Genomic DNA, 144,179 nt, shown 5'->3' on the forward strand with positions numbered 1-144,179 from the left:
AAATTCCCATTTCTCTTATGTCCCCGTGTACTAAGGTTATAATGGAAGATACAACAGTGCCGGATGTATCATATGATACCACCAGTGCCTGTTGGACCTCAATAATTTATTAAAGGGTCAAATAATGGAGTTGATTTCCAGCATAGTGCATACAAAATATCATAGAAATTGTGAACAGTGCCTAAAAATTAAATTAAGGCCACATCTGGTAAGACTGTACATCAAAATTAAAGTCCGCCATACAACAGGTCAACTTTTTGTGGAGATCTGATCACAATGTTTGGTGGGCTGTATGGTACCACAGATCATCTGAGAATGGTTTGGGGTATGTTTGTTGACATCTGGAAAAGACAAGCTTCAATGATAATGTTTAAACATATTTATATGAGTATTTGAAATTAATTACACATAAGAATAAAGCAATGAAGAGTGCTGAATGGTCACCAACTTTTCACATAACGTTGCATAAATCAATAGTACAAGTGACCATAAGAAACTTTGTAATAAATCTTATCAGTGAAAAAGGTCTACTTCTTTTGTTATCAGCTGTTTACCTCCCCCATCCCCCTTGCTAATTGCTTTTCTCTTTGCAATATGCTTGGACTCCGTCCAGCTTAAAGGGGATGTCTCATCTCTCCATTACTAAGGAGAGATGAGACACAGTCCTGTTTACCAACCGGCCGGGAAACAGCAGAGCGCTCTAACACTGGCTGTTTTAGTAGCTTCCATTGCGGTACATGAGAGCTACGGAAACAACATACCACAGCAAGCTGTGCCATTTGTGAATTAGGGAAACTTGGTTGTGGAAGGTTGCTTGCAGTGCTACGCCGTTTCAGTAGCTCTCATGCACGGCAATAGAAGCAACTGAAACAGTGAGCGCCAACTGGTGGTCGGGACTGTGTCTCATCTTGCCTTAGTAACGGTGAGATGAGACAACCCCTTTAAAGAAGGATCATATTAAACATGGCACTATAAATCTATAGAGGGGGAGGGGGAGGAATGAGCAGGAGCTGAGTGAGACAGGACTCTAGGAGACACACCAAAGAGACTGCTAGAGCTAAATGGTAAGTTTATATCTCAGCACAAGTGCTTTATTTGCAACCATACAGGTCAGTGCTTCTCTGTAATGTCCTTGATCCAGGGGCTGCTTCTGAGTGAGTAAGAAGGTTAGGAAGCAGATTCCCCTCTACTTTCTGTGTGCAGTGGATGAACGCTATTCTCCCCCACCAGAACTAAGAGAACTGCAAATTAATGACAAAGTCTGCAGAGAGGAAACTGCTAAAAAAAAAAAAAAGGCAGATACAAGTGATTTAAAAGGGTTTTCCAAGATTTAAATACTGATTACCTATTCTCCGACACTCGGGACCCCCACCATCAGCTGTTTGAGAAGGCAGCAGTGCTCCTGCGAGTGCTGAGGCCTTCTCCCTGCTCACCAAGCACAGCACCATACATTATATAGCGGCTGGGCTTGGTTTTGCAGTTCAGCCCCATTCCCTTCTATGGGGATGAGCTGCGCCTAGGCCACGTGATCGGTGAACATGACGTCACATGGCCTAGGGAAAGCTGGTAAAGGTCACGGCTCTATTGCAAGTGCCCCTGCCTTCTCAAACAGCTGGGTGTCTTATTAAAAAGAGACATGTTGAGGGCGTGTCCTGACTATGGCGGAGTGAACACATGTCTCTGAGAGCTCCTGCCTTGAGAGTGAATTTGCAAGCGTTCCTAGCTCACAGGTGCCTGGCTTTTAAGCTCCGATGATTCGGACGAGAAGGGGTTCGACAGCCGGTCCCCCTAGCACTCCCGCAGACGTGAAGCACAAGGGCATCCAGCAGTTTTTCGCTTCGGAGGGGCAGAAGGTAACGGGCCGCGACCACGGCGTGGATGCTCTCCCACAGGCAGCACGCCAACTTAACATCGCAGCGCCCCCATACGAGCCCTTAATAAGCCCGAGGCCCGCTGAGAAAGATACACGTCTCACCATGAGCCAGTCTCAGTCGCCTGCCACAGGTCGGAAGAGGGACTCACCGCTGCCTCACTCGGCCCTGGCTGTGAACGGCGGAGACACGAGGCAGGCGCCATCTTGCCAGGCCGCACGAGATCCCATGCCGCTGTCTCAAACATCAGTGCCTCCGCACCCACAAGCCCTATCCCAGTCATCTCCTCCAGCAGAACCAGATGATCCATCTTGGGACTGGAGAGCTCATGTTCGGCAGCTGCCGACCAGACAGGAAATGGAACAATTCATAGCACGCCTAGAATCTTCATATAAGCAGGAGCTTCATACCCTGTCTACCAACTTACAGTTAGTGGAGGAGAGGGTTGATGATGATGTTTCCTCTTATCAGGCTGAATTATCCTCCCGACTGGATGAAGTGGAAGATAAAGGCCTTCAGAGAGACCAACACATTAGCCAGCTATACCGGCTACATGATGATGCTGAGAACCGCAGTAGGCGGAATAATATCAGGCTGCGGGGCCTACCTGAATCTATACCTACAGCAGATCTCATCCATACTCTGCAGGACTTTTTCAAGATGATACTGAACAGACCGGTCTCTGATGACCTGGAAATCGACAGGGCACTCGGCCCACCGAATCCTGATCCTGCTAGACCCAGAAATGTGATTTGTCGCCTACATTATTACTCCATAAAGGAGGAAATCATGCGGAAGTCGCGCAACACAGCTTCGATCGAATTCCAGGGAGCCCACATCTCGCTATTAGAAGATCTAGCCCGCTCCACCCTACAACAACGAAGAGCTCTTCACCCCCTGTTAGAATGCCTCCGGGAAACAGACATTCCCTACATGTGGGGATATCCGTTCCAGTTGGTGGTCAGAAGAGGTGGCAAGCGTCATGAATTGCGAGACCCCTCAGAGTTGGAAGATTTTCTAGCTGCGCTGGGACTACCTGATATCGAGCTACCTGAATGGAGTATCACCCCCCCACCCCCCCCAATCCCGACGCGGTTCTCAGTCTGGAGGTCTACATCATCGGGACGCAAAAAGGGGTTGGATAATCGGAGACTGCCATCTTGATCTCCCCATTATGTTGTATCGCACATTGTGTTCAGTTTGTTTATCTAAAATGCTCTCATGTTCGGGCCTCTTGTCAGTTGCGGCCTAGGCCTTTTGGCCTATATTTGACAGGGTTCCCTGATTGACAAGACGGCTTGGTTCCCTTACCTTTAGATGTGGAGCAAACATTTTGTTAGGCGTTCTCTACCTCATTGCCCAGTTTCTAGATATAGGGCTTTGTTATTACATGCTGGGAAGGTCTATTCACCTGTCACTCTTTCCGTCCACTATCCTCTTTTTTAGGGCACTCATTTTGATAACTAATGACCATTAATACTCTCGGACAGGTCTCCATACCTGCTATTGGAAGACAGTCCCCGACTAACGTTTCACGTTACCCTCCTCAGTTCCGAGGTTTACTTGATACACTTTGTGTGTCAGCCTTAGTTTGTGGTCTACGTCTACTCCCCACCTTTTCCTGCTTGTGTCCTTCCTCCTCTCCTCCTTTTCATTTTTCCTCTGTGGTCTTTGTGGTCCTCTTGTCACTGGTTATCCTCTGTGTTATTTGTTGGTCCTGTCTTTCCCCCTTATTGTTTTTCCCCTACCTCAGCACCTGTCCCTGAGCCTTTCCTGAGTCACACATCACTGATTCGCTCCGAAGTCAGAAATGAATCAACGGGCTGAAATTAAACTTGTCTCCTTAAACGTTAGAGGATTTAATATCCCTGACAAAAGAGCGAAGATGCTTGCGGGGATGCAAAAGGATAAGGCGCAAATATTGCTTCTCCAAGAAACACATTTTAAGACGCATCATATCCAAAACTTTAGGTCTAGAACCTATACCACCTGGTTTCACAGTACAAATTCAGAAGCTAAAGCTAAGGGTGTTTCAATCGCTTTGCATAATAGTCTACCCTGCTCTGTTATAGATTCCAGATCTTGCAACAAGGGACGTTACGTCTTTGTCAAGTTGGCCATCCATGGGAGAGTGTACACTGTAGGTAATATATACCTTCCAAACTTTGGACAAGGTAAGACGTTTGCAGCTATTATGTCGAAACTCGAATCTTTCATGGATGGTATTGTACTGCTGGGGGGCGACTTTAACTTACCTCTTAACCCGTCACTAGATACCTCCCTAGGAAGATCTCTTGTTCCTAACTCAACACTATCCAAAGTTCGCTCTGTCTTGCAGAATAATAGGCTTGTAGATGTTTGGAGGATTTTGAATCCGGCGAGTCGGGATTACACATACTACTCCCTGGCCCATAACACATATAGCAGGATCGACTTGTTTACTATCTCCCATCATGCACTGTCATACCACCCTAGGGCAGCTATTGGTTCGGCTGTATGGTCGGATCATGCTCCTGTTTCACTTATTCTAGCGCTACTCGACTTAGTTGCCAAAGAGTGGACGTGGCGGCTCAATGACAATCTACTGAAGGATATGGTATGTAGGCAAGCAATTGAGAAGACCATTACGGATTTTCTTGACACTCATGCTAATGACTCCACGGCCCCTCCTCTGCAGTGGGAGGCACTTAAATGCGTGTTACGGAGTGTGTTTATTCAACATGGATCGAGATTGAAAAAGGAAAGGGAGGCACGTATTAGGAGCTTGTCTGAGAAACTACTCCATTTAGAGTCCTTACACAAAGGCTCTCTTACCCCTGCTCTGTTAACAGAGTTGACTTTGGTTAGGAATAAGCTAAAAGAAGAAGAGATCAGCAAGAAATTTACTTATGCTAGAGAACGTTTCCAGAGCTTCTTATTTGAGAAAGCCAATAAATGCGGGTCGGCCCTAGCCAAACTCCTTTATCCTAGATTGACACAATCCTATATCCCAGAGATTAAAGAGTCAGGGGGTAAAACTTTATATCATCCTCTTCATATTGCTGAAACATTCAGATTGCATTATGAATCACTTTACAACATAAGAGGCCAATTCGCGGACATGCCATCTCCTGAATTAGCCAACCGTATTTCATCCTATCTAGATGAGACGGCCCGGCCCATAATTTCGTCAGATCAACAGACCGACATGGATCGACCTTTCTCTGAATCTGAAGTAGGATTGGTGATCAAGTCTCTTAAAGGGCATAAGAGCCCAGGACCGGATGGGTTTACTGGCTTTTTCTATAAGAAATTCCTTGATCTGCTTATTCCCTTACTGACAAAGGTTTTTAATAGCATCTCTCCTGCCTGTTCTTTTCCCAAGCAATCCTTAGAAGCCCACATTGTTGTTATACCTAAGCCCAATAAGAACACCACGGTTTGTGGCAACTATAGGCCGATTTCACTAATAAACTGTGACATAAAAATCTATTCAAAAATTCTGGCGAACCGGCTTTGGATGATCCTGCCGAAGAGTATTAGCCTAGATCAGGTTGGGTTTGTCCCGGGCAGAGAAGCCAGAGACCATACCATCCGCACTATCACATTGATCCACCAAGCTCAGGAGCAGCAAAGTCCCCTGTGCCTGATGTCTGTTGATGCAGAGAAGGCATTCGACAGGGTTCACTGGCGATTTATGTTGGCTTCCTTGTAGCATATTGGAATAGGGAACAGATTTTTAGAATATGTATCAGCTTTATACACCCGCCCGACAGCTAGGGTTAGAATTAATGGTATCCTTGCTCCTTCTTTTGAGATCCATAATGGGACACGTCAGGGGTGCCCGCTATCCCCTCTCTTATATGTGCTTCAAATGGAACACCTAGCACAGGCCATTCACCTCAATCCAGATGTCAGGGGTATCAGCATCAAGAACAAACCACATAAATTGGCGTTGTATACTGATGACTTGCTCCTATATGTGTCGGCCCCCCACATCTCAATTCCATCCCTGTGCATGTGCCTCGGTCATACTTCCGAGAATTACAAAAAGGGCTGAACAAGTTTATATGGCAGGCCAGCAAACACAGACTGCAGAAACAGGTCCTGACTAAGCAGAAATCTTTAGGAGGTTTTGGACTCCCCGATATGTCCATCTATCATAGCGCAACTGTGCTCACCAGACTGAGGGACTGGTTACATAAAGACACTCAGAAATTGTGGGTTGGCCTGGAACAATCACTATCTCCTCTGTCTCTTCAGGTGTTGCCCTGGATTGCTTTGGCTGAAAGACCATCCACTAATATATATATATATATATATATATATATATATATATATGCCCTGGCAATCTGGGATTACTGGATATCCTCGTCTCAGGTATCCGCAAGACCCGGTCCTATGACTCCGTTACATAGCAACCTGGCATTTTCACCGGGCCTAACCCCCTCCTCATTCCTCATTAAAGTTGCTTGAGACGGTTTACTGAGGGTTAGAGACATGATCACTTCTGGTCAATTATCCTCTATAGGGACACTTCGACAGAATGCAGTCTTCACAGCAGTTTCGTGGTTGGGTTACGCTCAGGTAAAGTCATTTATTGGACTCACGTTTTCAGGCAGAGTGATAGGCCAGCTGACAGACTTTGACAAACTTTACCTAGCTCCCGCAGAGGGTCGAGGTACAATATCAGCCATGTATCAGATTCTGTTAAATCTCCAAAACGGAGAGAGAGCCCCATTTATTGATAAATGGGAGAAGGATCTACAAATTACCTTTTCGGCAGATGAAGTGAGGAAGTTGTGTGCGCTCTCCCATGGAATGTCAATGGCAACTCAAGTTAAAGGGAAGAACTATAAAATTGTCTCCAGGTGGTACTATTGCCCTACTACTCTACATAAGATGTTTCCTTCTGTTTCAGATCAATGTTGGCGTTGTGAACGGGAGAGAGGTTCCATGCTTCATATTTGGTGGGACTGCCCGTTGATAAAGCCTTTCTGGGAGCAGGTTTTAAAGATATACACTGTTTACTCTAGTAAACCTATACCTAATACACCTCAAATCACTCTGGTCTCACTCCTTCCGGGTTCCATTTCACAAGTCAAGTTCCATTTCACAAGTTTCTAAAGGCATTCCGTTATGCATTCCATCATAGAATTGCGTTATGGTCCGTGGTAACGGAATCCATAATGCAATTCTGCTTTTACCACCAAACGAAGCGCAAACAAATTTAACAACATGAAATTCGCTCATCTCTAATTAAAAGAAATAAAATGGCCGCCGTCCTATTAGTACACACAAAACCTGTCCTAATCACAGAGGAGGACAAGTTACTTCACAACCCTTTACTAAAGAGCTGCCCCAGCCTCCACTCCGCTTGTCGGGGACTATGATCCTGAATACAGATGATAAGATCTTCAGCTGAATCTTTGTAGGAATGGAGTTCATGAGGAGACATGATCCCCTAGGAGGGCTTATTAAAATCATCCCTCTTTCTTCAAAATAAAGATAAAGATAAAATAAAAATATAAATGATCTTTGGCACCGATGCTTTCTGAAAAAGCGATCACTATTAAAATATGTATGCCATAGGGCGAACGGTATAACAGAAAAAAAAAAATCAAAATGGGCAATTAGATTTTTTTTTCATTGCTTCAGTGAAAAAAATAAAATAAAAAAGTCATCAAAAACCCACTCACCCACACACTCCAAAGTGGTATAAATAACAAAACTACAAATCACAACGCAAAAAATGAGCCCTCAATCATCAACGTAGACAAAAATGGGGATCAGAATATGGAGATACAAGGAAAAGAATGTATATTTTTTATTATCTTTTTCAGTATTAAAAGAAAAAAATTGCAAATGTGGCATCGCTGTAATTATACTGTGGCAGATTTATTTTTTTACATTCCACCTCATCTGGATTTTTTTTACAGCTTCACACCACATCAAATTCAAAAGTAGATGGTGCCAATAGAAAATACTATTTATCCCACAAAAAAATAACAAAAAATAAAAAAGCCCTCATACAGCTATAATCGAAAACTATGTTATGGCTTCGGGATGGCCAAAAGTTAAAAAAAAAAAAAAAACATAATATGGAAAATGGCCTGGTCCTGAAGGGGTTAAAGTTGTCCTGCCATATACATTCATGATCCATCATCAAGATAGGTCATCAATATCTGATTAGCAGGGGTCCGACACGCGGCACCCCGCCGATCAGCTGTATGAAGAGGAACCGCCACTTCCTGGTCATTACACTATGTGTTGTCTCCTCTGGAGCAGAGACGTAGTAAAATTACAAGCACTGGCTCCATTTACCTGAATGGAGTGAGTACTTTTATTATACTGCACTTGCGAGATGACAAGCAGTGTAATGAAGAGCAATACCTCCTCTTCATCCAGCTGATTGGGGGGGATGTCGGGTTTCAGGCCCCCACCGTTCAGATACTAAATGACATATCCTGAGAATATGTCCTCAATATATCTGGCAGGACAATCCCTTTAAATATATATTTAAAAAAATTATAAAAAAAATATATATATATATATATATATATATATATATATATATAGATATAGAGAGAGAGATATAGATATAGAGAGAGAGATATATATAGAGAGATAGAGAGAGAGAGAGAGAGAGAGAGAGACAGAGAGATAGAGAGATAGAGAGAGAGAGAGATGAAAGTTCAGGGCAGCACTCCTGGTGGTAAGTATTTTGGGTGCCAGCGATGAAAACACCTTACCAAGGTGTATGATATAAAATAAAGAAATTACACCGCGGCACATCCGTTTGGTGAAGAAAAAGTGGAATCCTTTATTCACCTGTGCGACGTTTCGGTCCACTTACTGGGACCATTCTCAAGCAATACAGCATTGTAAAGACTGTGGGTATTTATGAAGTCATAACAAATCAGCATACATAAGTGACAATTAACAAAACATACAAAAACAGTATCTTAATACTTCTCATAAAAATATATTTGACAGTGCTCATCCTCGGACGATGGTGCGGTCATTACCATATAGCCAGTTTATCAGAGCTAAACGTATAGTCAGTGATACTTCAGTATTAAATAAAACTTTGGAAACTATGACACAAAGTTTCAGACAAAGACAATACCCAGCTTCCATACTACAGCAACAACTAAAACGTATTAATCAAAAAGAAAGGAGGGAATTATCTCAAGGCACAAAACGGGATCAATTCCAGAGAATACCTTTTGTTTCCACTTACTGTGAAGCAAGCTCACATGTCAGCAAAATTCTCAATAAACACTGGTCAATTCTCAAAACTGAACACAAAAATATTCCCGAATTTTGCAGTAGACCGTTAATATCTTATAAAAGAGCCCGTAATTTAAAAGATAAGTTGGTCAAAAATGATATTGGCTCACAAAAAAGTGTACGCCAGTCATTTCTGGCCCCGAAAAATAGTGGGAGTTATCCGTGCCTTCACTGCGTAAATTGCAAATACATGGTAAAGGGACGTGAATTTATCCATCCAAACACAGGGATCTCTTACCCTCTCAAATTTTATTTGACTTGTGACTCGAGTTTTGTGATTTATGTTTTATGGTGCCCCTGTAAATTACTATATGTGGGCGAAACCACATGTGACTTTAAGTCCCGCTTTAATCAACATCGTTTTTCTATACGGAAAAAACGTAAAGATTTGCCTGTTTCACACCACTTCGCGAAGATGGACCATGTTGAAGGAGATCTAAAGTTCATGATCCTTGATCATGTTCCGTTACCGCAGACTGGTGGTGATCGCATAAAAATGCTTAAAAAACGCTAGTCCGAATGGATTTTCAGGCTACAAACTATTAGACCGATGGGCTTGAATGTAGAATATAGGCCATGGCTTTTCATATGATTTCCCGCAGTTCTGTCCCTGCCGGTATAGGTGTTGAAGAATTTGTTTTTTTGTTTTTAATGAATATATTTGGATAATATATTTTTTATTGTTTCACTTACAGGACCTTCATTTGGAAGGGCTTTGCTCAACGGAAGGCGGGATGCTCTTTTGGACACATGCGGCTCATCCCTTGATTACTGCGTATTCAATCACACATACTAATTACTGTTATATGCGCATTTGTATAGTTACTATGGAGAATTTCCACCCGACAAGGGTTAAATTGTGACGAGCATAGTGGGAGGGGGATGGCCGCCGCTGTCCCCTCCCCCTTTTTGCCCGCACACGCCGGAGGACAGTGCATCGTAAGAGAGAACGTCATCCGACTTTATACCCTGGGTGTTCTTTCCTTAAATTACTTTTTTAGGCCTCATGCACACGACCGTATTTTTTTGCGGTCCGCAAAACGGGGTTCCGTTTTTCCGTGATCCGTGACCGTTTTTTCATCCGTGGGTCTTCATTGATTTTTGGAGGATCCACGGACATGAAAAAAAAGTCGTTTTGGTGTCCGCCTGGCCGTGCGGAGCCAAACGGATTCGTCCTGAATTACAATGCAAGTCAATGGGGACGGATCCGTTTGACGTTGACACAATATGGTGCAATTTTAAACGGATCCGTCCCCCATTGACTTTCAATGTAAAGTCAGGAGTTAATATACCATCGGATCGGAGTTTTCTCCAATCCGATGGTATATTTTAACTTGAAGCATCCCCATCACCATGGGAACGCCTCTATGTTAGAATATACCGTCGGATTTGAGTTACATCGTGAAACTCAAATCCGACAGTATATTCTAACACAGAGGCGTTCCCGCTTCAGGTTAGAATATACTAAAAGAACTGTGTACATGACTGCCCCCTGCTGCCTGGCAGGTGCTGCCAGGCAGCAGGGGGCAGCCCCCCCCCTGTAGTTAACACATTGGTGGCCAGTGTGGCCGGCCCCCCTCCCTCCCCTGTAGTTAACGCGTTGGTGGCCAGTGGGCCCCCCCCCTGTAGTTAACTCGTTGGTGGCCAGTGGCCCCCCCTTCCCTCCCCTATAGTTAACTCATTGGTGGCCAGTGGGCCTTCTCCCCTCCCTCCTAATTAAAATCTCCCCCCTATCATTGGTGGCAGCGGAGTGTACCGATCGGAGTCCCAGTTTAATCGCGTCCTGGTTGCCATGGTTACCGATCGGAGCCCCAGCGATTAAACTGGGACTCCGATCGGTACACTCCGCTGCCACCAATGATAGGGGGGAGATTTTAATTAGGAGGGGGAGGGAGGGGAGAAGGCCCACTGGCCACCAACGAGTTAACTACAGGGGAGGGAGGGGGGGCCACTGGCCACCAACGAGTTAACTAAAGGGGGGGGCCACTGGCCACCAACGAGTTAACTACAGGGGAGGGAGGGGGGCCGGCCGCACTGGCCACCAATGAGTTAACTAAAGGGGAGGGGGGGCCCACTGGCCACCAATGAGTTAACTACAGGGGAGGGGGGGGCCCACTGGCCACTAATGAGTTAACTACAGGGGAGGGAGCGGGGGGGCCGGCCACACTGGCCACCAATGCGTTAACTACGGGGGGGGGGCTGCCCCCTGCTGCCTGGCAGCACCTGCCAGGCAGCAGGGGGCAGTCATGTACACAGTTCTTTTAGTATATTCTAACCTGAAGCGTCCCCATCACCATGGGAACGCCTCTGTGTTAGAATATACTGTCGGTTCTGAGTTTTCACGAAGTGAAAACTCAGCTATGAAAAAGCTTTTATGCAGACGGATCTTCGGATCCGTCTGTATAAAAACTAACCTACGGCCACGGATCACGGACACGGATGCCAATCTTGTGTGCATCCGTGTTCTTTCACGGACCCATTGACTTGAATGGGTCCGTGAACCGTTGGCCGTGAAAAAAATAGGACAGGTCATATTTTTTTCACGGCCAGGAAACACGGATCACGGATGTGGCTGCAAAACGGTGCATTTCCCGATTTTTCCACGGACCCATTGAAAGTCAATGGGTCCGTGAAAAAAAACGGAAAACGGCACAACGGCCACGGGTGCACACAACGGTCGTGTGCATGAGGCCTTATTCTCAGAATTTTCTGTTACGGCGCATGTATTTGCACATTCTTTCTTTGGTGACGTGTTATGCTGCGTGTCAGGTAATGCCCCACAGAGGGATCACGTGATTCCTTTTGTGTGACGTCACGGACATGCGCAACAGCAGTTCCGGGACGCCGTATCCATGCGGTGTAACTCGCAACATTGTATCCTCCCACCGTTGAGCAAGCCTGACTCCACGTTCGGTCCTGTTAAGTCTACACATTTGCAGGTGATGATGATTCACTGTTAATTGTCACTTATGTAACTTACTGTAATATCACTGAACGAATATACCTGGAAGTTTTGAATATACCGACTTATGGTTCTGACTTTGGTTATCTTCCAGGCTTGTCACTTTTATATTTTTATGAGAAGTATTAAGATACTGTTTTTGTATGTTTTGTTAATTGTCACTTATGTATGCTGATTTGTTATGACTTCATAAATACCCACAGTCTTTACAATGCTGTATTGCTTGAGAATGGTCCCAGTAAGTGGACCGAAACGTCGCACAGGTGAATAAAGGATTCCACTTTTTCTTCACCAAACGGATGTGCCGCGGTGTCATTTATTTTTTATATATATATATATATATATATATATATATATATATATATATATATATATAGAAATGGGGCAGCACTCCTATGTTATATAAGTAGAAGAAATCCATGGCACTCCTCTGTAAAACGTGAAATAAAATTGTCTTTTATTCACACGTCACACAGCGATGTTTCGGTTCTCTCACAGAACCTTTCTCAAGCCAAGTCTTAAGAAAGGTTCTGTGAGAGAACCGAAACGTCGCTGTGTGACATGTGTGAATAATGTTTTACAGAAGAGTACCGTGGATTTCTTCTACTATCTCATATATATATATAAAAGACTGACAGCACTCCAGGTAAAAAGCAATGGTGTTTATTCACCCATGTGGATGGCAACGTTTCAGCTCATAAAAGAGCCTTTTTCAGGCTCTGAAAAAGGCTCTTGTATGAGCTGAAACGTTGCCATCCACATGGGTGAATAAACACCATTGCTTTTTACCTGGAGTGCTGTCAGTCTTTCATCATTATTCGTATGGGGTAAGCAGCTACATCCCTGGACCTAGCACCCATATTGCTTTTTTCCGGTGCCGCCATCATTTTCTCTTTATATATATATATATATATATATATATATATATATATATATATATATATATACACACATACATATACACACACATACATATATACACACATAAAATTCTGCTAAAATATGCGTATTTTCATTTTTATATACAGTATATTATATAATGTATATACTGTAAATATAAGCATATATTTATATACTGTGTGTATATATATATATATATATATATATATATATATATATATGTGTATATATATATGTATGTGTTTGTACATTTTGCAAATTGAATGTCAATGGCACAGACCCCTATTTCTATAATATATATATATATATATATATATATATATATATATATATATCAGAAGAAAATCCACAGCACTCCTTGAAGTAAAAAAATGTGCAATTTATTCACACGTCAGCAAAGACAACGTTTCGGTCCTCTCACAGGGCCTTTCTCTTGACTTGAGAAAGGCCCTGTGAGAGGACCGAAACGTTGTCTTTGCTGACATGTGTGAATAAATTGCACATTTTTTTACTTCAAGGAGTGCTGTGGATTTTCTTCTGGTATTGATCCCGTCCCATATCGAGGGACCACCGCGGGCACCCATACCATTACAGCAGTAGCTGAAGGAGTGCTGCCTGACCTTTTTCCATGAATATATATATATATATATATATTATATACACACAAATCTATACAAATACCTACAGTATACAGGGGCTCAGGAGGGCTTTCTTGCAGGGAACTTCAGGGAAGCACATCCTCCTCCTCCACGAGCTGCTGATTTCTTTCACACTGAGGGCACCAGTGATGGGAGCAGACTGTACATGCTCTGCTCTTACAGGGGAGGGAGAAGAGCGCAGGCGCAGATAGACTGGCATGGACAAGCTTGTTGTGAAGCTCCTCCATGTGGCGTGTAGCCATGGACGGATTCGGCTGCAGGGCAGAGCGGTGCTCAGGGGGCGTGGCTTCAGATTCTAGAAAAAAATCTGCTTAATGACATATATTAGGAAATGTACTTTTCCCCTGGCCAACCCCTTTAAATCTGGAAATTTAAATACAGGAGGAGTGAAACATATAGTAAAACAGTTTCTTTCATGTAAAACACAGTTTTTTGTTTATGTTATATTTTGTTCATGTGGAAGGCTCTATATAGGAAAAACCATAAGATGTTTATATAGAAGATTTAGGGAGCATAAGAAACCTATTGAGACAGGAATCGGTTCCCCGAGACGGATAGAACACATCAGAGAAGCACATGGAGGGGACAGTAACGTCCGCACATGTGCAGGAATAGAAATGGTGGAGGAGATAGACATTGCATATTACTCCAAAAAGAAGCCTTGGCTGATCTAAACAAATGCAATGGGAGCTCTGGGCCTAAATGATAAGAATGATTCAGCTGTTTTCATTTAATAAGAATAGTGTTTTGTTTTTAAATGTACATGTGTGTATCGTTGTCATGGTGATGACGTCGGACACAGGACAGAGAGAGGAGCGTCCTGACGCCATCATGTGGGAGGCCAGACGAAGCGCGGATCGCGCGAAATGGCCGTTTATTTAACTTTGAATAAACAAGCTGCAAAGAAAATTGGGCGAGTGCCGCAAGTTTTTGTCTTCTACATATCACATTTGAACTGTTTCTATATTGCTGAGCACCACCTATTACACGCAAATGCGCACCGACTCCAGGTGTACCCCCAAAAAGCGGCAGCGGGATTGCTCTTCTTATATATACATAAAATACTCTGAAACAAACTCCTAATCCCTGACACTGGCCACATCTGGCGATCCCAGCCTTCCATTCAGTGTATTTAGCATTAACAAGCCACTGGCCGCAGTGACTGGTGAAGTCCATAGAAAAGAACAGGGTTACACGACGTGTCACGTGTGCCTTTCATTGTTTCCTACAGAAGCAGGAAAAGGTGCTGGTGTTTAGAAAGACTTGTCAAATATGGAGAACCTGTGACCAGCAGGATTGACTTACGTTTTATAAAGGAACAGATGAATTAAGTGCATTTGTAACAAAATGTATTTACAGAAGTAATGTCTACAACCTCTGCTACTTACCTTCAGCTTCTGTACCACATTATAGCAAAAAGCTGCCAAAAAAGTACAATGTTCTCTCACCTGATTGGGCCCCATAGCAAGTGCTAAGGCTATAGTGACACCCATGGAAGTAATGCTGTGCGTCCCAGACCAACAATTGATAGAAAATTCACAAAATATGCAGAAAAACTGAAATCACACACCTTTTTAAAAGTATATTACCTTTACGCCTGGTCTTGCATGGCTTATCTTGACGCTGCAGGATTCCTTGTGCTGTCTTTTTCAGCTTCCAGCGTGAGGACTGTGTACCGTAGAGCTGCGGGTAGGTCATCTGACAACAGCCATGCACTGAAGTGGTCGACATTCAGACACGAAGTCAAGTGTGTAGGCCAGTGTTTCCCAACCAGTGTGCCTCCAGCTGTTACAAAACTACAACTCCCAGCATGCCCGGACAGCCTTTGGCTGTGTGGGCATGCTGGGAGTTGTAGTTTTGCAACAGCTGGAGGCACACTGGTTGGGAAACACTGGTGTAGGCAACTAGTATAGTATCGCTATGATCTGACTTCACTAAACATTTTGAATTGTAAGGCGACTTTGGAAAAAAAAAAAGTCTATTATTAATATTTGTAATCATTATAGTATCAAAGGTAATTTAAAGTAAGTAAATAATCCTTAAAGGGGTTGTCTGAGATTATAAATGTATGTTTTTGTAAAAGTGCAGGGAACTTATTAAAAAAACAAACAAACAACAACTCCCCTTTACGAAGCACTGAATCTATGATCCTCCGCACCACTGCAGCCATAATGCCATGCTTTTGGCTGTAGTGATGACACGCTCGTACACTGAATGTGATTGCTGCAGACAATTACTGGCCACAGCGGTATATGGCATGAGACCACTGAGGTCAGCGATTGGCTGCAGGGATCATGTGTGGTATAGTAGCATGTCACTGCTGCAGTCAGCAAAACAAACCCTGGTGGGGGGGGGGGGGATTAGAATGGGGGTGCTGGAAACTAGAGGGGGTTTCAGAAAGGTGACTATAAGACAACCCCTTTAACTACTGTATGAAAGTGTTGTGTCTTTTTCTAATTTTTGATACCTCTGTCTGCTTTCAGTGAATGGGAGCATTCTAGATTACATCCATGCCCACCATACCTTGTATTGTAAAAAAAAACAAAAACTATTATGTATATAGATATATACACATACATACATACACACACACAGATGTAGTCGAGCTAAAATTGACTCTGATAACACGCCAGTGTTATCTCGTGCCATCTTGTGACAAAAGCCATTGAAATACATTTAAGGAGTTAACGTTTTTGTCTAATTTTTTACTTAACTCGTTAAGTTTTGATCAGCTGCATATATGTATTTTTAGTAGTGTAAAATTGTGTTGCCCTTTATTCACCCATATAGCGACAATTCAGTCCTCTCTCTCATATATATATATATATATATATATGCATCATTTTTCATTTTCATCGTTTCAACATTTTCCCTGCTTTTCAATATCCTTTGTCCTTCTCTCGACAAGCTTTTCTATAATCCCTCATTAGAACTGTTTTAGGCTGGCCTGGGAGCCACAAATGCTCCGCTCTTTTTTTACTTCTTTATCAGATCTCATCACGTCATCTACCTAACAGAATCCGTTCACATGCCTGCTCAATCGTGCCGTCAGCCATGGCCAGGCGTCCGGCTCCTCCTTCATTGCTGACACTTGTGTGACCTTTCTTGACCTTCTCCATCCATTCATAGACACTTCTTTGCGACAAAACTCTTTCCCCATACAGTGCACAAAGTCTTGGATGAATATCGGCACCAGACACACCCTCAGACCACAAAATCAGCCATCGATTCTCACACCACAGTCACAAATGAACCAATATTCAGAGCAGTGACTGGGGAGATTAGGTCAAAAAATTATGTATTTGCCTCTTCTAATTAAAATAAATTCTACAGCCGGAGTGCAGATAATTTTTGACTCACCTTCGTATATCGTGTATATCCCAGTATCATTCATTTTTCAGCTGTAGGTGAACTCAGGTAGGTGTAATCATTAACTAGAAATCATGTACAAGGCATGGGCGGGGGAGTGAAATCTTTATTGCGGTTATTTCTAATTTACAGTACTCCTTGAAGAAGGTAGTGAGCGATCTCCGCAGCCGGACACAGGAGGCAGGGTCTTACTGGTAACTACATCTGAACACGGACACTATGTGGCAGCAAGCAATTGGTTAAACTTCCTCTCAAAGCATCGCAAAAATGCACAAGAAAAAGATACCGCTCTAATTTAACAGAAAGCAGAAGTCTATATTTTTTATTACCTATGACAACATAATGTTATAAATCCAGCTGGTTCCCATTCACAGGTCTATAAATAATAAACAGGCTGCCAGTCAGTGGGGCTCTGGAGCAGCAGATAGGACGCCGGGCCGGATCACAGCAAAGAACGCTCACTCATTTGGTTTTGCTTATTCTTCCTCTTCACCAGAGAAATGCGGAACAGACTTCTTGGCTACAACGTTGTCCAGCCTCTGTCCCTGCAGGTATGGATTCACCATCTGCCAGGGGAAAAGGTGGGTGGTGAGAGGGAAGATGGAGACAAGTGGGACTCTGTGTGCCATGGATGATAGATAGATAGATAGATAGATAGATAGATAGATAGATAGATAGATAGATAGAGAAATAGATGAGGAAGGCTCTAGTGTTTTAGCCGAAATAGTCGCGTCCACATGGGTGAATAAACTTTCTCCCTTTTTCATCATTTGAGAGTGCTGCCGGTTTGCATTTTTTTTGTTTGTTTGGGCATTAGTCTTAGGGTCCATTCACACATCCGTATGTGTTTTGCGGATCCACAAAACACGGACACCGGCAATGTGCGTTCCGCATTTTGCGGACCGCACATCGTTGGCACTATAATAGAAAATGCCTAAACTTGTCCGCAATTGCGGACAAGAATAGTACATGTTCTTATTTTTTTCGGGAACGGAATTGCAGACCCGGAAGTGCGGATACGCATTTCCGGATCCAGACAGCACATAGTGTGGCCCCATAGAAATGAATGGGTCCGCAATTCCATTCCGCAAAATGCGGAATAAAATTGCAGACATGTAAATGGAGCCTAATCTCATTAGGCTTGCTCCTCTATTATATATTTTTTTGCCTGGTGCTACCAATTTTCTGATAGATAGATAGATAGATGATAGATAGATAGATAGATAGATAGATAGATAGATAGTACAGAATAGATAGATATAGACAGAGATAGAGCGTGATAGATAAATGAGAGATAAATAGATAAATGATTGATTGATAAATGATTGATAGATGATTGATAGTACAGAATAGATAGACAGAAAGAGATAGAGAGTGGTAGATAGATAAATAGATAGATAAATGATAGATAAATGATAAATGCTATTATTTCATATCTATATAACAGGTCATGTGACTTTTGCTCGGGTCACTATGTTCTTGTACATTTGCTTATATTGTGGGAAAACCTCCTGAAGTATATGCTGAGCACAGATTTGTGTGAAATGTATAGGGAATGTTATGTATTTTACTCTTAGTGGAATCCCTTTGTATTCAAAAGCACTAATGGCGCTGATTTACCAAGACTGGCATGTGCTGTGCCAGTGTGGATAGGACCTGAGCCACCAGAGGATGCATTTAATTTAGGATGAGGCGCAGGCCTGGTCCCAAATTAGATGCCTCCTCTGGCAGCCTGTGCACCAGACTGAAAGCTATGGCAACTTGAAGTTGCTATAGATTGCAGTCATTATTTACAGCAATTTCTTGCAAAAATAATGATAAATGTGCCCGCCCATACCCCTGCCCCCTTTTTGGAAAGTGGTGAGGGCAGCGTAAAAGCTCCAGTTGCAACTAAAAAGATCGCAATGGCATTTAAAAAGTATCAAAAATAGATTTTTAACGCCTGAAAGTGGCATGGGGGGGGGGGGGGGGGAGAGGGGGATGATAAATTACTACCTATGTGTTTCAATACAGTTAAAAAAAAGGTATACTAATGTGAAGGAATACTTTTGAAATACCTTTGGCCCATTACTGGCTCTGGACGTATTTGGTGATTATATCGGGAGCATTTCCCGGCATACGTGTCGAAGGCACACTACAGGCTCACCCCAGGAATTGCACCTCCATGCTTTTCTCATGTCTATCTGTTGGCCTGAAGGAGGTCTGCTGACCAAAAATGTTAATCTATAATCTGATTTGCAGCTAAAAAGATGCGAAACCAATAAAAATGTATTGAACGTGATTTTGGCATGTGCGCAAGTTTTAATTATCCATTGTATTGCCTCCTTGGGAATCTACTTTGGGCACCTCTCCTATATGGGGTGCCATGATTTTCCCTTCTCCTGAGTGTACGCTATGAACATGGTGTGCACATTGGACATCTGTGGATAAGTGTTGATTTTAGGACAAACCCTTTAAGATCTAGGGCAAATAAGCTACGACTGCAGTGTACATAAGATGGGTCTTAGAAACTTAAAATGTGATGTACTCTTAGTACTCCCATCCTCAAGATCACCAACATTGTTTAAGCATAAGACCAAGAAAGTAATGTCATTGAAAATCAGATGTAGAGGTGATGTGGTGACACCCCAAACTGTCACCCAATTGTCGATTCCAGAGTCAACAATTGTAGGAGGCTTTGGTTGGTGCTACTCTCATTACAGTCCTCGTATCAATGATTTGATACTGTCATTTTGGCAGGTTCGGGACTGTATGGGGTACAAAATTCCCTATGCTACCCCTTGTAGCTTTTAAGCTCGTTTGCAACTCTTGATCTCATCATTCAGAGGAACAGAGGCTTCCAGTGACTGCTACGAGATGTCACCACCATACAAACACAACATTATCCATGTCAAATGCACACTGCAAAAACCCCCAAAAATATTACCCTCTTTTTCCTCTGGGAGGTGCCCTTCATCTTCTCATAAAGTAATTTTTTATTCTGCACAAAGGATAAAAGCAGAGGTCAGAATGCTGGCAATCACTATATTTTATGTAGCATTAGCTTGTAGAAATATTGTTCAAAAGTGCATTTTACTTTACAATGTGGTTATACAGAGCAGACTTAGGTAGGACTATTTTCCTGTACATGCTTATACATGCTTATATATTTTTCCTGTACGTGCTTATATTTACGTGCCCATAAATTACTACAGGAAAAATGTAAATGTCAAGATAAGAGCAAATAGTGGTGTACATAGAGCAGAGGAGACACAAAAAAGAAAAGTAAGCAACCTTTCTGTTGCTGGTTCATGCCCTTTGTTGCCCTCTCTCCACTTTTCATCTATAGGCAAGTCATTCTGCACAATTTCCCTATCACTTTTATGCTAAATTTGCTGTGAATCTGAAGGAAAGCCCAAGAGTGTAGAGCCAGCATAAGCATGGGCCCCCCTTCCCATAAACACTACACAGTCGAGTTCAATTATTCTGACCACCAGCTAATTTCCAGAGTGACCTCTGTGTGCAACACAAGCAGCAGCTAGACGGGCTGGGAGTGACTCAGTAAGGTCTTGGTAGGTTGTCACAGGCATCTGAAACCATGATGATCCCACAGCTGCTAGAGGGTGTTTGAGGGAGGATCCATATAGCGAACACAAAGATCAATGTGGTCCCACAGATGCTCAGTTTAGTATAAGTCTGGGGAATTAGGAGGCCAGGGTAGTACTTGGAAGTCTTAGTCATGTTCTTCCAACCAGTGTTGGACATTTCTAGCCGTGTGACATGTCGTATGGTCTTGAAGACAATTAGCATGTATGGTTGTACGTTATCTGCAAGGATAGATTCATACCCAAATTGGTTGAGAGCTCTTTACACATGGATGAGTGGGCCCAGAGAATTCCACAAAAACATTGCCCAGATCATAACACTGCCACCACCAGCTTGTCTTCTTCCATCAATGGCTCCAGATTGTTTGTTCCCTGATGTTTCTTGCCTGACACGCCAACGCCCATCTTTTCACTGACGTTTGTGACTCATCGGAAAAGACAACCCTTCACCAATCAGCAGAGGTCTGAATCTAATACTGCCATGAAAATTAAAGCCTTTTCTGCTGGTGCAACTTCATTAGTAGAGGTGCAGTGACCATCCGTCTGCTTCAGACCCCACATGGAGTAGGTTTCCCGGAACTGTTGTTTTAGAAACACGTCTGGTAGCCCCTGGTTTATTTTGGCTGCTCCACTGTATTGTGTTGGTCCACCCACACAAACCGTTGTAGCGGACGTTCACCTCTCACATCAATGCCATGTGGTGCCCCACAAGTTCCACATCACTTATTCACAATGGTGCCATTTGTCAACTCACAATACACTTTTCACCACAGCAGCATAGGAACAGTAGGAAGTATTCATAATAATCTTCTTCGACTGCATAGATGAATTGTATGGGCTGGTTCTATGCTACCTACATCCTTGAGGGCAAATTAAACAGGGGTTGCTCAAAGTGATGAACATATGACAGATATAATTTTCCTACAGAAGATAGAGATGAATGATAACTTAAGACCTACAAGTTGTGGAGCTGTCATCACTTTAATGAGTGTGAACTCTGTACATTTACCTATTACCGCTGCCCCAGGTAGTGCACGGATTTTTATTTTTCTCTAGCACCTCTTGTTCCCGAGTCCTGTCCCCAGATACGGATGTAGCAGAGTTTACATTCACAGTCATAACGCATTAACTAAATGTGATAACTCACTAAGAGTGTGTGTGAACTCTGCTACATCTGTACGCGAGTCCATTATTGCTTTTCCACGGAGGCAACTACAGGGAGTCTTCACTCCAGGAGGAGAGTTTCTTCCCTCTGATGGGGGCAGCTTCATAGCAGCTAGAGCAACTCTAAGGGAGAGTTCACATCTCTGTTTCATCTTCTGATCTGTCAGAAAAAGAGGGGGGAGAAAAAAAACGGATCCTGGTTGCATCAGTTGCCATCTGTTAGAGCCATTTCCATCTGAGATCCCCGTAGACGAAAAAAAAAAGTACTGCATGCAGGACTTTTTTTCCCGTCTAAAAAAATGGATCTCAGACAGAAATGGCTCTAACAGATGGCAACTGATGCAAAAGGATAAGTTTTTTTTTGTTTAGTTTTTTTTACAGGATCCTGGTTTCATTTTTTGTTTTGTTTTGTTTTACGGATGGATCAGAAGAACGGAAAATGAAACAGTGATTTTAACTCCCCCTAAAACAGTGATTGGACAGCAGAGGGACGAAAATCACTCCTCCTGGAGTGAAGACTCCTGGTAGTTACCCTCTTGGTGAAGAAGCAGTGGATTTATCCATTTTTGAGGCTCTGGCTCAGGAGGTGCTAGGAAGAAAAATAAATAAGCGGTAATGGCACTAGGTAAATGCACTTAGTGGTGACAAGTCCTCTAAATCTTCTTGCTATTTTATTTTTTCAAAAACTTCCATGAGCACATGATTCATGATATAACATTGTACTCAGACGACCGTTTATTATAATTTTTTTTGCAAGTCCAGGAAATAAAAATACATAGGAAACCGTTAAATGTAGAAATTTCCCACCATGCCGTGTTAAGCAACCTGTGTATGAATTGTATACGGCCTATATCCGCTGTCTCCTATAGGCACTGCATAGTTTTTGATGCATAAATACAGATTTAACTGCACATATTCCCCTAAACATTTGCAGAAAATACTCCACCCAGTTATAAGTAGATACAATTATTACAATAGTTTAATAGTGCTATTTAACGTAGAGAATAAACGGCAGATATGAATTGATGGAGTGTGGAGCAGAGCATTTCTCTCATTATATCCCACTAGACTGATTGATCTGGAGCCAGTCTCCCTGATCTCATTGATTTGCTCCGTTTTGTTTAGTTTTTTTACAATCTGGATCTAGTCTAAGATCTGGGGATACTTTCCATAATTTGGGATCATTATAAAAGGCTCACGACAATTTTCTCTTTAAGGACAGAGGATTTTTTGGCCTTGGGGATTCACATCTGTGTAATTCTTTCCGTCATGTCTGGACTCAAAGATTATGCTGGAGAAGCAGGGGTTTTCCACACGTACCAAGACTAGAAAATGGATGAGACTTTCCAATAAGTGACAGCAGACTTTTCTTTTTTATACGCTCACAGAGGAGATAGCAGATGTATAACACTGACTGTGTGCGCCTAGGGATTTATCTAATGAATCAACCTTTTTTTACAGGGCTAATAAAAAATACTTTGATTTCTAAGCAAATAGCAATTGCATCAGGATTTTTTAAATCTTATTAATGTATGGGCATAGCGTATAGGTGCTTTGCACTGTTGTCTTGCGGCACTGGGGTCCTGGGTGGCACCTGGGTATACACTATATGTTCTTTCCTTGCTTCCGTAGGTTTCCTCCAGTACAGTACTTGGTTTTCCTTCCACACTCTGTAACATACTGAGTCATCATCAAGCTTCCTATGGAACTGGCCTTCACATGCTTGTGTTGTATATTTGATTGTGAGCCCCACTGCCCAGCAACCACTTAGACTTAAACGGGATTGGTAACTTGAAAAGTAGACTGTTCATAGAGGAGGCTACTCTATTCAGGACCCTCATCTGTTAGGATAGGTTCACAAATGTTTTTTTGAAGGAGGTTTCAAGGCAGATTTTTCAGCCAAAGCCAAAAGTGGATTCAGTAGGAATCGGAAATATAAAAGGAGTTAAGCTGGATTTACATGGCCTGAATACCAGATGTACAGGCGATGTCAGCAGGCTGAGTCGTAACCAGGAGCAACAGTGCAGGACCGAAGGATGAGGCAGAGGCGAAGTCAAACAGCCAACAGGTCAGGGCAGGAGGCACGGGTACAGGTCAGGCAATCCGGGTCGGCAACAGGAGAGTCAAGGCAAGCAGGCAGGGATCAAACAGGTAGCAGAATCCCGGAATGCAAGTAAGAGTCAGGAAGACAGGAACACGAGCGGATATCAGGAACCTTAGCAGGACACAAGGACCTTGACACTCAGGCATCTAGGAAGGGGGCTGAGCCACTTATATATGTGCAGGAGGGCTAGGATTGGTCAGCGAGGTCACATGATCCAACACAATAAAGCACAGGAAGTGAGGCACGCTGGGCCTTAAGGAAATGCTGCAGGAAACAGCAGCAAGCATGCTGTGGCCAGGGCTGTAAGGAAACACTGGTAGCAGATCACCGCTGAACACGGCGCCCAAGACAGCAGTAGTAAGCAGGGGAACAGCGGTGCAGCAGCCGCTGTTACACTGGGCAGCAGATAGTGTTATCTAAACAGCACTCTGCTGCCCAGGAGCAATGATTTTTGAGAGATAGCTACAGCATTCGCTTGACCTCAAACTGTGGAGGTGATTGCTACATGTAAATGCAGTGCTTTACCTTCACTTAACAAGAAGCCGACTGTTGGGAAGGAACAATTTATTCCCAACAATTGGCTGCTCCACGGTATGTGTAAATGCACCATTACACATCCCCCACCCCCACCTTCCTGCTGGACCCATTTCTGGCTTTGGCCTCAAAACTTCCTCTAAAACTCTGTGTGAAACTTCTCTTAGCCAGTGGACTTTGTAGAAAAAATAGCGTGGATACATATAAACATTCTACCAGCATCTCGGCGCCTTCATTTTTCTGACTGGCAGAGGAAGAAGGATTTACACTGATCAAACATTGGTGGCCTATTCTATGACAAGATCATTTGTGTTCTTGCCCTGGGAGAACAGCAGCTACCCTCACAGTGAGTAAAGGCCAGTTAGATATGCCAATATGGGGGCTTAGTGGCCTACTAGCGATTAGAAACGCTCGTAACTGTCTACACAATCGCCCTGAATTCATCAATATCTCCAATGCCATATTCAATACTGTGACATGTCTTCTATTGATCAAACAATTTATGTTGACATGCCACAATGCAAAAACTAAAACACTGATTGAGCATGTTAATATCTCTAGGCTGTTGATATTAGACAAATCTTGTGCATGCTCTTATCTGCTCGTCTAAATGGGCAATAAATTAGAAGACCTTGCATGACCTATGCTCATAGATAGATTCATAGATTGTATCCTGGGAATACAAATTCATGGCCAACCCTATTGTATCCGAAGGATACTTTTTAGTATAATTTGACAAGCAAGTTGATTTCAGGTCATTGGAAAGGCATTATAGAGTTAGAATGAGATAACTAGAGACTTACCCATTTGTTCAATCCTGGATAGTTGTGTTCCGGGTCATACAGGTTTTGGTGAAGCTGGTACTCTTTGCTGAACTGGGCTGTGTCTGGTGTATCCGCCAAGCATCCTTCACCTGTTGTTGTAGAAATATTAATAGTTGTAATCCGCTCTCCAATGTCTTTGTGTAAGGAAAGGTAAAAATCTCAACCGCAGTCAGCCAAAGGTGTTTTCATGTTAAGTTTTGCTGAGCAACTGCCCCGCCCTGCTCAGTCTGTTCACTTTTATTTACTCCAAAAAGGTGTAAAAGGGGCTGGCCCATAACAAGGATGCAGGAAGTGATGACATACAGGAAGTGATGACATACAGGAAGTGATGACATAGGAAGACAAGACACCATCATTTAGAATACCCTAGCCAAAAAACACATGTATGCAATAATCTACCATTACCACTAATTTTATCTAGCCTTGCTCAGTGATCAATGCCAGATAAAGTTACTATGATCCTCATGCATGTTTATTTACAGGACAACGTCATTATCTCCAGCGGCTGATCAGGCGCACTAGAGACAACACACGGACGTTCCTTCCGTTATATTGTTCTCTTAACAAATGCATCCACGCCAAGCCAATAAATCCGCGTCTTGCGCGGGGGCCCTAGCCGCCGTCCATACATCAGCCAACAAAACACTGCTCTGCTGAACACATCAGTCTCCCCCGGCCCACAGCCCAGTGCTTAGCACATGGACCATTCGCCGACTGAGACCTCTGCGCCCAGCAGCTGTGACAGGACAAACACGGGAAGATATCCACTCCAATGGTTTACCCTGACACTGAGAGACATGATGACAAAACACAATATATTAGAAACACATCCTAATAAAATTTCCACAACACTGTTTTCCAAAGGAGAAGAAAATTGATAAGATTAGGTAAATGTTCCTGAAGATCAATGGAATGTAGTGCTCCAGTGATTCATGTTCATGGAGAGCACACAATCAGTTGGTAATGGGCTCTAACCTAAAGAAATGTTGCAGTGAAATCAATGGGCTATGTCTTGTATTACAGCCTTAGCCCCATACACTGCTCGGTTTCTGGAAAAACTAGGCAGACCAGTCAGAGAATCCCAGATCTGTGCCCCTTTGGGTCCAATCAGTTATGCTCGTCTTCTGCTTACCTGTTGGACCATTACAGTCAGAAAAAGAACTTGTGCAACAAAAGAAATAATTGCAATATTAGCAGGAATAATTCACACTAAGTTTGGTGAAAGCAAGGTTCGATGACCATGCTAAAAAAAAAAAGGTGAAAAAACAAGAACAAAAAACAACTCTCAATCCACAAGGTTTCATCATCATTTTACAGATCTGATCTCAATGAAACATCCTGAAGCTAGAGGAGTGTATTAGGACTATGCAGGAGCTTTCTGTTTGGGAAAGGTTTACTTGCTTTGTCTTTGGAGGACCCAGGGGTTGTCTGAGTTAATTAAAAATCTTGGATATCCCCTACAATTGCTTTAAATAAAAATAAAAAACTTCACTCCTTTCTCCAGTGCCGTTTTCTGCTGTGCCGATCCAGTACAAACATCAGGGGTGGCATGCTGGGATATGACACGCAACTATTGCAGCCAATTATTGTTCTCAGTGGTAGACAAATGAAGACAGTGATAATATATTTTTTTCTTTTAAGCAATTTTAGGGATTTCAGCGATTTTAATTATCTCAGACAACCCCTTTAATAGGTTCCAGTACTGTTCGAGGCACTAAATATACAGTTACTGTACAGATCAGTATCACGACCATCTGTAAGCTGCATGACACTGAAATAAACAAGGCGATTTACCAAGCTAAATGCACCAGAAATTTGGCTTTATTTTACCCAAAAACCTGGGGTACATGTAGCCCACAATGCAATTCTCCAACCATCTACACACAGGTAGTTTCCACGTGAAAGAGAAGAAGAGTAACACACAGCTCAGGAGCAGGGACAGACAAGTACTAATGGTGCATTGTGTACCCATCTCTGGGACCCTCAAATATTTGGAGAAGGGGGATCCACTAACCCCTGTTGACAATTGAGAAAGGATTATGTGAGATGGGGGCAAACCTCTATGAATGGGCTATCTCCATTGTAGTCTATAGTAGTTGTGAAATGCTAAGCTGTTACTACAAGACTCATAAACCATGATTCATACCTGGTCTCCTACTCTCTGGAGTGCGTATTAGTGGGAGAAAGGGACCCCCATCATCACAACAGATGGGTGTCCTGGAAGTTGAACCTGCAGACATTTATGATATACCGTATATTTTTGATATGCCATGTATGACTCAGATGCTAACACCCCTTAAAGTTTCAGTCCGGGGACACATGGTGTCGTGTCACTCAGTATGAAGATTGCGATGTTGCATTACATGGAGTCACGATCTGATATGAGACCTGATGGGACACGAATGTTGCAAAAATCAAACAAGGTTGGATATTTGGTCGCAAGTCTCAAGCAACTTTGCCATCATAGACCAACACAGACCACAGCGCAAGTCACATGAGGTGATTTACCTGCAAGCTTTTTTCTTTTTACATATTTTAATAAAGTGCATAGGTTTTAATTTCAACCACTTGAAATTAGACTGAGATCTAGGGAATTTAAGAGGCCGGGAAGAACAAAGTTGGAAACAAACTTGTTCAATAGAATTATATTCTATATTTTTTAAACCCACATTACAGTGTTCCCTTCTTACAGCATCTCTCATTTTACACGGCGATGGATCTACCTACACTATGGCCCCAACTGCCTATACATGGCTTTGTAGATATACAGCCATGGTCACACACTAGGGGAGGATCTGTGACCTTGTCTGTGTCTGCGGTGGTAACTCATTTACCAGGTACACTTTCACTTGTGCCTTTGGCAAAATATTAATGGCTGCGGGTCCATTTAATGACTTGTTCATTTACTCACAGACAATGGGACGCCACTGACCAAATGCACGAGGAGGTGGAAATGGACACAGAAGGTGAAAGTCATACTCTGGTATACTGGCCAATTCTGAATGTCTATTTATGTTGGTCCTTCCTCATTTTAAAGATAAAGGTAGCTATTTTGGAGCGAGGAATACGGCTTATTATACAGCAACCTTACAGAACACTATATGGTTCCCTATTGTGCATGAGCATTTCCACACTGGACCACGGAGGGGTCTTGTAGTATCCAGAAGAAAGAAGATTTTTACAGAGGGGAGATCATAAAACCACTTTGTAGTCATGCCCTGGAGGGAGAAGCTGAAGAAGACCTCTGCTCTGTTGGACCTCATATAAACTTATTTTGCCCTGAAAATGTTGTAAAAGTCAGTAAACAATGTGTTTGCACTTTCAAAAAGTACCATTCCCATTATTTCTAGCTATAGTTGTCGGTCTCAGCTACCAATGAGAACTTCCAACATGTCTCTAAGACGTGTGAACTATTTTACGTATATGTAACAGACACTTTGGCTGGTGATTGTACACAGTGGTTTGAAGCAACGCTCCGGGCTCCCCTTACTAAGGTTTATTCCACTCGGTGTATTACATTATTTATTTATTTTCACTGATGGTCTAATAATCTGCCATTTATAAGCATTCTGTTTGTGTACTAGACATCAGCCTGCCATGTACTGGCTTTGTGGTGAGCCGGTGCTAGGCTAGCAGCCAATCTGAGGAGGCAGAGCTGCAGGAGACAGGAGGTGTGTCTTAGACTACTTTACATTCCCTGTACGCACTGTAGATAAAAAAAAAGTAATAATAAAAGTACTGACTAATGTATCATTTTGATCTCATATCAAGTGGACAATCACAAATCACGTTAAACTTATTTTAAAGGGCACCTGTCAGCAGTTTTATACCTATGACACTGGCTGATCTGTTACTTGGCAGCTGAAGGCATCTGTATTGGTCCTATGTTCATATGTGTCCGCATTGCTGAGAAAAATGAGGATTTAATATATGCAAATGAGCTTTTAGGAGCAATGGGGGTGTTGCTGTTACTCCTAGAGGCTCTGCTCTCTCTGCAACTACTGCACCCTCTGCACTTTGATTGTTACGGCCAGGCAATGTAAATGTGATCACGTCTGGCTATGACTTCTCCTAAAGTCTCTTAAAGTGCAGAGGACGCGGCAGTTGCAGAGTGAGCTGAGCCTCTAGGTGTAATGGTAACGCCCCCGTTGCTCCTAGAGACTCATTTGCATATATTAAACCATCATTTTTCCCAGCAATGAGGATACATATTAACATAGGACCAACACAGATGCCTTCAGCTGCCAAGAGCACATGTAACAGGTCAGCCGGTGTCATAGTCTCAAATCACAAGTCACAAGTCACAAGTCTCTGTCCAAGGCCTTTCTTTACTAAAACGCATTATGAAGTAAACAGAGTTGCATTGTATTATAAAGAAGTGCCAACTCTATGTGACATTTTTTGGTCTGTTATAATGCCATATAAAAATGTACTGACAATAAACCATCTATACCTGTTTTTCCAACTGGACATGGGTTAGGAGGGTTTGGATATCCTTGATCTTCCCGGAAGTCTTTAGGAATGTTGTCCCCTGTTAGTTCTGCTACAATGTTTGGTATGTTACCATATGGTCCCAGGTGCTGCAATCCCTCATGGGCGCCACCTACCGGCAAAGTATAAGAGATGACAAAGAAAATGTATAACATACAGGAAAGTACTGTATTACTTCCCCAAAACCTTGACATTTTGTAAAAAAAAATAAAAATAAAAAAAAGACAAGCTGAAATAGTATTTTTTTGTATTGATGAGGCCAATTTGTCAGTTGTTTTCCAGGAATTTGATATTGATGACCTGTCCTCAGGATAGGTCATCAATATCAAACTGGTGGGATTCTGACGCCCTGGTGCCCTAGTGAGCGTTGCAGCCTGCGCACAGCGCCATACACTGTATAGTGGCTGTGCTTGGTATTGCAGCCCACTTGAATGGAGCTGAGCTGCGCTTAGGCTATGTGACCGATGAACATGACCTCACTGGCCTAGAAGAAGGCCACAGCGCTCGCCGCAGCCTCTTCATACAGCTGGTCAGACCACCACCGACCTGAAATTGATGACCTACCCTGAGGATAGGCCATCAATATTGAACTTCCGGGAAAACAACTTTTTAAGTAGAGCATTTTTTTTTTTATATAAATCCCCAAATTGCACCCTGCCCTATGTGGGCCCCTATTCCTTGGCCTGGAACGGAGGCTTAGATACTAATGGTTGTAAAGGGTCAAAATCAAGATACCTCAGAAATAGTGTTGAGCGAACTTGTGTTTTAAGTTCGGCGTCTAAAGTTCGGGTTCGGGTTATCGAAGTATCCCGTTATGGATTCCGCTACCACGGACCATAACGGAATTTAGAATCCATAACGGGATACTTCGATAACCCGAACTTTAGACGCCGAACTTAAAACACAAGTTCGCTCAACACTACTCAAACCAGTGCAGCCCATGTGAAATGCAAAATGCAACCATATCATTTCTAATAATGGTCAATTGCTGTCCACAACGCAAAAGAAAAACGGATTCACAATAGTGAATGTGACTGTAAAATGCACTGGGCAGCAGGGAAGGATACAATCTGGCTGGGCCAGACCTGACTGCAGCGAGAGGTAGCACCTGGCAGTAAAGGGAGTCTCTATGGCTGCTCGTTACGGCTATACAAGTTCCTTGGAAGTCGGGATAAAGTGTCAGAAGTCCATAAATAGAAAAGCAAGTCTCCTTGTGTGAGCGATGCTTGCTGATCAATATGCAGCGCGCCACTTGTAAGCAGTTTGTTTTACAATGTGTCATTTCTGATACATGGATCCCCCTCATGCTCACATCACAGACCCTGTGGCACCGTGGGCTGCCCATAAAGAAAACAGAGGTACTTAGCAGGCTCCAGGGTGCTAACACATATCCAGTTAAAGTTTAACCAAGTGACAGCATTCCTTCCACTGAGAAAACACATCTCTCCTAAAGCACTTGGAAATAGAAGACAGCCTGAGCCTGGTCTCTGTGCTGTAGCTAAGGAACCGCTGCAGTGCCAATCCGTATTTCTACTGTCTGCGCATATGAAAGGTCACGCCAGACGTTCACTGGCGGTTATTTGCTTTCAGCATTTTGCAGCACATTTATAGAAAATGCACAAAACCTCCCTGGCTAGAAATTCTCTCGTCTCCATGAAATCAGTTTTCCGGAATTTCAATATTAAAGGGGTAGGCCGCCAGTTCATATTACTAGCTGCTGATAAGCATTATTAAACTATTGGGGCTGATGTCCGATAGTTTAATGAAAATAATAATTCATGTTCACATGCAGGTTTGTTGACCTGCGTGCCAGCGCTGCGCTGAGAAAATGGCCGCCGACAGGATTTCGTCCATAAGTGGCCCCCATTAACTTAAACCGTGGACAGACAGGAAACCTAGCGCATGCGCAGTCCCTCCCTAGTGTAAGTGAACGGAGGCCGCTGATGGACAGGACCTTCCATCAGCGGCCATGTTCCAAGCGCAGCGCCGACATGCAGGCTAGGAGACCTGCATGCAAACATGAATTATTCATATTAAATATACATTTAATATCAGTGCTAATATTTTAATAATTCTTATTACTAGCTGCATGCATGTGCCGTTACCAGCTAGTAATATAAATTAGCCAACCCCTTGAAAAGATACCTAAACTTTTTACGCAAAGCATGGGAGGTGTAGACAGTGGCGTTGCGAGGGGGGCGCGGCGGGTGCGGGCCGCACCGGGTGACACCTGATGGCTGCGGCGGCAGGGCACAGGGAGATGAGCGCTTCCATTGTGGAAGTGCTCATCTCCATAGTCATCTGTATCGCCGTTCTCAGGGCAGCGATACAGATGGATGCTGCGGCGGGGCAGGGGAGGGAGAGGCGTGTCCTTATCCTGTTCCTCTGATAGGCTGCCGGCACTAGGCCTATCCTCAAGATATCCATCAATAACAGTTTGGAGAGGTCCATTTCTGACAACCCTCAGATTTTTTTATTCGACTGTCTACCTGGTGGTGCCGGGTATTGTGGAATCGTCCAGTTCACTTGAATGGCATGAAGATCCAATCTCCTGCATCCAATGTGAATAAGGTTCTGCACATCAAGAAGGATCCAATTAAAAATGAATTCTTTATTATCCAAGGTCAAAAACTCCAGCTTGAGTCACAATATAATCTCCACATCTTTAAGATTTTTAGCTGTTAAGATTATATCATGACTCAAGCTGAAGTTTTTAACCTTGGATAATAAAAAGAGTGAATTTCTTGACATGCAGGACCGTATTCACATTGCATTTTGGCCAGTTTTCTCCAGAACTTTCATGCACCGAGAGGATTCATTATCATGTGAAGGTGAGAGGGGACCTGTTGTACTAAACTCCTGTATGGCTGCTTCCATATGTACGTCTAGATGTTAACCACCAAAAGCGCTGTGGCCCCTTCAAAACAGCCAACAGTCAGGGGTGCAGAGAGTCAGACCCCCATCAATCCTATGTTGATAGACTATCCTCAGGCTAGGCCACCAATATTCTGAACCTGAAAAAAGACTTTAATGATGAATTGGACCACAGCATCTTATGGTGCATGCATTTTTAGAATAGACACGCGCAGTATGCTATGTATTTTGAGGGTTTATTTTTTGGTGTGGGGGGGGGTTCTTTTTTGAATATCACTTTTCTTAAAAGTGGAATTAAATTGCAAGCCATTGTAAAGTTGATTTGACTTATAGGTATTATAGACAGTTGAGCTGGTGAAGAAATAGAACGTATAAAGGAGCCGGAAAAGGATTGGCCCAGCACATTGGAAATCTTTGGAAGAGGAGAACTGGCACAAAAACCCCTCAAAAAAGTGGCGTTCTAGCTTGAGCACATAGGAAAATCGGGAAAGTAGTAGTCGGGCACATGGTTAGTCATAAGGGACCTTTGGGCAAGGGGGGGTCTGGCACACATGAGAACTTTTAAAAAGTCTGGCACACCAAGCGTACCAGAGACAGGAACGGTTGTGGCATAAACCAGAGCAGGTAACGAGTGGTCTAACACAAGTGCGAGTTAGAGAAGAATAGCCTTCATCAGGGGCGCTGTGTGTGCTATTGGTATCAGGCCAACAGCAGATTTCTGGTCTGCACCAAAAGCCCAGAAGGCGTCTCAGCTGGAGAGCGCGAATTCCCAGTCAAAGCCACCATTGAGTGGAGGGGCAAAAAAAATATCTACTAATGATCACAATCGTCAAATGAAACCCTATGAAAAGTAACATGTTATGCAGGCAACTGGCTTTACTAGACATGTCCACCATGCAAGTTTAAAGGGGTTCTACATGGTTAGGGTAATTTACCTCTAGCGCTAAAATCTTCCTGCAGGCTGTTCCGGCAGAGTAACAGCCTGCTGGAGTTCATCGCATCCAGCATAGCTGGAAAGGGCCGGAGCACCGTCAGGCCTCATGGACCATATGGGAATATTGGGACCCGGCCAACAGGGATCCAGTCTTTTTTCCATCATTTGTGCCAGGATTCGGCCAAACAAAAAAGTTGTCCAGCCGAATCCCGGCACTAATGCTGGAAACAGGCTGGATGACTACCAGATTCCATTATAGGCAAAGGGCTTCGGCAGTGAAAGGCAGTATCCGGCAATACCGGATGTGAAGAACTCCAGCAGGCTGTTTCTCTGCCGCAACAGCCTACCAGAAGACTTTAGTGCTACTGTAAAACTAGTCTAAGAAAAACATGGCTGCCTTCTTCCTGAAAAGAGTACCACACCTGTCCATGCGTCTAGTACTGCAGCTTAGCGCCATTGAAGCAATACCACATCCAACCTGTGGACAGGTGTGGCGCTGCTATTAGAAGAAAGCAGACATGTTTTTCTAACCCTTCACACGTTCCGCAATGCCGGCGAGTGACACTGATGTTACATTATATACTACAAACCACAGTGCGTTTTAGGGTAAGGGATATCCATGTCTGTGGGTTGTTTTCACTCTTATTAATCCTTTACTGACACAAGTATCTCTGGCAATAGGATTTAAGGCTCCAGGCTACAAAAAAAATATACAATTGGCAACATCTGTTACCCTACTCATTCATATTAATGACCGCCATCACTACAAAGAGTCAGCGGCTCCACCTTGTGCTGAGCGTTAGGTACTACAACTCATGCTATGCATATGATAACAGTTAATGAGATATCTTTGTTGATCATATGCAAATGCCTTCCCTGCGTGATGGTGAATAATACAAAGCAGACGGGTTCCTATTCCTACGCATTTCATCAAAACACTATGTCATGTAAGGAGTGGGGGCTTGTGTATATAAACCTTTCCCTCCCATGTCTGCAATGATTTGCAGACCCCAGGAGATAAGAAGGGATCAGAGGGACCCTCACGCACAGGATTTTTTTTACAGTAGAGTCAAGGTCGCCTGGTTTCCAGGAATCCTATTCATCAGGTCTTCTTGATTTCTTCCCTTAGATCATAGCACAGGAAAGCTCATTAATGTTAACATTTCAAGTTTAGACTATATATGTCATAGTTAAACATCCAAGACCTTCAAAGGCAGTGAAATTGAACTTGGTACCTACAGGCTATAAAAAAAAAGCGATGCCACAATGCTCAGTACTAGGTGGGTATGTGCTATCAAATTAATTTCAGTTACCTGACAGCCCATTCAAAAGGGATGGATGCACAAAAAAGCTATGTAAAAATGCAGACATATAGAAAACACTCTCCTAAAAGACTCCCGGTCCCAGCAGAGAAAAATGTTGACATGTCTCAGAACACATGGAGAGTTTTTCAAAGCCAGAAGGTCACTTTCTGCTCAAAGCTAAAGTCAATATATTCACTAGGAAGCTCTTCCCAAAATGCAGATTTTCCTCTCTACCAGTACACAGTACACTGGCTACATGGTCGGCAAATGCACCATTGAGAGAAGTTCTCATATACAGAATATCAGTCTTTTTTTTTTTGTAGACAAAGTACTGTAGGTATGTAATGTTCTCTGGGTACAACATTGTGCCGTTCCCACATAGAGGAAGATTAAAATGATGTAGTTAAAACACAACAAATAAAGCAAATATTAAAACAAAATAAAGTAAAACAAAATAAACAATAATAAAACAAAATAACATTTCTGAAGAAAGAGGCAGGCCGCCTCCGAAACATGCTATTCAAACCTGTAATTTTGTTTTAATCTTCATCTGGACAGCACCCTGTTGTACCCAATGAACATTACATACATACTTTATCCTTGGAACCAGTGGTTTTCCGAATGGAAAGAAGCCGCAGTCCTTGATTCTAGGAGATTACCTCCACTAAGCCTTTCATTCAGTTGTGCCAGGTATTTGCACAACTCTGTTTGTGGAGTGCATCTATCACCCACACTGCCTTATTTTATGTGAGGATTCACACTATAGAGCGCCTTTTGTTTCCTTGAGTTACCACTTCTGCACCCTGTTACTGTCTTTATTGGTCCAACTTTATGTCATCTTGTGTATTTATTCCAGGTCCTCCACAATATGCATTACTACTTTTGTTATGCAACGGTTATGTTCACATGTAATGTGCGTGGTTCACCAGCAGGTGGCAGCAACCCCTGCAGAGCTGTAATTATGTAGAATGGAGCTAACCATTCCATTCTAACCCCCTCTGGAGAGAAGTGTCCTACTTCCTGCAGGAAGGGTGGGGCAGAAGTTCCAGTTAGTCTAGTTCACCCCCTGCTAAGGGAAGGGTGTGCAGGGGCATATCTCTGCTGGACTACAGAGAGAAAGTGCAGCATCATGAAGAAAGCAAAGACACTAATTAAGCTTGTCAGGACAGCAGAGTCAGATATAACAGAGTTGAGTTTGCCTGCCATTTTAATGCTAAAGACTGCTGGAACCAAGATAAAGCCTGAAATCTGCTTTGGAAAAATGTTTATGCAAAGTAAAGCTGCTATTGAACTTCATCTCAAGTTCTGGACTCAAGTTCTTTCAAATCCCTCAATTATTCCCCCCTATTTATTGCTTCGGAGCCAAAGCCTGGGGTCCAGCCGTGTCCAGGTAGGAGCACTGTGGCAAAGAGACATTTTAGGCCGCTCGGCATTCCTACACCTGGGTCGCAACATAGAGGGCCCTAGGGGGAGGCGCCCATTGCAAACCCATCTGTAGTCAGCACGGTTTCAGGATTCTTCCTGCTCATCAGTACATAACAGCTAGCTTACCAGTACCCTGCTCTAAGCCAATATACAAGGAAAACATAACATAACACAATGAGGTGCTTGAAGTAGGTTAGCAACCCCAGCACGCTCCTAGGAGTATGCAGAGTCTTCTTACTATAGTACTTCCTAGATGGATGACTTCTCCAGATGGATGTCTCTAGTTTAGTTGGTATTAGAGATGAGCGAATCAAGTGAAAAAAGTTTTGCACCTATGAGTTGACGAGGTGTCTCTGACAATCTAGTGCCAGTGCAGCTGTTCTAAGTAGCTGGAAGTGTAGCGACACCATCGCTGACCCAGAAGCAGAGTCTTAGCGCTTGAGCCTCTGCTTGGGGGCTGTGCCCAGGTGCAAGATTACTACAGGGGAAGGGTCCTTAGCTTTGGGGACATACAGGTGCAGAACTCTTCTTAATGAGACTAATCGATTCACTCATCTCTAGTTGGTATGAGCGAATTTGCATACTTTTTGACCACCTAAAGCATTGTCTGAAAAATACGACTCCATATACTACTGTGCCTCTTCAATAAGATTTAGCACACACACCCTCCCCCAAGCTGCGGTTACCCAAGGAAGCCTGTCATGGTTGCTAAGAATGAATTCAGAAGGAAGCTCTGTGCGGCCACTCATTTACTCTACAGCAGCCATAATGCAGTTTTACATGAAGCTCATTCAAATAGTAACATCAAGTCCTCCACAACAGGAAGGACCTCCCCTGAGGGCAATTGGTATTAGGACAGGGGTTGCCCAAAAGGGACAACCTCTTCAAAATGTTAATAAAACCATGCTGCAAAATAGAACTGCATACCAGTAATAGGACATGTCCATGCAGTCATCATATTAAATAGGAAAGCCTTAATAACAGATCAGTTAGCAGCATCTGATTTATGGTTTCAAAGCTGAAAAAACATCAAGTTATCATGAAAAAAGTAATGGCAATGTATTAAAAAGATGCCAGACCAGTGGTGGCGAACCTATTTCAAGTTCCTGACTATGTGGTTCTGGACAAAACGTAGGAAGCCAATATGGTGAATTAAATGATCATAATTACTAATGATATGGAAGATCGAGAGAAGGACATGGAAGATAGGAAGGAAGATAGTATAATAGTATAATTTATCTTGAAGAGAATTGGTCACCATGAAAATGCAGTGCAATCGGCAGCATGTTATAGAGCAGGAGGAGCTGAGCAGATTGATGTATAGTTTATAAAGTTTTGTGGGGAAAAAACACATTCTGTGTAAATTGTCTTATTGTATTGACATCTCTTCCTGTGCTTAGGAGTCATATGGATGGTCTCGCCCCTTGACTGGCAGTTTCCCCTGTATGTGTAAGCAGGGTCACACTCACACTGGGAGGAGGCACACCGAAATGCTGATAAAGCTCCAGGGTCCTTGCTGGTAACACTATCAACATTGGGAAGAGTTTGGCTGATAAAGCAGCCTTTGTCAGTCTAAACTTCCACCCAGCGCACCCTTTACAGTGCAATAACCTAGTGGACACAGATAGGGTGCCTTCACACTGCGGACTTTGTTGCAGAATTTACCGCGACTCAACATCCGTTCCATCCGTTCCATACATAGAGAAGTAAGGGCCCCATAGCAAGGATCAAACCAGGCCCCCCACACAGGACAGAAGGGTTCTGCCTAAACCCTTTTCAATTACCCTTGGGCCATTTTTTTCACTGCCTCATTTGCTAAAAGTTGTTCCTTTAGATCAGGGGTGCACAACCTTTTTTGGTCTGGGGGCCGCACTGTCACATCACACTATTTAAAGGGGCCTCAAAAAAGAGTTAATCAGCGCTTGTTTGCATCAGCCGATTACACAGGCTAATGCAAAATGACTGGGAAGGAATGATCACTACCACAGTCATTCCTCCCTCATTCACTTCTATAGACTATCGGCAGCACATTCCTGATTACACGGTGAGATGTGCTGACTATAATTGTACATCTTTCATCTTGATAAAATATGCAAATCAGCCGACAAACGAGCAATTCCTTGTTTATCGGCTGATCTCTGGCACGATTATAGGAATGAGCGCTCCTATCAACACTTGTTCCCAGTAATTGTCCTGAATAGCGTGCCGTGTAACAGGGGCTTCGAGATTTCCTGGTAAAAAAAGATTTTTAACACGTTCCTGCAGCATGGGCGTGAAACCAAAGATTCATAACCTCTGTTTACATCCGGTTGGATATGGGCATAGTCACTTGTACCTCTCCAGCCAACGACTGGCTTCAGTGGTGATGTGGCCACAAGCAGTGTGTCACCACTGAAGCCAGTCATTTGCTGGAGAGGTGCTCCGAGACCAGAAGATGGAGACAGTGAGAGCAGCACGGAGCAGGAAAGTAGGAATCTTCTGTCTCAGGGACTATGCTGCAGGCACTGGTTAAAAATCATTTTAACGAGGAAACTCCTTTAAGTGGTGACGTTTTCTTCCTGCCTCCTATTCACAAATAAGCGCTTTACTTCACTGCAGAGGACGGCGCTCACTGGTTACTACCGCCTTCTGCACCCCCAGATATACCGTAGGTGCCCTGCAATAACCAGTAGGCACTTTCCCTGAGGGCTCACGGCCATTGTTTTAGTCCACATCTGAGCCGCTTGGATGCGGACCCATTCACTTCACATGGCTGGTGTCCTGCGGACCAAAAGTAAAGGAACGGTCATATGTATGAGGCCTTACTAGCCGGGAAAGCACTTATTGGTTAACCCTTTAATGACCAGGCCTGAAAAGGCCTTAATGACCAGTCACTTTTTTGTAATTTCGCACTCGTGGTTCAAACACTTGTAACGTTTTTACTTTTTGGACAACCAAAATAACTTTTGCAGTTTTTTATTGAATAACACAGGGCTTTTAAATAATTTTTTTTAGTTTTATTAGGGGGAAACTGAACAAATAATTTTTTTTTATGTCATTTTTATTCAAACTATAGCTCATTATTTAAATATGCAAATTATTATAAATTTGTTCCCTATATGTGTTGGATCGCTTTCTTATATAATATGTATAGTTTCACATGAATGGAGTGATAATTGTAATGGTTTTGGTTGGTGTGGGCGTTTTTTTTCTTTTATGTTTTTTACCACTTTCTTTTTTTTTAACATATTTCTGCTACAAAAAGACCTTTGGGGGACACTGACTTATTTTGCACATTTTCCTTTTTTTCCCCTTTTATTTTGTATTTTTTTTATTTTTGTCACCACTTTAATATTTATTTTTAAAATATATTTTATTTTGCACTTTTTCCTTTTTATAGTTTTCTTTTACTTGTATTTTATATCTTTTTACAATTTTTTTTTTTATATATATATTATTTTTTACTTTTAACATATATATATATTTGCCACATAATTTGTGCCCAAAAAGTCCATAAAAGACCTTTGGGGACACAGACTTTTTTTTTTGCACAATTTCCACAGTAACTGGAGCATCCAAAGGAGCCCCAGTTACAGGGAAAACCAGACTCCTGGCGAGGCTTTGCAGTACTCTGCCCCTGACACCCGGCGACCACGTGATCGCCGGGTCTAAACTGCACAGCACGCCGCTCACCTGTGTGAGGAGAAGGCAGAAGCGCTGATACACTGCTTCTGCCTTCTCCTCGGCTCCCACACTGTCTCAGACAGTCGGAGAACCCGTCATGCTCCTGCTACAGTGTGGGAGCAGGAGCTGTAATGCTCTGTGATGCAGCGCTGCGGGCAGAAACACAGCTGACCACACGATCAGGTGTGTTTCTGCCCAGCAGGATGGGGGCGGCAAATCATGGCTCTTGGGGCCGCATGCGGCCTGCGGGCCGCAGGTTGTGCACCCCTGCTTTAGAGGGTAGAGTCCTGACCAAGTTTTCAACTCCAGTGGAAGAGGAGATAATTCCAACTAAGACTGGGCCCCCTCTTGCTCTGGGCCCCATAGCAGGGCCGGATTAACGTAGGGGCTGATGGAGCTGCAGCTCCAGGCCCCTACCATAAAATAGGCCCATCTGCCAGCCAAAAGGCCGTCGGGAGGGTTAAAAGTCCTCTGTTGTACACAGCGCAGCGTCACATAGCACACAGACAATGCAGAGACGCTCACCTCACGCTGGCAGCAGGGAGCCTGAGGGCGGGACTCGGGAGGAGCGTAATATGATCCTAGAGTGGAAGCTGCTTCTGCCAGCCCCTCCCCGCCCACCAACCAATCAGAGCTGAGGCAAGGCAAGCACTAGCAGCTCTTAGTCGTCTGAGTAGTACAGGGAGTCTTCACAGGTCCTGTAAGGGAACTGCACAGTGTAAAGTGTAGTTCCCAGGTTAGAACAGTGCATCTGCCAGGACCTGTGATGACATCTTCAGCATCACAGGTCCTGCAGAATCTAGCAAAGGAACTGCACCAAAAATGGTGTAGTTCCTAGGTTTGAAAGGTACATCTGCCAGGACCTGTGATGACATCATCACAGGTCCTTCAACCCCTAACAGCAAGTATTAGAAGTTCACAATCAGCTCTGCATTGATCCATACAGACTGGAATGGAGTGGTAAGAGGAGGTCCTCCACTTTTCATCATTTACCCCCCCTCCATGCCCTGTTTTTACTCATTGCTCACTCATGTATAATACTTCAGACAGGTAGTGACCACATCCTCATGTACTTCACACACACAGTGACTATAATGCATAACTGACCACATATTTCTATAAACACTGCATCTACAGTATTATACCTCGTATGCCTCACATACATATATATATATATATATATATATATATATACACATACATACATACACACACTGCATATATTAAACAGTATTATAGATGCAATATGTACAGATATATAATATATATTGCAGTGTACTGATATGTGAGGTACAAGGTATAATATATGCAGTGTGTATAGATATATTGTATATACAGCAGTGTACTGATATGTTAGGTACGAGGTATAATAGATGGTGTGTACAGGTATATTGTATATACAGTATTGGATTGATATGTGAGGTACGAGCTGTAATTTACACCTCATATCAGTACACTGCTGTATATACTATATACCTGAACACACTGCATATATTATACCACGTTCCTCACATATCAGTACACTGCTGTATACACTATACATCTATACACACTGTATCTATTATACCTCGTTTGTGTGCCAGGCCTGTTTTGTAATCCCAATCCGGCCCTGATGGCATAAATTATAAAACAGCAGCGAACATAGTTCATGGAACAAAGAGAGAGGCCTGGAATGGGTAGTGGGAGGGGCTATAAAAGGGGAATGGGGGCCCAATTTAGATTCTTGCTATGGGGCCCAGTGATTTCTATGTACGCCTTTGACAGGAGCAGAGAGATAAGAGAAGTGACAGATGACACAGAGTTTAGATTACAGGTTGAATTAACCCTTTAGGATCAAATTTGCTTCTCAGGAGATAAATATGTTAAAGGCATCTCATTCAGTAGCTATATAACTAAGAGTGGGTTCACATCTCCTTTATGGATTCCGTTAAGTGGGAACTGTGGGGACTATTTTATTATCAGCCAGTGACTGTGTTACTGTAATACTGTTATCAGCACATAGTTTTCCCTGTGCATTCACATTTCACTTCACTTGGTTGGTTGTACTACTGTCAGTGTCAGACTGTTGTCACTGTGGGTAACAATGCACAACAGACAACAATGCACACCACAGTGACAGCTCCTGAGTCCTCCTGTCCGGCGTCAGCCTCAGCTTCCCTTCACTATCACTATAATCAATCACTCTTCCTGATCCGGACTCACTCATTAGAGAGCTGAAGAGCCGACTCAGCAGCAGCAAGTGAATCGAATGGATAGCATCTGCGCATGCCCACCGGCACATAGAGTCTTCAGTTCACTTGCGAGTCAGCTCAGCAGTCAGTGACTCACCAAGTGAACCGAAGATCCGATTCATGAATCGGTTCATTTGAATGAGCTGATTCAAATGAACCGATTCTTCTGAAAGATCCGAACTTCCTATCACTACTGAGGTCATATCCGGCGGGCCGCGGCATTACAGGAACAGCACCAGCTGCTCTGAAGTCCTGCCGCCGGATATACGTCACAGGATATCCGGCGGCAGGACGTCAGAGCAGCTGGTGCGGTTCCTGTAATGCCGGCCCGCCGGATATGACCTCAGTGCGCCCGCGGTTATCCCTCCTGCACGCTGCGCTGTGTACAACCTACTCAGCAGTTTCGACCAGCACACGGCCCACAGCGCTCAGCCACACCAGCCCGTGAGACAGCAGGAGCTTCTGGAGCAGGGCAGGTATCAGATAAACTCATCCAGTTGGAAGGGAGGGCAATCATAGTGCTGTTATGATTTATGGACACAGCTCTCAGCATGCTTAGCCAGCCTTCTATCTGGCTGTTTCTGAGCCTGTGAACTGTGACTCTCAAGAAGCACAGCCAGATAGAAGGCTGGCTAAGCATGCTGAGAGCTGTGTCCATAAATCATAACAGCACTATGAAAATTACTGACTGGCTAAGCATGCTGAGAGCTCAGTCTCTATAACATAACACATTAAAGAAATTACTGTTTCTAGCTGCTAGTCCACAGCAGCTAGAAACAGTAATTTATTTAAAGGGATTCTGTCACCAGGTTTGACCCCTGTCAGCTAAAAATATGCTGATGTTCAGGGCGTCTTCACGATTCCTAATGTGGGCCTATAAATGTCATCTGTGGGCTTATTTAGCTAAAAAACTGCTTTTACTAACCTGTCAGTTAAACAAATAAGGTGCCCAAGGGGATGTTAATGGGTGCAAGATGCCCGCCGCACCCACCGCCGTTCGTGCCCAGCGCCGCCTTTCCGGACTTCTGCACCACCTCCTAATCCTCTGTGCCGCCTCTCGCTCTCCCTCCCTCCCCCCTCCTTCTGCTGTAAGATCTCGCGCTTGCGCACAGGGCTCTGTCTGATGCGCCCGTGCGGACTTCTCCATTTGGCTTCTTACAGCGAAGTGCGCATGCGCCGGCACTTCGCTCAACCCCTGTATGCGCGAGATCTTACAGCAGGAGGAGGAGGGAGGGAGAGCGAGAGGCGGCACAGAGGATTAGGAGGCGGCGCAGAAGTCCGGAAAGGCGGCGCTGGGCACAAACGGCGGCGGGTGCGGCCGACACCTTGCATTCATTAACATCCCCTTGGGCACCTTATTTGTTTGACTGACAGGTTAGTAAAAGCTGTTTTTTAGCTAAATAAGCCCACAGATGACATTTATAAGCCCACATTAGGAATCGTGAAGATGCCCTGAACATCAGCATATTTTTAGCTGACAGGGGTCAAACCTGGTGACAGAATCCCTTTAATGTGTTATGTTATTTAGACACAGCTCTCAGCATGCTTAGCCAGCCTTCTATCTGACTGGCTAAGCATGCTGAGTGCTGTGTCCATAAATCATAACACAGCTCTATGAAAATTACTGTTTCTAGCTGCTGTTGTCCACAGTCCACAGCAGCTAGAAAACAGTAATCTTCATAGTAATGTTAAATGATCACTATAGTGTCAGGAAAACAAAGCGGTTTTCCTGACACTATAGTGCCCTGAGGGTGCCCCCACCCTCAGGGTCCCCCTCCCGTGGTCCCCCTCCATGTTGCCAAGATAGACGCCAAATGAAGGGTTAGTTGCAGGAACAAAATACTTTAATGGTATCGATAAAATATATATGTAATTAAGACACTAAGTGCAGTTCCATAAAAAGGCCCAGCAAAATCCTCAGCACCAGGCCCATGATGCTCTTAATCCGGCCCTGCCCCATAGCAGTCGCAATTCATTTGAATGGAGGGAGCAAGCTCATGGATTTCTGTAAGTCCCACTCAGGTGAATGGAACAGATTTTTAGTTGTGGAAAATTCTGAAACAAAATCCATAGATTGTGAAGGCGCCCTTATAGCAGGTTCTCTCTGCAAAGTCAATATTTCTGATGTTCCTCCTTCTCCCTACTCAATAGTTGGGCCCAAGCTCCAGTTAGCTGAAGGTCCCCCAACTTCAGGTCACAACGGATCAGGAAGTCATCTTTAATGCTGCCAGGTCATGTGTCCTGCCCTTATATTAGCTACCTCTTACCCACATGGGCAACGTGATGCCTCAGCACAAAACTATATATAAACAGTATACCCGGCTTCTCCTGCTCTACAACATGCTGCCTGCAGGTGCGACTGGTTCCTTTTTATCCTTTAGCATCATCCACCATACATGTACATTGGATGTCATGAGTTTACATATGGAGCTGCCAAAACCATAATATGCCTTTCATTTCTGAAAATTATTATTTTTTTTTTTTTAAAGAAAGGGCTTTTGTGGCTTTTTTACATTTTGTAGAAAAATTTGTTATTAACACTTCCCTAAATTTTCCATCATGTTTTATTGTGTTATGAGGCTTTCTTAATATATAGATGAATAAGATGCATGAGGCCTGATGAAGGGCATATATACAGCACAATACAAAAGCTGCCATCACGGTATGATGGGACAAGGTTTTCTCTATTATGTAGTGGCAGCGTACATTCAGATAATGCCGCCTACTAGCTGGAAACACTAATGGCTGATGATTCAAACTAATTAGGTGGGCGGCTTGAAGAGTACTCGTTCTAGGTACACGGTGACTGACATTTCTAATTAACATCCTTGGGCTACAGCTCTTTTCTGTAAGTGGAATTGATGGTTGATTTATTATAAAGTTCAGCCATGAGTGCCCTGTAAAAAGGGAATTTACCATTTCCACAAGTACCAAATTGGTACTCAAGACATCTCTCCTTTGTAGAGAGGGCCAACAGTCTAATGGTGGAAAATGCTACTCAGCCACCGTTACATAAGCTTTTGTTGGCGGTTTTATTTAATGTACCTGACGTAACCGCATTCTCGTTCCCGAAAGACAGAAGATTACATGTAAACAGCAAAATCATGTCTGAGTGTTGCCAGACCTTTCAATGTATGTGGCCGAGTCTCTGATCACATTTTGTGGACCATCATGTATATTCTCAGTGTAAGTGTTAATCCATTTTTTATTTTTTTTTCTGATAGTTTTGAATCCAAAATCATGGCTACAACTACAATTTCGAGTTTTAAATGGTCATTAACTTCTCACACAATTTTGCATAAATCAATAGTACAAGCTATCACAAGAAGCTTTGTAACATGTATCAGTGAGAAATGTCTAGCTCCCCTGTCATCAGCTGTTTACCATCTCGCGCCCCCCCATTGCTTTAAACTGACAGGATCATCTCTGCAGGAGGATCATATCACACATGTCAATGCAAGTCTATGGAGAAGGGAGGAAGGAGGAGTGAACAGGAAATAACAAGTGCTTCATTCACAAAAATACAGGTCAGTACTTCTCTATAATGTCCTCCATTATCCTGAGGCTGCAAGAGACAGACAGTTAGGAAGGAGATTCTCCTCTATTTTCTGTGTGTGCAGTGGATGGCAGATAGTCTCCACCCATCATGTCGGAGAGCACTGCAAACTAGATGTTCAGCAAGCACAGAGGAAAACGTAAAAAGCCAGATACAAGTGTAGCAGTCTGCTATATTACCAAAGCCCCACAAAAATCTGCCGTGTCCATCCTTCTCTCCCTAGTTTCACTTCGCTCCATTACCACACACAGCTGATATCTTATCAGCTGTATGTAAGATTTAACTTATTACAGCTAGACTGGTCAGGAGGGTGAGAGAGTTCTTTAGCTAACTGCACTGAACATCTGATGTATCCCGTCCCAGCTGTGTCATGAGGACGGACTTTGTCTGTGCTAGCAGCAGAGCCACCATTTTATTTCTCCCGATGCTTGTCTCCTAGTGAAAACAAGACATAAATAATGAAAGCCATTTAAGAAAGTGTTTATAATTAAGTAATATTTATGTATTTTCAGTAATTGGATTCTCTTAATATCCGGAGAACCCCTTTAAAGGTTGTTTTAAAAGGGTATTCTGGTCTACTTGGGAATGGGGCTATAACATGAATGTATAATTTCACAATTCAGATTTTATTTGTCAGAAGTGTGAAAATCGTGACAGTTTCATGGAAGTACAACATTTCCAAGTACCGCCGGTAGCAAAAGAAAAGTAAAGTTCTGGTGGTTGTTTTTGTTTGAAAGTAAAAAAATATAACATTAAAATTACAAAAAAATTATGGAGACTGTAAATCTTTATATAACCCAAATAAACATGGATTTCATCTAGTAAAAAGAACATTTGTAACATACTTTTATCTGCTTTTGATGCTTATCCAGAGTACTGATTGTAAGTAAAGCTGGCCATACATACTAGATGTAGGTCAGTGGGATTGGCCGACCATCTCATGTCTATTATTAGGACCTCCTGAAGGGCTGGGGAATGTTGGATTTTAACATGCCGGTTCCTTTTATTCTCAGGAAGATAATTCACTGCCAGAGGTGTCTGTAAGCAGATTTCTTCCCTCTCCCCTTTACAACTCAGCTATGCAGGGCATGCATGTGTATGGGGCCGATCAAGAGTGATAGCTGCTGGGGCGTGGCTTTGGCATGGCGGCGTGAAGACGTGAGTTAGGAGAGCTCCGTGACCAGCCTCAGGAGAACCTACAAAGACCGCTTCCCTACCTGCCTTTCCTGGCCATGACTAAAGGGAGACGATCGAAGAGTCAGCCCGCGGTCCCTCCTGAACAATCTATCGGCCGCTTCCTCCGCTCCAACCAACAAGGTGGCGGTGACTCACCCACAATGGCCGCCGCTCCATCGTCTCTGCGCCCAGCAGCACAACCGTTCTCACTGGCGCCAGCATTGGAGCCTACCCGTACACAAGATCGGCACCCGGGCGGTGCAACTACTTACTGCACGGCTCCTACCTTGATCAATCCGGATGCCTGTCCGAATCCTCCATGGCGCCAAGCTGCATCGCTCCAGCCGGATCTCACAGGTACCGCCACTCAGGCCAGTTTAGGGCCTACTGAAAATGAAGGCCTGCGGGCCGATGCCGCCTCTCCTTGTGCGGCAGGCCGACATACTACTGAGCCTAGGCAGTCTCTGGAAAGGGATTCTGTTTTTATGAACTCCCCTGCTACCAGCTCCCCAAGGGGTTTTATGGTGGATAAGGTGCCACCCTTGGTGTCCGCTACCCACACTCAGGGTCACATGGGGCCCGTTCCAGCTTCCCAATCCCCCAGCCAGAGTGTGCCGGTCATCTTCTCTACGCTGACGCAGCACCCAGAGGAGCCCCAGGGGTCCCCCTTACCCCCACCCTCCATCGACCGCACGCTGGCAGAACTTTGGGAAATGATAAGGGCACTGCCTACGAAATCTGACCTGGAGGCACAGGTGGCCCGCATTGAGAACAAACAGGCTCAGGCCATACAAGCTGTCCGAGATGATGTCCATCAACTAGATGACCGCTTATCCTCGCTAGAAAATCGCTACGCAACTACTGCCTCTACGGTTCATTCCCACTCAGAGATACTATCTGCACATACTTCTCAAATGCAGGACTTCTCTCTACACCTCGACGACGTGGAAAATAGAGGCCGCCGGAATAATATTAAGCTCCATAACATCCCAGAATTTATTCCCAACGACCAGCTATACTCCACCGTGGTCGGCATTTTTAATTCTGTCTTGGACAATCCTCCTCAAACCAAGATTGAGCTTGACAGAGTTCACAGAACCGCAGGACCCAGAAACCGTGATGTGGAGAGACCACGAGATGTCATATGTCGGGTTCATTTTTACACAGTCAAAGAACGTATCCTACGCAAAGCTTGGGAAAAGAAGGAGCTTTACTTTGAAGACACACCGATTACTATCCTGCCTGATGTATCCCGCCTAACCTTATCGATGCGAAGAATGGTCAGACCCCTGTTAGAAGCAATTAAAGACGCAGGAGCATCCTACCGCTGGGGTCATCCATTTCATATTATTGTCTGGTACCCCAACGGCCAATCAATGCAGGTCCGTTCTCCGGCTGACCTTCAGGAACTGTTCAGATTCCTCGACGTCCGTCCCTTCACAGTTCCTGACTGGACATTGCCTCCTTTTCTACAAGGTCTGCCACAAGATCTGGATTCTCCGCAAAGAACGTCATCCACCTCCCCGAGGCGGGCATCTCCTGGCCGTTGCAGCTCTCACCGCGACTACCTTTCCAGGCCACAATACCAGCCTCCACGACGCCTTCCTCCACCTCCTCGCTGATCCTCCGTTTTGACCTCTATTGCTGAGACTCTGTCTGTATTATTGAAGGTAGCTCGGCTGAGTCGTTCTCCACGTCCCTTCATTTGTTATGGACTCCTATGGTCTTAAGATAGTCTCAATACCTCCTCTCAAGTGCTTTTCGTCTTTCCCCTGTGCTAACTCCTTTCCCTCTGTCTTGTGAGTTCCTACTCCTATCACTACCCTCCTCTATCCTCCCCAGTCAAAATGCCACAATCTCAGGGGAAGGGGTCTTTGAGATGCAATCTTGTTCCTAATTTTTTTTTTCTGGTCACGGGTTGCTTTCCGTGTGATATGTTTTCATCTTCTTTACTAGACGCCATCTGTTCCTCCTCCCCCACTAGGGCACTGTGAGTTCCTGCCTTTGTAAACCCTACTAGACAGGATACTCGCAGTTACTTATACCTTGATAGGTGTTTGTCCCTCGGCTGAGGGCTAGATTTCCACCTTCCCTCCCTCCCACTTTCCTCATCCCCCACCCTCGCCTCCCCCTAACCCTGCTGTCAGCACCCCTCACTCTCACTGAGATATTTTGTTCATATTTGTTCTCTGACTCACATTGTTGAAACATGTCTGATGTTTTATTGGTCTCCCTTAATGTACAGGGGTTCAACTTACCTGAAAAGAGATCGTCCCTTCTGCGTCTCCTCTGGAAGAAACGTGCACATGTAGCGTTCATCCAGGAAACGCATTTTCGTTCCTCTTCTACTCCGAAGCTCTCGGGCAAGCGTTTTCCTCATGCCTACCATAGCACTGATCCTGATACCAAGACGAAAGGTGTCTCTATTCTCGTCTCCAACGCTATCTCGTGGAACCTGATCGACTCTCGCACTGATGGGGCAGGCAGGTATTTATTCATAAAGGGTAACTTAGCCGGTTCTAAGGTTACATTGGCATCAGTCTATGCCCCCAACAATGGTCAGGTTGGTTTTTTATCTAAGACTCTCAGGGCCTTGGAGGAGTTCACGGAGGGTCTTTTGATTCTGGGAGGAGATTTAAATATTGTCCTGATTTCGTGCGTGGACTCCAAGGGCCAAGTTTCCTTCCCTCTCTCCGCCATTACCAAACTCAAGGAGCTCTTGTTTTCCCACCAACTTGCTGATGCCTGGCGTATCCTCTATCCAACATCCCGAGACTACACATTCTTTTCCCACCCCCACAACTCCTACTCCAGATTAGATTACTTCCTCCTGAACCATGCTAGACTAGACCTTCTCTCCAAAGCAGAGATTGACCCAATTACCTTCTCTGACCACGCCCTAGTCTCCATATCCCTCTCCTTCCCGACCCACCAACCCAGAGCCTGGCACTGGCAGTTAAATGACTCACTTCTCCAAGACCTCCAGGTCACCTCTGAAGTCCGGAGAGACCTGGCTGAGTACTTTGTGAATAATGTGACACCCGAGAGTGACCCCCTTACCATTTGGGAAGCCCATAAATGTTTTATCAGAGGCTCTTTTATTAAACTAGGGTCCCGATTGAAAAAGGAAAGGGCAGCAAAGATATCTACTCTTCTATCGCGCGTTCACGCGATAGAACAGCAGCATAAACGAACACTGAACTTGCAGCTGGGAGCGGAACTCACCCAGCTGAGAGATCAGGTTCGCTCTTTATGCCTTTCAAAAGCCAAAGCGACCTTAGCTAAGTGCCGTAGACATTACTACGAGCATGGTAACAAACCAGGTATAACCCTTGCACGGGCTTTGCAAAAGAACAAATTACGCTCCTTTGTCCCCCATGTGTCACTCACCTCTGGTAGAAAGACCTCTCTCCCGAAGGAAATAACAGAAGCGTTCAGATCATATTATCACACCCTGTACAATCTAGATGACTCTCATCAATCAGTTAGCCCTGAATCCAAGCCCTGAAAACTTATCTTGAATCAGCGGGCTTACCATCTCTCCCCTCAGAAGCGGTTTCTGATTTGGAGTCACCCATATCATTATCTGAGTTACAGGCAGCTATTAAAGACTCCCAGACTGGGAAGGCTCCTGGTCCGGACGGACTCACGCTCTCCTACTATAAGCAGCTTAAGGACATTTTGCCTGCTCATTTTATTGCTGCCTTTAACTCATTAGATAGGGCCCGTACTCTTCCAAATGACACTCTTAGAGCTCATATCACAGTAGTCCCTAAGGAAGGGAAAGATCCCTCTCATTGCCAAAACTACCGTCCCATTTCCCTGATCAACATAGATCTAAAGTTATTTTCTAAAATTCTTGCCACTCGCCTTCTACCACATTTCCAAAAACTAATCCATCTAGACCAAACGGGTTTTTTACCCCTTAGGGAAGCCCGTGATAGTACTACGAGAGCAATTAACATGATCTACCAAGCCGTCACTTCTAAGACCCCAACTTTATTCCTATCTACTGATGCCGAAAAGGCGTTCGATAGGGTTAATTGGGAATTTATGTTTGAAACCCTACGATGCGTGAGAATGGGGGACAAAATGATGGCCCGGATTACTAATCTTTACTCCAACCCCACGGCAGTGGTTAAGGTGAACGGCCAGTTTTCCATGCTCCTGTCCATCCGCAATGGTACAAGGCAGGGCTGTCCCCTTTCCCCTTTAATATTCGTGATTTGTCTAGAGCCGCTTCTGTGTCATATAAGGGGGAATCCCGATATTTCAGGGCTACGGATTCATGAGACATCGCACAAGGTTGCAGCTTACGCGGATGATCTTCTGTTCTTCCTCACCAACCCCAGGGTTACCCTCCCAAACCTCTTTCAGGAACTAAAAATATATGCTTACCTCTCGAACTTTAAGATTAATTATCAAAAATCCGAAGCTTTAAACATAACTCTTCCCCCTTCCACGGTCCAATCTATTTCAGAGAACTTTCCATTTAAATGGGCTCGCTCATCCTTAAAATATCTAGGGATTTTACTGACCCCCACACTCTCGGAACTCTACCAGGTCAACTACCCGCCTCTTCTCCAGACTATAAAAACAGATCTAGACAGGTGGAATATTGGTACGTTCTCTTGGTTTGGAAGGATATCTATTTTTAAAATGACTGTTTTGCCAAAAATTCTATTTTTCTTCCAAGCCCTGCCGATCCACATCCCCAGACTCTTTTTCCATACTCTTCTGAAAATGTTGACCCATTTCATATGGGCAGGTAAACCATCCAGGATAGCTAGGTCAATACTCTTTCGTCCCAAACTTGAGGGCGGCCTTGGGCTCCCCGACTTCCTCTCATACCATAGGGCATCACATCTTCTTAGGATAGTAGATTGGTGTCGTCACCAAGCCTATATAAACAATGGGTTTCAATTGAGCAATCCTTCCTGATTGCTCCATTGTCAGCCATTCCTTGGTTGTCCACCCAGATCCCATTGGAAGCACGCCTACACCCGACTATAGGCCCCTCCGTGAAAGCCTTTGCCAGCATTCAAAATCACCCGGGTATCTCTCCATCCCCCCCTCCCCTATGTTTCCTATTCTGGGTAATCCTCAGTTCCCTCCAGGATTAGAGTGCGGTCCCTTCAGGGAATTAAAAAGATGTAACAAATTCAGGGCCCACCATCTGACTACCTCAATTCAATGGCTCACCCCTCAACAGATCTCAGAGTCGACTGGAACGTCTACTCTCAACCCTTGGCAGTCTAGACAACTCACACATTTCATGTCTACACTTCCTCCTGCGAATACGTATGTTCGAGACAAGACGGACTTTGAGTTCCTCTGTGAGCAGTCTGGAGTGACTAAACGTACCCTCTCCCGCACATATGGCTTGCTAATATCTCCCCCAGACCAACCTCCTTCCAACTTTGTCTCTCAATAAGAAGCTGACTTGGATGTCACACTTTCCTCGGACCAACGGTTAAGACTATACACGTGCATTCACAAAACATCTATGGCCAGCAATATTCAAGAATCGGGTTTCAAACTCATGTCCTGTTGGTATAGGGTCCCAACTAGACTTAACTCCATATTCCCATCTACCTCGCCCTTATGCTGGCGATGTGGCTCTGAGAGGGGTACATTACTACATATATTCTGGTCCTGTCCCCTTCTATCGGCATTTTGGAACTCTGTATGGGGGATTACGTATAAGTTCACTACATATACCCTCCCTAAGACACCTGCTTTTTTCCTGCTCCATCAGTGCAAGATTCCTCTGTCATCCTACAAGAAGTCTGTGGTAAGGCACTTGGTAAATGCGGCAAGAGCCTGCATCCCATGTCTTTGGAGGCAATCATCTGCTCCCTCAATATCAATGTGGATCAATAGAGTTCAGGAGATTATGAGAATGGAAGATCTCACTTCATCAATGAGACATACTGAAAAAGGTTTCACCAAAACCTGGAGTCATTGGTTGACCTCCTTTGACTCCGCTGAAGGTAAAGCGCTCCTAGCATCTGAGTGAGAGTGTAGGTTCGTGTCTGATGTCCCCCTTCCCTTTTCCCTTCCCCCTTTTATTTCTTCCCTTCTTTGTCCCCTCCTTTCCTTGTCTACTTTATTTCACGACATTATATTTGGATTCAATTAGCTTTTTATTGATCCACATATTATTGTGGTTTCCCCGAGTAGGGCTTTATAATTAAATGACTTGTCGTTTGCCATTTATTGTACTCATGCTTTATTACTGAGTTGTATTCAATATCAGTCCTATTGTCCATCATGGTTTGGTTGTTGAAAAATGGAAAAATCTTAAATAAAGAATTTACAAAAAAAAAAAGAGCGATAGCTGCCAATTCTCAGTTATCTCATGTGTTTCACTGGCTTACAATTTCTTTTTTTATGGCTCCAATAAAAAAAATTCCAAGGTAATGTTGACAATATTCTCAGAATGAGTAATTACCAAGGAATTTTTGGGAGATTGGAGGACCTGATAGTGAAGACACCTACTGGTAAGACTAATTATTTCTACATGAATCGAAAATTAGGACAGTTATTGGGGGATGAATGTTTGTAGAAATGTTTGTTCCTGATAATTGACCTGTGTAAAAAGCCCTGGTGATAACCCGATGAATGAGCAAACACGAATTCATCGGGTGACCATGTCTCTCGACTGACACCAAAAATCATCGTTTCTGGGCAGCCATACACAGGAGATGATTGCTGCGTGTAAATGCAGCTCTAACCTCCTCTATAGATCATGAACTTATTGGGAACAAACAATTTTTTCCTGAGAATTAGCTGTAAGATCAGTCCATGTAAAAGGACCTGAACGCAAACCTGAAAGAAAATCTGGGGTTTGCCATGGGTTATGTGCATGGGGAGAAGCATTGTACTAGACAAAAAAAAGCGGAGCTGATTGCAACACGCAAGAGTACAGTAAGTGCAGGCAATGGGTCTACGCTGCTTTCATTCACTAGGTGCTTGTGCATATATGCAAGTGGGTTTCTGACATTGGTGGCAGCATGTTCAGGAGTTTCTGCTTGCAACAAAGATCTTCTCAAGAAAGCAAGGAAAATCATATGGATATTTTTGTAATTTTTATCTGTTTAGCATTAAAAAAAAAATTCTAATTCCATGTCTTTGCACTATAAACTCTATCGATTTACTTAGCAAATGTGCGAGCCTATTTATTCCTACATTGCCAGAATCCACTAACTCTAGACTACACATGCGGACTGATATGATAAGGGCTAGTCTAGACTACACAGACAGGCAGAAATGTAGAATATATAGCAAAATATCTTGTTATATGGGTGGTGCCATTGATTAAAATCAAATTACCGTACTCTATGTTTTCCATTTGGGACCCCAAATAAATATTTATTGGACATGATGGATGATTTTTCTAAAAAGTTACTCCCACTCTAGCATTGCTGTACACACTAAGCCTGTACGTTTTCCATAACAGCACTATAGTGTCTAACTAAATAGGGGTAGACCGTTTAAAGTTCCTAATGCTAGGCCATTAATATTGCCATATAGTACCAGAATAAGCTTTGCTATACAGTGTTTAGATAATGCAATCAACCCCAGATAAATAGTGGAGACAGGTCACACAGTGTCCTATGAAAGTACTGAATAGGTAAAATATACAGTGCCAGAACAACAGTGGTGTACATTACTAATATAAATAGAACATAAAGCATTCAGATGAAAATTGCTGTAGATTGTACTACTCCTCTGCGCCCAGCAGATACTAAGTAGTGCCCTTATAAATACTTTATAACAGAGCTGGTGAATAGTGGATAGAACCATGTGGTGCCCGCATAAATTACCAAAAAGTTGATCTAAAGGGGACCTTTCAACACTCCTGGCATGCCTGTTTTAATAGCCTCATGCATTCCCCATGCAATAACAATTCTGGAGCATCTATTGGAGACAGTTGGAAATTCATTTATAACTTCTAGCAGAAATAATGAAGGAATAGCACAGCATAGAGCCATAAGAATAGATGTTCCAGAATTGTTATTACATGGGGAATGCATGGAGCTATTAAAACAGGCATGTCAGGAGTGGTGAGTGGTCCTCTTTAAGTGTCTGCTATGGGCTGATGAAAAAGAGAGACCCATATCACACCAGTGAGAACTGTAGCTGAGACTGCAACATATGCAGACAATGGGCCATGAGGCACTTCTCTTCTGCCAGGATTACATATGCTTGCTTTAGGAGATTGTCCTAATACAACAATTTATTATCTATCCACAGGATAGGGAATAAGAGAGTCTTGATCAACGGTGTCAGACTGCTGGTGCCATGCCATGCACTGGAACAGAGACCTATGTTTCCCCAATAGGTTGGAGCAGTGACACACATGCATGCTGCTGCTCCATTTAACACTATGGGACTGCCGGCGATAGCCAAACACTTGTACTCGGCCTTCTCTGGCAGTTGTAGAGTTGAATGAAAAAGCACAGGCCCCTTTTCTAGTGATTAGTAGGGGCTCCAGCACAAACAGACACTTATTGCCTATCTTGTTGATAGGAGAGAAGTTGTTGTAATCGGACAACCCCTTTAAACTGAGAGGTAGACCAAGTTTATCTTCCCTCCCAATCCCCTCTTCCCTGCCTAGTGAAGTGACTTTTAATGTTGCATCCAATGGAAAATATATTCATAGGGAAAAAATAAGAATAATGGGGGTCATTTATTAAACAAAAATACATATTTTTGGCAAAGATTGCAGCAGAAAAGTCCTTTGCGCCGACTTCTCCCCGATCACGCCAAGTCTAAAAAAGGGGGCTTGGCGTGGGCAGGGAAGGGGATGGGCTGACAGGCCCGTCTCATTTACCATTTTCTAGGCCTGTTTTAGGCGTAGAAAATGGTCTAAATGTATGACAGCTAGGAAGCTGTCTTACAATTTGAACTGGCGCTGGATGCGCCAAAGTTATGTAGAGACCGGTGCCTCTTCATAACTCCGATAGATCCTCCGCCAGCTGTAGAGCTCATTAAGACTGGCATCTAAACTGCCGGTCTTAATAAATGTGCCCCAGTGTTTGCAATTTGCTGGCCTAGATAAGTCCTAGAACAGAAGAGGTCTATAATACTGCAGGTTGTCAGTTACCTTCAATATTCTGCGGCCCCACAATGTTCACTGCCTGGTGCGCAGGGTACTCCACTCTTGGTCTTGCAATACCCAGCTCTTCCATCACCCCGTGAAGAAGCCGCTGAATGTCTGCCTCTGACACACGATCTGGGCTTCGTACACTATGACCAAGAGCTGGATTCAAACAGAGTGTTATCACCAGAATGGGATAAACCAAGGAGGTGACAACATTGGTCTCCATCTTTACCTGAATATAAACACAAAAAGTCATGTTATGCCACCATCACTGTCATGCTTGGTAAAGTACTAAATATTGGGCAGTCTGTCGATATCATAAATTGTAAGAACAGGCCAGCTGTATAATTGTAGGATGATGAATCAACTAATTCATGAAGGGGTTTTCCTAGATTTTCAGTATCTGAATGGTGAGGATTCAACACCCAGGACCCCCGCCAGTCAGCTGTTTGAGAAGGCAGCGAATCTTCTGTGAATGCCGCGGCCTTCTTTCTGCTTTTCCTAGGCCAGTGATGACACAGTCATTGATCACATGGTCTAGGAGCAGCTCAGCCCCATTCAAGTGAAGGGGCTGAGCAGAATACCAAGCAGAGCCGCTATACAATGTAAGGCGCTGTGCTTGGTAACCTGCGAGAAGGCAGCGGCGCTCACATGATTGCCTCTGCCTCCTCAAAACAGCTGATTGGTGAGAGTCCCGGGTGTCGGACCCCCACCAATCAGATACTGATTACCTATCCTGAGGATAGGGTATCCTTTAAGAAAAAGTTCTGGAAAACTCTTTTAAGAAGGCAACCAACCCTGGATTTTGTGAAAATAAGAAGAAAAATAAATAATAGTCAGCTGTAAATCAGCAGAAAAGTATCCAGCTGCCCTGTAGTGCCACCACAGGGGTATGAAGCACTACATGGTCTCAGGGAAATCAGTGGTGTGTCTGTGTAACACATGAAGAAGCCAGGACCTGGGGAGAGATAGAGAGGGACAGAAATCCAGAGGAACAGAGAAGGATAAAGAAAGCAATAGAGAGAGAGACAGAAATAGAGAAGGATAAAAGAGAAAAGGATAGAGAGGGACACAGAAAGAGTGAGAGAGAAGGGACAGAGAAAGGGTGAGAGAGGAACAGAGAAACAGTGGGAGGGACACAGACTGAAGGGCAGAGAAAGAGTAATCGAGATGGACAGAGAAAGAGTGATAGACATAGAAATAGAGAACTTTGCTCTGCTCCAGCTTACTGATGTGGTCTCAAAAGAGACACTCCCCTCACAACTCAGAAAGCCCCTCAGCAATAGGGAGTCTATTATTTTTATGTGCCTCTGATCACCCAACAAATCAGCCAATTTATCTGCATGCACATCTCGCTGTGTAAACCGGGGATGTGCTGCTAACAATATGCCAACTGACTGGGGACAAATAATCTGAAGAACAAACATTTGGATCTCATTCACTTTGCATGGGGCCCATGTGAAAGGACCTTTTAAATGAGTGTCGATCAACTTATGCATTTCGATCATTAGTGCTGATTATTTTTAGCCCAGCACTGGCCCATATAACAGGACCCTTAGTCTGTTTCATCACTTGTAATTTCGGAGGTGTGCTTGGCCAGCGTATCTCTCACCTTTACATTTCTTCCTGAAAAAAACTGAAAGCTCTAAAGGGCATCCCTTCTCATACAAAGCCCCAGCACATTTTCTTACATTCGGGTTATTGTTATATTGACAGGGCTTATGCTGTTTGTATTATTAGGCTGCACAAGGAAAGTGAAATTGATTTAATCTGGCAGTAGTAGGACCTGACAGATGGCAATTTATCAGACTTTACCGATTGTCAGCCAGAGAAAAGTACTGTATATCAATGTACAGGTAATGGGAGTGTGCCAAACTAGGGGGACTGGTAGGTAATAGTACCATCCCAGTCTCGCCTGTTCTTGGAGAACAACTTTTTAGCGCCAATAGTGGTAGGTCAGTGTCAAGCTACTCAGGTATATAGTGGATCTTACATCAACATAACATTTGTAAAAAAGTATAATAAAAGAAGATGTGTGGATATATATAAAAAATAATAATAATTATAATATATAGGATAAAAAATATATAAAAGAATATAGACACAGATAGGAACACTACATTCGGTCTCAAGTGCCTAAGAGACCGTATTCTGCAGTGTCATACACGACATAGTGTGGTGTAGTAGGGTGAATTGGTTGTATCAAATAAGTAAAATCTGTTTAAAAGGATACGAGTACATATAATAAAATACTGTAGTATCTTGGCGCAGCAGAACCACAAACAGATACAGATGACGACTCACTACATCCACTATCCCCACTAAATATTACCACCCACTCAGTCAGCTCATCCTACCCAAGCCCAGACCAACATTTTTTAGACCTACCCCCCACTCTAACAGAAAGTCCTCTCCTAGAGCAACTATCCACGCTCAACAAGACAGGACCAACGGGGGGCTCTCCTTCACTCACAATACCACCACCCCGCTTAAACCTATCAAGCACACAAATCTTAAACACACTCATTTCCACACCAGGCCCTTCACACCCCACTCAACCCAAACTACAGGAACCACTGAAAATCACCAACTTTTACAGCCCCATCCCGAACCCCCAAAAAAGACCAAACCCCGCTACAGAGGATGTAGAGGTGGCAGGAAACAACCTACCAACAAACAAAAAACACAGACCAAAAACCCAGTTATGATAAAATCAGATTCTGACACACTAAAAGAAAAAGGTATCTTTAATCTATCCGGATATAGCCTAAACGAAACAGAAATACAACTACTAAGCAAAGGCCTATCTTTCTGCCCTACCAACAAACCAGACCTTTTCGAGCTATTTGTAGATCTCAATCAATTCATTAGATGACTAACCCTCCAGCGCCATTTCTGTATCAAAAATTGTGTAACAAATACAAACAAAAGTCCCAACACTGATAGTACAAACGTTGTAATAGCCTCCACCTCATCAGCATTAAATACAACACACAACAGGACACAGACCCTAGAACCCACTATCACCATAAAACCTCCACTAAAAAACAAATCCTCCTACTATCCTCTGGAAAGCAGAGGCCCACACCTAGAAAGCTACTACAACATGGTTCTAGATTACCTCAAACGTGCATTTTCCCCCAAAAAAAGGCAATGATCTAACACGACCAGATATATCCAAGCCAAAACCAAACAAACCAGACAACCTCAACAATAACCAGAAAAAAGCCCTAAAAAGCCTAAAAGACAACCCCAACATCGTTATAAAAAGCGCTGATAAAAGGAGGAGGAATAGTTGTCCTCAACACGGACCAGTACGAAAAAGAGGCCCAGAGAATCCTATCAGGCACCAATTACTATAGACCCATCACTGAAGATCCCACCAAAACCTACAAAACCCAACTTCACGACCTAACAGAACATGGAACATCACAAGGAATTCTAGATAAAAAGGAACAGAAATACCTCAAAGTATCCCATCCAGCGATGGCATAGATTCCGTTACCTCTAACCTTTCAGAATACATTGACGGCATCCTCCAGAGATACGTCATCATGCTCCCATCCCAACTTAAAGACTCGGCTTACCTCATCCAGAGCCTGGATGAAGTCACGTGGCAAGAAGATTACATCTGTGCCACGCTAGATGTAACATCACTATACAGCAACATCATACATTCACTAGGCCTTAAAGCCACAAACACATATCTGGACAACGACACCATCATGACATCAGTCCAAAAAGAATTCATTTTGAGATCCATAGAATTCATCCTAGACCACAATTATTTCACATACAAAGAAAATTTTTACATCCAAACCAAAGGAACAGCAATGGCCATCAAATTTGCACCCTCCTATGCAAACCTTTTCATGGGGGCTTTCGAGGACCAACATGGTCTACTAAAGCACCCCAACATTAAATTCTACAAAAAGATATATCGATATCATCATCTTCATCTGGCAAGGAAATAACGAAGATTTTAAAACATTCGTACAAACTCTCAACCAGAATGATTGGAACATTAATCTTACACTAGAATCTGACCCAACAAACGCAGTTTTCCTAGACCTCCACCTCAACAGTAAAGACAACATTATCTCCACCAGCACACATTTCAAAAACGTAGATGCCAATAGCTTCTTAGACTTCAACAGCTGTCACTACCACAAATGGAAAACCAACATACCCTTTAGCCAGATGAAAAGAATAAGACGCAACTGCACAAATACAGACACCATGCAAACACAAATAAAGACCCTAAGCCAAAAGATTCCTGGAAAAGAGCTACCCCCCACAACTCATCAAAAATTCGAAAAAGAAAATTTCTCAAATAGATCAGAAGGAAAGCCTCCAACCCAGACCAAAAGCAACAAAAGAAACCCCCTTCAGACCAGGGTTAATCACAAGATACAATAAAAATCACGAAACACTTAGACATATTTTAACCAAACACTGGTCCGTACTACTCGAAGACCCTATACTAGGTAAAGAAATACCAAAAACACCAAGACTCACCTTCCGAAGAGCCAAAACCCTAAAAAACATCCTAGCCCCATCATGCCCAAACAAATAAACCCCAAAAACAACGGAACAGACAAAAAATAGCAAACACCAGAATTCAAGGGATCTTCAAAAGGAGTCACGAAAAAATGTAAATGCTGCCAAATGATAAAAACAGCAGGTAGAGAGATGGACATCCCACAGGCAAAATTTCATTCCTACAACAAATGACATGTGCAAGCAGAAACGTCATCTACCTACTTCAATGTCCCTGTAACATCTACTATGTAGGCCGAACGACACAAACGCTGAGAGAGCGGATGAATGAACATAGATCAAACATAAAAAGAAAAATCCCAACACACAGCGTATCGCGCCATTTCGCACTAGCGCATGAAGGCAATCCCCTCAATCTAAAAGTCATCCCCCTAGAGCAAACCCCTTCCTACCAACAACTCTGTAGGAAGGATATGTTCTGGATTTTCAAACTCAACACCCTCACTCCATTTGGCCTTAATGAAACACTAGAACACGCCAACTACTAATTATAAATTATCCCTAAAGTCACATCTAATACACAAAAAAGACCCCCATTATTCTCCCCTCCCGTAAAAAAAAACCCTTCTCCCCTCTCTCTCTCCCCCCTTCCCTCCCCCGCCCCATAGTGCCAAACTAACATACATGTCCCGTCCAAACCGCTGGACGCATTTAGACCGACACATCTAATAAACCTCCAAAAAAGTAGAGAAATAGGAACAACATAAAAAGGTTGAGCATTATAATATAACTAAAAAACAGTGAAGGAAGTGGATAATATAAGAAACAGCAACACAAATAGGGTGAACTAATCCCACATTATTTATTAATTAATTTAATTATTAATTATATTTTAAATAATTTTTTAAATACATATGTCTTTTACCCATGAACTCGATTCCATATATATGCTCCTATGGATTTTATCCCGAAGAAAACAACCCCACCATCACCTCCGATTCTAGATTTCATTTTGTTTCTATTTTTGTTGTTCTCTCTATTTCTCCCTGATTTCCCATCCCTAAACATCCTATAAATACATTAACCAGATACACCTCATTAGAATATACAAAAACACATCCAAATACCCCAATCACACAGATCATGATGTGGATGCACATATAACCACCCTCCCCCTCTCCCCCCTACTGATATCAGTCAGCCAATAGCCATGTACACCAATATCCAGACACCTACATAACGTTAGGTGGAATAAATATCGATTTTACATGCCCCCAGAAAAGAAGAAGAAATTAACCCAACTGTAATGATGATTTTTTATTAGATGTCAGGTAGAATAAATATCGATCTTATATGCCCCACAGATATATACCCCATCATATGCAATGTCGATTTTATATGCCCCCAAAGAAGAAATTAACCCAATTGTGATGATTTTTTACTAGAAAGACCTATGTAGAGATACTTCGATCAGTTTTTTTGTGCCCCCATACTGAAATTACCACAAGTATAAACATTAGAAGAACTGACATTTAAGATCACAAGGACCGGAAGCTCCGCATGCGTTCCAGCTTGGAGCGCTATGCCCAACTTCCGGACATGCGCACCGACCACAGAAAACACCAGAAGTAGGGGAAACCAAACAACAAGGCCGAACGCCGCGATGCGTTCCAGCCTGGAACGCACCGACTTCCGGTCATGCGCAATAGCGCAGCCGGACACTTCCCCTTCTGGCCGGCCGAACAGATCGGCTTCAGATGGCTTTTTCTCCCTGTGGGCGGTCCCCTGACAGTGTTTTGGCGCCCTTTTACCATTTTTTGGCGCCCTTTTGCCAATTAGGCGCCATTTTAACAATAAACCTAGAGCATAAATACCTGTGACCATAGACAGAGAAAATATTGCTCCTGATGAAGGGACGTGCCTGTCCCGAAACACGTTGAGCCGGATTTTTACATGTATTGCAATAAAGACCTTTGAAGAGAAACACCCGTGTAATTGGCTGCCTTCATCCGTTAAAACTCTAGAAGCGATCCAGGCTGGGGGGGGGTGTTTGGTTTACAGGTGTATTATGCTTATCCTGGTAAACCGCCCCCCTCGTGAAGTGAGTAAACGAACCTACGATACTACAGTATTTTATTATATTATTATATGTACTCGTATCCTTTTAAACTGATTTTACCTATTTGATACAACCAATTCACCCTACTACACCACACTATGTCGTGTATGACACTGCAGAATACGGTCTCTTAGGCACTTGAGACCGAATGTAGTGTTCCTATCTGTGTGTATAATCTTTTATATATTTTTTTTATCCTATATATTATAATTATTATTTTTGATTTTTTTTTTTTTATATACAGTACAGACCAAAAGTTTGGACACACCTTCTCATTCAAAAAGTTTTCTTTATTTTCATGACTATGAAAATTGTAGATTCACACTGAAGGCATCAAAACTATGAATTAACACATGTGGAATTATATTCATAACAAACAAGTGTGAAACAACTGAAAATATTCTAGGTTCTTCAAAGTAGCCACCTTTTGCTTTGATTACTGCTTTGCACACTCTTGGCATTCTCTTGATGAGCTTCAAGAGGTAGTCCCCTGAAATGCTTTTCACTTCACAGGTGTGCCCTGTCAGGTTTAATAAGTGGGATTTCTTGCCTTATAAATGGGGTTGGGACCATCAGTTGCGTTGAGGAGAAGTCAGGTGGATACACAGCTGATAGACCTACTGAATAGACTGTTAGAATTTGTATTATGGCAAGAAAAAAGCAGCTAAGTAAAGAAAAACGAGTGGCCATCATTACTTTAAGAAATGAAGGTCAGTCAGTCAGCTGAAAAATTGGGAAAACTTTGAAAGTAAGGGCTATTTGACCATGAAGGAGAGTGATGGGGTGCTGCGCAAGATGACCTGGCCTCCACAGTCACCGGACCTGAACCCAATCGAGATGGTTTGGGGTGAGCTGGACCGCAGAGTGAAGGCAAAAGGGCCAACAAGTGCTAAGCATCTCTGGGAACTCCTTCAAAACTGTTGGAAGACCATTTCAGGGGACTACCTCTTGAAGCTCATCAAGAGAATGCCAAGAGTGTGCAAAGCAGTAATCAAAGCAAAAGGTGGCTACTTTGAAGAACCTAGAATATGACATATTTTCAGTTGTTTCACACTTGTTTGTTATGTATATAATTCCACATGTGTTAATTCATAGTTTTGATGCCTTCCTAGTCATGAAAATAAAGAAAACTCTTTGAATGAGAAGGTGTGTCCAAACTTTTGGTCTGTACTGTATATCCACACCTTCTTTTATTATACTCTTTTACAAATGTTATGTTGATGTAAGATCCACTATATACCTGAGTAGCTTGACATTGACTTACCACTATTGGCGCTAAAAAGGGTTTCTCTAAGAACAGGTGAGACTGGGATGGTACTATTACCCACCAGTCCCCCTAGTTTGGCACACACCCATATCCTTTACAGGCAGACACTCTTGTCGACCTGACAAACCCCGAGCAGCCTCTAGTATTTAGCACTTTACTTCCTTTCCACCCCAGTCCTACAAACCCGAGGCACCTCAAGTTTTTCAGATCTAGTGGAATCCCTTCCAACAGATCCGTCTGACCCTCAAAACTTTCTCTCTCCCCAATGTACAGGTAAAGCAGAACAAGTACAATTCTGACCTATAATATATTACTGTGTTTTATTTTACTGCTTTTATGTGGTCAGTGCACATTTTCTTAACCTTTCAAATTCCAGGTGCTGGAAAATCAGAATTTCCAGACCACCGGAAATTTACAGCACTACCTTGTGAAACTTTTTGGTCTCTGTTTTCTTCTTTTGCTTCCCGAGTTGCTAAAATATATATACAGTTGCAAGAAAAAGTATGTGAACCCTTTGGAATGATATGGATTTCTGCACAAATTGGTCATAAAATGTGATCTGATCTTCATCTAAGTCACAAAAATAGACAATCACAGTCTGCTTAAACTAATAACACACAAATAATTAAATGTTACCATGTTTTTATTGAACACACCATGTAAACATTCACAGTGCAGGTGTAAAAAGTATGTGAACCCCTAGACTAATGACATCTCCAAGAGCTAATTGGAGTGAGGTGTCAGCCAACTGGAGTCCAATCAATGAGATGAGATTGGAGGTGTTGGTTACAGCTGCCCAGTTCTGGGTTTGCTTTTCACAAGAAGCATTGCCTGATGGGAATAATGCCTCGCACAAAAGAGCTCTCAGAAGACCTACGATTAAGAATTGTTGACTTGCATAAAGCTGGAAAGGGTTATAGAAGTATCTCCAAAAGCCTTGCTGTTCATCAGTCCACGGTAAGACAAATTGTCTATAAATGGAGAAAGTTCAGCACTGCTGCTACTCTCCCTAGGAGTGGCCATCCTGTAAAGAGGACTGCAAGAGCACAGCGCAGACTGCTCAATGAGGTGAAGAAGAATCCTACAGTGTCAGCTAAAAACTTACAAAAGTCTCTGGCATATGGTAACATCCCTGTTAGCGAATCTACTATACATAAAACACTAAACAAGAATAGATTTCATGGGAGGATACCACAGAGGAAGCCACTGCTGTCCAAAAAACCCATTGTTGCATGTTTGCACAAGAGCACCTGGATGTTCCACAGCAGTACTGGCAAAATATTCTGTGGACAGATGAAACCAAAGTTGAGTTGTTTGGAAGAAACACACAACACTGTGTCGAGAAAAAGAGGCACAGCACATCAACATAAAAACCTCATCCCAACTGTGAAGTATGGTGGTGGGGGCATCACGGTTTGGGGCTGCTTTGCTGCGTCAGGGCCTGGACGGATTGCTATCATCGATGGAAAAATGAATTCCCAAGTTTATTAAGACATTTTTCAGGAGAACTTAAGGCAATCTGTCCACCAGCTGAAGCTCAACAGAAGATGAATGGACAAGGACCCAAAGCATAGAAGTAAACCAACAACAGAATGACTTAAACAGAAGAAAATACGCCTTCTGGAGTGGCCCAGTCTGAGTCCTGACCTCAACCCGATTGAGATGATGTGGCATGACCTCAAGAAAGCAATTCACACCAGACATCCCAAGAATATTGCTGAACTGAAACAGTTCTGTAAAGAGGAATGGTCAAGAATTACTCCTGACCGTTGTGCACGTCTGATCTGCAACTACAGAAAATGTTTGGTTGAGGTTATTGCTGCCAAAAGAGGTTCAACCAGTTATTAAATCCAAGGGTTCACATACTTTTTCCACCTGCACTGTGAATGTTTACATGGTGTGTTCAATAAAAACATGGTAACATTTAATTATTTGTGTGTTATTAGTTTAAGCAGACTGATTGTCTATTGTTGTGACTTAGATGAAGATCAGATCACATTTTATGACCAATTTGTGCAGAAATCCATATCATTCCAAAGGGTTCACATACTTTTTCTTGCAACTGTACAGTCGTGGCCAAAAGTTTTGAGAATGACACGAATATTAGTTTTCAAAAAGTTTGCTGCTAAACTGCTTTTAGATCTTTGTTTCAGTTGTTTCTGTGATGTAGTGAAATATAATTACACACACTTCATACGTTTCAAAGGCTTTTATCGACAATTACATGACATTTATGCAAACAGTCAGTATTTGCAGTGTTAGCCCTTCTTTTTCAGGACCTCTGCAATTCGACTGGGCATGCTCTCAATCAACTTCTGGGCCAATTCATGACAGATAGCAACCTATTCTTTCATAATCACTTCTTGGAGTTTGTCAGAATTAGTGGGTTTTTGTTTGTCCACCCGCCTATTGAGGATTGACCACAAGTTCTCAATGGGATTAAGATCTGGGGAGTTTCCAGGCCATGGACCCAAAATGTCAACATTTTGGTCCCCGAGCCACTTAGTTATCACTTTTGCCTTATGGCACGGTGCTCCATCGTGCTGGAAAATGCATTGTTCTTCACCAAACTGTTGTTGGATTGTTGGAAGAAGTTGCTGTTGGAGGGTGTTTTGGTACGATTCTTTATTCATGGCTGTGTTTTTGGGCAAAATTGTGAGTGAGCCCACTCCCTTGGATGAGAAGCAACCCCACACATGGTCTCAGGATGCTTTACTGTTGGCATGACACAGGACTGAGGGTAGCGCTCACCTTTTCTTCTCTGGACAAGCCTTTTTCCAGATGCCCCAAACAATCGGAAAGAGGCTTAATCGGAGAATATGACTTTGCCCCAGTCCTCAGCAGTCCATTCACCATACTTTCTGCAGAAGATCAATCTGTCCCTGATGTTGTTTTTGGAGAGAAGTGGCTTCTTTGCTGGCCTTCTTGACACCAGGCCATCTTCCAAAAGTCTTCGCCTCACTGTGCGTGCAGATGCGCTCACACCTGCCTGCTGCCATTCCTGAGCAAGCTCTGCACTGGTGGCACTCCAATCCCGCAGACGATCCTGGAGCTTGCTGGATTTTCTTGGACGCCCTGAAGCCTTCTTAACAAGAATTGAACCTCTTTCCTTGAAGTTCTTGATGATCCTATGAATTGTTGATTGAGGTGCAATCTTAGTAGCCACAATATCCTTGCCTGTGCAATGCAATGATGGCTGAACGCGTTTCTTTGCAGGTCACCATGGTAAACAATGGAAGAACAATGATTTCAAGCACCACCCTCCTTTTAACATGTCAAGTCTGCCATTTTAACCCAATCAGCCTGACATAATGATCTCCAGCCTTGTGCTCGTCAACATTCTCACCTGAGTTAACAAGACGATTACTGAAATGATCTCAGCAGGTCCTTTAATGACAGCAATGAAATGCAGTGGAAAGGTTTTTTTGGGATTAAGTTAATTTTCATGGAAAAGAAGGACTATGCAATTCATCTGATCACTCTTCATAACATTCTGGAGTATATGCAAATTGCTATTATAAAAACTTAAGCAGCAACTTTTCCAATTTCCAATATTTATGTAATTCTCAAAACTTTTGGCCACGACTATTATATATATATATATATATATATATATATATATATATACACACACACATACACACACACACACACACACACACACACACACAGTACAGACCAAAAGTTTAGACACACCTTCTCATTCAAAGAGTTTTCTTTATTTTCATGACTATGAAGGCATCAAAACTATGAATTAACACATGTGGAATTATATACATAACAAACAAGTGTGAAACAACTGAAAATATGTCATATTCTAGGTTCTTCAAAGTAGCCACCTTTTGCTTTGATTACTGCTTTGCACACTCTTGGCATTCTCTTGATGAGCTTCAAGAGGTAGTCCCCTGAAATGGTCTTCCAACAGTCTTGAAGGAGTTCCCAGAGATGCTTAGCACTTGTTGGCCCTTTTGCCTTCACTCTGCGGTCCAGCTCACCCCAAACCATCTCGATTGGGTTCAGGTCCGGTGACTGTGGAGGCCAGGTCATCTGGCGCAGCACCCCATCACTCTCCTTCATGGTCAAATAGCCCTTACTTTCAAAGTTTTCCCAATTTTTGGGCTGACTGATTGACCTTCATTTCTTAAAGTAATTATGGCCACTCGTTTTTCTTTACTTAGCTGCTTTTTTCTTGCCATAATACAAATTCTAACAGTCTATTCGGTAGGACTATCAGCTGTGTATCCACCTGACTTCTCCTCAACGCAACTGATGGTCCCAACCCCATTTATAAGGCAAGAAATCCCACTTATTAAACCTGACAGGGCACACCTGTGAAGTGAAAACCATTTCAGGGGACTACCTCTTGAAGCTCAAAGAGAATGCCAAGAGTGTGCAAACAGTTATCAAAGCAAAAAGGTGGCTACTTTGAAGAACCAAGAATATAACATATTTTCAGTTGTTTCACACTTGTTTGTTACGTATATAATTCCACATGTGTTAATTCATAGTTTTGATGCCTTCAGTGTGAATCTACAATTTTCATAGTCATGAAAATAAAGAAAACTCTTTGAATGAGAAGGTGTGTCCAAACTTTTGGTCTGTACAAATAAAAAAAATAAAAATATATATATATATATATATATATATATATATATATATATATATATATATATATATATATATATATACATATATATATATACATATACATATATACACACACACACACACACACACTGCTCAAAAAAATAAAGGGAACACAAAAATAACACATCCTAGATCTGAATTAATTAAATATTCTTCTGAAATACTTTGTTCTTTACATAGTTGAATGTGCTGACAACAAAGTCACACAACAAAAAAAATATGGAAATCTAATTTTTTAACCCATGGAGGTCTGGATTTGGAGTCACCCTCAAAATTAAAGTGGAAAAACACACTACAGGCTGATCCAACTTTGATGTAATGTCCTTAAAACAAGTCAAAATGAGGCTCAGTAGTGTGTGTGGCCTCCACGTGCCTGTATGACCTCCCTACAACGCCTCTGCATGCTCCTGATGAGGTGGCGGACGGTCTCCTGAGGGATCTCCTCCCAGACCTGGACTAAAGCATCTGCCAACTCCTGGACAGTCTGTGGTGCAACGTGACGTTGGTGGATAGAGCGAGACGTGATGTCCCAGATGTGCTCAATTGGATTCAGGTCTGGGGAACGGGCGGGCCAGTCCATAGCATCAATGCCTTCGTCTTGCAGGAACTGCTGACACACTCCAGCCACATGAGGTCTAGCATTGTCTTGCATTAGGAGGAACCCAGGGCCAACCGAACCAGCATATGGTCTCACAGGGGGTCTGAGGATCTCTTCTCGGTACCTAATGGCAGTCAGGCTACCTCTGGCGAGCACATGGAGGGCTGTGCGGCCCTCCAAAGAAATGCCACCCCACACCATTACTGACCCAATGCCAAACCGGTCATGCTGGAGGATGTTGCAGGCAGCATAACGTTCTCCACGGCGTCTCCAGACTCTGTCACGTCTGTCAAATGTGCTCAGTGTGAACCTGCTTTCATCTGTGAAGGGCGCCAGTGGCGAATTTGCCAATCTTGGTGTTTTCTGGCAAATGCCAAACGTCCTGCACGGTGTTGGGCTGTAAGCACAACTCCCACCTGTGGACGTCAGGCCCTCATATCACCCTCATGGAGTCTGTTTCTGACTGTTTGAGCCGACACATGCACATTTGTGGCCTGCTGGAGGTCATTTTGCAGGGCTCTGGCAGTGCTCCTCCTGTTCCTCCTTGCACAAAGGCGGAGGTAGCGGTCCTGCTGCTGGGTTGTTGCCCTCCTACGGCCTCCTCCACGTCTCCTGATGTACTGGCCTGTCTCCTGGTAGCGCCTCCATGCTCTGGACACTACGCTGACAGACACAGCAAATCTTCTTGCCACAGCTTGCATTGATGTGCCATCCTGGATAAGCTGCACTACCTGAGCCACTTGTGTGGGTTGTAGACTCCGTCTCTTGCTACCACTAGAGTGAAAGCACCGCCAGCATTCAAAAGTGACCAAAACATCAGCCAGGAAGCATAGGAACTGAGAAGTGGTCACCACCTGCAGAACCACTCCTTTATTGGGGGTGTCTTGCTAATTGCCTATAATTTCCACCTGTTGTCTATCCCATTTGCACAACAGCATGTGAAATTGATTGTCACTCAGTGTTGCTTCCTAAGTGGACAGTTTGATTTCACAGAAGTGTGATTGACTTGGAGTTACATTGTGTTGTTTAAGTGTTCCCTTTATTTTTTTGAGCAGTGTATATATTTATATATTTATAGTATTAGTCTAATCTACCAGTAATTTCTCCATCTCTCCACTGGAGAGCAGGCCAATTCAACACATCACAGAAAAACATAAATGAGGGTAGGCCAGATAAATACATGTAAGCTGGTGGGTATATGTCTTTTACGCAAGTAAGAGATACATTGCATTCATTATTCTTATCCGATGCTTACATGTGAAAAAAAGCAATTTGTCTTCCGGATATTCTCCTCCTGACCAGCAACGTAACTGATTAACATTATAATACACATTGCGACTGAGCAGAAGGTTACAAGCAGCATCACTTTAAATACAATGAAATTCAACCATAGGAAACCCCTGCAATAAATCCATAAAACAGGTCTGACCACCCAATTTCACAAGGAGCTCGCTGTGATTACTTGATACCTAGAGATATAACCAAAAAGACATCATCACATGCACAGAAAATAGAATGAGGAGACTTACAAACATGGAGGCTGGCAGCTGGGAGATGCAGGATCTGAAATGAGAGGAGGAAGCAGAAGGGAGGGGGGATGGATGCAGATGGAGCAGAGATGTGGGCGGGAAGTTGGTGACAGGTGAGGGCGAAAATAACAGTGGTAGACAGAGAACCTCTGGCCCTGGAGCTTCTTGGCCTTTCAGGGTTATGGATTCTCTGATGTACACATAAATATGGGTGCGGGCACGAAGAAAAATATATAGCAAATGACTAAACAAACAAGTCATCACAACAATGCATCACAAATACAATATAGACAGCAAAGAAAAAAAAAAAACTCACTACACCATAGAATAATAAAAAAAAAAAGTTTATTGCATCCAATATATTTAAAAATGCACATGAAATATAAAAAAGCTACATGAAAGATGGAAAAAGAGAGGGTGAGCACAAAATCACATAATAGCGTTACATACTTTTGTATTACCTTTGATTGTGTATCTCCATTAAGAGTAGTCAAAGCTAGTACTAACATAAGCAACAAATAGCCAAAAGTACAAATGCATAAACAGCACCACCATACTGACCTGTAACATGGCACCGAAGAAAGACGGTCAGCAGACAATGCCTGATTAAGGCTACTTTTACACTTGCGGCAGAGTGATCTAGCAAGCAGTTCCGTCGCCAGAACTGCCTGCCGGATCCAGCAATCTGCATGCAAACGGAAAGCATTTGTAGACGGATCCGTCTTACAAATGCATTGCAAGAACGGATCCGTCTCTCCGTATGTCATCCGGAGAAACTGATCCGTTATATATTTTTTTCACATTTTTACCAGTCTGGACTGATCCTGTATTGTGGTATTTTTAATGTAAATTAAATTAATTTCAATGTAAATTAATGCTGGATCCGGCAACTGATCCAGAATTTTGGATGGAGATAATACCGCAGCATGCTGCGGTATTTCCTCTGTTCAAAACGCCATTCAGTGACTGAATTTAAGACATCCTAATGGATTTCTCTCCATTCAGAATACATGAAGATAAAACTAAATCAGTTCTTTTCCGGTATTGAGCCCCTGTGACGGAACTCCGTGCCGGAAACGAAAAACGCTAGTGTGAAAGTACCCTAACGGAGGGGAGCATGTGCACCAAGTATTCTCTCTTATAAGGCTCCATTCACACATCCGCAATTCCATTCCGCATTTTGCGGAACGGAATTGCGGACCCATCTATTTCTATGGGGCCGCACGATGTGCTTCCGGGTCCGCAATTCCGATCCTGAAAAAAATAGAACATGTCCTATTCTTGTCCGCAATAGCGGACAAGAATAGGCATATTCTCTTAGTGCCGGCAATGTGCGGTCTGCAAAATGCCGCTGTCCGCGTTTTGTGGATCCGCAAAACACACTCGGATGTGTGAATGGACCCTAAGGCTCAGCATCAGATGTCACCAAAGAACAGAGTGTGTGGGGTTTTGGAGATGGATGGGCGCAGCCGCACATGAGCTGAGTACATTGGTGACAATGTATAGGAACTAAAAAAAACATTCAGTAGCATGCCCACCAGACTTGGGTGATGGGTGGGTCCATGTGTAATTCAACAGTCATGTCAGACGCCGGACATTTACAGGAGGACAGGGCAAGGGAGCAATACACCAGTCTTGGAACAGATATCAAAGATCAGATGATTGGAAATGGATTAATAAAACAGCCACAACACAGGAAGAACATAATGAGGTCAAGTAAATCAACCGGCTGCAAAATACATCCTGCAAGCCCAGGAGAGGATAAAAGTAGTTGTAACAATGATGGTGGCAGTAGTTGCTCACTCTTGCAGTCTCCCGGGTCCATGCAGTGATAAAGAAGGGCACACCCTTTACTCCCTTCGAGCACTCCCTGTTTATGCAGTGTGTTGGTGAGGCAATGATGAGACTCTGTTTCATGCATCTCCAGTATCTTCAGTGGAATACAGTTTCTGAACAGAGGGCCCTTTCTGTCCTTTAGCGAAGATGGGGAACCTGAAGTTTACTCTCATCAGTATGCAGAGAAGCATGAGGAAATTTAATGACACGTGGTCGTCACAGGTGTTGAATTCCTCAGAGATCCATGCCTCATTCTTTTTTAGAAATGCTAGGTAGTCCACACTGTCGTGAGCTAGGCGAGTGCACTTATCGGTCACGATCCCCCCTTCTGCGCTTAACGTCCTTTCGGACAGGACACTCGACAAGGGGCAAGCCAAGAGTTCCATGGCAAATTGTGCCAGCTCTGGCCACAGGTCAAGCCTGCACACCCAGTAGTCCAGGGGTTCCTTGCTTCTCAGAGCGTCCACATCAGCCGTTAACCCAATGTAGTCAGACACCTGTTGGTCTAGGCGTTCCCTGAGGCTGGATCCGGAGGGCAGCTGTCGATGGGTTGGCTACAAGAATGATCTCATATCCGTAGTGACCAACACATCTTCAAACCGCCCTCTTCTTGAAGGCGCGGTGGGATTGGTACCCACACCTGTTTCGCTATGGGTGGAAATTCCTCTGCCAGCACATCCAACAGCAGAATGCAGCATCTCTCGCAGCAAGGCCTGGAAATGCTGCATTCTGACAGCCCTCTGTGATGCTGGTAACATGTCTGCCATTTTGTGTTTGTACTGGGGGTCCAAGTACGTTGCCACCCAGTACTGGTCCTTGCCCTTTATGCTTTTTATACGGCGGTCCCTCTGCAGACACTGGAGACTGAAGGCCCCCATTTGTACTAAATTGGAAGTGATGGAGTGCCCTGGCTCCTGCTCATTGTCCAGGAGAAGGTCATCCTTGGTCTCCTCCCCCCAGCCACGGACAACACCATGGATCCCCAAAAAGTTTTAAGTCCCCTCAAAGCCTACTCTTCTTGCTCCTTCTCCTCCTCCCCCCAGCCACCATCATCCTCTGACTATTTATCAGACTCCTGCTGACTTGTCTCAGATGGAGTAGCCCCCCCCCCCCCGGGAATTCATTCAATATTGTGACTTCCCCCATCTTCCTGCTCCTGCTCCTCGACGGCTTGATCAATAGCACGACGCAATGCACGCTTCAGAAAGAGGTCACTGATGGCGCCCTGGCTGCGACTTACCAGTTTGGTGAGCTCATCAAATGCGTCGCGCATGAGCAGCCACTGGCGCGGTGAAAAGAAACCAAGCTCCCCAGAACCTGTCCTGCTGCAGAGTTTGTACAGGTAGTGGTTAACGGCAACGTTGCTGCTGGAGCAGCCTATCAAGCATATGCAAGGTGGAGTTCCAGCGCTTCCGGCTGTCACAAACCTGACGGGCAAGCATCCTGGAAGCACCAGAAGTGACCGTGCGTGGTGGATGGCTAGCTCCAGATACATTTGCAGTCTGCTTTTTGCCTCATGTGCCCTGCGAGCTGTGCCTGCTTCTCCTCCTTCTCTGCTGCTCCGTCTCTCCCTCTGAACTCCCCTCCTCTTCCTCTCTTGTGGGCACCCACGTGATGTCCATCTTCACGTCATCATCCTCACCTTCACCACCACTGACATTTGAGATCTCTGCGTAGGCAGCAACAGCCGGGACCACCCCCCTTCTTGGGCTGATCTAGGTACTGTCGTCAGACCGCTGGGTGGCGGCCGTTGCTACCTCCTTTTCCTCATCCGATGTCAAGAATGGCTGCGCATTGGTAAGGTCTGGGAATGGATTGGAAAATAATTCCTCTGACTCGAGTGGAGGGGCTATGGTGGTGGTGGTGTCTTTGGGGGGGTGCACACAGCAGAGAGTGAGGGGGGTGCAGAAGCAGAAGGTTGAGGGAGCCACTCAACCAATTTTGGTGCGTCCTTTGACGCAATCGCACGCACCTTCTCCAACTTCCCACTTAGACTCCAGCCTGGTGCACCTGCCCTACCCCTACCATCCCTGCGGAATGTCCTGCCTCTTCCTCTGGTATATCAAACCCTTAAATCAGTTTATTTTGGGGCAACAGGTCTATCACACCAGTTGCAATTAGTTATTCCAATTGCATTTGTCCCTCTGTATAGCTGCAGTATCTCGGCAGAACCGCACACAAATGCTGCACAATCCAAATGCACTATATATAAAGTATATTATTGTCACGGCGGATGTGCACAGTATAACAGATAACACACCAACCAGGCTCTGGACGAGAGACAGGGGGAAGGGTCACCTCCTAGTTTATCCCTGACCTCTTTCCCTGCACTGCTCAGCCCACAGACAAACCTTAAAGGTAGGTTTGCTGTGTCCTCCAGCCTGTACTGACAGAACCCTGAACTCCCTGAGATGGTGAAGTGGGGAGATAGCAGCAGCCTGCTCGCACAGAACCTGGATGGGATAGATGACATAAACAACCAAACAAGAAATGACACTTATCTGCTGAGAGCAGGAACTGACAGCCAACCTTCCCTCCAAACTTCCCAGACCAAAATGAACAGTATAATCCGCTCAGAGTACTTAGCTGGAGACCATTTAAACTAATGACTCCACCCAGTGCACCTGATGCGAGGCGGATCCAGCACGGCATCAAAACAAAAACTAAACTCGTGCTGCAATCCTCGCTGACCTCCGCACATCGTCAGTGTGGGGCATGACAATTATAGGTATTTCACACCCCTTCCTCAATCCGTTTTTTTTTTGGGGGGGGACAACAACTGCTATATCACACCAGTTGCAATTAGTTGTTCTAATAGCTTTTGTCCCTCTGTAAAGCTGCAGTATCGCAGCAGAACCGCACACAACTGCTGCATAATACAAATGCACTATAATATACTTTCTATGTTAGGAAGTATGTTATAAGTATATCACACCCCTCAATATGTCACACCTATACCAGTCCTTAAAATGACTTTTGTGGCCCTATTAGCTAGTGTTTGGTGTCTCGAACACTCTGTCCCTGCTCCTCACAGCAATCTCTCCCTACACTGGCAAAAGACTTAATTTAAAATGGCGGCCGGATCAGGTTTATTTATAGGGTAGGGTGTGTGTCCATGTGCATGTCTCAATTGGCTGTCCTGTCCCACCTGATGGATGGGTCATGGGTCAAAGTTCGGCACAATGCACTGGCGGACATCGCCATATGTTCGCATGTTCGGCGAACGAGCAAATTTCACCGCAAAATGACCGCCAGGCTAACCGCAAGGCCATCTCTACACAGAAACATATGATCTATTGTACAAAATAAACCTACACACACTTCTTGTGTAGAGATGTCACGAACATAAAATTTTCCGTTCGCGAACGGCAAATGCGGTTTTTCGCAAATGTTCGCGACCGGGGCGAACCGCCATTGACTTCGATGGCAGGCGAATTTTAAAACCCACAGGGACTCTTTCTGGCCACAATAGTGATGGAAAAGTTGTTTCAAGGGGACTAACACCTGGACTGTGGCATGCCGGAGGGGGATCCATGGCAAAACTCCCATGGAAAATTACGTAGTTGACGCAGAGTCGGGTTTTAATCCATAAAAGGCATAAATCACCTAACATTTCTAAATTGTTTGGAATAACGTGCTTTAAAACATCAGGTATGATGTTGTATCGATCAGGTAGTGTAACGGTTACGCCCGCTTCACAGTGACAGACCAAACTCCCTGTTTAACGCACTGCAAACAGTCCATTTGCACAACCGCAAACTCTCCATTTGCACAAGGTTGGATACCAAGCTAGCCATGTCCCGTTCCTTGTCCTCACTGAGGTCATTGAAGGTCTCTTCCTCCACCCAGCCACGTACAACACCAAGGGTCCCCGAAAGGTGACAACAAGCCCCGTGGGACGCCTGCTGTGGTTGGTCTTCCACCTCCTCAAAGCCACCTTCCTCCTCTTCAGACTCCTCTCTCTGCGTTATTAGAAGGGGTGTTAAGTAGTACTATTCCTATCAGTTTAATCCCTGTTACATCCCCTACCAGGGGACATGTATATGGCATCGATTTTAGGAACGGGGAGATGGAAAAAGATGCTTGGTCGGTCCTCCTACTTCAAATTTGGGGCACTACGCGTGCAATCTAATGTGCAGCCAGATAGTTGTGGTGTGTTATGTTGTTCTATTCTTATCAGTTTAATCCCAGTTACGTCCCCCTGGAACGCCTCAGACTCCACCAGCTTGTATGGTAAAAGCTGGCGGGCTAAGAGTTCAGACAAGCCAGCTGTCAGACGCCGGGCAAGGGGGTGACTTTGTGACATTGGCTTCTTACGCTCAAACATGTCCTTGACAGACACCTGACTGTGGGCAGATGAGCAGGAACTGCTCAAGGCGAGAGACGGAGTGGCGGATGGTTGAGAGGGGGCAAGGAGGACAGCAGTGGTTGATGTGGCTGAAGATGCCGGACCAGGAGGAGGATGGCGGCTTTGAGTTTGTGTGCTGCTTGTACTCATGTGTTGATCCCATAGTCGTTTGTGATGTGCGATCATGTGCCTTCGCAAAGCAGTTGTACCTAGGTGGGTGTTGGATTTCCCACGACTCAGTTTCTTTTGGCACAGGTTGCAAATGGCATCGCTGTTGTCAGAGGCAGACACACAAAAAAAATGCCACACTGCTGAGCTCTGCAATGACGGCATTCTGGTGGTGGCAACAGCATGCGTCGATTGGCGTGCTGTCTGGCTGACCCCGGGTGCCGATGCATGCTGTCTGACTGTGCCACTAGCTCCTTGCGACGACCCCCCCCTGCTTCCAACTCGTCTCCTCCTCTCTGTCTCCCCATCAGAACTTTCCCCCTGTTCTTCTCTTCGAGCGGGCACCCATGTGACATCCACGGACACATTGTCATCATCAACCGCTTCACTTGTATCTGACAACTCAGCAAAGGAAGCAGCAGCAGGTACAACATCATCATCATCACACCGTACGTCCATGTGTGTAATGCTGCCTGACTGAGACATATCCCTGTTATCTACATCCTCTGGCAATAATGGTTGCGCATCACTCATTTCTTCCAACTGATGTGTAAATAACTCCTCTGACAGATCAAGTGCAGCGGCTGTGGTGCTAGTGTTGGTGGTGGCAGCAGGCGGGTGAGTGGTAACTTGACAGGTGCCCAAAGCTGAGCTGGAGGAGGATGGTGCGTCAAGGAAGCTGTAGAAGATTGGGTGTCCTGTGTTAGCCAGTCAACTATGTCCTCAGAACTTTTCGAGTTCAGGGTACGTGGCCTCTGAACACTGGGTATTAGTCTAGGGCCAAAGGGAATCACAGCACCACGATGGCCCCTGCGGGGTGGCCTGCCTCTGCCTCTCATTTTTTTTAGATTAGTTAAGTTGTAGTATGCGTGCAAGCTACTGTGACACGATATGAGTTGTGCTGAAGTGACACTATGCACTGCACTGGGCCTTAAACACACAAACACGTGTGTAACTGACTGCTATTTATTCAGTCAAAATTGTCGTTTTTCTTTAAATGTAAATCGAATGTGACACCAGATATAAGTTGCGCTGGTGACACTATGCACTTGCAGGGCTGTGAGCCTGACACACACGCTGGCAGGCAGGCAACTGCAATTTCATTACACAGGAGAAAAAAAAAAGCAGACTGATGTTCTAGCCCTAAAAAGGGCTTTTTGGGATGCTGTCCTTACAGCAGAGATCAGATGAGTCCTTCAGGACTGCAGTGGACACTGAATACACTAGCCTAGCTATCGATTTCCCTATTAAATCAGCAGCAGCTACACTGTCCCTTCTCTCACTAAGAATGCAGCTTCCGAATGAATCTAAAATGGATGCAGTCCAGGAGGTGGGAGGGTCTGCTGCTGATTGGCTGGAATGTGTCTGCTGACTGTGAGGTACAGGGTCAAAGTTTACTCAATGATGATGTATAGGGGGCGGACCGAACATCGCATATGTTCGCCCGCAGCGGCGAACGCGAAAAAGCTATGTTCGCCGCAAACTATTCGGGACATCTCTATTCTTGTGCTGTCAGTGGCATTATGTGGCGACAGGTTCACTATATTGCATATTTTTTTTCTTTGGTAACCATTATGCATAGATTATTTTCCTTTGGGTGAGTATTGTTACGATATTAGGTGTGGAACCACTGTGTTAACCAACAGATTTGGCTTTGGTCTAGACGTAAGAGTGTTATCCTGGCATTTAACCTTTAACCACTTCAGATCTTCCCGTTGACTATAAACGTCCGGGTAGTGGTTGTTTATCTCTGAATGGACGTTCTGAAACGTCCATTCAGAGATCGCAGCTGCTGTGTCAGGGGACCGCTGTCAGTGACAGCAGGGCACCACAGGGAGAAGGCAGGGACAGTTCCCAGGTGTCCCTGCCTTCTAGATCGCTGCATACACAGCGCTCAACAAGACGATCGGTATAAATTTTTTTAAAATTGGCGTTCAGAAAATGGAGACAATTTTTTTTTTCAAAAATGCTTTATTATGTAAAACTGAAACAAAGAAAGTAGACATATTTGATAGCATTGCGTCCGTAACAAACTGCTCTATAAGAATAGCACTTGATCTACCCTGTCAGATGAATGTTGTAAAAAATAAATATGGTGCCAAAAACAGCCAATTTTTGGTTACCTTGCCTCTCAAAAAACTTAATATAGAGCAATTAAAAATCATATGTACCCCAAAATAGTACAAAACTGGCACCTTATCCCCTAGTTTACAAAATGGGGTCACTTTTTGGGGGAGTTTCTCTAAGGGTGCATTAGGGGGGCTTCAAATGGGATATGGCATCTAAAAAAGAGTTCAGCAAAATCTGCCTACCAAAAACCATATGGTGCTCCTTTTCTTCTGCGCCCTGCCGTGTGCCCTTTCATCAGTTTACAACCACATGTGGGATGTTTATGTAAACCGCAGAATTTGGGTCATAAATATTACGTTTTGTTTGGCTGTGAACCCTCGATGTGTTAAAGAAAAAAAAATTATTGAAATGGAAGATTTGCCAAAAAAGTGAAATTTAGAAATGTAATCTCCATTTTCCTTTAATTCCTGTGGAACACCTAAAGCGTTAACAAAGTTTATAAAATCAGTTTTGAGTAACTTGAGGGGTCTAGTTTCTATAGGGTCGATTATGGGGGGTTTCCACTGAGGGACCTGAACTAGTCCTTAAAAAGTGGGTTTTGGAAATTTTCTTTAAAAAAATTAAAGAATTGTTTCTAAAATTCTAAGCCTTGTAAAGTCCTAAAAAAATAAAATGACATTTACAAAATGATGCCAATATAAAGTAGACATATGGGGAATGTGAGGTATCACATTCTGTTTCAAAAGCAGTGAAACTGAAATTGCGATTTTTTTTTTTTAATTTTGGTAATTTGGGGATTTTTTTCATAAGTAAAAGGTGAAATATATCGACTCAAATTTATGACTATCATGAAGTACAAAATGTCACGAGAAAACAGTCTCTGAATGGCTTGGATAAGTAAAAGCTTTCCAAAGTCATTACAACAAAATTGAAACATGGCAGATTTGCAAAAAATGGCTCTGTCAGGAAGGGGGGTAAATGGCCAGTGTGACGAATACCACACCTCGTTCCCGCTTGACGTCAACTACGTCGAGCTCACGAGACGCGGTATTGTTCCTGGGTACCAAAAACGTGACGTTACGCCCTCCAGAGGAGCAGGTAAGGTCAGGTTGGTACAGTTTACACACACACACACACACCTCCTGTCCACGCGGGCACAGAGAGGCAACAAGCTGAGAGAGCCCTTTCACTGCCGCTGTGAAAACAGCACTGTCTCAGCCTGGGAAATCTGCCACCAGCTTCTCGTTTGATATAAGCCTGGTCCGCTAACAGGATCATATAGGGTGAGAAACCAACCCGCGGTAGCTTATAACTAGGCCAAAACACGGACGTGGGGATTCGTGATCGAGATACAAGATGGCTCAAAATGAAATTATATATTTAATCGCTGTAAGGGCACACTAGATTTAACACAATATACACAGAGAAAATACACAGTGGTCTGAGGTGACAGATACGGGTTATATGGGTCGAACAGGATTAAGCAGTGTAAAAGTCAGTTACCGGGTAAGATGAAAGTTCCTTTTGCTTGTGAGATGTTCTTTCCTGGAGTCCACATGAAGGGCCGTGATCTCAGCTAGTTCCTGGGTCCCTCTAAACACATTACACGATGTGACCCTTCTTCAGAGAAAGACCCACCTGCTTGCTGGCACAAGCCTTTTAACCTGCAGCCGGCCCCTCCCCTCCCAGCCTCAGGGAGGGATCCACTCCACCTCTTCTGGGCTGGCAGCAAATGACCCACAAAACCCTTTAGGGTTCATAGCTCCAGACCAGAGGGTCACAGGGAGATGGTTCTGGGACCAACGGACCTGCCTGGGTTCGGCTTGAAGTAGAGTCCAAACCTGGTACCGTTATTTGGTTTCTGTGAGGAGATATGGATATCTCCCCTTCCGGGCACCCTAGTCTAAAGCCAGGACTACGTGGATGTTTGGCTTTGCCCCAGGATCGCAAAAATATAACCGAATTATGCCTGGGATGGATGGACGATTCATATTCCCTTATAACTCGCCTGCCCCAATATGTCTGCTAATCTGATTGAACTGGGAAAGGGTTGGGACCCCATACTGAGAGATCCTTCCCGTTACCTTGGCCTGGCTCCTAGCTGCTAGAAGAGGTGTGATCTTCTCCACCTGGGGCCTCCTTGAAGCCTGGACCCCGGGGCTTTCTTCCTTGCCAGCTGACAATCAGATGGCTGGGGGGTGGGAACTCATTTTGCATGTACACTGATGAACATGCCAAGAGGTGAATCAAATGACAATCAGGGCTGGGGCTTTGAAGCAGGGCCCTCCTGTGGAGTTCACTACCTCTGCTATCTGTCAGCAAATGGGGGTGTGAGGACATGGCTGACAGTAAATATTAATCCATATTCCTCACACCTCCCCCTTTTAGAGGGTGCAGCACATTCCTCTGTTCCCCCGTGCGCCCATCCGCACCCTCTTTGGTGGTGAATGGCAAAGTGGTACAGCTGGAGCGCTAGGTTCCCGCGTACCCACCTTCCATTCATTCCTGACCCATTAAGTCACCCGGACTGAGCCGTACCCTGAGGCGACAATGGCTGGCATCAGTCGGTACTATAAACGGCCGTGTGCAGTCGGCTGCCTGTAGTACCGGGAAGCTAGAAAGGGCATCCTCCAGCGCGTGGAAGGCCGTCTTGCAGTCATTTGTCCAATTGATTGCGGAGGGCAGCTTCTTCCTGGTGCGGTCCGTCAGGGGCCTCGTCAGGCTACTATAGTGGGGTGCGAACTCCCTATAGTACCCGGCGGTGCCCAGGAAGGAGATCACCTGGCGCTTGTCCCGGAGGGCGATTGTATAGCTGACTTTCGAAATGCCACAGCCGTCTTGATCACCCTACCCACCATTCTCTCTCCTCTCAGCGCATCTGCTCATTCAATCCTAACACGCAGCGCTTCTATGTCAGATCCAGCGCACGCAATGTAACACATCCAAAACCTCCCCCAAGGCTAGCCGCCCGTCTGGGCCGTCAGTCTCAGCCCTTCCTTTGTTTTTTTTAGGTGCACTCTCCTAGCAAACGCAGAGGAATTGCGCCATCTGCATGAGGAGGCACGGATCGTTATTTCTTTTGCTTTTTCACTATGGATCCTTCTCACTTGAACTCATTTATCAGTATAATATTATACTACAGGCAGTTCCAGTTTCACTGCCACTATTATCACCACTATAGTTACCCCTTCCTCTCACATACATTTTCTCCACTTCATCTACAGTTACCTGCCTTTCCCTTTCCCAACTCTTACAGCATTAAAATTATTTACAAATATAATCCAGAGTGACCTGTCCATTCTCATTGTATGAAATTATTTATAAATATAACTACAAATATAACTCCATGCTTCATCCTAATGCGCACAGAGGTTTTGCCACTTATGTATCTATTTACCCATGTATTCATGTTCCTTCTGTTATGAAGCCGCCTGCTTTGAATTTATATTGATACATCTCTTGTCATTATACGCCCCCATTTCTCATAATTTAACACACTATCATGATTATTACATATATTATGATTATGAACTGAACGGAGACAAGAAGATACTTTACATTGAAATACATACTATGAATTATACACTTTTTATATATAATCTTAAATCATAGGACCCCCTACATCACCTTGGCTTTTTATCTTTATTTATAAATATATATATATTACACACACACTTTTCTATATATTTTTTTATACATACTCTTATATTTTTATTTATTTTGGGAATTCTGACGATTGTGTTTTAGACTTGAGAAAGGAGCGTATCAGCTCCGAAACGCGTTGTCACTTGGGTTTCAAAAAAAAAAAAAAAAAAAAAAAAAAAAAAAAAGACTGATCATCTATCCACTGAGGTCGTGCCTTTGCGCCAAGAGGTATCGTCGTCCCTTCCCCCATTGTCTACTATATCACTCTGGAGAACTGGCCACTCCATCAACGAGGACTGAGAGATACCAGCAGCACCGACCACCCTCTTTCACGAGTGTTGTGCCTGCGTATGCACAACACCAAAAGGTGAGCATAACCACTTGCACATTCTACTTTTAAAATTATTTTAAATACATACTACTCTATGAGCGCCTTTCCCTCTTTTGCCACATTTACTACTCACAAAAAGTTAGCGATATTTGGCTTGTGGGTGAAATTTCAGGATGAACTTAAAATGCTCTCTAACCTTTGCAGGTGAACTTCATGTGACATTCTCTAAACTTTTGAATGCACATGTCCAACTGTTCAGTGTTTGAGTACTTTTTTCACAACTTGCAGGTTCTCTAACAAGTAGCTTAACGGTAAAATTCACAACAGGTGTTTGATCCACGAAACGCCAAATAAATTTTCTGATTCAATTAGAATTGTTATTTAACCATTTCATGACCTGCCAATTTTCAGTTTTCGTTTTTTTACTCCCAGCCGTACCAAAGCCATAACTTTTTTATTTTTCTGTTCACATAGCTGTATGAGGGCTTGTTTTTTGCAGGACAAGGATGCCCTTTCTAATGGCACTATTGACAGTTGCATACAATGTGGTGGGAAGCTGAAAGAAATCAATAAATTGGGTTAAATTGGGAAAAACACACAAATCCAGAATGGGGTCTTGTTTTTACGGCATTCCCTATATTATAAAACTGACCAATTACTTTCAGTACGAATCCGGCAATACCACAAAATGTATATTTTTTATTACGCTCTTATACTGAAAATAAATAAAAACCTTGAAAACAATACATTTTTTGTTTTAATCTCCATATTCTGACCCCTATAACTTTTTGTATTTATGTGTGCAGAGCTATGTGAAGACTCATTTTTTGCAGGGCGATCTGTACTTTCAGCGATACCATTTTGGGGCATGTACGATTTTTTTAATCACTTATTTAAAAAAAAATTGTGTGAGAAGTGACCAAAAAAAATAAAAATATACGAATCTGCTATTTTGACTTTTTTCCCCGTTTTCCATATGGGATTAATTTTTTATATTTTAATAGTATGGGCATTTTTGCATGCTGGTAGGTATTTTTTATTTTAGGGAAAAGAGGGTGATTTGAATTTTTATATATTTTTTTACTTTTATTTTAATTTATAAAACTATAAACAAGCAACCATTGGATTGCTTTTCTCAGACTCCTATAGAACCTCACACTTTCTCCAGATCTGAATCCAATTGAAAACCTATGGGATCAGCTGAATTGCCGTGTAAAGGCTCGTAACTCTGTACCCCAGAACCTTAATGACCTGGGGGCCACCCTTCAAGAAGAGTTGGATGCCATGCCTCAGCAGACAATAAGTTGACTTGTGAACAGCATGAAACGTCATTTTCAAGCTGTAATTGATGCTCAAAGCCACATGACATTTTGTTACTATAATTATTAGTCCCACAAGAAGACTTGTAGCAGAAATCTTTTGCTTGAGTAGTACAACTGCCTTTCAGACAGGTTCTAATAAGTTTCCATGCAATGCTGGCCTGGAAGCCATTGTTAGGACTTCTAGATGCCATAGCAACTTATTAACACCCTGTGATAGCCTCCTATTTTCTTACCCACCTATCTACAGGTTAAATATCCAGGATCAGAGTAGCTTCTCATGCCACGCCATGAATGTACAGCTGCTGACAAATGTCTTCTAGGGTAGGGGCTAAATCTTTGAAGGGCATTTGAAGTTCTGTATCAGAAAACAAAACGTTCTGATCTCTATAAAAAGATTGAACATTTGTATCTGCACCAAATTCTGCGCCGTTTTTAGATTTACAAAAGAAACAAAATAGCATTCAAAGGTTGGACAACTAACCTTTTCCTTTCCTATTCTTCAACTTGTTTCTTCTTCCAAATTCATTTCTTTATTCTGGTAAACCTTCAGTAACTCTTCAAGGGTGTTCTCCATCATCTAACATTCAGTACATTGGGGGTTCTATATTTAAAAGCATTTTTAGCAATGCTGATAAATAATCATATAGTAAAAATTTATAAGGCTGAAAAAGACACACGTCCATCCAGTTAGGCCTATTATCTGGCAAAGTTGATCCAGTTGGAAGAAAAAACATTCATGAGGCAAAAGCAAATCTCACCCAACTCAAAATCTGGTACGCAAAATAAATCCCTGTATCAATCAGCCTTCCCAGTTATCTAGTAACTATAACTTCAAGTATGTATCATGTATTCTTATATTTAGTCTTCCCAGAGTTCAGCGTTTTTGAGGCTCCCCGATAGGGATGGTCAAATTCTGAAATTCAGGAACTGGACTAAAATTTCCAAAAGTTCAGGTTCGAAAGAATTAATCATTTTGTGGTTAGTTTCTGGAGGAGAAAGCTGGGTCCTGCACCACTTGTGAAGCTAATTATCCTTAGTTATTGACAAACCTACAGGTTTCAGTTTTCTAATTTATATCTGGATACTGAAAGATCCCCATAATGCCCATACCATTTGGATCTGCTGCTTCATATATGTTCTTGTAGTAGATTATATATGTATTATTTTACATTTGTTGGCATCAAAAAAACCCATTCACTATTTTATTATTTCTACACAGAGAATCCATACGTTTGTTTCCATCACGTAGATCTTTCCATAGTGTGGGCGGACAAGAGAACTTTACAGAAGGCAAACCCCTCCCCCTATACCAGTATTTACAATCTTGTTTGCAGGCAATTACCCTGTAAATTAAGGGATTAACCCACAAATTGGAAAGTAGAGTAATGAACACCATTATTTTAATCAATGCAAAAACAACAGTGTAATTTTCACCCTTTTTACTCACCCCTCTGCAGCTCGTGTCTTCGCCCTGGACAGGCAGCAGCACGCCACAGACAATCCAGCACCTGCATCTCCCAGGAGCAGTTGAGCAGATTGGATATATAGTTTTTGTGGTTAAAGATTCAGCAATATACTCCTCTCTTACACCATTTTTGTTTACTCCGCATTTAGGTAATAGTAGCGAATCAAAGATGGCTAACCCCTGGATCAGGAGTGGACTCTTCCGTCTCCATGATTTACGTAATCCCCTAACAAACCGCCTCCTGTCCTTTGCAGATTTACAAAACTAAATATAATCTATCCTCCTCCTCCAATTATCACTACAACCAAATGGCACATTTCTGCCACTCATTCACCACCTCCGGATCAATATCCCCCCTCACCTCTTTTGGGAAATTGTGCGTTCGAGACCCATCGATGAGGTCTCATCTCAGATATATATGATCTGCTTCTCACCCAGACTTACTTACTGGGGGGAAAGCACTTATATATGCTAAAATGGGAGAAATGGCTAGATAGGGAAATCCCGATAAACCTCTGGCAGGTGATATGGTCCAGAGATTTTACTAGCTCATCTTGCATAACATAAAGAAACTCAAATAAAATTACTGATGCACTGGTACCACACCCCGGAGGTGGTGCACGCCTTAAATAGGAATATCCCTAAAGTTTGCTGGAGATGCTCAGCCAACGGGACTTCTATATATTACATATTCTGGACGTGTCCCCTGGTAATACCCATTTGGAGGATGGTAGCTTCTGTACTTCAGGACGTTTTAGGGCTTTCAGTGAGGTTGAATCCCCTTTCATGCTTGTTGAATGTCCCACCTAGGGATATGAGGGGTCGCAACTATGGGCTGCTCCTGCTCACTGCAGCGAAGGGTTTGATAGCCCTCTTTTGGAAAAGAACCACTCCCCCATCTAATGCGGATTATTACTCCCGGACCAAGGATATTCGTTCTTTAGAATATTATACGGCTTTGTCGCGGGGGACTGTGGACAAGTTCCTACAGACTTGGTCCTGTTGGGATCTCCACCACGAAGAGCTCAGCTTATAACGAAGGGGAGAACTCCTAGCTTCTTATAACCCCCCCCCCCCACCTTCCTTTCTTTGGTTTCCCCCTTTCTTTTCGTTTCTACCCTTATTTAAATAGAAAAAATGGATATAGTCGATCCATAGTCTAACAGCTGGTACTATGTAATTATATTTTGGCTACATTACAAAAGTCATGTTTGTGAACGATTTTGCTTCATATTTTGATACTTGGAAAATGAAGTGTTTAATAAACAGAGTTGGAAAAAAAAAAATCTGCAAAACTTTAAATGGTTGTGTGCATGAGGCCTTATACAGGGAAAGCTATCAAAATGTAATTATTTTACATACTTGTATAGCTCTACTATATTCCACAGCGCTTTACAGACATTAGCATCATGCTGTCCCCAATCAATGAAAAATGGCAGAGATATACATTTATAAATAAAGAAAATTCCAAAAAGAGAAAAACCATAGATCGAACACCCACAAGCTGTGCATTGATCTGTTGCTTCTCACTACAATTTACACTGCTTTTTAGCATAATTACTAGTATGCAACTCCATAGTCCACTTAATGTACACAAGGACATTTGTATACATTTTAAACAAAGTGCATAAGCTGTAAGGGATCGTCTCTTTTCAGGGGGGTCACTCACAGATATCTTCGCAGACACGATTATAATGTCCGAACTCTTGCTTTATTTCAGACACTTTAGCAAAGCACAGGTTAAGAAGTCGCAGCTTCAACTTATCACGTGTGACATCCACACAAAATAACAAACGCTTGCCCGGCTAGGCTCTAACTAAACACCTAAGCGTATCCCTGACTCACCTAGAGGCCCTGTTCACACATGGAACACAAATCCGGCTTTCCTCAGCCATTCAGTCCAGCAACCTCTAGGCTGTGACACTTCAATACCTTTTGGGGGATTGTGGCCCAGTAGTCCTCGTGATCCTTGTTTCACAGGCGTCACCGCGTCCCCCAAAGTTCAGGATATCGCCTACCCTCGTGGCCCCTCAGCCCACCCGGCTGAGACCACTCACACAGAGCCTCACCAGGACTCTGCTTCACCAGACACTACTCCTCCTAACAGTCTGGACTGGGCTCTTATCCCAGACTCATTGTTCCACCTGGTGCGGCCTCTGACCTGCTGATTGACAGCGAAGAAATTTAAACTCCTGCCATATCTCTCCCCTAGCAGCCGTGAGGCCTGTCACTGCCTCACAAAGCCCACTCACCACGTCAAGGTTGCCTCTTTCAAGTGGGACCAACTAATCTGGCGCAGCAATGTTTTTTCTCTTCTTGGAATTTTATTAATGCCTTGCCTAACTTTCATGGTATCAGCACTCCTCCCATTCGGTCCAGGTGTTTAATTAGCAAAAGATAGCATATAGGTTGAAGGATATTTGGTCTCAGTTTAAGCTCTGAGACTACATGCACAGGGGAGTCCTAGACACCGGTTCACATTGTGCAGTACTGTGGCTGCTGTGGCCTTGATGCTGTGCCTGTGGGTTGCTGGGGCCAGCAGTGGTGCAGTTGGGCTGCTGGGACTTGCCGCTTGTGGGCACTGTGTTTTGGCGGCAGTGGTTGCCACGTGGTGCTGCGCCAAATTAGAGTAGGTCCCACTCAAAAGAGGCAACCTTGACGTGGTGAGTGGGCTTATGCACTTTGATCAAAATGTATATAAGTTACCTTGTGTACATTAAGTGGACTATGGCTTCTATACTAGTAATTATGCTGAAAAGCAACAGATCAATGCACAGCTTGTGGACGTGCGAGCCATGTTTTTTCTCTTGTTGGAATTTTCTAGTCATTTATAAATGTATATCTCTGCCATTTTTCATTCATTAGGGACAGCATGATGCTAATGTCTGTAAAGCGCTGTGGGATATAGTAGTGCTATATAAGTACTTAAAAAAGAAATAACCGTGGATCCCAGACATTTGCTGAAGTGACAAACCCCTTTAACCCCTTCAACCCCAGGCCAGTTTTCACCTTCCTGCCCAGGCCATTTTTTGCAAATCTGACATGTGTCATTATGTGGTGATAACTTTAAAACGCTTTTACTTATACAGGCCATTCTGAGATTGTTTTCTCGTCACATATTGTACTTCATGACAGTGGTAAAAAGAAGTGTAAAAAAAAACAAAAAATAAAAAACTCATAATATCAAATTTTACCCAAATTTTTTTAAAAAATTAGCAAATTTTTAAATTTCAATTGCTCTACTTTTATAATAGATAGTAATACCTTCAAAAATAGTAATTACTTTACATTCCCCATATGTCTACTTCAGGTTTGGATCATTTTGAAAATTACATTTTATTTTTTGGGGACGTTAGAAGGCTTAGAAGTATGGAAGCAAATCTTGAAATTTTTCGGAACATTTTCGACACCCACATTTTAAGGGCCAGTTCAGGTCTGAAGTCACTGTGAGGCTTACATAATAGAAACCACCCAAAAATGACCCCATTTTAGAAACGACACCCCTCAAGGTATACAAAACTGATTTTACAAACTTTCTTAACCCTTTAGGTGTTCCACAAGAATTGATGGAAAATGGAGATGAAATTTCAGAATTTCCCTTTTTTGGCAGATTTTACATTTTAATCCATTTTTTCCAGTAGCAAAGCAAGGGTTAACAGCCAAATAAAACGTAATATTTATTACCCTGATTCTGCGGTTTACAGAAGCACCCGACATGTGATCGTAAACTGCTGTACGAGCACACGGCAGGGGGCAGAAAGAAAGGAACGCCATATGGTTTTAGAAAGGCAAATTTAGCTGAACTGGTTTTTAGATGCCATGTCCCATTTGAAGCCCCCCTGATGCACCCCAACAATAGAAACTCAAGAAAGTGACCACATTTTGGAAACTACGGGATAAGGTGCCAGTTTTATTGGTACTATTTTGGGGGTACATATGATTTTTTTATTGCTCTATATAAAGTTTTTTTGTTAGGCAAGGTAACAAAAAAATGGATGTTTTGGCACATTTTTTTTTTTTACAGCGTTTACCTGAGGGATTAGGTCATGTGACTTTTATAGAGCAGATCGTTACGCACGTGGCAATACCTAATATGTCTACTTTTTCTTATTTAGTTTTACACAATAATAGCATTTTTTTAAATCGAAATAATGATATTTTAGTGTCTGTCAGAGCCATAGCTTTTTTATTTTTTGACCGATTCTCTCAGGTAGGGTCTCATTTTTTGTGGGATGAGGTGACGGTCTTATTGGCTGTTTACGGTGTTCACCTAAGTGGTTAGGTCATGTGATATTTTTATAGAGCTGTTTGTTACGGACGTGGCGATACCTAATATGTAAATTTCTTTTTATGCATTTCACTTTAGCACAATAATAGCAGTTTTGAAATAAAAAAAATTATGTTTTAGTGTCTCCATGTTCTGAGCGCTATAGTTTTTTTTTATTTAGGGGCTCATTTTTTGCAGGTTGAGGTGACTGTTTTATTGATACCATTTTGAGGGGCATACGACTTTTTGATCGCTTGGTGTTGCACTTTTTGTGATGTAAAGTGACAAAAATCGCATATTTTTTTACACTTTTTTTTTTATGGTGTATATCAGACAGGGTGGATCATGTGATATTTATAGAGCCGGCGATACCTAAATATATGTTTTTTTTTTTCATTATAAAATAAAGGGAAAGGGGCGTTTTTATCTTTTTTACTTTATTAAAAACACTTTTTTTTACTTTATTTATGACATTCACTTTTGGGGGTCTGATCCCCTCTGCAATGCATCTGTATTGTAATGCATTGCCTGTTAGTGTATGACACCGAGTCATACACTAACAGGTTGCCTAGGAGACCTCCTCGGCTCCCATAGAAGGCAGTTCCTAATGTCGTGCAAGGCATTGGGCAGCCTCTGCACGGCATCGGGCTGCCTTGTGCCGCATCGGGTCCCCGCCACAGCAGCGCGGGGACTCTATGCAATCGTTCATTTGACACAAACCTCTTCTATGTCGCGGTCAGCGGCATAGAAGGGCTTAATCCGCCGGCATCTGCTTTTACAGTGATGCCGGCGGATACAGCAGGGGCCTGGCTACCACGGACTGCCGGGCCCCTGCAGTGATCGCGCGCACCGCTCCGGTGCCCACGCGATCACTATGACGTACTATTCCTTCAAATTGCTGGAACTCAGTGGTTCCCATGACGAGTGGTTCCAACTGGTTACCTCCCCTCTGTACCCTTACTGAAGGCTAATAGCAATTATTCATAACTTGTAGTAGAAATAATAGAGGAATGGGACAACATACAGACATAAGAATAGATGCTCCAGAATGGTTACTACATTTGGAATGCATGAAGCTAATAAAACAGACATGTCAGGAGCGGTGAAAGGTCCTCTAAGTTTTCTCCATAAAACTATTTCAATCTGCTCATCTCCTGCTCTATAACATGCTGCCTGCAGATTGCACTGCACTTTTTGGCGACATGTTTTTAGGAAGTCCCAGTTCTCAGTCGACACCATCTTGCCCACTTTATGTGTAGCTGCTGAAAGGTTCATTGGCCCTCCATGAAATTGGACCTTGTGTATGAGTTTGGGGAAAGGATGGTTACAGTCTCTACAAAGCCAACATGAAATAAACCAACCTAAAATTGTGTGTGACTGGAGTCCTGATGGCTGAGCGGTAATAAAGCAAGATGGTGTTGAAAGCAGGTATACGATTGGTGCCAAATGCTGTAGTGGCTTTTCCTGGGACAGCCTTACTGCCCTCTATTCTAATGCAGGCACTCGTCGATTCTCATTAGTCAACGCTGGCCATGGCTCCTTCATGTGTCTTACATTTATTCAAAGCTGAATATAACAGATGCACTACAAACAGGAAACCATCCAGACTCTGGAGGGATGATTATTCTTAACGTTGGATTAGGACAGCCTGACCTGGTGGGCAATTATTGGGAAGGAAGCGTTCCTTCCCAATAATTGCCTGCTTTTCAGTGGAAGTGATCACCTCTGCTTTATCGGAACTAGTGATGGCTACTGCAGTTTGCTTGGCCTCATACAGATTCAATGTTTCTGGGCAGCAGATCGCTGTTCATATACTGCGATTTCCTGCAGGATTTAGCCATTGGTCCTGCTGCAACGACTTGGTAAGTGAAGTGTAGCTTGCTATGGCTACTGCGTAAGTGGAGGGCTGCAAGGGGGAACGTGACGCAATTTAAGTACTGCAGAATGCTGATATTTCCTAGGGGAATTCGAGTCCGACTACTGGAGCTGCAAAGCCAATATCAAACATTCTCAACTTCAGTTTGGACCTGACCCAAAACCATTGTTTCTGGCTGCAAACCTTTGGCCATATGTGATTTAGAGCTAGATGAATCACATGCATGGTCTACCAGATGTCACCCAACATGTGATTTACTGCAAGTAGAAATGAATGAGAGGTCCTCTGCAGAAAATTTATTTTGTCATCAGTCTCAGTTACAGCTGACAATAATGTGACATCTCAACACAATCAGTACCAGTTTAGAACTGCTGTACGGTCTACAGAAAGGTTAGTCTTGCCTGGTACAAAGCATGTTAAAGTTCCTGCTTAGTAAAAAGTCAGACATCCTGAGAAATAAGCTTGTGCTAGACCATGGAAAAATAAAAAATATCTATCTAAAATCACGCAAGACAACACATTAAAATATATTACAGGATATGCTACAAGAGCTATGGCCGAGTTCAGCCTTGAACCCATGTAAATGGAAGCAGCTGCCTCTTCATGTAAGACTGATCTAGAACTTCTAGGTGTTATGGTCTGTAACAAAATCTAGGTGGTAAAATCTTATGCAATATTCCATGACCATCATGAAAGTATCAATAGTTACATACATCAGAGACATTAAGTAATTTTAGCAATGCTATGAATCAAGTATTTAAGATGGTCCTGGGCAACTTGCAATGCAAAATCATAGAAAGGGGTTGTCCACCTTAGGAGTCCTTTCGTGCTCGCCGTGTCCCACCTCCTTCGGTCTGCTGCCGGTAAACTTCCTGTTTGATGAAGATCACATGGGCAGTGCAGTCAATGACTGGTTGTGGCAGTGACGTGTCCCCCATATGTCACATCAACGGGACAGAAGGAGACGGAACCCAGCAGCAGGAATCAGGCAAACCTGTTTCCCTCCGGCAATTTAGGGGAAAGAAGGGGTGTGAAGCTGAAAGCCCCCCACCCGAAGGCGGACAACCTGTTTAACAGGTATTTAAAACCTTTAATATTCCCGATATTAAAGCTGCTTTGCGGGGAAATGTAAATAACCTCTGTAAGCAATAAATAAGTGACTATACAATCGTACTATCATCTGCCTTAACCCAGCATTCATCCACCTACTTATTTTAAATAGTTTTCAATTTACAATTAAAACTTAACGTATCAAGAAAAAAAATAAAACATTAACCCCTCTGGGTGCAATCTGATGAACGAAAAACCAGAGACCACAATTTGGCAATAATTAAAATATAGCTAACAAAAATAAAAATAAAAATCTTAAGACCTGCATCGAACCATTGAAAGAATGAAACGAAACCGCACATAAGCTATATACTGAATAAACTAAAGATTCAGTTCAACACTGAGAACATAGGTCTCCCAAAAAGTAGAATTCAAGCTGTGTTACCCGTGTATACAGTATAATATAATAAGACCAAGATCATGACCAGAGCAAATTTCAAGTTTTTCTTTTTTTTTTCCCATCTAGGTTTTCAGGACACAGATGGTCCAGTCATGAAAAACAACCCATGAGGATTAATCCCCCGGCTCAGAAGCGTGGAAACAAAATACAGGTCGTAGATTCTCATCTGTCTCCGCTATCAAAGAAAGTCAACAACAGCTTTTACCGGCTCCTGAACCCTACAGGAGGCATCGATTCCAAAACCGTTCCAAACGGCGTCATATCAAGCGTGCAAGGTGCTTCCGACTGAAACGTTTAAAAACAAAAAATAATCATTTTCGGTCCATTGGCTTGCATGTTATGCATGTAAACAAAGCTTGTCACCAGTCTTAGAGGTCTAAAGGCTTGGTAGCCGGCAGGAAGGTAACTCGTGCTATTGGGTTCTTTGGTGATCCTCTGTAGCGACTATGCTGCCTACCAGACAGGATGCGTACTGCGTTAGGATTGGGTGTAGTAGCAGAAAGATCAGACTTCTTGCCGGAAGTCCGGGATAAACCCTGATTGGTTAGATCCTCCAGCACGGTTTTCGGTGGGTTTGCGGGGCGATTGAGAGAGTGGGGTATATTCTTTACAGACTGCTTAGGAATCCTGAAGTGTCCTCGAAAGGAATAGATAGATGAACGATCTATGGAGGATTCCCGACTGCTGCTATTGGTTAGAAACACTTCAGAGGACAACGACCCATCAAAGCTAACCGCTTTCACCATTGGGGAGCCAGCGGGATTTTCGTTCCAACCATTGTCCACTTGTCTTTTTACTCCAGACATGGAATTTATGCGGCGAACAGACTTGCGCACAGGTGTCCGCTCAAATTGTATGGGAGACTTCAGTTTCTGGCCAACACTGTGATCGTTTAGGCAGAGTTTATTGAAGTGCTGGATGTGGTCAGACACCCTGCTGGTCCTACGTTGAGGCCTAGGAAGGGGATCATGAGCGGCCTGAATCCTAGCTGGGATGGACACCACCTTTTGCTGCCTAGGCTCTGATGCCACCAGTGTGCCATGTGCAGCATCACTAGTAACTGGACACACTGGCTTACCTAAATCACCATTTTCATTCATGCCGCTTTCCTCTTTATGCTGTGCAAATACTTGGTCATTGACACAGTCAGTTTCCTCCACAATCTTCAGTACAACCTCAGAAGCCTTCGCTTCTGCCAGGTCCACTAAGCCAGTGCCTTGTGGACTTGATTCCTTTTCTTCCATATGCAACTCTTCTTCAGATGCGCGTTCATCATTGTCAGCACTATGCTTGCTGTCTAAGTGGCAATCCTGAACGACTGCATTAGGAAGAGGAGCAGACACAGGAGGAGGACTGGCTTCCACATTTGCAGACTTGGAACATTCAACAACCATGTGAAGGTCGCTCCCGGATTCTGTAAACGCCTTGGTGATCCTCTGTACAGTGCTGTGGACTTGACTGTCTCCTTCCTCACAGAGGGAGGAATTCTGATGCTCCTCAGAGCAAGCTACCAGAGATATCAGCGGTTTAGGCATGACCGGGGGTTTCCCAGTTACAACAACAGGCTCAGAGCAGCAGTTTTCAGCATAGAGGTAACCACCTTTAGGAGTCTCCTCGTCACAAAACTCACTAACAGGATGGGGGCCAGTCCAGCACAGGCGGTGACTAGAGTGATCAGATTTCTTGGGGGTTAATAAGTTTTCTTCCGATTTGCTTATTTTTTTTGAGCCTGGGAACAATCAGAAAGAAGAGTGCTATTAAGTGTTGTGGAGAAAAAAAATATACAAAATTTTACTTTTCACCAATGACACATTTAAACTGTTAAAAACTATTCATAATGCAACTGTCCTGGATTGGCAGTGTCCTCATAGGGGAATCTAGGACAGATGAGGACATGTGTCAGGGGCTTCTGCAGCAGCTCCTTTGTAACGTCACTTTGCCGTGCTGCATTTGCAGTCACTTTTCTTTAATGCAACATAATTTATTTTAGATTATTGGCAAACCCTCTGAAGAGTAAAACCCCACCTAAGCTTGCAGGAAAGTCTAACGGCCCTTTTACACTGCTCAATTAAGCAGATGATTGTCAGGAAGGAAGTGTTCCTTCTCAACAATCTCCTGCATTTACAGGCAACGACCTCCTCTACAGGACAGGGAGGAGCGATAGCTAATGGCATCGCTCGTCCCTATAGAGACTAATTGTTTGCCGGCAGCAGAGACTGTTTAGACAGCACCCAATAATTTAGGTGTCCGCACCAACGATTCTATTATCTGAAAAGTGGGTTTTGTTCATTTAGTTTAGGAGCACAGACATGTTATGTCGTATTGTGAACATGCTAGAGAATACCGCAGAACTACACGTTCCATACAGCTGAAAAGCCACAGGAGAGGACGAAACCTATAGTGCCCCATATAAACCGGGGTATCGGAAAACTGACTGGTCGCAGCTTTAACTTTATGACGGCAGGTCATTTCAGAGTTTTCTACTGGTACATAAAGACTTACATTTTCATTGTCCTTTTGCGGACTACTCCATCATCAGGTTCACGACCATTCCCACTTGTTTACTGCTGACCCCAAACCTGGATGGAGGAGCCTGGCTCTTACCTGTACTTACAAATGGACTGTCCACTGGGGAAGAAACCACATCCGTCTTGCTTCCAGAAACATTAAATTCTATTGAGTTTGCAAGTCTCCAGCCAATGTTTTGGGACCGAATACTGGAAGGAAATCCAGTGCTCTGGGAGGATTAAATAAAGAGCAGTTTTATAAATCTGTCCAGTCAGAAAAGACCTGGTCAGTGACATGTAATAAAAGACAGCAGTCACTCTATAGTAGGTACAGGTTAAACACCCAAATAGGAGTATGATCGTCAGTTCTTATTACTAGTCATATACTGGGTGGCGTATGCCCTACAAAGAAATACATGTTCTAGAGGACCTGTCACCTCTCCTGACAGCTCTGTTTTAGTGACTGCTTGCATTCCCCATGTACACTACGGAAAAATTAAGAAGAAAAAAACAAAAAAAAAACCAACAAAAAAAAACAAAACAGGAAAACTTAAAGGGTTTCTACTAGGGATCGACCGATATTGATTTTTTAGGGCCGATACCGATAATTTGTCAACTTTCAGGCCGATAATTTATACCGATATTCTGGGTATTTTTATTTTTGAGGAAAAAAAAATTTTTCCTACACAAATCTGCTGAAAATTAATGTTTATTGTTAACGTGTATTATTTAATTTTTTTTGAAAATCTTTCATTTATACTTAATATTTTTGTGGGCTTTTTTTTTTACTAACTATTAGCCCCCTTAGGGACTAGAACCCTTGTCCTATTCACCCTGATAGATCTCTATCAGGGTGAATAAGACCTCACACTGTCCCTGCTGCTCTGTGCTTTGTGCACACAGCAGCATGGAGCTTATCATGGCAGCCAGGGCTTCAATAGCGTCCTGGCTGCCATGGTAACCGATCGGAGCCCCAGGCTTACACTGCTGGGGCTCCGATTGGAGGAGCAGGGGAGAGGGGATCCTGTGGCCACTGCCACCAATGATTAATACGGGGGGGGGGGGGGGGGGGGTGGGCGCACTGCGCCACCAATGTTTTTACTATTGGGATAGGGGTGGGGGGGGCGCACTGCGCCACCAATGAACATAAGTCTCTCATTCATATACAGGAGGCGGGAGCTGGCTGCAGAATCACATAGCCGGCTCCCGACCCCTATGAACGGTAGCTGCGATCCGCGGCACCTAAGGGGTTAACTACCGCGGACCACAGCTGCCGTTCATAGAGGTCGGGAGCCGGCTATGTGATTCTGCAGCCAGCTCCCGCCTCCTGTATATGAATGAATATAAGACTCATCTTCATTGGTGGCGCAGCGGCCACAGCCCCTCCCCTCCTCTTGTCTTCTCTCCTGTCATTGGCGGCAGCGGCAGCAGCACAGGGGGAGGAGACACTGCTTCCTTCTCCCCTGTGCTGCGGAGGGAACACAGAACGCGCTGAGAGCAGCGCGTTCTGTGTTCCCAATACGTTATCGGAATATTGGCAAAATAGATGCCGATAACGTTCAAAATCCTCAATATCAGCCGATAATATCGGCCAAACCAATAATCGGTCGATCCCTAGTTTCTACCACCTCATTTTGACCTAATTAGCTCTCAGACACTAGCGATCTGCTAGTGTCTGCTCTACCTAACAATGCTATTCTCAGACCTGTGTGTGGATCAGTTTCACTAAAAAACAAACTTTTATTAATATGCTAATGAGCCTCTAGGTGCTATGGGGGCGTCTTTTCAGCACCTAGAGGCTCCGTCTACTCACATTGTATGCCGCCCCGCTCGTCCGTTAAGCCGCCCATCTCCTCTTGAATGCCATCCTCCATCTGAGCCAGTGGACGAATTCTCGCGCCTGTATTCGGCGCAGGTGCAGTGAATGTCTGACCGCTCCCTGCACAGACATCTCCACTGCGCCTGCGCCGATGACCGAGATGTCTGTGCAGGCAGCGGTCAGACATTCACTGCACCTGCGCCGAATAAAGACGCGCACAGCGCAGGCGCGAGAATTCGTCCACTGGCTCAGATGGCATTCAAGAGGAGTTGGGCGGGCGGCATACAATGTGAGTAGACCGAGCCTCTAGGTGCTGAAAAGACGCCCCCATAGCACCTAGAGGCTCATTAGCATATTAATAAAAGTTTGTTTTTTAGTGAAACTGATCCACACACAGGTCTGAGAATAGCATTGTTAGGTAGAGCAGACACTAGCAGATCGCTAGTGTCTGAGAGCTAATTAGGTCAAAATGAGGTGGTAGAAACCCTTTAATTCTGAGATTAACAAAGAATAAGCTGCTAGTAGTGCTTGGTCAAAGATCACACAACCAAGGTGGTGCACCCTTTATTTTAGGTTCTGCAGCAGGGAACTGACTCACATTAATGGCTACACCAGAGTTCACAGTAGGGCTGGAGAGCTACTAGATCCTCTGAAGAGCGCAGTGTGTGGGCGGCCAATATGTTGTTGGAACACCATGTCTACTGAGTCAAAAAAGGCAGTAGAACTGGTTCCATAATGTCCTGGACATACCGAAGGCTGGTCAATGTTCCCTCCACAAATACCAGACGAGAACGGCTATAGCAAGGATGAATGGCCAACCTGCGGTTCTCCAGCTGTTGTAAAACTACAACTCCCACCTTGCCCTGCTGTAGGCTGATAGCTGTTGGCAGTCTGGGCATGCTGGGAGTTTTAGTTTTGCAACAGCTGGAGAGCCGCAGGTTGGCCAGCCCTGGGCTATAGTAACTAGGGATGAGCGAATAGACTTCAGATGCTTCATCTTAAGTTGATTCGCATAAAACTTTGTTTTAATAAATGTACGGAGTGGGCGCTCCATACAGCATTAGAATGTATTGGCTCTGATGAGCTGAAGTTATAACTTCGCGTTATTACTCATTTCTACTGTAAAAAACCTTTGTATCGAATGCTGGTTCGGTTCCAATTGCTCGATATAAAAGGTTTTTTACAGTAGAAATTAATTTCAGAAGTTATACAATGTCTCGCAAGACTTCGCGAAGAGATAACTTCAGCTGATTGGAGCCAATACATTCTTATTAAAACAAAGTTTTATGCAAATCTACTTTGGATGAAGCATCAGAAGTAGATTCGCTCTTCCCTAGCTTTTCTCGTCTGGCATTTGTGGAGGGAACATTGACCAGCCTTCGGTATGTCCAGGATATTATGGAATTATGGAACCATTTCCAACACCTTTTTTGACTCAGTAGACATGGTGTTCCAACAACATAATGGCCGCCCACACACTGCGCTCTTCAGAGTATCTAGAAGCTCCCCAAACAAGCTCGATCATCAGATCTCTCCATCAGGAATATCTGGAACTGGATGGGGAGGTGGATCTCTCAACTACCTTGACTGAACTGCAGCTCCAAGGTGAAAGTGCTTGGAATGACATAAAACAAGAGGATATCCAGCATCTGTATGACAGTTACCAGTGGCAGCCTCTATCACAGCAAGGGGAGATGCCACCCTGTATTAGGCTAGGGCTACACGGCGCCATGTGTCACACAAATTCTTGTCACCGAAAAGTCGCACGACACTTTATATAATGAGTCAATGGTGTTGCACTGCAACACACTGACTGACGTGACCGCTGCAAAAAAATCCATCCAAGTTGGATTTTTGTGCGACTGTCATGTCACAGTGCAACACCGCTGTCATTACAAAAAATGTCACTTAATGTAGCCCTAGCCTTAATGTGACTCTGCGTCAACATATACACAAAATTAAGGGAGCAGCACCTTGGCTTTGTGATCATTGACCAAGAACCACTAGCAGTTGGTCATTCTCAGCTCAATTGCATTAAGTGTTCCCGGTGTTCTTTTTCTGGTAGTGTAATGTGAAGATGCTCCAGAATTATAACTGTGCATTTGTTATTCCAAGACCCTTCCTGCTGCCCTCACATAAGTATGTGCTGCCCAACCCGAGAGCAGGGCTGGACAAGCAGAAAGGGTCTTGGACTACCTATGCACGGCATGCATCAAGTAGTCCGAGTAGTGGTTGCAACCATCTGGGATAACATTAGAGGTGTCTGAGAATTGCCAGATCTGCAGCTGAAAAAGAGGCCACTATTTAAGTAGCTGTTTGTTCCCCAGGTAATGCGATCTTTTTTCTTTTCTGGAACCCGAGGGTCACGTTAAAGAGATAATTTCAGAGACATTTAAGGCACATCCAATGCCATAAACCTCTTATAGATTTAGGTCCCACATTGAGAATAGCCCCCCCAGTCTAATGAGGGAACTGCCGACTGCCACATCCAGACGTGGAATCAATGCAGAGGTGTCTGCCTCTACCCTTATTCTCTACTTAGATGATAGAGCCTCGGGACCCCTGTTCTGGGCATAGGTGGGGCCCTAGAGGTAAAATCTGCATCTATAAGACAGTGTTCTAGATCCTGTAGATGTGCAGGAATACCCCTTCAATACAACAGGCTATTAGAAACAAGATACAGCATTAGGTTTTCCACGTAGACTTACCACATCTTTACTACTTTTTCCTAGACTGAATCGTAGACGAAGCGACCGGCGCACCATCTCTGTCCGACTTATTTTAGGAGAGAAGCAGCCCGTTTTTCCCGACTCCACTCTGGCAGAAATGTTGGGAATAACATAAAACAAAAATTAATAAAATGTTTGGTCTGGAAAGGCTAGAAAATAGTAGGAGACCGCACAGCTTTAAGACGATTTACCTCTGCACTTTTCTGTTTTCTCGTCTTTTGCTGCGCCTTAAATTGCTAGTTGATGGCGAGAAAGAGGATTCTGATCCTTCAAAATATACACAAGGGCTTTCATCAGCCAGATCTAAACAGAAGGGGGAAAAAATGTCAAAGTCCACTGAAAGCTTGTGCTAAATGCAAAAGAGAATAATGGTGCAGATGACCAAAGCAACTAAGCAGTGCGCTGCTTCCATCTCCAAACGGCCTATAGAAAACGGCAGCTGGAAAACCGGTTGGTCGTTGTGGGCAGCGTAATTCCATTCCATCATATCAAAGCTACAAGCACATCCCCCAATGCCTTTCAAACTAGGAGGTGGGTATCACTGAGGAGGCAACAACCATATACTGATACCAGGCAGTGTGGAGAGATGCGTTCATATGCCGACAGCTCTTGCTGCATTTGAGAGAGAAAAATTTAATTAAATTGGGCGATACTCTTTGGCATTGATCTCCACCACTGCTCACTGTAACCAATAAACTGCAGCTCCTGCCCAGTAGGCAATAAAACAAAGCTAAGAATGGGCCTACAATATAAAATACATCTATTCTGAATGCATAACTTCTGGATATATAGCTATGATTTCATCAGTTCATGTGATCCTCACAAGTATCATGTGACCTGGCTTTCAGTTAATTGGCTAACAGGTGAAAAGTAGTGCATTGAGGAGATAGAACATGTACACTATATACCATCAGAACCTGATCTGTAGGTTTTCTTTCAACATTCAATCACCTAGAGACAGGCAGCCATTTTAAATCACCTAGAGACAAGCAGCCATGTAAATTACACATGGTAATGTAGTTACTTTAATAACCACAATAAAATCACGATTCCAACACTAGTCCTATTTACTTATCACATGAACGTGACCTGTGTGCTGCCCCAGCACAAGTATGTCATGTATATCAGGGAGTATATGATGTGAAGAGTGCCAAATGACTGACGCCATGTTTCATTTCGGCCATGGATACATTACACAGGACTGATACATGAGCTATGTCATTCTACCCTTACTATGTAGGGGTCAACTGCCTGGTAGAAGAAAAGGTATTATGTGGAATTTTAAATGCATTTATATTAGAAAATTGTATGATTTCCAATTACATAAACAAAATCAATTTTAAGAAAATGTAATACCCCTTTAACTGCAAATAAATAATTGACAATTGTGGTCAATGTAGCCCATAGGAATTTCACTCCTCCCATGTTTTAACCCCTTAACGCATTTTCATTTTTAGCTATTGCCATTCCCCGTCAGTGCAGCCGGAATGAAACCGCCGGCACCTGCCGTGTATGGAGAGGGCTCACTGCAGAGGCCCGCTCCATACAACCGTGGGCGCATAACGCCATATATGTATGGCATTATGGGTTAACTTACACTGGTTTTACTGTGAACACGGATGAAGCCATTAGCCACAGCTATCGAATCCCAATTTATGTTTGTATAAAATAAAAAAAATTTTTACCACAGGCTGGCGTTGAACCTCCACCGAAAAGACTGCTTGGCAGCAATTCAGACGACAGGTTCTGCTTAATGGATTTCCTCTTCTTAGTAGAGATCCCCTGCGCCGAGTCTAAAGGCAGTTTTCTTTTGGCACTTGGTGTTAGAATTAATGGAGTTACCATGGAACTCAGAACTGCAAGGAACAGAACACACGGGTCTACAAATATGTAATATGAAAGGCAGGGAACATCTGCACATTACAGAAACGTTAGACATTAGCTATATGTTAGAAGCCGGCCATAATCTGGGTCATTTGGAAAATGGTTAGAAAGAAAAAGCAAATTCTATGCAAGAAGTTCAAGCTGTAGGCAAAATGTGCTCATACTAACCGCCATGCAAAACTCTAAAAGGTTTCATATACATAAAGGTATACGGCCACATGGTTACACCTGATGCACATGCGGTATGGAAATGTATCCGAAACCTTAACAATGCAAGCAGCCACCATCTTACTGGTTCCCCCCAGTTACCTACCCGTCCTGTCTGTCTGAGGAGTAGAGGAAGGTGTTCTATTAGTTTTAAGTTTATTCAATGCTCCACTAACAAAATCTGAAATGCAAGATATAAACTAAGTATTCTTCCATTACTGCTGATGCTGCATTTTCTCACAAACAGAGATCATATACTAAAGAAGAATCTCCATGTATCTACAGTATATGCACGCACGCTGAGGCACGCTGTTTGACTACTGTGGGAATTGTGGAGACAGCGGGGCACTGACAGGTAGGTTGCAACTCTGGCCACATGGTGTGGCACATACCGTGGGTTATTCCTATCTCGGCCATGCACATTTAGGGAGAAGAGATTGTTTTGGCAAACCCTCCTCCTGGGCTGACCAGCAAAGGGAAGCATACTTTCCTGCTTCCCAATTCTGGCTCCTTCCTTCAGGTACCTGGATGTAAACCTCCGGTTTGATACCGCTGCAGCCAATCGGTGGTTGCAGCAGTGACCTGGTCCCTTTGCGTCATGTTAAATGGTCGCGTGACGCAAAACGGGCAGGTCACCGCTGCAGCCAGTGATGAGCTGCAGCGGCGTCAGACTGGAAGTTTGCATTCAGGGACCTGAGAGGAGTAGCAAAGGTCGGAGAGGGAGAAGCAAGTGTCAGGAGGCAGGCGATTATGCTTTGCAGGTCTCCCCAGGAGGACGGCAGTCTTGATAAATGTTCCCCACTGTATTGACTTCTCAGCCTTTGAACACAATGGTATATTCAAATGATGGAAAAATCAAGGCACAGATAATCCCCATTTGTGTCTGGAAAACATCACAAGAAGAGACATGTCCTTCCTTGATGCAGTTTTGAAATCCGTGCGGTGGGGGCTTCCGCATTATAGGCAGCATGGATTCACTATGACGAGTGAGCAATGGATCGTGGAATACCCATCAAAACCCACCATATGAACATACCCTAAACATTCGTATTCAACAGCAACAAACTAATGTCTTTTAAAAGGTGTGCATGTGAGACAGTGTGTATGAGAAACTTGTAGGACTTTCCATTTATATGGCTACTAAAGGGGTTGTCCAGCCTAGGAGCCATAAAACCCTGTGGTCACAAGGTGTGCCCAGTAAAAACCACTCACTTGTGTGCAGTCCAGGAACTGCTGCCCCATTCTCTGGCACTGGCTTGGTCCTTGACTGCTGTGGCCAACACTGGCCTCAGCAGCCACATGTGCTTCAACAGCACGTCACTAGCAGGTTGCAGTGGTCTCAGGGCCCAGGCACTTCTTGTCTGGCCAGAAACGTGGAAGCAACACTGGAAAGGTGGGACTGTAGATTGGTGACTGAGGATTTATTTTTTTGGGTTATTGCAGCGTGCCGCCCCACCACTGGGGTTGTCAGCTCCTAGGGGGCAAACTCTAAGCTAAGGGTCCATTCACACGTCCGCAATTTGGTTCTGCATTTTGCGGAACGGAATTGTGGACCCATTCATTTCTATGGGGCAGCACGACATGCTGCCCGGATCCGCACTTCCGGGTCTGCAATTCCATTCCCGAAAAAAATAGAACATGTCCCATTCTCGTCCACAATTGCGGACAAGAATAAGCATTTTCTATTAAGTGACGGAGATGTGCGGTTCGCAAAATGCGGAACGCACATCGCCGATGTCCGCGTTTTGCGGATCCGCAAAACACACACAGACGTGTGAATGGACCCTAAACAGCACTTTTTCAATGCTACTTTTCATATTAAAAATAAAAGGCAGCGGTTTTAAATGAATGAAGTTTTGCATCATCTGCACTACAGAGAGGAATGCACTGAGGTCAGAATGAGATTGACAGTCACACAATATCATACAACGCACTAGGAATATATTTGCATTGGAACTTTGCAGCCTACGCAGATACTAATTAGAGAATAATTGGTATGCTTAAAGGGATTCTGTCACCTCGTTTTAGGTTATAAAGATGCGGACATGCACGGCTAGATCGCCGCTAGCATGTCCGCAATATACCGGTCCTATAGAGCTGTGTGCTTTTATTGTGTTTAATTTTTTTTTTAGAGATATGTAAATGAGCCTGGTAAGGTGCCCAAGGGGCTGTACTAACCTTACTGGTGCCCAGCACTGCCAGCGTCTTCCGAATCTCCTCCTTTCTTCACAGTCAGATCGCCGTAATCTCGCAATGCGCGAGCTCGTGCATGCGCAGTTCCTTCCCTGAGGCTGATGCCAGCACAGGGAAGGAACACTATACTGGCACCGCTCATGCGCGAGCTTGCGCATCGCGAGATTACGGCAATCTAACTGTGAAGAAAGGAGGAGATTCGGAGGACGCAGGCGGTGCTGGGCACCAGGAAGGTTAGTACAGCCCCTTGGGCACCTTACAAGGCTCATTTACATATCTATAAAATCATATATTGCGGACATGCTAGCGGCGATCTAGCCGTGCATGTCTGCAGCTCTATAACCGAAAACGAGGTGACAGAATCCCTTTAAGTGCTGGCAGTAGGCTTTAGCAATATATGTATGGGTGCAAAATATTTGCAAATAACATCAAACCAATCCTGAAAAATGCTAGCAAAAACTACAGATTCGTGATAAAACAGACAATACACAACATAAGCAGATACATTTTAGACACAAACTGTATAATTATTAGCCCTTTTCATGGGATACAACATCCATTCTGCAAAGATTACCTCCAACACTCCTCCGTCTCCTTTTCTTCCTCTCTCCAGAAGACTCTACATCTTCTTCAGATGCCTCATGACCGGGAGTATCAGCCCCAACATCCACTCCCAGCATGCCTGGAATCTTTTCAAGAAGGAAATCAGGCACACAACCTGGAAAATACAGGATCCAAGTGATGAAGGAACTACTGCGAATACACCAGCCCTGTACAAGGCTGTCAACTATCAGGGCACAAAATATCAAACCAGATGACACACAAGGACAAGGAGGCATCTACCCCTGTGCAGTGCTGCCAGCCGAGGTGACCCACAACACAGAAGCCATGCGGATTGGTTCACCAATTTACACTGGGCTAATACACAGGGCAATGACCGGGGAAGTCACTAGTGCCCAATCATTGCTGAATGCGACAGTGAGCAATCACCCCCTATATATGGGGATGACGATCGCTACTGCAATTGTTCATCCCCATGAAAAATTTTGTGGAACGGGTGTGGACCCATTCATGTCAGTAGGGTTGCAAAAGACGTACCGTAGTTTCGTTCTGCGGCCCCGCAAATAATATAGAGCATGTCCTTTTTTTACTGCAAAACACGTACAGTCATCTGAATGAAGCCTTTGTCCGTAGATAGAGATTAGTGAATTTCATATTTTGTAACTCGTTCACGCTTCAACTGGCGGTAAAAGCAGAATTGTGTTATGCATTCCGTTACCACGGACCATAACGCAATTCTATAACTGAATGTCTTTAGAGGCATTTCGTTATTCATTTCGTCAGTGTTAGAGATGGCAGCAGGAGTTTGTACATGGCACATATGGCCATATAAAGGGCTCACCCCTGTCACGGCCTGCTATTGGCTGCAGCCCCCCACCCCACATACAATGCTGTCTAGACACCTTTTTCTGGGAGGTCATTATCACCTACTGACTCCAATTAGGATAATGGAATCAACACCTCTGACCCCATGCTGGGTATAATTACCAGATGTTGATTCAGTTACATATTTATTCCCAGAGAATTCTTGTACAGTCACTCAGAAATGAGAAAGCTCGTTGGAAGAACGAGTGAAACGTTTTCAAGAAATCTACAGTACGTCCAGTTGCCTTGATTTATGCTTTACAGATATGCACTGTTTACATCCAGCGGTGCATGGGCATGGTCCCATGCACCGCTCCAGCAGTGAGGTACTACTTCAGACCACTCTGGAGTGGTGTACATGCCCATGCACCGCTGGATGTAAACAGTGCATAGACTGGAAAATGGAGAAACTGGAGCAGCGTGGAACAGGCGAGTATGAATCTTCCATTTCAGAGGGCAGGCTGAAGGCAGTTGCTTAAAGGGGTTATCGGATATCTAAAAAAATACCCCTATGCCCGGGCCCCTTGTATGGATTATACTTACCTGCTCCCCGGAACCGCATCGCTCCGGATCCCTGCATGGCCTCCGCTGCATCTCCCGGGGAGGGTGGGGGGCTGCAGCCAATAGCAGGCCGTGACAGGGGTGAGCCCTTTATATGACCATATGTGCCATGTACAACCTCCTGCTGCCATCTCTAACACTGACGAAATGAAAAAACGAAATGCCTCTAAAGACATTCAGTTATAGAATTGCGTTATGGTCCGTGGTAACGGAATGCATAACGCAATACTGCTTTTACCACCAAATGATGCGTGAACGAGTTACAAAATATGAAATTCACTAATCTCTATCTACGGACAAAGGCTTCATTCAGATGACTGTACGTGTTTTGCAGTCAAAAAAAGGACATGCTCTATATTATTTGCGGGGCCGCAGAACGGAACTACGGTACGTCTTTTGCATCCCTACTGACGTGAATGGGTCCACACCCGTTCCACAAAATTGCGTACATACGGCCGTCTGAATGAGCCCAAACAGTGAATATTCATGGGGGATGATCAATTGCAGTAGCGATGGTCCCGTGCACCGCTCCAGCAGTGAGGTACTACTTCTGACCACACGAGCAGTGTACATGACCATTCCCAAGCAGTGCAGGAACCAGAAAATAGAGAGAGTGGATCGGCGTGAAGCAGGCGAGTATGAATCTTCCATTTCAAGAGGCAGGCTGTGGGTGCTTGCTTAAAAATATTACCGGAAAACCTCTTACAAAACGGCAGTTTTAATAAATTTCCTCCACAGACTTCTATAATTCTTACCAATATCTGCAGGGTGATCTATCAGAGTTTTCACAATTGCTGCCTGAATACGAAGCTTCTTTTCAGTGCTGGGTGATATCTTCTCGCCGTCACCCGAATGTAATAGGTTAGGAGCAAATATCACCGCCAGGTTGTTACTGTCCATTCTATTTGAGTCACATCTGCAGGGGAGGAAATCACAGTTATTACTAAACGGGAAAAAAACTGGCTCCACTGGGGACAGCGATGGACGCCAACTTCTGTACAGCTCTGAGAAATATGTTGGTGCTATATAAGGAGCAATAAAATATTTTAAAAAATTTTGTAAGTGCTGTGTAAGCACATGTAATAAGGAGGCATATGCATGCATAGAGCTAAGAAATGAGGATCATTCTAAATAAAAGTGGTACAATACCTACTATAAATAAGTCAATGGAAGCTCTTAGCGCACATATTTGATCAAACGTGTATCGGGCCCATCTACCAGGCGTCAAGGTGGCTTCCGCAGATGGGTCCCTTACACTAGTATACTGCCTCTCTTTGGACTTACCTAAGCCTACAATATTCAGAGCAGTGTAGGAACCAGCTACATAAGTACTCTGTTCAGAAGTGCGTGTTTAGTCTAAAAAAGGCGCTATCCTCAATTAATACTACAAGAAAATTTTGACTAAAACCTTCATAATCACATATTATATATATATATATAATAAAATCCAAGCGCTCCACCTCACACACACCCTCAGATATTTACAGCCTCACGAATGGGCCGCCCCTTCATTATTAACCTTTACTCACCTCATAGATACAGAATGCAGAAAGCTGCAGAAGTATCTCAGAATGGATAATGTCAGGTCAGACATCAGGCAGGAGATAAGCATGGTGGCTGAAGTCCTTTCCTCGTCACTTCCCAAATTTTGGGCCTTGATCAATGCGTCCTGGAGATCCGCAGGCAGTATAGGATCTGGTAGCTCCCTGAAAAACTGCTTTAGGATGCTAGCGACATCACAAGGAGGAGCTTCTGAGAGACCGTCCTCTCCGTTTTCCAGTTTTGTCTATAAAAAGCCACATAAGAAGATATTACATGTTTTACTGGTTAAAGGGGGATCGGTCCCTATCCCACTGTTTGCAGACAGACACATCTGTGGTTCACCTGATTAAAACACTCTTTCTTTTGTTGATCCGAGGCTCCAATCCAGTTATGATACTATGCTAATTAGGTCTTTGGTGCAATGAAGGCACCCCCATTGCTCTTGTTGCATCCAAACTCCACTCATTTGTGGCCAGACCCCGTTTGGCTGCTTTGTCACCGACTACCACAATTAATCAAAGCAGCCAGGCAGGGGGCCGGTCCCAGTAATGCAACAAGAGCAACTGTGAAGCCCTCGTTACACCAAAGGCCTACAATATGGACAATCACAATACATTAGTGTCTTGGATTACCGGCAGCTTTCTCTACATGATGAATCCTATTTGCGGAGGTAAGACAAGCTCTTTATAGGGAATGTGTCATCAGAAAATGACCTATAGCTTAAATCAGGTTTTTATGTTAGACTTTATAAGAATGTGGTGATTTATTTGTCTATATAGGGGGGGGGGGGGGAATGCTGCAGTTTTAATCCTGTCCAGACTGCCTATCTTTTGAGAGCAGCCCCACAGACCACAGACACAATGGACAGAAGGTGACCCCACTGATATAGGAGAGTTTTCTAGGCATGCTGTGTGACATGTGCAGAGGTCAGGAGGGAGTAGATAAGCTGTGATATCACCTATTGTGAATGGTGGATCCTGTGTTATCTATACAGAGGTGTTACTTGTCATTGTAATTCTGCCTGTAGTAGCTACTGATAAGTTATCTGTACAGAACAGGAAATAGTGACCTAAAGGCCTGTGTGAAAATTGCAGGATTATGTACATTTTATTTAATTATAGTTAGTGACAATGGAAAATGGATTAGCTGAGCGGGCTCCTGCTCCGCTAATCCTGGCATAGTACTTGGGTACAGGGTACCCATGTGCTATGCCAGGAGTTAGTAATCCTCCGGGGAGCACAGGCAGGAGCAGCAATGTGCGCTCCAGCCCGTACTCACAGTGCTGCTGCGACCCTATTCATAAACTTCAGTCCGTACACTGCTGAGCTGTCTGCGGTATATAGAGAACTGAGTTAACACCTTAAGGACCAGGCCGTTTTTTGGAAACTTGACATGTGTCACTTTAGGTGGTGATAACTTCGGAACGCTTTTACTTATCTGGGCCATTCTGAGATTGTTTTCTCAGGACACATTGTAATTCATGTTAGTGGAAAATTTAAGTCTATATAATTCACCTTTATTTATTAAAAAATCCAAAGTGTACAGAACATTTTGAAAAATTAGCAATCTTCAAAATTTGAATTTCTCTGCTTTTAAAGGCATGCCCCATATGTCCACTTTCATGTTTGCATCATTTTGTAAATGTAATTTTATAAGGCTTAGAATTTTAGAAGCAAATCTTTCCATTTTTAAGAAAATTTCCAAAACCTACTTTAAGGACCACTTCGATTCTAAAGTCACTTTGTGGGGCTTACATAGTGGAAAACACCAATAAATGACCCCATTGTAGAAACTACACCCCTCAAGGTAATCAAAACTGATTTTACAAACTTTAACCCTTTAGGTGTTTCACAAGAATTAAAGAAAAAAAGAGATTACATTTTTAAATTTAACTTTTTTGGCAGATTCTCCATTTTAATTCATTATTTCCTGTAACACATCGAGGGTTAACAGCCAAATAAAACAATATTTATTACCCCAATTCTGCAGTTTACAGAAATGTGGTCGTAAACTGCTGTACAGGAACATGGCAGAGCGCAGTTTTTGAATGAAAAACATTCATGTTTTTATGTCTCCATTTTCTGAAAGCCATGTCTTATTTTTTGGCAGATTGTCTTATGTAGGGACTCATTTTTTGCGGGATGAGATGACGGTTTGATTTGCATTTTTGGGTACATATGACCTTTTGATTGCTTGGTATTACACTTTGTGATAAAAGGTGTTTTATAGAGCAGGTTGTTACGGACATGGCGATACCCAATATGTGTGTTTTAATTTTTTTTTCTACTCTTTACAATTTTATATGTCTCTTTATGGGGAAGGGGCTTTTTTTTTTATTTTTGTTGTTAAAAACACTTATTTCACTTCTATTATTTTTAATTTTTGTCCCACTATGGGACTTCAACATTTCAGGGTCTGATCCCATCTGTATTGTGCTGTATTGAACTGTCAGTGCCTTACACTGTAAGGGTCCATCCGCAATACACCCGGCCGGCACCCCCATAGAACTGCCTATTCTTGTCCGCAATTGCGGACAAAAATAGAACATGTTCTATTTTTTTTCGGGAGCCGCGGACCGGAAGATCGGGGGCGCGCTCTGGAAATGCAGATAGCACACTGTGTGCTGTCTGCATCTCTTCCGGCCCCATAGAGAATGAATTGGTCCGGATTCGTTCCACAACGTTGCTGAACGGATCCGGACCCATTCTACGGACGTGTGAATGGAGCCTAAGACGCTGACAGTTGCCTAGGAGACCCAGTCATGGATCTCTTGGGCTTCCGTAGCTGGCAGTCCCGTTGCCTGTGCAAGGCATCGGGGCTGCCATAGCAACCATTGGGTCCCCGTCACCGCAGCATGGGGACCTGATGGGGATGTACAAGCTGCCGCATAACCCCTGTATGCCACGGTCAGCGTGACCGTGGCATACAGGGGGTTAATCCGGTGTTTTCCCTGATGCTGGCAGATACAGCAAGGACCCAGCTGTCAGTATCAGCCAGGCACTTGCTGCTGATCGCGCCAGCGATTGTGGGCAGCCGGTTAACCTTAGGATGAGAATGCTCGTCCTAAGGCGTTAAAGGCCTTCTGTCACCCCACTAAACTCATTTTTTTTTGGGGGTACTTATAATCCCTATACTGCGATATATCTATACATTATGTAATTAATCATTTTCGTTCTGTAGATAAGGCAAAAAACGTACTTTTATAATATGCTAATTACCTGTCTACCAGCAAGTAGGGAGTCTACTTGCTGGTAGCAGCCGTTGTTGATTGACAGGGCCAGCCGCGATCTCCTCCTCCGGCTGGTCCTGTCTGCATTTCAAAAATCGCGCGCCTGTCTTGATTCGGCACAGGCGCTCTGAGAGAAGGAGGCTCGCCTCCTCAGCACTCCCTCAGTGCGCCTGCGCCGATGACGTCACCGAAAGAGAAGACGTCATCGGCGCAGGCGCACTGAGGGAGTGCTAAGGAGGCGAGCTTCCTTCTCTCAGAGCGCCTGCGCCGAATCAACACAGGCGCGCGATTTTTGAAATGCAGACAGGACCAGCCGGAGGAGGAGATCGCGGCTGGCCCTGTCAATCAACAGGAGGAGGGGGCGGTTTTTTGCGGCTGCTACCAGCAAGTAGACGCCCTACTTGCTGGTAGACAGGTAATTAGCATATTATAAAAGTACGTTTTTTGCCTTATCTACAGAACGAAAATGATTAATAACATAATGTATAGATATATCGCAGTATATGGATTATAAGTACCCAAAAAGTGGGGTGACAGAAGCCCTTTAAGTACTGGCCAGTTAGGATGAGCATTCTCGTCCTAGGTCCTGAACGTGTTAAGCGCACAGGGAATGGTGCACGTTAGGTAGGGAAAAGACTAGGAAAAATACAATATTAATAAAGTATATTAAAAAAAGTTATTAGGGACAACATACTAAAATTTGATACAAAGGTTTAGTTACTCTAATTTTCTGAACAATTCCTTAGTAATAGGCGGTAGATATTTTAATGGCAATCCAGTGAGGACAGAAATGCCAACCAGAATAACACTACAACTGGTACCTGCTCTGTTGCTGCTCTGTTGCTCATTCACTGTAAGAAACTGCACTTACCTTTAAAAGCTTCTGCCTCGCAACAGATCCCGATTTCCTAAAAAGTCCTTCAGTTTGTACATGATCCTCCAAGTACTTGCATGCACCAACAAGAAACCTGCCGTAGAGAGAAACTAGGTTAGAATTGAGAATAGGGCTGCAGCTAACGATTATTTGAATAATCGATTAGTTGTCGATAATTTCATCGATTAATCGGAAAAAAACACCAAAATGACAAAAAAAAGGAGACTTTTGTATTACTTACCAGTAAAGTCTCTTTCTCGCTCTTCCTTGGGGGACACAGGAAACCATGGGTATAGCTCTGCTCCCTAGGAGGCGTGACACTAAGTGAAAGCTGTAAGCCCCTCCTCCATCAGCTATACCCTTCAGCCTGGAGAAGAGACTGCCAGTTGCGTGTCCAAGTAGTGAAAGATAACCACCAACCGGAAAAAGAACTGTCGAGCCCCAACTGGGGCAACCAAGCCGGAACCACAACTGTAACCCAAATGAAGGGCGGGTGCTGTGTCCCCCAAGGAAGAGCGAGAAAGAGACTTTACTGGTAAGTAATACAAAAGTCTCCTTTTCTCGCCCATATTCCTTGGGGGACACAGGAAACCATGGGACGTTCCAGAGCAGTCCCAGAAGGGAGGGACCAGAACAAACTAGACCAACACCAGAGGCATCAATCAACTGCCGCCTGCAACACCAGACGGCCTAAAGCAGCGTCAGCCGACACATGAGTATGCACCCTGTAGAACTTGGTGAATGTGTGCAAGGAGGACCAAGTGGCCGCCTTGCAAATCTGCTCCGTAGAAGCCCGATTCCTCTGAGCCCAGGAAGCCCCGACCGCTCTAGTGGAGTGAGCGGTAACACCAAGGGGCGGAACCTTGCCCTTGGCGAGATAAGCCTCAGTAACAGCCATCTTGACAAAACGGGCGATAGCAACTTTGGATGCCGCCATCCCTCTGCGCGACCCTTCCGGGACCACAAAGAGCGAGTCAGTATGCGTGAAAGAGCTGGTTACTTCCAGGTAAATCTTGAGCGCCCTGACAACGTCCAGGCGATGAAGCTTCCTCTCCCGCGGGTGGGAAGGGGAAGGACACAAAGAGGGGAGAACGATGTCCTCGTTCAGATGAAAGGCGGAGACCACCTTAGGAAGGAAGGAAGGGACCGGACGAAGAACCACCTTGTCCTGGTGGAACACTAGGAAAGGTTCCAGACAGGAGAGTGCAGCCAATTCGGACACCCTCCGAAGAGAGGTGACGGCTACAAGGAAAATAACCTTGCAGGACAGAAGTCGCAAGGAAACCGTCCGCAGAGGCTCGAAAGGAGAAGCCTGGAGCGCTGAGAGAACCAGGTTCAGGTCCCAGGGCGGTACCGGAGGGCGGTACGGGGGAACCGCGTGAGCCACGCCCTGAAGGAAGGTCTTGACAGGACCAAGGGGGGCCAGTGGGCGCTGAAACAGAATGGACAGCGCAGACACCTGACCCTTCAAAGAACTAAGGCCTAGACCTTGGGCCAGTCCGCTCTGCAGGAAGGACAAAACGGTGGGGAGAGAAAAGCGGAGCGGAGGAATCCCCAGATCGGCACAGAACCCCAAAAAGGTCCTCCAGGTCCTATAATAGATCCTAGAAGAGGACGGCTTACGGGCGCGGATCATGGTGCGGACGACGTCCGCAGAAAAACCCCTACGTGTCAGGACGGTGGTCTCAACAACCACGCCGTCAAACGTAGGGACCCTAAACGCGGGTGGAAGATCGGTCCCTGAGAGAGAAGATCTTCCCTGGCGGGCAGCGGCCAGGGCGCGTCTGCCAGGAGCAGCATGAGGTCGGCATACCAAGACCGGCGGGGCCAGTCCGGAGCGACCAGAATCACCGAGACGCCTTCCGCCGCAATCTTCCGAAGGACCTTGGGCAGGAGAGGGATAGGAGGGAATATGTATGGGCGCGCGAAGCCTCGCCAAGGAAGAACGAGGGCGTCGGCTCCGCAAGCTCCCGGATCCCTGGCCCTGGACAGATAGGCCTTGTGATTGAATTTTGAGGCCATGAGGTCCACGTCCGGTATGCCCCAACGAAGGCAAATGGCCTCGAATACCTCCGGGTGAAGAGACCACTCGCCGGGGTCGACGGTGGTGCGACTGAGGAAGTCCGCCGCCCAATTGTCCACCCCTGGAATAAAAATTGCAGATAGGGCCGGGACGTGGGCTTCCGCCCAACGGAGAATGCTGGTGACCTCCCGCATTGCTGCAGCGCTGCGAGTGCCCCCCTGGTGGTTTATGTACGCCACAGCCGTGGCGTTGTCCGATTGTACACGAACTGGATGACCCTTCAGCAGATGAGTCCAGTGTCGTAGAGACAGAAGGGCCGCTCTCAGCTCCAGGACATTGATCGAGAGTTTGGACTCCGATGGAGACCAAATGCCCTGGACGGATCGGGGAGGAAAGACGCCTCCCCAGCCCAAGAGACTGGCATCGGTTGTAACCACCAACCAGTTGAGTGGCAGAAAAGACCTGCCCAGAAGAGGGGACTGTAACCACCAGCGGAGAGATGACCGCACCGGAGGCGATAGATGGAAGGGATGATCCAGAGACTCCGGCGATTTGTCCCAGGAGGAGAGGATCGCCCGTTGGAGAGGGCGGGAGTGAAACTGCGCAAATGGGATCGCCTCGAAGCAGGCAACCATTTGCCCCAAGACCCGCATGCAGAAGCGGAAGGACGGTTGACGGTGGAGAAGGAGACCCCGAACCGCCCCACGGAGGATCAGACGTTTTTCCGAGGGAAGACGTACCTCCGCCGCTCCCGTGTCTAAAAGCATTCCCAGGAAGACTAGTTGTCTGGAGGGGGGAAGGGAGGACTTGGGGAAGTTGATGACCCAACCGAACCTCGACAGAGTCTCTAGAGTGAGATCCACGCTGGCAACCGCTTGAGAAAGGGACGGAGCCTTGATGAGGATATCGTCCAAGTACGGTAGCAGAAAAACACCCCTGGAACGGAGTAAGGCCAAAACCGGGGCCAGGACCTTGGTGAACACCCGGGGGGCTGTTGCCAGCCCAAAGGGAAGGGCGACAAATTGGAAGTGGAGGTCCCCCACGGCGAATCGGAGGAAGCGATGGTGACACCGGGCTACCGGAACATGGAGGTAGGCATCCTGTATATCGATGGAAGACATGAAATCTCCCTGCTCCAGGGAAGCCACCGCGGAACGGAGGGACTCCATCCGAAACCGTCGAAGGAGGAGAAAACGGTTGAGCTTTTTGAGGTCCAAAATGGGCCGCACCGAACCTCCCTTCTTGGGAACTACAAAGAGGTTCGAGTAGAACCCTTGGAACCTTTCCTCTAGAGGAACGGGGGTAATCACCCCCCTGTCCAGTAAGGCTTGAACGGCCGCGGAGAACGCAGCCGCGCTTTTCGGGTCCCGCGGCGGGCGGGAGCGAAAGAACCGATCTGGAGGGAAGGATGCAAATTCGATTTTGTATCCGGAGGACACAATTTCGAGGGCCCAGGCGTCGGAGACGTGAGCCATCCAGACGTCCCTGAAAAGGAGGAGCCGGCCCCCCACCCGGGTGGGTGGGGGCGCGCCTTCAGGCAGAGGACTGTTTTGCTGCGGGTGTGCGGGCAGTCTGCGGCTTGCGCCAGGAGGGCTGCGCCCGAAAAAACGGCTTCCTACGCTATATCCTGGGGAGGAGCCGAAGCGGCAGCTGTGGTGGGAGCCCCAGAGGCCCTGCGGGAGGAGCGAAAACGAGACGCACCAGGGCGTCCGCGGGGGGCGCCCCTGGCTTGGGGTTGAGGAAGATGGGTGCTTTTACCACCCGTGGCCTCCGAAATAAGTTCGTCTAAGCGGACCCCGAAAAGGCGGGAACCCGCAAACGGTAGCCCCGCCAGGGAACGTTTGGAGGCAGCGTCCGCTTTCCAAACCTTCAGCCAGAGCTCCCTCCTGACGGCAACTGCCGGGGCGGAGGAGCGTGCAATAAGGGCTCCCGCATCAAGGGAGGCCTCACAAACAAAATTCCCGGCCCGAATAATAAGCTGGGCCAAGGACCGTAGGTCCTGGATGGGGACGTCCGAGTCCAACTCCTGTTCCAGCTGCGCACCCCAAGCAGAGATTGCTTTCCCTGCCCAAGCAGAGGCAAAAACCGGTCTGAGAGCAGAACCGGAGGCAGCAAAAATGCCCTTGGAAAGGGTCTCCATGCGACGGTCCTCCGCTGACTGAAGAGAGGATCCGTCAGGAACAGGGATGGCCGTGTTCTTTGACAGCCGGGCCACAGGGGGGTCCACCTTGGGTGGGGAAGACCAGGTGGCCACGACATCGGCTGGAAAAGGATAGCAAATGTTCAGCTTCTTGGGTTTGACAAAACGGGCGTCCGGGCGAGCCCAAGCCTTAGACACCACGGAGGAGAAATCAGAGTGGATTGGAAAGACTTTTGAGGCCTGCCTGGGTCTGATAAAGGAGACGCTAGCTGCGTCAGAGCTAGGGGGATCATCCTGCACCTTAAAGGTGTCACGAATATCAGAGATGAGTTGACCCATCGCTGAGGCTAGCTTGGACGGCAGGGCCGAGTCCATTTCCAAATCTGAAACCGCCAATTCACCTTCAGAGAGCGAATCCCTTGGAGAGGAGAGGCCCGTCTGGGTGCGCACGCGTGGCGGGGAAAGTGAGGCCTCAGAGGAGGAGGCTCGCTCTACTCTAATACGCTTCTGAGAGTGCCTAGCTCGGGAGGGGTCACTAGGAGAGAGTGAACCCGCTGCAGCGGCAGAAGCAGTGGACCCGGAGGGCGCGACAGTCAGAGTGGCGTCCTGCGGGGTAGGTGGCCTGTCTATTAGGCGGCCCACGACATGAGTGAGGCTTTCCACAGCCTGGGACAGGGATCTAGCCCAGTCAGGCGGGTCAGAGGAAGCAGGGAGCGACACAGCGGGCGACTGAGGCTGCGGTGGAGCTCGGCATGCAGTACAGTGCGGATCAGACTGCCCCCGGGGAAAGGGTTCCCTACAAGCAGTACAGGCATGGTACCAAGGCTTGGCGGCTGCAGAAGGGTCTGACATGGTGGAAAAAAGATGTTGCACTTAAAGTGGGAGACCCCAAAGAAAAGGAACGGGGATAACACCCAAGCAACAGTACTGTGGCACGGAGGGGGTTAACAGTCCTACCAGACCCGGATGATGCAAGCGGCAGCGGTAAGGGGAACAGACTGAGGAGGCTGTGGAGGAGAGGCAGCAGCACGGAGATGAATGGCTTCAGGATCGCACGGCAGAGAGGATTCCACGCAGCACTGTGAGAAGTGGAGCCCGATGAAACCGGAAGTAGCGGAGCGCATGTAGGAAGCTCCGCCCCCCCTCAGCCACGCTGAAGCAGAAGCAGAGCCGCGCGCGCGGCAAAATGATTTTAACCCCCAAGGTGATGAAGTGCCGGCCATGAAATGGCGCCGTTCACGCCAAGTAAGCGGCCCCCAGCCGTCCCCTGTAAGGCAGCGTCCCTGCCAAGGACTTGCCCAGATAAACTCCCCCCCAAACTATGCCCGGTAACGGTCCCGATATGCCCGGGGGGGGGGGGGGGGGGGGGGGCGGGGTTCTGGGGGGTGGGAGGCGATGTAGCAGTGGCCATGGGGGATGTAGCAGCGGCCATGGGGGATGTAGCAGCGGTGGGAGGGAGGAAGGGGAGGCTGGAGCAGCCACTCTCACCATACGCTGTCTTCGCCCTCAGTCCATCCAGCGGGGGTCGCCCCTTCAGCTCCTGGCACCGCAGTGGCAGGAAGCCGGGGGAGGGACTTGGCGTGCGGGCGACCCTGAGCTGGCGGGACGCAGGGGAGCGAGGCTGCCCTGGTCCACCTTGTCTTCTGTGGGGGAGGCGGCAGTGCGGAATTACCGGCACTGGCGCAACTCAACCCCGGGAGAAACAGAGGGGTCTAATGCGCCTCTGTTGTCCCTGTAGGTAGAAAAAAATCGAATTAAAAACAACAAATAACGCAAAAATAAAAAATCATAGGAAAACAACCCTGCATAAGCAGGGGGTGTCTTGCCTCCTTGGACACTAAGCAAAAACTGGCAGTCTCTTCTCCAGGCTGAAGGGTATAGCTGATGGAGGAGGGGCTTACAGCTTTCACTTAGTGTCACGCCTCCTAGGGAGCAGAGCTATACCCATGGTTTCCTGTGTCCCCCAAGGAATATGGGCGAGAAAAGGGGTTTATATGATTTTACTTGAAAAATTATGTTCAAAGGCCATATTGAAACAAATTGTGAATGGCGCTGTTATGGGGATGGATCTGTGGATGACACTATATAGCATCTTATGCTATAAGTGCCATCCACAGATCCCCCTCCCATAACAGCCCCGGCCCCGCCGCTCACAGCAGTATTCCTTAATCGGCAGTAACTTTATCACCGCATCGTCTTTTACCTTACAATGAAGCTCCAGTAACAGGCAGAGTGGGCGGCAGCGTAACGTCACTTACTTACGTGACGCACCTGCTCCGCCCACTTTATGAATGAAACAGGCGGAGCATGCGCTTCACGTGAGTAAGTGACATTACGCCACCGTCTGCTCTGCCCGTTACTGAAGCTCCATTGTAAGGTAATAAAGATGCGGTGATCTAAAGTTCAAGGACCCGCAGGCATAGCAACGAATCGGCCGATTATTCGATAACGGGATTCGTTGACAACGAATCCCGTTATCGAATATTATCGATAACGTTGATTAATCGCTGCAGCCCTAATTGAGAACAGAGGTCAGAAAAATGCCTGTCCAAGCGTAGACGCCTGTTCACACCATTTTACTCATTTACGAGCGAGTTTTCAGCACGGGTGCAAAGCATGACGTGAACGCATAGCACCCGCACTGAATCCTGACCCATTCATTTCCATGGGTCTGTGTACATGAGCGTTTTATTCACGCATCAGTTCTGCGTTCCGTGAAAAACGCAGCATGTTCTACATTCTGCGTTTTTCACGCAGCCCTGGCCCGATAGAAGTGAATAGGGCTGCGTGAAATACGCATTGCATCCGAAAGCAAGTGTGATGTGATTTTCACGGATGGTTGCTAAGAGATCTGGTTAGTAAACCTTCAGTTTTTATCACGCGCGTGTAAAACGCATTGCATTCGTGCGGAAAAAAAACTGAACGGAACGCAATCCCAAACAAAACTGACTGAACTTGCACGCACACCACACACACAGAGCACCGCATACATCATGATGTATGTCTGTAGTGCAGTATGTAGTGGATAAATTGGACTGGACTTTATCACTGGGCTATAATAGCCTCATGTTATTTAGACTTTTTTGCAGGATTCTGCACGAACGGAAAGTGTGGTGTACCACGTTTTTCCATCCTGCAAAGTCCCAAAAAAAAAATTGTGGAACTCTATGGTGATGGATACAACAGATGCCTTCTCTTCTGGAAAAAAAAAGGGTTGCAATCGCAGATGGAGAATGAACATTTAAAAGGGGTTCTGCACTACAACTCTGGATAGATCATCAGCTTCTGATCGGCGGGGGTCTGACACCCAGGACGCCTGCCGATCAGCTGTTTGAGAAGGCAGCAGTGCTCCAGCAGGGAGCACATTCCCATTTTTACCTTGGATGGTGACCCAGGATTCCCCGCTGAGCCAAAGTAAAGAGCTGCTGAAAGGAGGCCGTCCTCAGTACCAGGCCGTCCATGTCACATGGACGCCCAAGTTCTAGATCTTCAGCCACAGGAGACTCCAATATTAAAAGGAGCCGTCTACTCAGACAATCCACTGCAGACCTGTGCATTAGAGAGTCCTTCATAAAACCCCCTTTACTAGTACTGGACTTTGCATATCGGATGACTAACCACAGAGGACTGTGCACATGTGTCTGGGAGACTTTACACTACATCTGTACTGTACACTAGAGTAGAGGGCAAGGCAATTGCAGAGACTGCTGAGCGTCAAGGTGTAACAACAACGCCCCCGTTGCTCCTAGAGGCTCATTTGCATATAATAAAACACAATTTTTCTCAGCAATGCGGGCACATTTGAACATGGGACCAACACAGATGTCTTCAGCTGCCAAGTGCACATGTAACAGGTCAGCCAGTGTCATAGGACCAATCTGCTGACAGGTGCCCTTTAAAAGAGAACTTAAAGCCTGCCTGCATCCAACTTAAACATGTAGAAGATCTGGTCAGCACTTGGTCTTATGGCGGTGCACGTTCCCGGTCATTTTGGAAACAAATGATCCTAACATTCGCTTTCTTCAATATACTTTTATTATCTTAACAACAGTTGTTAATGCGTTTCGGCCCATTCAAAGCCTTTGAAAAGGTGCCCTTATCATCCATTTTCTAGGATGCAATTAAGGCTCCATTCACAAATCCGTAATAATGGGTCCACATCCGTTCCGCAAATTGTGGAACTGATGCGGACCCATTCATTCTCTATGGGGACAGAATGGATGCAGAGAGCACACTATATGCTCTCCGCATCCGCATTTTCGGAGCGCCCCCCCGATCTTCCGATCCGCAGCACCCGAAAAAAAAAAATAACATGTCCTATTCTTGTCCGCAATTGCAGACAAGAATAGGCATTTCTTATGGGGGTGCCGGCCGGGTGTATTGCGGATCCGCAATGCACTACGCATGTGTGAATGGACCCTTAAAGGGGCTATTGTCCGATTTCATCTTGAAACTGAACAACCTAAGGCCCTGTACACACTTTCGCCGGTGGAATTTGGCACTAAAAGCTCACTGGCAGCCATACTGGATCCGTCTCCCATTGCTTTCAATCGTTTAATGAATTAACGCTGCAACATCGCCATGGACAGACATGCCTGTTCTTGGCGTGGCGCGTGCACAGATGCAGATGGAAGCTGCAGTTAAATTGATAAATTATGTCCTAAACCGGGTTGGCTTCTGCACAGGAATACACCGCTGTGTGAAACGGACCTTATTTCTCTAGACCAGGAATCAGCAACCTTCGGCACTCCAGCTGCTGTGAAACTACAACTCCCAGCATGCACGCTTTCTTGACTGTTCTTGTAACTCTCATGGAAGTGAAAGGAGGATTCTGGGAGTTGTAGTTTCAGAACAGTTGCTGATCTCTGGCTGAGATAACCGGGCACGTCGTACCATTACACCCTGGAGTGCCCTGTGCGGCTTACAACTGCCACATGGGCACTACACTCAGACACAAGCATATAACACATGTACAATTCACACTCACGCTGGTATATTTCCATACGCTGGAATATTCAGTTGTGGCAGGGTATGAAGAGGCGCTCCAAAGATCTTCCCCTAAATAACACAGTAACAAAGTTATCAATTTACATTGAGCAATAATGGCAAAAACAGATAAAAGTGACAAGCACATCAACGTAAATCACAATATATTTACTGTACAGACGTCCCGAACCCCAGACCGCCGCACAGGAAGGTCTCTGGTGTATGGCTCGTTACGGGAGCTCAGGACAAAATGGTCCATTGTGCTGCCCAAATGTTCATAACACCAGTAAAGGGGCCGTGTCACCTTAGCAGATGGTATTCATCATCTTGACAAAAAGTAGCACTCCCACAAATGTTATTCTCTGACCTGTTAGAAAGGTACATGATGTAATCTGTAGTGAAGGTAATCTTATCAGTGACGGTATATGTGAGTTATAACCTCCCTTCTGATCCTCAGCCGTGTCGTGTTCTGACCCAGGACAGGAAGTCAGTTACTTCTCTATTCATTAGGAGACGGACATTGAGGCTCCCATAAGAATACATGGAGAAACTGACTTCCTGTCCACACATAAGATGCTGTTATTTGGAGAGTTTGATTGTCAGTCATAGGGTTGTTGCGGGTATCGAAATTTCGATACCCAATCGATACTTTTGTCCCGGTATCGATACGATACCGGGATTTCCGTTTTTTTCGATACTGGGCTGCGCTTCTGCGCAGTCTGGTATCTCTGAACATGAGCGCGCTGCTATCGGCGCGCTCATGTTCTCTCTCAGCAGCACGGGGAGAAGGAAGCTGTCCTCCCTCCCCCTGTGCTGCTGCCGCTGCCACCAATGAGAAGAGAGGGGCGGAGGAGGGGCGGCAATGAGAAGAGAGGGGGTGGAGGAGGGGCGGCAATGAGAAGAGAGGGGCGGAGGAGGGGCGGGCGCACTGCGCCACCAATGATAGGATTACTATCGGAGCGATGGGAGGAGACATCAGCTTCACTAGTGGGCGTTCCTTTTCCCTGCGCTGCGATTGGACAGCGCTACAGCCAGGGAGAAGGAACGCCCACTAGTGAAGCTGATGTCTCCTCCCATCGCTCCGATAGTAATCAGCAGCATGTGGAGCAGGAGAGGAGACAGTAATGGGGCACTGCGGGCGAACGGAGCGGCGCCCAGGACTAAATGGTGAGTGCTGAGACATCGCTGGGCGCCGCTCTGTGTGGCCTAATAGTGAAAGTCTGGACTCATATACAGTAGTCAGTCTTTAACACATACAGGAGGCGGGTGCCGGCAGCAGAATCGCATTGCCGGCACCCTGCCCCTGACAGGGAGCTGCGATCAGCGGCAGTTAACTGCCGCTGATCTGCTAGTACCCGCCTCCTGTATAAAGGGGTAAAATCATTGGTGGTGCAGTGTGCCCCCCCCCCCCTCAATCCCCCCATCCCATTAAAATCATTGGTGGCACAGTGCGCCGGCCCCTCTCAACCCTCCAGTATTAAAATCATTGGTGGCAGTGGCCACAGGGACCTCTCCACTCCCCCTCATTGGTGGTGCAGTGGCAGCTTCTGATCGGAGCCCCAGCTGTGTAAGCCTGGGGCTCCGATCGGTTACCATGGCAGCCAGGACGCTACAGAAGACCTGGTTGCCATGGTAACATCCCTGATGCTGTGTGCACAAAGCACAGAGCAGCAGGGACAGTGTGGAGTCCTATTCACCCTGATAGAGATCTTTCAGGGTGAATAGGAAAAGGGATGAAAGATCCCAGGTTCTAGCCCCTAAGGGGGGAAATAGTTATTAAATAAAAAGTGAAAAAAAAACAAAACACTAAAATATGAAGTATAAATCACCCCCCTTTTCCCAATTTCACATATAAAATATATAAATAAACATATTACATCGCCACGTCAGAAAAGTCCAAACTATTAAAATATAAAAAAAAAATCTAGGTGGTGAATGCCGGAACAGAAAAAATAAAATAAAAACTGCGCGATTCGCCATTTTTAAAAATGAGGAATGCACGTGGCTTTTTTTGTTTATTTTTTTCGCGTGGTATCGAATGGTATCGAGTATCGCAATACTTTTTCATGGTATCGAAACCGAATCAAAAATTTGGTATCGCAACAACTCTAGTCAGTCACATGACACAGCTGAGGAAGAGAAGGGAGCGGGTTATAACTCACAGATACAGGTCACTGGTAAGATTACATCATGTACCATTCTAACAATTTTTTGTGACAGAGCTACTTTAACTTTGTTTACATGATAAATGCCAAATTGCTGAAGTGAGACAAACCCTTTAAAGAGGACCTTTCACTAGAATAAAAAAATGTAAACTAAGCATACAGACATGGAGAGCGGCGCCCAGGGATCTCCCTGCACTTACTATTATCCCTGGGCGCCGCTCCATTCTCCCGGTATAGGCTCCGGTAACTTCATATGTTCGGTTCAACTGGGTGGAGCCTGCCGGCGTCTCCTTCTCCCAGGCTGGAGTGCTGGCCAATCGCAGCGCTCAGCTCATAGCCTGAGAGAAAAGAAAACCTCTCAAGCTATGAGCTGAGCGCTGCGATTGGCCAGCACTAGAGCCTGGGAGAAGGAGACGCCGGCAGGGTCCACCCAGTTGAGCCGAAAATCTGAAGCTACCGGAGCCTATACCGGGAGAACGGAGCGGCGCCCAGGGATAATAGTAAGTGCAGGGAGATCCCTGGGCGCCGCTCTCCATGTCTGTATAGTTCGTTTCCATTTTCTATTCTAGTGAAAGGTCCTCTTTAACTCCACATCTCATTCATACAGCCACCTACATGTATGAGCTGAAAAAAATAAAATTACCCCTGAAATCAAAACCAGTGAAGATTAGGGGCTAAGGCCCCCATGTTCTAGGGCAAGGAAATATACGCTGAAATTTACCGGTAGGTATTTTTTCCACAACTTATTTCGTTTTTTTTTTTATTAAAGTGAAGCCACCGCTCTGACACACTACCATCCATAGAAAAGGCTATCCTCATCCACAATACGGACGAGAACAGAATGTGCTGTATCATTTGGGGAAAGGCTACACGGATGTACAAAAGATATTAATGTGTGCATAGCCCCATCAAGATAAATGGGTCAGTGTACTATCCACAAAAACCATGGAAAATACAGTTGTGTGCACGAGGCCTTACACTGCGCCTGTGCCATAGCATCGGTGCACTACGACTATAGTGACGGGAGCCGATGAGACAGACGGAGCTCCTCCAGATATCGGACTTCCTTGATGTCAGTCGCTCTTTACAGCAGCAACTAGGGGGGGGGATTAAACAGGCATTACTCCGATCTGGGCTATCAGTCAGTGCGGGGACGATCCTGCTGACAGTCTTAGGCTACTTTCACACTAGCGTTGTTTGAATCCGGCGTTCAACTCCATCACCGGAACTGCCTGCCGGATCCGGAAAAACGTGTGAAAACAGATTACATTTGAATCCTGATCAGGATTTTGATCACAATAAAAAAATGCATTGGAAAAAACGGATCCGCCATTTATGGACTAACTTTTTTTTCAAATTTTTCGGGTTTAACATGCAAAAGCCGGATCCGGTTTGACGGAACACACAGCGCCGGATCCGGCGTTAATGCAAGTCAATGGAAAAAAAAGGCCGGATCCGGCGTTCAGTCAAAGTGTTCCGGATTTTTGGCCGGAGGTAAAAATACAACATGCTACGGTTTTCTGAAAAGCCTGATCAGTCAAAAAGACTGAACTGAAGACATCCTGATGCATCCTGAACGGATTGCTCTCCATTCAGAATGCATTAGGATAAAACTGATCAGTTCTTTTCCGGATTTGAGCCCCTAGGACGGAACTCAGCGCCGGAAAAGAAAAACGCTAGTGTGAAAGTAGCCTAATCTGTATTAGGAGCCGGGTTCTTTTGCTCTGACAGGCGATACGCTGCCGCCAGTCTCTTCTCTCCACATTGACAACACATATACATTGGGCAGAACCCAGCATGTACATGTACGGGGGAGTTGGGAAAGATACTGAAGGTGAATGGCCGCCTCCTGAGCAGCGAGGGACAGACTCTTTCAGCCCCGAAAATTGGATTTCCATTCAGGAGGTTTTTGAACTTCCTTTGTATGGAAATCATTGTGCAGGTAGAAAAAGAGGGCGAAACTCTAGTAGCAATGTCCCCAAAAGAGAAGCAGCGCTGGCGGCAGGAGGGGCCACACAATGGCTAGAAGAGACACACAAGAACACATCTGTACCTGAAAGGAAGGAAAACTGAGCCGTTATCCTACCTTATACTGGAGCAATGCACGAGACCATGCCCACGGCAAGCGGCCATTACTGGAAGACCCCTGGAAGGAGGGCCCCTCACCCCTCCTGACAGGTCTGTTTTGGCATCTACTTGCATTGCCCAGGTAGTAACAATCCTGACATCCTTTCCTATAACTATGCTGTGCCGTTCCTCCATTAATCCTACTTGCAGTTCAGGAATAAATGTAGGGGTTGTGCCCCTAGCAGCACTGACAGGACAGTGCCAGAGTAACAGTAGGGTCGGTGTCTGGTATAGCACTGCCCGTACTGACAGGGTGATCACGGAGCGCATGCTCAGCAGGATCGTCATGTGCTCCAACCTTTTGTCTGTTCAGTTCCCCCGATACTTCCTGTGACAGGAAATGCGCCACCCGTCCTTGTGGACACCTCTGAGATCACTCAGCATTTACAGCTGGTGCCGGCTGCACGTCCCATTCTCAGCTTCACACCCTTCAGAATTTCACCAACTTATTTGCCAACATACAGGATTTTAACCGTGCCCGACTCTGCAATAAGTTTTATGCCTAAAGTCGCATATTCTCAAAGTTAAAGGGCTCACAGACCTATAAAAGGGGCGTCCAAGGCAGTGAAGTGAGCCTGCTAAGCTAAAAGACCTGCCCTCCCTCACCTCCGCCAGCTCTGGACCAGTGCCGCCCACCGTCCTCCCTGCGTCACACCCAGTCACTTTGTGCACATTAGAGCTAGGATTCGGTCCTGGCATATGCCAGTCATCCCTGTCACTATAATGGGGTCTGGCGGGTGCCTGGTTTGAATACCGCCATATTGCTGGTCAAAACACTGCTACATGCAGTGATTTTTTTTTTAACACAATCTGCGATGGGGGCTCCGCTGCAGATGTGAACCTAGCCTTACTGTTTTGGCTGTAGCCTGGGCAAAAGAACCGAGCAGCGGCGCTGGACGGGCGGGCAAGTGTACGTCTTATCAGCCTCCCGGCTGTTTCCGTAAATAAAGACATACCCTGGACCACCCATTCACAGCAGACGGGGCAGTTAAGGCTACTTTCACACTTGCATTGTTGCTTTCCGGCAGAGGATCTCAATCCCGGAAAAAACGTTTGTTTAGTCCTCACGCATTCTGAATGGGAAGAGATGCGGTCGGGATGCATCAGGACGTCTACCGGTTTTGCTGCAAGCTGCGGTTTTGTGTCCGGTGATAAAACAGGTTTTGGTTTTTTTAGGAGCCTAAAAAAACGGATCCGTCACCCATCAACCTTTAATGTATTTAGTGATGGATCCGGTTTTTCCCGTTTTGATTTCACACAAACGCATCCTAACGGAACGGCGGCATCCTGATGTGCAAAATCAAAACGGATCCGTTTAATTCTGGTATTGGGATCCTCTGCCGGTTCTTAATACCGAAGTTAACAACATAAGGGTACCTTCACACTTGCGTTTTTCTTTTCCGGCATAGAGTTCTGTCCCAGGGGCTCTATACCGGAAAAGAACTGATCAGGTACATCCCCATGCATTCTGAATGGAGAGCAATCCGTTCAGTTTGCATCAGGATGTCTTCAGTTCAGTGGACGGAGATAATACCGCAGCATGCTACGGTTTTATCTCCGGCCAAAAATCCGGAAAATGTATGCGCACACCAAAAAATGTGAAAAAAATAAATGCCAGATCCGTTTTTCAGGATGACACCGGAGAGACGGATCCGCCATTTTAATGCATTTGTCAGACGGATCAGGATCCTGATCAGTCTAAGGCTACTTTCACACTTGCGGGCAGGACGGATCCGACAGGTTGTTCACCATGACGGATCCGTCCTTCCGCTATTTCGCCGTGCCACCGCTCCATCCCCATTGACTATAATGGGGACGGGGGTGGAGCTCCGGCGCAGCGCGGCGAAAGCGGCCGGACTAAAAAGTCGGACATGCAGGACTTTTTAGTCCGGCAGCTTTCGCCGTGCACCGCAGCTCCGCCCCCATTATAGTCAATGGGGACGGAGCGGCGGTCCGGCGAAATAGCGGCAGGACGGATCCGACATGGTGAACAGCATGTAGGATCCGTCCTGCCGCAAGTGTGAAAGAGCCCTAACAAATGCCATCAGTTGACATACGTTTTGCCGGATCTCTCTGCCGCAAGTGTGAAAGTAGCTAAAAAACTAGCGGCACGGACCAGTCCTGTCAATGGGACCAGGCGTCTGACTGGAAGGACTGCTCGGCCGCCGTGCACACTCGGCTCTGCTGCATACAGGAGGCTTCTGCAGGTCCAGGACGAGGGTCGCCCGGGGACAAGGCTCAGGGTTTTCTCCAGTATAAGCTAAAAAATAAATAAAGCACATTCCTGCAAGAGCAGAAAAAAGAAGGACAACCCCCATCATCTGCATGCAGCCCCCACTTACCGCCGGCCACCCTCCTCTCCCGGGGTCGCTCCGGGACTTGCTGTTCCAGTGTTTGATCTTGATGCCGTAGGAGCGCAGCTGCTGGATGACCGCCAGCCGGGACAGGTTCAGGAAGTCAGGCGCCATCTTCATCATTACAACTGCACTGACAGCCGCTCACTACTACTCTCATCAGCCTCTATGTACCGCACACAAGAAACCCACTACAACCCTCAGCAGCCTCTGTGTGCTCATCCCCTGTGCCCGCCCGTTCACACCCGTCCCGTACCGCCCGTCCCTTCACTTCCCGCACCCATCTCACTTGCTTTGCCCTCCGATAAACGTCTCTCTGCCTTGTCCCCACTCTGCTCTCCGTCTCCTCTCTACCCGCTCTCAGCTACTACGTTTTGATTGGTCAGCGCGGGTTCAAAATCTCAGGCCCCCTGGTTCCCGTGGTAACAGGGCTGCCCCTGCTGGCGCCTGATCGGGCAAAACAAACCTTCCAGGGAGCTGATTGGCGTTTGAACGTCCTCCTGTCACGTGACGCGACATGACTGGACTCCTGCAGAGGCTGTTATCAGGGAGGGGGGAGCGCGTGACGTGTGCGGTGCCGGAGAAAGTAAAGAAAGCTGCTTATTTAGTGCTTACATTTTGAGGTGAACATTCTTGGCATGTGAGCCTGTCTGTCAGCAGCTTCATCTGTGTCTGTCAGCAGCTTCATCTGTGTCTGTCAGCAGCTTCATCTGTGTCTGTCACACATGTTCCGACCGCAGCGCTTTACAGTTCAGGGGGTTCATGTACAAACAGAGTCATAAATAACAGCAGCAAACAGGTCCACAATTACAACAAGGAAGGAGAGCCCTGCTCCCAAGAGCTTACAATCTGTCATTTCTGCGGCTGCAATGTTCCAAAAAAGAAGTCCAAGCCATATGCAAATAAGTGTTCCAAGTGCCATGGGGCGGTGCCTGGTGCTCCAAGTGCCCAGGGGCGGTGTCTGGTGCTCCAAGTGCCCCGGGGGCGGTGTCTGGTGCTCCAAGTGCCCCAGGGGCGGTGTCTGGTGCTCCGAGTGCCCCGGGGGCGGTGTCTGGTGCTCCAAGTCCCATGGGGCGGTGCTCCGAGTGCCATGGGGCGGTGCCTGGTGCTCCAAGTGCCCAGGGGCGGTGCCTGGTGCTCCAAGTGCCCAGGGGCGGTGCCTGGTGCTCCAAGTGCCCAGGGGCGGTGCCTGGTGCTCCAAGTGCCCAGAGGCGGTGCCTGGTGCTCCAAGTGCCATGGGGTGGTGCCTGGTGCGCCAAGTGCCCAGGGGCGGTGCCTGGTGCTCCAAGTGCCCCGGGGGCGGTGTCTGGTGCTCCGAGTGCCCAGGGGCGGTGCTCCAAGTGCCCAGGGGCGGTGCTCCAAGTGCCCAGGGGCGGTGCTCCAAGTGCCCAGGGGCGGTGCTCCAAATGCACAGGGGCTGTGTCTGGTGCTCCAAGTGCCTGGGGGCGGTGCCTGGTGCCCCGGGGGCAGTGTCTGGTGCTCCGAGTGCCCAGGGGTGGTGTCTGGTGCTCCAAGGGCCCAGGGGTGGTGCCTGGTGCTCCGAGGGCCCAGGGGCGGTGCTCTGAGTGCCAAGGGGCGGTGTCTGGTGCTCCGAGTGCCCAGGGGCGGTGTCTGGTGCTCGGAGTGCCCAGGGGCGGTGTCTGGTGCTCCGAGTGCCCAGGGGCGGTGTCTGGTGCTCCGAGTGCCCAGGGGCAGTGTCTGGTGCTCCGAGTGCCCAGGGGCAGTGTCTGGTGCTCCGAGTGCCATGGGGCGCTGCCTGGTGCTCCGAGTGCCATGGGGGGCTGCCTGGTGCTCCGAGTGCCATGGGGCGCTGCCTGGTGCTCCGAGTGCAATGGGGCGCTGCCTGGTGCTCCGAGTGCCATGGGGCGCTGCCTGGTGCTCCGAGTGCAATGGGGCGCTGCCTGGTGCTTCGAGTGCCCAGGGGCGCTGCCTGGTGCTCCGAGTGCCCAGGGGCATTACTTGCTGAAAAGCCCTTCCCCTCTATAGCAGTTAGCCTGGCCAGTATGCCTGTGATGTCACTATCCGGTATTTGTGCACACCAGCCCGGTTATGCGCTGTACGATACCCACTGTGAGCAGCTGCATTTTCCAACCTAATGTGCATGCGCTGCTTAGGCCGGGTTCACATCACCGTTTCATTTTCCGCTCTTCTGATCCATCAGAAGAGATTTTTTTTTTAAAAAAGGATCCTTTATTTTGAGTATCCGCTAATGCCCATTTTGCGTCCGGTTTAAATCATCTGAGATCCGTTATTTTAGACGGAAAGAAGTTCTTTGTGGAGGACTTTTTCCGTCTAAAAAAGGGATACCCAAGCTGCGGCCTTCAAGCATGCCTGGACAGTCTACAGCAGGGCATTGTGGGAGTTGTAGTTATACAGCAGCTGGAGGGCCGCAGGTTGGGCAGCCCTGGTCTAAAATAACGGATTTCGGACTGAAATGGCTAAAATGGATGCAAAATAAGCATTAAAGGGTTATTCCCATCTCAGACATTGGGGTTATATGGCACCTATGCCTAGAATGGAGCCGGCAAAGTCCTGGAGGATGCACAGCGCATGTGCGGCCGCCCTCCATTCATTCCTATGAGAGCTCTGAAAATAGTGCACCGCTTCGTTCAGCACCATAGATGTGAATGGAGCGGTGTGCCTCCCATTCATTTCAGTGGGACTTCCGAAAATAGCCGAGCCGAGCAAGTAATGATCGCCTCTGCCATAAGAACAGTGTAGAACCCATCCAACAAATCTTAGGGCATAAGAGTAACCATATTAACTGAGTCTATATAAATACCCATAAAGTGTGTTTGGTCCCGGAAACACACTCCATGTGATGGGCGCATTTCCCCGACAGAACACTGCTTCTCTAACCCGAACTCACAGCATCATAATGACTTATGGTGCTATGAGTTCCTGCATGGCCATGGGTCTACTGTATTGTCCTCACGGCATCATGTCAGAAAGGAACTGACCGTGTCATAACTCATCGTGAGTTCAGGTCCGAGGAGCGGTGTTCAGTCTGGGAAATACGTCCGTCATACGGAACACGTCTTCTGGACCAAACACACTCGGGTGAAACGCCTAAAGAAGCAAAAAGTGTCCAGGTGGAAACCACATAAGTGACTGGAGGCCACAAAGAGGAGGTCATCAGGGTTGTGCATTAATGGCCTAGAACCGTGGTGGCTAACCTCCGACACTCCAGCTGTGGTGAATGACTCCCAGCATGCTCCATTCATTAGTTCTGAGAACAACCAAGCCAATGTACATCTTGGGAGTTGTAGTTTTACCACAGCTGGAGTGCCATCACAGGCCTAGAATCAGTCTCACATTGCACCACCCGCAGTGGCACAATATAGGTCAACCTATAGGTGAACATGTGTCTAAATCACTGCCTTCAATGGACTGGCAGGAGCTTCAAGGCAGAATCATACAAGATTTTGCTAGAAGTGCCCCACAGCCGGGTTACGGTGCCTCCAGACGCTGCAGATTTTGTCAAAAGAATGGAAATTATTTTAAAAGGGTTTTCCGACATTTTATTACTACCGTATTTTTCGCCCTATAAGACGCACCTAGGTTTTTGAGGAGGAAAATAATTTTTTTTAAAATTTAAACCAAAAGGTGTGCTTTTGGTGGGTTTTGAACTAATGGTGGTCTGTGCATGACACTACTATGGGGGAATCTGTGGATGGCACTGTTATGGGGGGATCTGTGGATGGAACTGTTATGGGGGGATCTGTGGATGGCACTGTTATGGGGGGGAGATCTGTGGAAGGCACTGTTATGGGGGCTGATCTGTGGGTGGCACTGTTATGGGGGGATGATCTGTGGATGGCACTGTTATGGGGGGGAGATCTGTGGATGGCACTGTGGTATGGGGGGGAGATCTGTGGAAGGCACTGTTATGGGGGCTGATCTGTGGATGGCACTGTTATGGGGGGGTGATCTGCGGATGGCACTGTTATAGGGGCTGATCTGCGGATGGCACTGTTATGGAGTGGTGATCTGTGGATGGCACTGTTATTGGGGGGGGATCTGTGGATGGCACTGTTATGGGGGGATCTGTGGATGGCACTGTTATGGAGGGGGATCTGTGGATGGCACTGTTATTGGGGGTGGATCTGTGGATGGCACTGCTATATATGTGTCACCCACAGATCCCCCCCCCCATAACAGTGCCATCCACATATCCCCCTCCATAACAGTGCCATCCACATATCCCCCACCCCATAATAGTGGCATCCACAGATGCCCTAATATACCGGAGCTAAACCTGTGGGAGGGGCCGCTGTCATGCAAATGCGGTGGGGCCGGTGTGGTCACTGTACTCCGGCCATGCCGCTCACTCACTTCCTTAATGCCTAAACCTTTTATAATAATAACTTTAATTGAAGTTCCGATGCCCAGCCCCACCTGTACTACTTACTAAATGTCCTGTAGCAGGCAGAGCAGGGCAGGCGGCCGGCCATAACTGACTGACGTCACGTGCCTGCGCTGCCTACTTTATGAATGAACAATCCCATCCAACAATGCTCAACAATCCCATCCAAGAAAATGAACATGTTTATTGTTAATGTGTAGCTGTTTTTTTGTAAATCTTTCTTTTTCATTTACACTTAATATTTTGGGGTTTATGTTTTTTTTTTTTGTTTTTTGTTTTTACTAACTTTTAGCCCCCTTAAGGGCTAGAACCCTTGTCCTATTCACCCTGATAGATCTCTATTAGGGTGAATAGGACTTCACACTGTCCCTGCTGCTCTGTGCTCTGTGCACACTGCAGCAGGGAGCTTACCAGAGCAGCCAGGGCTTCAGTAGCGTCCTGGCTGCCATGGTAACTGATCGGAGCCCCAGGATTGCACTGCTACAGGGCTCCAGACTAAAAAAAATATCAAGGAGCCATTGGCTCCTAACATGAAAAATTTAGAAGCCAAATTGAAAATACATATAATTGCGGTATAATAATAAAAAACAAAACAAAAAAAAAAAACGATTTTGATACCATAAAAAAGTATTGCGATACTCGATACCATGTGAAAAAAATAAAACACCAAAAAAGCCGCGTGCATTCCAGATTTTATGGAACGTCTGGACCATAATAGAACAGTCCTAACCTAATTTTTGTCGGGACAAGGTGACTAAAAAATGGCAAATTGCACGTTTTTAGTTTTTTTTTTCCTGTTCCGGCGTTCACCGCATAGGAAATATTTTTAAATATTTCAATAGTTCGCACTTTTTCGGGCGCGGCGATATGTAATTTTTTATATATTTTATATGTAAAATTGGGTGATTTAAACTTAATATTTTGGTGTTAGTTTTTTTTACTTTTTTTTTAAAACTTTTTATTTATTAACTATTTACCCCCTTAGGGGCTAGAACCTGGGATCTTTCATCCCTTGTCCTATTCACCCTGATAGATCTCTATCAGGGTGAATAGGACTTTACACTCTCCTATGCTGCTGGGGCTCCGATCGGAACTGCCACAATGATTATAATGCTGGGGGGGGGGGGGTTGGGGGCGCACTGCGCCACCAATGATTCTACTTTATAATACTGGGGTTGGGGGGGGGGTGCCGATTCGGTGCACTGCACCACCAATGAATATAGTTTATGCTTGTGGCTGACACCCACAGTGCAGCCTGCATTTGTATTAGCCATAAACTATATTCATTGGTAGTGCAGTGGCCACAGCCCCTCCCCTCCTTCTCCCTGCTATCAGCCCATCGGTGGCAGCGGCACAGGGGGGAGGGACTGGCTCCTTCTCCCCTGTGCTGTTGAGAAGGCAGAGCAGCGGAGGGTCTAGGCGCAAATGGCAACAAGACTACAAAGTCTTGTCGCCATTTAGCAATTCTAAGTCGCATTGGCGACCATTTTGGTCGCCATCTGGAGCCCTGTGCTGGAGCTCCGATCAGAAGCTGCCACTGCCACCAATGATTAATACTGGGGGGTTTGGGGGGGGGGCGCACTGCGCCACCAATGAAGAAAACTCGCCAATTAATTCATAAACAGGAGGCGGGAGCTGGCTGCAGAATCATATAGCCACACCCGACCTCTATGAGCGGTAGCTGCGATCCGCAGCAGTTAACCCCTCAGGTGCGGCAGGGTTTAACTGCCGCGGATGGCAGCTACTTGTCATAGAGGTCGGGTGAGGCTATATGATTCTGCAGCCAGCACCCGCCTCCTGTTGATTTTGAATGAATGAGTGAGTTAACATCATTGGTGGCGCAGGGGCCCCTCCCCTCCTCTCTCCTTTCATTGGAGGCAGCGGCACAGGGGGGAGGGAGACACTGCTTCCTTCTCCCCTGTGCTGCTGAAGGAACACTGACAGCAGCGCGATCCTTGTTCCCGATTCGTTATCGGCAAAATAGATGCCGATACCTATAACTTTAAATATCCTGAATATCGTCCGATAATATTGGTAAAACCGATAATCGGTCGATCCCTACTGTAATTATGTATTGGTATGCCACCACTATCCATTTACTGCTGTGGGCCTTAGGCTACTTTCACACTAGTGTTTTTGCTGGATCCGGCAGGTTTCAGCAAAAACGCTTCTGTTACTGATAATATAACCATCTGCATCCGTTATAAACGGATCTGTTTGTATTATCTTTAACATGTCCAAGACGGATCTGTAATGAACTCCATTGAAAGTCAATTGGGACGGATCCGTTTTCTATTGTGTCAGAGAAAATGGATTGGTCCCCATTGACTTGCATTGTGGGTCATGACGGATCCATTTTGCGCCGCATCCCAGGACGGAAAGCAAAGCTGCGGTTTGCTCTCCGGTATGAGTACGGAACGGAATGCAGAACCCATACCTATACCTATAACCAGAACCCATACCTATAGCCAGAACCCATACCTATAGCCAGAACCCATACCTATAACCAGAACCCATACCTATACATATAGCCAGAACCCATACCTATACATATAACCAGAACCCATACCTATACATATAGCCAGAACCCATACCTATACATATAGCCAGAACCCATACCTATACATATAACCAGAACCCATACCTATACATATAACCAGAACCCATACCTATACATATAACTAGAACCCATACCTATAGCCAGAACCCATACCTATACATATAACTAGAACCCATACCTATAGCCAGAACCCATACCTATACCTATAACCAGAACCCATACCTATACATATAACTAGAACCCATACCTATATATATAACTAGAACCCATACCTATAGCCAGAACCCATACCTATACATATAACCAGAACCCATACCTATACATATAACCAGAACCCATACCTATAGCCTATACATATAACCAGAACCCATACCTATACATATAGCCAGAACCCATACCTATAGCCAGAACCCATACCTATACCTATAACCAGAACCCATACCTATACATATAGCCAGAACCCATACCTATACCTATAGCCAGAACCCATACCTATACCTATAACCAGAACCCATACCTATACATATAACCAGAACCCATACCTATACCTATAACCAGAACCCATACCTATACATATAACTAGAACCCATACCTATATATATAACTAGAACCCATACCTATAGCCAGAACCCATACCTATACATATAACCAGAACCCATACCTATACATATAACCAGAACCCATACCTATACATATAACCAGAACCCATACCTATACATATAGCCAGAACCCATACCTATACCTATAACCAGAACCCATATCTATACATATAACCAGAACCCATACCTATACATATAACTAGAACCCATACCTATACATATAGCCAGAACCCATACCTATACATATAACCAGAACCCATACCTATACATATAGCCAGAACCCATACCTATACATATAACTAGAACCCATACCTATAGCCAGAACCCATACCTATAGCCAGAACCCATACCTATACATATAGCCAGAACCCATACCTATACATATAGCCAGAACCCATACCTATACATATAGCCAGAACCCATACCTATACATATAACTAGAACCCATACCTATACCTGTAACCAGAACCCATACCTATACCTATAACCAGAACCCATACCTATACCTATAACCAGAACCCATACCTATACATATAACTAGAACCCATACCTATAGCCAGAACCCATACCTATACCTATAAACAGAACCCATACCTATACCTATAACCAGAACCCATACCTATACCTATAACCAGAACCCATACCTATAGCCAGAACCCATATCTATACATATAACCAGAACCCATACCTATACATATAACCAGAACCCATACCTATAGCCAGAACTCATATCTATACATATAGCCAGAACCCATACCTATACATATAACCAGAACCCATACCTATACCTATAACCAGAACCCATACCTATACATATAACCAGAACCCATACCTATACATATAACCAGAACCCATACCTATACATATAGCCAGAACCCATACCTATAGCCAGAACCCATACCTATACCTATAACCAGAACCCATACCTATACATATAACCAGAACCCATACCTATACCTATAACCAGAACCCATACCTATACATATAACTAGAACCCATACCTATATATATATAACTAGAACCCATACCTATAGCCAGAACCCATACCTATACATATAACCAGAACCCATACCTATACATATAACCAGAACCCATACCTATACATATAACCAGAACCCATACCTATACATATAACCAGAACCCATATCTATACATATAACCAGAACCCAGACCTATACATATAACTAGAACCCATACCTATAGCCAGAACCCATACCTATACATATAGCCAGAACCCATACCTATACATATAGCCAGAACCCATACCTATAGCCAGAACCCATACCTATACATATAGCCAGAACCCATACCTATACATATAACCAGAACCCATACCTATACATATAGCCAGAACCCATACCTATACATATAACTAGAACCCATACCTATACATATAACCAGAACCCATACCTATAGCCAGAACCCATACCTATAGCCAGAACCCATACCTATACATATAGCCAGAACCCATACCTATACATATAGCCAGAACCCATACCTATACATATAACTAGAACACATACCTATAGCCAGAACCCATACCTATAGCCAGAACCCATACCTATACATATAGCCAGAACCCATACCTATACATATAGCCAGAACCCATACCTATAGCCAGAACCCATACCTATACATATAACTAGAACCCATACCTATACCTATAACCAGAACCCATACCTATACCTATAACCAGAACCCATACCTATACCTATAACCAGAACCCATACCTATACATATAACTAGAACCCATACCTATAGCCAGAACCCATACCTATACCTATAACCAGAACCCATACCTATACCTATAACCAGAACCCATACCTATACCTATAACCAGAACCCATACCTATAGCCAGAACCCATATCTATACATATAACCAGAACCCATACCTATACATATAACCAGAACCCATACCTATAGCCAGAACTCATATCTATACATATAGCCAGAACCCATACCTATACATATAACCAGAACCCATACCTATACATATAGCCAGAACCCATATCTATAGCCAGAACCCATACCTATAGCCAGAACCCATACCTATACATATAGCCAGAACCCATACCTATACATATAGCCAGAACCCATACCTATAGCCAGAACCCATACCTATACATATAACTAGAACCCATACCTATACCTATAACCAGAACCCATACCTATACCTATAACCAGAACCCATACCTATACCTATAACCAGAACCCATACCTATACATATAACTAGAACCCATACCTATAGCCAGAACCCATACCTATACCTATAACCAGAACCCATACCTATACCTATAACCAGAACCCATACCTATACCTATAACCAGAACCCATACCTATAGCCAGAACCCATATCTATACATATAACCAGAACCCATACCTATACATATAACCAGAACCCATACCTATAGCCAGAACTCATATCTATACATATAGCCAGAACCCATACCTATACATATAACCAGAACCCATACCTATACATATAGCCAGAACCCATATCTATAGCCAGAACCTATACCTTTTTACCTTGCAATCCATTTGTCTAGCTCCCGTGTGAGCCTGCAACACACCGAGTATCATGGCGCCTGATCTTCCCTCACAGAACTTCAAAGACTACAATCCCCACGATCCCTAGCTTTCCTGCTGTGAGTGTTGATGTTTACTGATTGGCTGCCTGACATACAGGCCGGTCACGCCCCCTCTTAGCACACTGACAGCTAGAGAAATGATAGCAACACACTGAGCATGCTCGACCTAACAAAGGCTCAGCACTACAGGTCGCTGCCATGGTAATCTATGAGGAAACACAGTGGCAGAGAACACTAGCAGAGAAAGAAAATGTCTTTTATAACTACTGAACGCTAAATATGTGAAATTTACATTATATTAGGTAATTATTGATGAGGAATTAGTCTAAAACATAAGTTATATTTATTGTAACCGGAATACCCCTTTAAAGAGGACCTTTCACCGATTCTTACCCTATGAACTAAGTATACAGACATGTGGAGCGGCACCCGGGGATCTCTCTGCACTTACTATTATCCCCGGGCGCCGCTCCGTTCTCCTGCTATGCCCTCCGGTATCTCCGTTCCCTAAGTTATGGTAGGCGGAGTCTGCCCTAGCGCTGGCCAATCGCATTGCAGAGCTCACAGCCTGGGAGAAAATAACCTCCCAGGCTGTGAGCTCTGCGCTGCGATTGGCCAGCGCTAGGGCAGACTCCGCCTACCATAACTTAGGGACTGGTATCTCCGCCTACTATAACTTAGTGAGCGGAGATACCGGAGGGCATAGCGGCAGAACGGAGCGGCGCCCGGGGATAATAGTAAGTGCAGTGAGATCCCCGGGCGCCGCTCTACATATCTGTATAGTTAGTTCATAGGGTAAGAATCGGTGAAAGGTCCTCTTTAAGCTGTTACATTTTAAATTTGATGCCACTAATTTAGTGTATTCAATTCCCTATAATGAATGTGGATGTGTGCGGGGTGCCAAAAAAGCTTTCTCTCATAAGGCGGCATGTAATGAAAGTCCTGCCCTGTGTGTGGTAGAGCGGAGTAGGGCGGCTCTGCACTTCCTGCACCCGGTTCTTTACCTGGTTACAATCTGCACCTCATTGATGAACCTGCATGGAGAGGTGACGTTATTACAGCAGCTGCAGGACGAGCGCGTAGTAGCTGCGGATTGATAGTATAGTAAGTTGTGATTTGGTTTTATTGATAATGCTTTTCACAACAGAGATTTATTGTATTATCTGTGTGAATCTTCATTCCCATGTCATGCTTTCTATGTATTTGTGAAATGCATTGACATTGCCTTTTTCTCTGATTTCACTTTTTCGGTTTTGTTGCCTGATATTATTACTTTTTATTTGACACCCCATTGACCCCCTTTAGTACAGAGCCAAATAAATACCAGGCTAATTTTTGTCACGAACTAGCGGGTGTGGACCCACTGTACCAGTAACCTCCTCTAAGGCTCCATTCACACGTCCGCAATTTCGTTCCGCATTTTGTGGAACGGAATTGCAGACCCATTCATTTCTATGGGGCAGCACATAGTGCACTTCCAGGTCCGCACTTCCGTTCCGCCAAAAAATAGAACATGTCCTATTCTTGTCCGCAATTGCAGACAAGAACAGGCATATTCTATTAGTGCCGGCAATGGGCTGTCCACAAAATGCGGAACGCACATTGCCGCTGTTCGTGTTTTGCGGATCCGTGGATCCACAAGACACGTTGCGGACGTGTGAATGGAGCCTAAGGGCGTTGTCTAAGTGAACCCCTCATTCTTCACAGTACCCATGATAGACCTGGGGCTGGTAGGAAACCATGGTGGCGCCGTTAAAATAGACTGTGGGACGTTACTACATAGCGAGGAGGCGTGCTTGGGCTATAAACTCAGGCGGGCTAGGCACTGCATGGGGGCGTTACTGGGCTCAGAGGGTGAAGAATAACACCCCTCTGGGCACCTTCAGGGTTCATTTGCATTACACAAAGATCGCTTTTTTAGCAAAATAAAAGCATGAAAATAAGAAAGAAAACAACTGCAGGAGAGAAGATAATTTATTACACATGGCAATGGTGAGAGCTTAATATGGTCAAACCAGGTGACAGATTCCCTTTAAGGCTGGGTTCACACGGGTGAGATTTCCGTGCGGGTGCAATGCGGGAGGTGAACGCATTGCACCCGCACTGAATCCTGACCCATTCATTACTATGGGGCTGTGCACATGAGCGGTGATTTTCACGCATCACTTGTGCGTTGCATGAAAATCGCAGCATGTTCTATATTGTGCGTTTTTCACGCAACGCAGGCCCCATAGAAGTGAATGTGGCTGCGTGAAAATCGCAAGCATCCGCAAGCAAGTGCGGATGCGGTAAGATTTTCACGCATGGTTGCTTAGATGAAAGTATATTCACTGTATTATTTTCCCTTATAACATGGTTATAAGGGAAAATAATAGCATTCTTTAATACAGAATGCATAGTAGAAGTTCAATTGACGGTTAAAAAATAAATAAAAATTAACTCACCTCATCCTCTTGATCGCGTAGTTGCCGATCTCTTCTTACTTCTTTAATCATGAGCTGCTGGCTAAAGGACCTGTGGTGAGGTCACATCACATGGTACAATCACATTGTCCATCACCGTGAGCTCAGTGACGTCACCACAGGTCCTTTGACAGGTCCTGAGGAAAGAACAGGAGACCGGCAGCTACGCGATCAGGAGGTGAGTTAATTTTTTTTTTCTTTTTTAACCCTCAATTGAACTTCTACTAAGCATTCTGTATTAAAGAATGCTATTATTTTCCCTTATAACCATGTTATAAGGGAAAATAATAAAATCTACACTACAACTAACCCAAACCCGAACTTCATTGAAGAAGTCTGGGTTCGGGTCTGGGTACCACATTCAGTTTTTTCTCACGCGTGTGCAAAACGCTTTGCACTCGCGCGGAAAAAACTGAACAACGGAACGCAATTGCAGTCAAAACCGACTGAAATTGCGTACCTACTCGCACGGGTTTGCCGCAATGCACCCGGGACTCATCCTGAGCCAAAACGTGACGCCCGTGTGAACCCAGCCTAAGGCTTTCTTCTGATTCTCTGAACCAGAATAGTGTTGTCACGGACGGGGGTAGGGAAACGTGCACCCCTGACTGCCACCCACGCTTCTGCCCCTACCTACTTGCACGATCCGTCCTAGGTAATGGGGCGCAACTGGACCGCAACTTAAGTAAGTGCAGGGGAAAACAAAAGAGAGGACAAACAGAACACAAAGCAAGTCAAACTAGCCGAAGTCAAATACCAGGAAGTCAAATCAGTACAAGGGAGCAACAAGAGCGAGTCCAAACACAAGCCGGAAGTCAGTACCAGGAGATCACGACAAGCAACAGGGGATAAGCAAAAGCGAGGTCAAACGAGCAGAGCCGAGGTCAGGATTCAGGAACACAATGGCAGGAATACAGGAGCGTATAAAGACCTTAATCACAGGCAATCTGTGGTCAGCAGGCTGCCTGTTTAAATAGGCCTGGCTGGTGAGTCACATGATGTGGCCAGCGCCACGTGACTCACGAGCAGCCAAACTCAGCCGAGCACCGATCATCATTATCAGCGCTCGGCTCCCCTGCTGCTCGCCTGCTGCCATGGAGACGAGGACGCAGGCTATGGTCTTGTGCAGGTTGCCGGTTGTGCGGCGAAGGAAGCACGCGCCGCCTGCCCCTTGTTACAAGTGTCTCAATTTCTGAAACCTTCCATGAAGGAGCTTTATTTCAACATCCTAGACAGTAGGCCTACTTTGAAGCCAGATCCGGCCTTTGTTCCCATGGTAGTTACTTATTTTCATGGCTCCTGTGTTATCGTTTACCATCTTTATGCAAGCAGAATCCAGCAATGAAATAACAGAGTGCCATCCATAACCTGGATGAGTAGTCATCCATTATCTACAGACAACAGAATTTTAAAGATAGCATCATAATCGATTTGCACATTTTGCAGGTAAATTCAAAGAGAAGAATGCTTCAGAAAAGAAAGATTAAGCAAGACATTAGAGAAGCATAGAAATCATTGGAAGAGGGATTCCCCAAGGCCTTACAGCTTCCTCTACAAGAGCATTAGCGGTCTCTTGAAAACGTTCACATTTTTGCCAGACATTGCATGTTGGACATATCTTTTAATGTAAATAAAATGAAATGTAATCTTTGGACATAAGTCCTTTAGGCAGCAGTGTTTCTCCTCAGTTGCTGTCATTGGGACATCCAGGACAAATAAAGAACTAGACCTTACTGATAATTCAGTTTCCTGGAAGTCCTCTATGACTGTACTTGAATTTTATATAAAACATGTACTATATGGATCTAACGCCGATTAGTAATACAAAAATAAAAGTCAAAGGTAAGTGAATACAAAGACACATCACCTACAAGGCAGTATCAGAGAAGACAGGAAATGCATAGAGAAACAACTAAACCGATGCCACAGTCTAAAAGCCACAAAGGGTATAATGGAATATGAACTACCGGTCAAATGTTTTAGAACACCCCAATTCTTTCAGTATTTATTGATAATTACACAGATTAACGTCTCCAATGTTTTTTTTTATTAAAGCATAGAACAAATAACTTAAAGGGGTTCTCCGAGATTTTTTATTTTTTTTTACTAATGAATTATCCTCTGGATAGGTCATCAGGATCTGATCAACAGTGATGGCCAGTTCGCAGTGTTCGCCAGTGAACACATGCGGGCTGCCATCTTGACTCACAAGTCCGGGCGATGCACAGGTAAGCCCCTACCTGTGCCGGGAGCCGGTCTGAAATCACCAGGAGCAGGCAGTTCCGAGAACAGCCCGATGAAGGCCCCTGGCGGCTGTTCTCGCAACTGCCCGCTCCCGGTGACCGCATATGATTTCAGACCGGGCTCCCGACACAGGCACAGGTAAGGGCTTACCTGTGCATCGCCGGACGGGTGAGTCAAGATGGTAGCCCGCATGTGTTCGTTGGGGAACACTGCGAACTGGCCATCACTGCTGATCAATGGGGGTCCAACACCCAGGACCCCAGCTGATCAGCTGTCTGAGAAGGCATTGGAGCTTGCAGTAGCACTGCACCCTTCTCTCAGTTTACCAAGCACACCGCCATACATTGTATAGTGGCTTTGCTTCTTATCGCAGCTCAGCCCCATTCACTTCACGTGACCGATGAACATGATGTCACTTGGCCTAGGCAAAGCTGCGAGAAGGCTGCAGCGCTACTATGAGTGACGGTGCCTTCTCAAACAGCTGATCAGATACTGATGACCTATCTAGAGCAGGGATGCCCAACCTGCGGCCCTCCAGCTACAACCCCGGACAGCCTACAGTTATTGGGGCATTCTGGGAGTTGTAGTTTTACAACAGCTGGAGGGCCACAGGTTGAGCATCCTTGATCTAGAGCTGTGATGGCTAACCTCCGGCACTCTAGCTGTGGTAAAACTACAACTCCCAAGATGCACAGTTGCTCAGAACTCCACCAAAATGAATGGAGCATGCTGGGAGTTGTAGTTTCACCACAGCTGGAGTGCCCGAGGTTAGCCATCACTGATCTAGAGGATAGGTCATCACTTAAAGAATCTTGGAAAAACCCTTAAAGATGAAAATAATTCATGGACTAATTTTGTTTGACTACATTGAATCTAGATTTTTGTCTCATCAAAGTGGCCACCTTTTGGTCCAGTGTGCCAGTCACCCTGTGCAAGTTGCAAATTCTGGATCCAGCAGAAGAGCCCCAGACCATCACGCTTCCTCCTCCAAGTTTGACAGTTGTGTTACACACTGAGGAACCATCCTTTCACCTACTCGACAGTGTACAAAAACTCTGAGTGATGTACCAAATATGTTAAAATTTTGAT

At 45.0% G+C, this 144,179-nt stretch overlaps 2 protein-coding genes across 3 annotated transcripts; both read right to left on the reverse strand.

The window, feature by feature from the left end:
* Nucleotides 1–17,143: 17,143 nt before the first annotated feature.
* On the reverse strand, nt 17,144–70,677 carry SCG5 (secretogranin V). Its single transcript, XM_040411771.1, has 6 exons — nt 70,667–70,677; nt 56,010–56,238; nt 29,697–29,846; nt 25,223–25,332; nt 19,960–20,013; nt 17,144–17,599 (listed from the first exon to the last, which is right to left on the reverse strand). Exons 1-6 carry the CDS (start codon nt 70,670–70,672, stop codon nt 17,510–17,512), a joined length of 639 nt encoding a protein of 212 aa, XP_040267705.1. The 5' UTR covers nt 70,673–70,677; the 3' UTR covers nt 17,144–17,509.
* A 21,607-nt stretch (nt 70,678–92,284) lies between these two features.
* On the reverse strand, nt 92,285–128,606 carry ARHGAP11A (Rho GTPase activating protein 11A). 2 transcript variants are annotated; one of them, XM_040411764.1, is made up of 12 exons: nt 128,258–128,606; nt 121,625–121,695; nt 112,472–112,568; nt 108,359–108,615; nt 107,585–107,745; nt 105,418–105,561; nt 102,757–102,831; nt 102,245–102,415; nt 100,751–100,862; nt 100,539–100,647; nt 96,109–96,241; nt 92,285–95,233 (listed from the first exon to the last, which is right to left on the reverse strand). In XM_040411764.1, exons 1-12 carry the CDS (start codon nt 128,390–128,392, stop codon nt 93,873–93,875), a joined length of 2,826 nt encoding a protein of 941 aa, XP_040267698.1. In that variant the 5' UTR covers nt 128,393–128,606; the 3' UTR covers nt 92,285–93,872. The 2 variants fall into 2 exon arrangements, with proteins under 2 accessions (XP_040267698.1, XP_040267699.1); XM_040411765.1 differs by lacking the exon at nt 102,757–102,831.
* Nucleotides 128,607–144,179: the final 15,573 nt, after the last annotated feature.

The sequence above is a fragment of the Bufo bufo genome, chromosome 11, assembly GCF_905171765.1.
Source record: "Bufo bufo chromosome 11, aBufBuf1.1, whole genome shotgun sequence".
In the NCBI taxonomy this organism is placed as follows: domain Eukaryota; kingdom Metazoa; phylum Chordata; class Amphibia; order Anura; family Bufonidae; genus Bufo; species Bufo bufo.

Excerpts from the sequence above, each read along its gene's own strand:
- SCG5 (XM_040411771.1), bottom strand. Across the intron at positions 29,847-56,009 it reads GGGGCCGCAGAATATTGAAG|GTGGCGCCCATGAGGGATTG; the intron begins GTAACTGACAAC and ends CTTTGCCGGTAG. Across the intron at positions 20,014-25,222 it reads ATCCAGGATTGAACAAATGG|AATAAAAAATTACTTTATGA; the intron begins GTAAGTCTCTAG and ends TCCTTTGTGCAG.
- ARHGAP11A (XM_040411764.1), bottom strand. The coding sequence starts at position 128,392 with ATGATGAAGATGGCGCCTGACTTCCTGAACCTGTCCCGGCTGGCGGTC. Across the intron at positions 107,746-108,358 it reads CTGCATTCTGTATCTATGAG|ATGTGACTCAAATAGAATGG; the intron begins GTGAGTAAAGGT and ends CCTCCCCTGCAG. Across the intron at positions 100,648-100,750 it reads GAAAACAGAAAAGTGCAGAG|AGTGGAGTCGGGAAAAACGG; the intron begins GTAAATCGTCTT and ends CATTTCTGCCAG.